This window comes from Cricetulus griseus, chromosome 2 (genome assembly GCF_003668045.3).
Source record: "Cricetulus griseus strain 17A/GY chromosome 2, alternate assembly CriGri-PICRH-1.0, whole genome shotgun sequence".
In the NCBI taxonomy this organism is placed as follows: domain Eukaryota; kingdom Metazoa; phylum Chordata; class Mammalia; order Rodentia; family Cricetidae; genus Cricetulus; species Cricetulus griseus.
Window position 1 is genome coordinate 373,278,927 of NC_048595.1, and position 138,071 is coordinate 373,416,997.

Below are 138,071 nucleotides of genomic sequence, written 5' to 3' on the forward strand. Positions count from 1 at the left end.
CAATGTTTGACCAGTCACAGATGGAGGAGGCATAAGAAACCTTTAACATGATCGACTAGAACCAGACTGGCTTCTTGGACAAGGAGGATTTGTCCTTGCCTCACTGGGGAAAGATCTAGCTGATGGGTATCTGGACACCATGATGAATGAGGCACCAGACGCCATCACTTTCACCATGTTCCTCACGATGTTTTGTGAGAGCTGATGGACACAATCCTGACGGTGTCATTGGGATGGTTGTTTTGATGAAGCAACTAGCCCAGAAAGACCACCTTAGGTTGGTGCTGACATCCTTGGGCGATCGTGTATAGTGGAGGAAGTGGTTGTACTGTACAGAGAAGCCCCTGTTGGGAAAAGGGGATTCTAGATTCACACACATTATTCAAGAGGGAGCAAAATATAAAGATGACTGGATTCCAGTTAGACAAACAGACCAACATTCTTTCCGTCACTTGGGGTATTTCTGAGATTTTTGTCCTTAGCACTACATCTTTTTTACTTTCCTTGTTTTTTTTTTTATTTATTCTTAGCCATTTGGGGGTACATGTAGCTTTATAATCAGACCAGAAACAGGACTTTCTGTCATTTTCAACAGTTTAGCTTACAGGCACTCTTGTCTCTCTCAGATAACAGCAGCCACACAGAGCCATTTTTTCCCTAGAAGAAGTTCTTCACTCAACTTATCCCCCTGAATGATAAATTTTTTTAAAACATGAGTGTGCCTTTAGAACCTGGCAAAGCACCACTTGAGGCAGTGTACCTGTTTCTCCTCCTGTAAGAAACCTCAGCCTGTGGGACTGCTCTGATAGACAGCTTGTATCTGTACTGGTTGTGTGCAGTCCAAGTACCAACTTCTGTCTTCGTTAGAGTTTCTGTTGCTGTGAAGAGACACCATGACCACAGCAACTCTTTTTTTTTTTTAATTGTTGGAAATTCTGTCCTATTCCCAAGTCAAAATTTATCTAATGATTTTTTTAAGATTTTATTTATTTATTATGTATACAACATTCTGCTTCCATGTATATCTGCACACCAGATCTCATAACAGATGGTTGTGAGCCACCATGTGGTTGCCGGGAGCCACATGGTGGCTCATAACCATCTGTTATGAGATGGTTGTGCTCACAACCATCTGTTATCCTTTGGAATAGGGCCTAGGCCCACCCCCTGTGTGTTTTGGCTCAGGGAGTATTCCTCTATATGGAATGGGTTCCCAAAGTCCACACCTATGCTAGGGATAAGTACTGGGCTTCTACAGGAGGTCCCATAGATTTCTGAGGTTTCCTCACAGAAACCCATGTTCCTGGGGTCTGGATCAGTCCCATGCTGGTATTCCAGCTATCAGACTGGGGAACAAGAGTTCCCGGATGTTCAGGTCAGCTGTTTCTGTGGGTTTCACCATCCTGGTCTGGACCTCTGTGCTCTTCACTGGTCCTTCTCTGCATCTGGGTTCCAGTTCAGATTGGTGATTAGTTATGGGTGTCTGCTTCTACTTCCACCAGCAGCTGGATGAAGGCATATAAGTCAGACATCAATCTCATAATCAGGGGAGGGCATTTAAGGTAGCCTCTCCTCCGTTGCTGAGATAGTTAGCTGGTTTCATCTTTGTAGATCTCCAGACATTTCCCTAGTGCCTGATTTCTCTGTAAACCAAAAATGTCTCCCTCTATTATGATATCTCCATTCTTGTTACTGTGTATTCTTCCCCTGACTCAAACTTTCTGCTCCCTCATGTCCTCCTCACCCCTCCTCTTCTCCCCTTCTCATTCTCCTAGCTCCCTCCCCCAAAATACTATCTTTTAATATGAAAGCAGAACCTAATCTGTCACACAATACTGGTCTCTTATACATGACTCCAGCTCAAACAGCTGCCATCTTCAGGAGTTCAGTCACACCCACTTGCAAAAGAACACTCTAGCAGCAGGGCTTCTTGACTGTCTACATCCCTTCATAGAGGCCCAAAGTTAGTCATGGGATCCTTACCTGAGTCAGCAGCCACCCCTTACCACCTGTTGTCTGCATCTCTGCCTTAATCTGGCCTCAGGGAGGGGCTAGAGGCTATAGGGAGGGAAGGACTAGGGGAGAAGGCTCCAGCTAAGGGCTGTGGGAAAGCCACCATCCCTGTGGGGTAGGGCTTTCTAGTGCAGCCTTCTAGTGAGGGGAGCACCTACACTCCACTAAATCACCCCTCATCCATGCTCTGTCGGGAAGCCCAATAAATCTAGAGCTTCCCAGAGTGCACTTTGGTAGAATTGTGCTTTGGTTTGCTATTAAATCCTAGGAGGAGAGAGAAATATTGCTTATGTTCAGGAAAGAATTTTAGTGCACGGTGGGGGAGGGGAGGTGCTTACATTTTCCATTCTCATGCCCTGTTCCTATGCAGGTCAGAACAACTGATGTAAATTTAACTAACTTTTATGAACCTTTGGTACACAGCCTGATTAAGTTAGCTGCCAGGCCAGGAAAGATGGTGACAAGTATATAGTTAAGGGAGTTAAAGTATTTACTTTATGAAATGATATAAATGATATATTTATAATGATATAAAAATGATATATTTATAATGATATAAGAAATGACATAAAAAATAAGATTTATTGAAGAAAATGTGGAGTCGCAGAGATGATGGGTCAGTGGTTAGGGAATTGCTGGTCTTGAAGGGGACCTGTATTTGTTTCCTTAGGGAATCCAATGTTCTCTGGCCTCTTTGGGCACCTGCGTGCATACACACACACACACACACACACACACACACACACACACACACACACACACAAAAATCTAAAAGTATATAGAGGCTGGAGAGATTGCTCAGTGATTAAGAGTATTTGCTGGCCAGGTGTTGGTGGCTGACCTGTCCAGCAAGTCCAGTTATTCAGGGTCTGAAGAGGTACTGCCTGAAAAGAGTCATGAGCAGGAGAAAGAAAGGAGACCATGCAAGCATAACAAATTTTGTCACGGTCTCGCTTTATTGCGGGAACATTAAGACTTATATAGGAATGGGGAGGAACTGAGGAGGGAGTTAGTAAATCTGATGCAAGCGGCTATCTAAAGAATGTCTGTTGCCTGAAAGCCTCCTATGTTTCTTGTCCTCGGAGCTGCTTATCTCTTCCCGGGATAGAACAGCCAGTGGCAGCAGTTGCCAGGTGGCAAGTCCTTCAAGGACCTGTAATTTTCCACTGCTCTGGATGGCCCCTTAACTTATGGCTCCCAACATCTCCCCCTTTCCTTTATTATGACGAAGCATCATGTTATTGGGTCAGGACCCCTGTCTTAGGACAACTGAGGGGTTGCGTCCCTCTCTCTGGCGCCATGCCCATTGAGTTGGCCTCTACGGCCTCTGTATGGCATGCTATCCATCGGAGGGTCCCTCAGGCTCCCGTCTCTGAGTATCCTGCCCTGGACGTGGGGAGGAGGGATCAGGACCAGACCTATTAATTCCAGGCTGTCCGGGCAGGCAACGAACAGCAAACTTACTGATCTGGTGCGGCTAGCAGTTAGTGGGGTCAAAAAAGGAAAAGAAAGGGTTAATTTTGCAAAGGCCCAAGGGCCAAATGATATAAGGAGGAGGAATATACCCATAAGGGGTCCCAGGATACTTGGCAAAAGAGTTGATAGCCAGGGAGAAGTAGAGAACCAGTTCTCATTCCATGATTCTTGTTGTTCCCTCTGTTTTTTCCTAATTTCTAGGTTAGTTTTTACTTTCTCTATGTTGTCTTGTACCAGTCCAGTCTTATCCTTATAAAAACAGCATTCCTCTTTAAGAGCTGCACAGAGGCTGCCTTCTTTAAGAAAGACAAGGTCAAGACCTCTCCTATTTTGTAACACCACCTCAGATAGAGAGACCAATGAGTCTTTTAAGTTTTGTAATCCTGTTTGTAATTCCTTTATATCTTTGTCCACTGCCATAGACAGTTGTGCATATTGCTGTTTAGAGGTGACGAGGGAGGCTATCCCCGTCCCTGCCCCTGCAGCTCTTAGTCCTAAAATGACAGCCAGGGTAATGGCCGAATAAGGTTCTCTTTTCTGTCGAGACCTTTCATCACCCCTCTCCCAAATTGGGAGGAGGTCTTCAGGGTCATGTATGGATAAGCAAGGCATCAGTTGGACAAGTGCACAGTAATCATGTTCATGTAAAAACTGGGCAGTAATAATGTAGGTGGTGAGTCCCAGAGAACAAGCAAAATAAGTTCCATCAGGTGCAGCTACATATGTAGATGACTGGTCAGTGATGACAGTTTGGTTGCACATTGGCTGTTAGGGTTCTGGGAAACGGAGTTCCGGTCCTCTAATACAGAGGCCTTTGCCTGAGACCTGGCTTAAGGTCAAGCCCTCATGGTTCACGGAATGCCATCTTAGTGAGGAAGTCTCATTGGTGAAGGTAAGGTTTGCCCTCATAGAAGGGTGGCCAAGGGGAAAAGCAAATCCAGCATTCCTGATAGCGAGAATTATTAAGGGACTGTAAGGCTAAAGCAGAAGCATTTACCATGAATAGAATGAGTTCTGCTGAGGAGGCGGGTCCGTGGGGTAACATGGGCTGAAAAATCGTGGTGTAGATTGAGGGACTTACTGCAGCAGGGAGGCTCGAGGAGCGGGCAGTTTTAGGGAGTGAGTCACGTAAAACTGTGGCAGCTTTAGGGAGTGTGCCATGTAAAACTGTGTTGGGGTCCATCGCTATCGTCGGGACCCAGGGAACAGATTTTGTTAGTTTTATCTTAAAGGTTAAGCCAATGTCTCGACCTAGCCAGTATACACGAAGTCCCCATTCCAGCCCCCTAGAGTTGGCCCAATCATAACTCCTTCCTGGGTCTGTGAAAAATATATTCAGGGGGTTGCACCATCCCTTGGTAGGGGAATCAGTATAGCACAACCTGGTGCGGGCAGCCTCTTTTGAGCTGGGAATTTTTCTTTTAACTGTAATAAAATCGCAGCTGGAGGAAGGATTCCAATATGTGTCTCCAGTCGTCTCACAGCTCCAGGAGGCACAATAAAAATCAGTAGAGAGCCCGCACTTTGTTACTAGGGATCTATTTCTGTGGGAGATTCCAGGACAAACATATATGGGTACGTCATTTAAAAGCTGTCTTTGTCCTGGATCTAAACATCCTGCAGTACCAGCCTGGTGGTACCCCTGAGGGCCTATCTCCAATGGGAGGAACTTAATCCCCAGGAATCATGTGCTCCCATGGCCAATCTGCAGAGATCTATCTCCAGAGGATCGAATTTAGGGCTGGGACCCATGGATGATGAGGAGTTAGCAACATCTCCAGCCTCATTTATAATTTGCCAGGTGAAATTAAAGATCTGCTAAGGGGAAGCATTTGCCATTCTTATCACCTCAAATGTTATCCAGATCCAGAAGAGGAAGCATCGTCCTTTTTTCCTTTGGTCCTTGCGTGACATCTAGAAAAGGAGAATTTTTCCTCAGGTTGGTTTGCCCTGGGTGGGTTATGTAATTTCACCAGGCGCTCGGGGAGCCATCTGGCATTTTGTGCTCGAGTTTCATATATGCTGGCATGTCCTTTGCCCCATATGAGCACAGGGTCAGGCCCTTCCCAGGTCCCTGTTATGGGATCCTTCCAGAGTGCCTGGGCATAAGTGGTCTGAGTGGAGGGGTGCCATAGTCTATCAGCTGCTGAGCATCCTTGATCGTCCAAGGACAAGAAACTGGCATTTTCCTTGATTGAGTAGAGGGTCTCCTGACCCATCAGCTTGGCTATTGTGTGTTTAAGTGTCTGATTGGCACGCTCAACAATGCCTTGGCCTCCAAAGCCACAGAGAAACCCTGCCTCGAAACCCCCTCCCCCAAAAGGAAGATATTTCTATATATCGATTTTACCTTGAACATGGGTCCCTGAGAAGGTGCCACAATTGGTACATATGGTTAATATCCTGCATTTTATTAGCTTGAGTGTCTAAGTCAAGGCCATACTATTTTGTCTTTGGATCTGAAATCCTAGGGTCAGAGAAGCCTTTTGTGCCAGTGGCTTCATGTCTTGTAATAAAGCTACTGTTGTTTTTGTTTGGCTTTTGGTTTTTTGAGACAGGATTACTCCATGTAGCTTTGGCTGTCCTGGCACTCACTCTGTAGACCACGATGGTCTTGAACTCAGAGATCCACCTGCCTCTGCCTCCCGAGTACTGCGATTAAAACTGTGCTCGACCGTCACCTGGCCTAAGCTACAGTTTTTACACTTATTGGGTGTTTGACACAGCTATGGGCAGAGTAGCTGGTAGATTAGAACTGGATATTAGAACAAGTCACAAAACCCACCAGTAGCACAAAGGACAAAGATAAAATGGGTAAAGGTTTGAAAAGAATCTGCAAATGTGGACACAGGGATAGCCATGAAACACATGGAAATTTGTATATGAGGAAAGTGGCAAATTAAGATTAGATAAAATAAATACATGTTCACTACAAGACTGATCACACATACTCCTGGGTACATGAGGAAATTCAGACTTTCACACACAACATGTTGCTCAGATGTAAAATGACAAAATTACTTTAGAAATTGTTGTCTAAGCCAGCCGTTGAATGCCTTTAATCCCAGCGCTCAGGAGGCAGAGGCAGGTGGATCTCTGTGAGTTCAAGGCCAGCCTGGTCTACAGAGTGAGTTCCAGGATAGGCTCCAAAGCCACAGAGAAACCCTATCTCAAAAAAAACAACAAACAAACAAACAAACAAACAAACAAACGAACAAAACCAAATTGTTGCCTACTATTTTGCTATTGTTTAAATTTTATTTTTATGCGTATGGGTATTTTGGCTGCATATATGTCTATGCACCATGTTTATGAGGGGTGCCCAAGGAAGTCAGAAGAGAGTATCAAATCCCTTGGAACTGGAGTTGCAGATGGTGGTAAGTCACTATGTTGGTGCTGCAATTGAACCTGTGTCCTCTGGAAGAACAGTCAGTGCTTCTAAAACTGGTGAGTCATTTTTCAAGCCCTCCCATTATCTAGTTTTTGATGGAACTGAGCACTCACTTACTTTACTACATTTTATTTTAAGTCCTTATGTGAGAATAATGGAAATGTATTGTTTGTTAAAGAGGGAATATAGTATTAGCAGCATGTTCATTCATAGAAGACCCAAAGATAAAATAACTCCAACATCTCATACCATAGCCAACACTGAATAGGGCTAAATTACTGATGCATAACATGAATGAATCTGAGGAAAAAGGATGAATGAAATAGTTGTCACATAAAAGAACACTTTATGTGCATGTATGTCCATGTATGGGTGGGTACATATGCTTTAAGGTGTGCATGCATGTGGAGACCTGAGGACAACATCTGGTATTGTTTTTCAGACATTGTCTTTGTCATTTTCTTTTCTCACTAGTCTAGCATAAAGATTGCTACATAGGATAGGCTTGTGGCCAGAAAGTTCTAGGATCCACCTGTCTCCAGCTCCCCAGGGCTGGGATTGCATTCATCCACCATCACCTGGGGGTAGGGGGTAGGAGGATCATGTAGGTTCAGAGGATTGAACTCAGGTCCTCATGCTAGCAAGCAGCCCTGTACTGACTGAGCCATTTCCCAATCCCAAATAGAACTATTCCATCAAGATTAGAAAGTAGAGTATTCCACATGGAGCAATGTAGAAAATAATGTTTGCCTCTTGGGGAATGAAGGCACCAATTTAATAGGAAGAGCAGAAGCATACTTGCTGGAGGTGATGGCATTTGGTACTTTGAACGAGGTTTTCAGTGTGTGGATGTAGGTGTGTGCTAGAACTCAGTGAATGCACACATCCTTTATGTGCTGTTGGCTAATTTTGCCTCAAAGTAGCTCATAAACATTGAAATCTTGACATCCTCTGCACACACGACGAGTTCTGTAGATGCCTGCAGCATCACAATATAAACCAATAATAGTTGTTTATGGAAACAGACACATGAAAACACATGGAATGAACAGGCACGGCGCTAATGAGGGACAAGATGGCAGATTGTGTAATACTCCTTCACCTCAAAATTTGTTTAACTCTGAGATATGTTTGAATTTTAAAAAGTATTTAAATTTTATTTATGTGTCTGTGTGTGTATGTGCACATATATGTGTGAGTCCCATGGAATCCAGAAAAGTGTGTCAGACCCATGGAGCTAGACTAACCCATTCAGTTACAGGCAGTTGTGAGGTACCTAATGTGGGTGCTAAGAACCTAACTCAGGTTCTTTGGGAGAGCAATACATGTTCTTAATCACTGAGCTACCTCTCCAACCCCTTAATTTTTTTTTTAATTAGAAAACATCATGCTAAGATTGAAGAAGGAGACAAATCTACATTCAATTTTTTTGTTTGTTTGTTTCTCAAGACCAGAGAGATGAGTCAGTAGTTAAAGGCACTTGCTGCTCTTGTAGAAGATCTGAGTTCAGTTGCTAGAACCCAAGGGATGACTCACAATCATCTGTAGTTTTAGTTCCAATACCTCCAGTGCCCCATTCTGGCCTTCGCAGGTACCAGGAACACATGCAGTATACATACAAACATTCAGGCAAAACACTTTAAGCACTATGTATGTATGTATGTATGTATGTATGTATGTATGTATGTGTACATACATATATATTGCTTTTTTGATACAGGGTTTCCCTGTGTAGCTTTGGAGGCTGTCCTGGAACTTGCTCTTGTAGACTGGGCTGGCCTGGAACTCACAAAGATCCACCTGCCTCTGTCTCCCAAGTCCTGGGATCAAAGGTGTGCACCACCACCCACCACTGCCCAGCAAAAATAAATCTTAAAAAATGACAACAACAAACACACCAGTGTCTGTCTATTTAGTCCTGGCTGTCCTAGAACTCACTATGTAGATCAGGCTGAATTCAAACTTACAGAATCTCCTGCCTCTGCCTTACCAGTGCTAAGATTAAAGGCATGTACCACCATACCTAGAAAAAAAGTAAATCCTTTTTTAAAAGTTCCCATATTTTAAGTAAAGAAACTTGCACTGTTACTTTAGAAATATTTCCCCCAGCTGGACGTTGGTGGTGCATGCCTTTAACCCCAGCACTAGGGAGGCAGAGGCAGGCGGATCTCTGTGAGTTCAAGGCCAGCCTGGTCTCCAGAGTGAGTGCCAGGACAGGCCCCAAAGCCACAGAGAAACCCTGTCTCGAAAAAACAAAACAACAGCAACAACAAAAAAAAATAAGAAAGAAAGAAAGAAAAAAAGAAATATTTCCCCCAATTTTCTCTGAAAACACTGTTTCCTGTGTTCCACCTGACAAACTTGGAAATTCCAGTACAAGCATGCTCTCTCCCCTCCTCCCTACTCTGAGAGAATGTTTTGGCTGTATGTGTGTTCATATTTGTGTGTGTGTCTATGTGCCCACTGCCTATGCAGGCATGTCTGCGTGTATATAAAGACCAGACGTCAATACTGAATGTTGTTCCTCAAGAGACCTCCACTTTGTTTTTTCAGACAAGTCTCTCACTGGGAGCTGGAACGCAATTGGGCTAGGCAGGCTAGCCGGCATACTCCAGGGATCCACCTACCAGCAGTGGGATTGCAAACCCACACCACCATAGCCAGCTTTTTATGTGGTGCTGGGGATTAAACTCAGGTCCTTTGGTCCCCAGGCCTGCACAGTGGCTGAGGCAGACTGTGAGATTTTTCTCCAAACACTGAAGAATAATAATGAATAAAAACTCTTTCATAATTGTGTGTGTCCAGTTCTGAGTTAAGTCCAAAGATAAACGGGCTTGAACAGAAATTCTTTGCAGGTAACATAGATTTTAAGCGAGGATATCTTACACTTGAAGTGACCTGGAAGTCTGTTTGAGGTTCCAGATCCAAGTTACACTTTGTGCTATTAAACATGCTTTACAGAAACTGGAAGCTTGGCCATTTAGGACAAATGGGAGGTTGACATAGCAAAGATAGTTCCCAATTATTATGAAATAGGTCAGTGTTGTTTTTAGGTCATTTTTAACTAGAGTTTGCCTGACAGCCTGTTTGAATTACACTCTTTTTGGTGTGGGAATAGGTCCTAATGGGCAGTCTTGATGAACAAATATTAACAAAAATGTACCTTCAGCAATCCTATAGTCTACTAGAGTACAGATGTCTTTTAGACAGGGTTTCTCTGTGTTGCCCTAGCTGCTCTGGAATTCACTCTGTAGACCAGGATGGCCTTGAACTCAGATCCACTTGCTTCTGCCTCCCGAGTGCTGGGATTAAAGGTGTGTCATCACTGCTCATCCTAAACTCTATATTTCTTCTCTTTTTCTTTTTCTGGTTTTTCAAGGCAGGTTTTCTCTTTGCAGCTTTGTAGACCAGGCTGGCCTCGAACTCACAGAGATCCACCTGCCTCTGCCTCCTGGGTGCTGGGATTAAAAGTGTGCACCACCACTGCCCGGCCTGTGTTTCTTATCTTTCTGTAGTTCCTAATTAGTCTGGTTAGCATGATGCTTATCCTCCAGTCATATTGGAGGCAGTGCTCCCTAGCTAAATTCTACTTTTGTGTAATGATTTTTTCTAAGCACGTTTACTGAAAAATCCTTTATAATATCAGTTCATCACTTCCAGTTTTCCTTCATCTTAATCACTTTACCTACTGAGCTATCTATCTCTCTAACCCTGGTAGCAGCATTTTTTATTCCCCAGGATGCAAGAGGAGCACACTGTCCCTGCCTGGGGTCAGCGGTTATGGCAGACATCTCAGCAATTGTGTGGCCAGACCCCACAGTGCCACCTGATATTCCTTAGTACTTTGGCTACTCTGCCACAGGCCTGACTTGCCTGCCATCATTGATAACAGGTATTCAAAGAATCAAGGCAGAAGCAACAGGAAAATCTGAAAAACTTTTATTGTAATTTAAACTTTTTTTGTATGCTTTGCCTGCATGTATGTCTGTGTGAGTGTGCTAGAACTGGAGTTACAGGCAGTTGTGAGCCACCATGAGGGTGCTGGGAATTGAACCTAGATCCTGTGGAAGAGCAGTCAAATGTTCATAATGGCTGAGCCATCTCTTCATCCGAAAGATTCTCTCTAAAAAGGTGTAGCATAGGATAACTTAACTATCCAATCCAGTAAATAAATGTGGACGACGATGGTTTCTTTTGTGTGTTGGAGGTTTTAATTATTGATTTACATCAGATTTAAATTTCGCCCTTACTCTATGTACCACTCAGATCTGGATGGGCCCTACTTATGTGATACTGAACCATGCTGTAAACAGTCCTTCATTATAAGTGTCTGGAACGGGCCAGGCATCCCTCTCCAGTTTCTGTTGAAACAAGAGAAGCCTCCTGGAAGTAGGTGACGGTGGGTGAAGTACAGGAATCACTCTCCTTATGCCTTCGGGGATGAGGTTCCTAGACGTCACTCAATTTCCTTATGGAAACTGAGGCATACTTGGCCTCTTCCCGGTTTTTGTTTTGTTGGGGTATTGGGAATGGAGTGCTGGGCTTCATACAAGGTAGGTAAGCCTCTTGCCACTGAGCCATATAACCTGCATTCTGGGTCTCTCTGGTCAGCCTAAGCCTGCCACCCTTTCCACATCCGAACAAAGACTCCAGCAGCCTGGATCCACTTTCACGCAGTGTTCCCTGCTCTTGTGTGGAGTCCCCAGCTCAGCATGATCACAACCTCCTTGCCTCTTGCAACCTCCTCCTTCACATCAGTGGGCCCAGTGCTTTGATCCTCTGGGTGGTCCATAACTTTGATCTCCATTCAACTCCCCTGACAAGTAGGCCTGGAGCCTCAAACACGTCGGGTTCACTCCCACTTGGTGCTTTTCCCAGTCACCAGCTCTAGTGCTCTTCTACCAGGGTCCAGGGCACCCGCCATGCCCCGACCTTTTCACCCACTGTTGCATCCAACAGCTTCGCTCCTGAGAGAGCCCGGCTCTGAATCCCCGACGTTCAACTCCCTCTGCACCCTAAGATGTGCCCAACCCAGGGGTTGGCAGTGCTGCTTCGCCTCTGTGCCCAGCGCATTCGGGGATACCCTTCCCACTTCAACCCCCACCCCGCGAGCAGCATTGACCAGGAGACCCAAGCAGACAGGTGGGGCTGGCTGCGGACCCCGCCCATTGGCGCAGGCGCAAGGGTGGTGCACCGCGGCTACCGGTTCCCAAGCCAACGGATCAACAGGTCCAGCTCCGAGGAGTCGTCTGTGGATACCAAGAGCCTGCACCTGCCTCTCGTCATGTGTGCTGCCGAGTTGGACCGCCACATAACCCAGAGATACCTGATTAAGCGGAGGCTTGGGAAAGGGGTGAGCACAGGGACGCCCACCTATCCGAGGGGCACTGCAGTCACCTGGGGGCCTGGTTAGCCCCCTCAAGGTCTAGTTCTTCTGACACGGGATGCTGGCTTCTGGGCTCCCGTCCTGCCTCTTCCGAGGCTCCTGTACTCCTTCCTATTTCCATAAGGAAACTAGGTTACCCTCAGAGACCTCGCCCTGGAAGGCTGGTGACTACCAGGGCCTCCAGGTCGCAGGAGGAGAGGTTTTGGTGCTCCACCCACTTCCATTGCCTTTCTGGGTTCCCATAGGTTATTCTGGGGAAGCCTGGCCCATTCCAGTTTCTGAGGGTGAAGGGCTGCTCCCAGCATGGCTCAGGAGCTCATAGACCAGGCTCAGGAAGTCTGAGTCCGAATACACAAACTGAGAACAGGAACTAACAGTGTGTGAGTTCGGGTGTATTCGTGACTGTAATTGGGTCTGAGCATATGGGGCCGTATGTGTAAATGTGTGTGATTGTGTAGGTGTGTTCTGTGTATAGTGGGGGGGGGGCAGGGAGGACGGGACAAGCCAACAGCAATTGCAAAGGCCCCGAGGCAAAGACATTCTTGGCTGTTGGAGACACACTACATTTTAATGCATTGGACCAGGAAGAGATAGGATAGAGTATCAGTGATGGGTCCCATTATGTGGAAGGGATCTGGGACACCTTCAAGACTTTGGCTTTTATTTTAATTGACAGCTGTAGCCGCTGTTTGTAACATTCACTTTACAAAGCTCACCCCCTCTACTCTGGTGAGGCTTGGTGGAGATGGGTGGGAGTGGCAGAGAGAGTACATAGCCAACCCACAAGAGGTGCTGGAAGCATGGACCAGCGTACAGCAGAGCTGGAATGGTCAAAAGGCCCTGGATACATTCTGAAGGTCAAGTCAACAGAATTTACTAAGCAGATAGCATGGGGGTGTAGAGAAAGTCAGAATGCGTGGGGAGCTGGAGGGGTCCAAGGTCATTATAGAGACAGCAGGCTTCAGGTCCTGCCCAGTAAGTAGTACCCACTTGTGGACTCATATCCTGGTAGGGACCTCTCTTAGTTCTCACCCTTTCCCACCACTCCAGAAGATGCTGTGGGCTCGGCCACTCTAGGTCTTGCCACACTTCTGACCCCTCCCAGGATCGATCCAGAGCTGGATGGGACAGCCTGGCTGGATGGTGTGTGTGTGTGTGTGTGTGTGTGTGTGTGTGTGTGTGTGTGTGTGTGTGAGAATACCCCTGCATTCAGCAAGCTGACCATGTGTTTCCCAGGCTTATGGCATTGTGTGGAAGGCAGTGGATCGGAGGACTGGCGATGTAGTAGCTATCAAGAAAATCTTTGATGCCTTTAGGGACCAGACAGATGCTCAGGTAAATGAGCAGTGGGGAGTATGGGGAGGAGCAGTGAGCTGTGGGAGGACCTGACACAGCAGGTTTCCTGTCATTTCCGGGTCAGCCTGCTGGGTATTTCTGTTTCTTACAGAGAACTTTCAGGGAAGTCATGCTTCTCCAGGTAAGTGGCCCAGGCCATCCTGCCACATCCCTTCCCTGGGTGCAGGTCCTCACTGGCCCAGAGCACGGCCTTGGCTTTGCAGCAGCAGCAGTCTGTCTTCCCAGGAGTTTGGGGACCATCCCAACATCATCCGCCTGCTTGATGTGATCCCAGCAGAGAATGACAAGGATATTTACCTGGTGTTTGAGTCCATGGGTGAGTGAGGCCTTGGCCAGACCCCAGCCCTACTTAAGTGGCCTGGCTCCCTTCTTATGGCCCTCTGATGCCTAGCTCACATTGTCACTTTCATCTGTCTCCTGACCCTGAGCACAAAGCTGGTGAGGTCTGACCTTCAAGATTGGTAGTGACACCCTCCCCTTACCCTGCCTGCACTGGCCATTTTGTCCCTTTTGCACAGGGCTCTTGCTCTGCCCTCACTTGCTGTGTTCTCCCTCTTCCCACTCAGTTTGTTAAAAAAAAAAAAAAAAGAAGAAGAAGAAGAAGAACATGAAATAGGATGAAAATAATTCCATAGGGCATTCTGGCTGCATTGACAGTGAAGACAGATATGATGGCCGGGTAGCCAGGCAGAGAGCCCAGAATGGGCTGAGGGCTGGTGCAGGCTCAAAGTGGTTCAGACCTCACTCTTCACCCACCCTCCAGACTGACCTGCGTATCCTTCCCCGGCTCCTGCCCCTTCCCAGACACCGACCTGAATGCAGTCATCCAGAAGGGCAAACTACTGGAGGATATCCACAAGCGTTGCATCTTTTACCAGCTCTTGAGGGCCACCAAGTTTATCCACTCAGGGCGTGTCATCCACCGGGACCAGAAGGTTGGGTCCACACTGTGCCCACATGTCCCTGGCTCCACTGTGCACCCAGCCCATTGGGTCTCAAGTCCATTCCTCTCTCCAGCCAGCCAATGTTCTATTGGATGCTGCTTGTCGGGTGAAACTCTGTGACTTTGGCCTGGCACGCTCCCTGAGTGACCTCTCTGAAGGGCCCGAGGGCCAGGCCCTGACAGAGTATGTGGCCACACGCTGGTACCGAGCTCCAGAGGTTCTTCTCTCCTCCCGATGGTAACAGCTGAAGACCCAACCTACCTTCACCCTTCAGGTCCCTTAGGGTACCCTGTATCCCGGTCCTGCCTCGGCCCACCTGAGTACTCAATGCCCTGTCCTTACACTCCCATCCTGCCTCTGCCTCTGTGCTCCCTGCCCTTGCACATACCCCTTCCTGCCCCAGGTATACCCCTGGGGTGGACATGTGGAGCCTGGGCTGCATATTGGGAGAGATGCTTCGGGGACAGCCGCTGTTCCCTGGCACATCTACTTTCCACCAGCTGGAGCTGATCCTGGAGACCATTCCGTTGCCCTCCATGGAGGGTGAGCATGTACACTCAGGTCCCAACCTGGGTGGCCTGTCGCTAGGCATAGGATAATGAGAGTCAGAGGGCACAGCTGTGGAGAGTGTCCCCAGTACTATGCAGAGGAGAGAATCATTTGACCCAGGAAAACTGAAAAGGGCCTTGTGGAGGGAGGGTCCAGGAGTAGTTGCTGGGGACTGGTGCAGAGAGACAGAATTGGTCACAAGACAGTGCAAGCCAACTGATTGTGCAGAGGGCCAGGGGAACAAGAGTGAGGTGTCTGTGCTGGCTGCTGAGATCGTGGAGAGGGACATGGCAAGAGGGAGACACCTTTCAAGGCCCAGCAGGGTGCCATGTCCTCCCTTGCATAGCACCAAAGGGACATGTGACCCCAGTACCCTTTATGTGAGCATGTTGAGAGTGTGTGATTTCCAGGTAAGGCACAGCAATGGACCAAATAGCTGGTTTTTAGGTGTTTGAGCCCTTTTAAACACAGACTCTGTAAGAGGCTATTGATTGTCTATGTGGCCAGGGAAAGGGATGGCTGCTCCTTTCCCTAGCCTGCCTGCTCATACCTCTGTTTTCCACCCACCCACAGAGCTCCAGGGCCTTGGCTCAGACTACAGTACTTTGATTCTGCAGAACCTTGGGTCCAAGTGAGTGGAACCCTTAGGTGTGGGGAAGGGGTGTCAGGTCGCAGGAGGGGGATGCCATCTTGCAGCTGGCCCGAGAACCCATTTGTACCAATGCAGAGCTGTGCACTCAGCCCCAGCCTCTTAAAACTTAGTTACTGGGGATGGGAGGGAGACCTGGGGGAACAAAATCCTGGCAAGAAAAAGAGAAAAGAAAAACAAGAAAACAAGACCCATCCCCCAGAAATTAGAACATCCAGCCTTAGAAAAGGGGAGGGGGCTGGAGAGATGGCTCGGAGGTTAAGAGCACTGCTTGCTCTTCCAGAGGTCCTGAGTTCAATTCCCAGCAACCACATGGTGGCTCACAACCATCTACAATGAGATCTGGTGTCCTCTTCTGGCCTATAAGCAGACATGCAGGCAGAACACTGTACACATAATAAATAAATGAGAGAGAGAGAAAGAGAGAGAGAGAGGGTCGCACTGAGCGGGGAAGAGGGTGTGGAGAGGTGACGACCTCGGGAGGGGAACTCGAGGAGTGGGATTTACACAAGCAGACAGAAGGTGCCGCGGGTGGGGCCCTAGAGAGGAGACGACAGGCAGCTGCCCGCAGGCCACGGCAGACGCTGGACGCCCTCCTGCCGCCAGACACCCCGCCAGAAGCCCTGGACCTCCTCAAGCGACTCTTGGCGTTTGCTCCGGACAAGCGGCTTAGCGCTGAGCAGGCGCTGCAACACCCCTACGTTCAGAGGTGAGACTCGAAGAGAGCTGACATCGGAGTGGAGCCTGAGTGACTTGTGTCCTGCCACGTCTGCATCCATCTTTCTGGCTCCACAGATTCCATTGCCCCGACCGCGAGTGGACGCGGGGATCCGATGTGCGGCTCCCGGTGTACGAAGGAGACGAGCTCACTGCACTAGAGTATCGCAACCGCCTGTACCAGGTGCTGGGACTGCGGACTCCCATCGCCCGCTTTCCACGGGCACCCGCAGCGACCCCAGTGCGGTCCGCCACCCCCCCACTCTGAGCGCCCCTCCCATCCCGCAGATGATCCTGCAGCGGAGGGGGAACAACCGCAGCCCTCGAGAGGAATGCCTGGGGGGAGCGGCCTCTTGGGCAGAGCTCAGGGCTTCCCAGGCCCGAGCTCAATCGCTCAAGCCCAGAGTCCTCTCCCAGGTCCCCACGGAGACTCCTGCGCGGAAACGCGGACCCAAACCTCAGAGTAGCCCAGGTCATAACCCCGAGCCCGTGGGTGAGCTTTGCCTGCCTCCCACGCACCCCTGCCCCCATCTCCGTAGGGCCACCAACGTGCACAACCGGAACCTAACTCAGGGGGTTGCTCTTATGACCCCACAGAAGTTCCCAGGCAGAACTCAGACCCCCTGTTCCAACTTCCGCCACCAAGCAGGGGGGAAAGGCCCCCAGGGGCCACAGCGGAGCCACCCTCGGTACCCTCAGGGGTAAGTCGAGGTTGGGTGGGCACGGAAGAGCCTCTTACAGTAGCTTTCCGTGACCCTGTGGCGCACCCCTTCCAGGTGAAGACAAATGTTAGGGTGGTGGCGCCCTCCCTGACTTCACAGGCAGCGGCTCAGGCGGCCAATCTGGCCCTGATCCGCAGTGAACCGGTCCGGGGCGGTGGGCCGAGGGCAGCCGGCGCGCGACGGGTGAGCCCGGCCCTTCCCAGCTCCCTCCAGTGGGGTACGTATCCCCCAGAGCCCTGCTCCACTCCTCTCCCTCCTGAACAAGACCCTCGCCTGCGTGCAGGTCCCTTCTCGCCTGCCCCGGGACGCCCCGGAACCCCGGCCCGGCCGAAGGATGTTTGGCACCTCGGCCTCTCAGGGGGCCCAGGGCGCAGCCAGAGCTGCACTTGGCGGCTACTCCCAGGCCTACGGGACCGTGTGCCACTCGGCGCTGTGCCGCCTTCCCCTACTCCCCGGACCGCGTGTGTGAGCCGCCCACCGGCCTCCTCGCGGCAACCTGGCGCCGTTCCCCAACCCCCAGCGCATCTCCCTCCTTTGACCCTCTGCATTCGAGTTCCCGGAGGGTTCTCTGAGCCTCTCTCTCCTAATGGGGAGTAGACGGCGGTTTCCACTACACCACCACCACCTTCTTCCAATAAAGCCATATTTTACCCAGTCCAGCTAAGCCATCTTTCATCTACTTCCATCCGAGGCCTCCCTTCTAGGTCTCAAACCTTTCCCGAAGCCCATTCCCCTGAGTGCTCCACTCCTGAATCCTGTGCTCAGCACAAAGTTGAGAGCCGTGTCTGCCCCCTGAGGCTTCTGCCCACTCAGCCTAGTCCTCTGGCGTGCGGATCCACTCCCCACCCAGGTGCAGGTTACCAATCCACTCCCCACCCAGGTGCAAGTTACCAAAGAAAAGGGGAGGGGGGGTGCAGCACCTCTCTTGGCCTGAGGCTCTTGCTATCTTTTGTTGGTGACTGCAGACTGTGGTCTAGCCACACAGTGACTGACTCCTGGTTTGTCTCCAGGTCTTGATTTAAAAAGAGGACAGGAAGACACCCAGAAGATCACGTGGTGGCACTACTGTGCAAAGGGTTTGGTGTGAGTTCAGACCAGACTTGTGTAGGCACTCAAGTATTCCACACACTCTCTGAAACTGGGCCGGAGTAGAACACAGGAAAGCCATTTTCTCCACTACCTGGCTAGGGAAGCTAACTCAATCTGCTGCCTGCGGCAGGGCAAATGACAAAAGGGACAAGGCACGTGTAGGAGAAGCTGGGCAGAGTTGGAGCCTGCACAGCAGTGATAATGGGTGAAACGAAACAGGGTCAGAAAAGCAAGTAACTGGGTATAGGAGAGGCAGGTATGATTCCAACATGGCGGAGAGCCAGTCGGAACTGGAGCCAAAAGCCTGAGGTGGCTGACTGCCAAAGTGGTCAGTGCGTGGTTTCAAGAGTCTGAGGCATAGCTCCAAGTTACTGACAAACAGAACAAAGGAGTCTGTGAGGGTGAACACCAGAAACCAGTGTGCCTGCAAGGCCAAGAACTATCAGAGCAGAAGGGTTCAGGCTGGACAAGAGCTGCAAGATAAAGGTTGAGAAGTGTCTTGCTGGGCTTGAAGACTGCAAACTCAGATGAGTGACTACATGGATGGCCCAGAGCCAGGGGCTTGTATGGGGTTTGCTGGGATGGGAGAGGTGTTTATACAGGCATGGAGGATTAAGAGTTCCCCACAGGGACTCATGGTTTTCCAAAAAGAAAACTAGGAAGGCCATAGGGTTAAAGGCAACCTATAAATTCAACAGTTAACCATTTGGGGACATGCTGGCTTTTTTTCTTTTTACTTAGGATCTCACTGCGTAGCCCAGGCTGCCCCAGCTTACCACTGCCTTCCCAGCACTGGGCTATGATGGAGTTTATACATTGTGTTTATAGTTAACATGAGAACACAAGACACTGTTTCAAAAATGCCCTTCTCAAAAAGGTGTGAAAGGTGCAGCCAGAGGTCAGAGGGCCCCAGAAAGGACTACCAGCCTCCACTTTTCCATTGCAGAGCTCAACAGGTCTGAGCTTGAGCAGTGACGCACAGGACACCAGACCATGGGCCCTAGGACAAGCTAAGCAGTGAGCATGTCAAGACTAGGAAAGACTCGAGTTCATCCAGTTCCCAGGGGGCCATGTGCTTCTGGCCAGGAACTTGGGGTTTTTGACAGTGGGAATCCAGTCACTGTCCAAGTTCCAGTGTCCTCCCTTCTCCAGCAGCTGGAGTCAGAAGGAACTACTTAGTGGCTTCGTTTCATGTCTTTGCCCTCTTGGGATTTCATATCATGAATGCGCACACTCACAAACACACACTCTTACACAAGGTATAAACTATTTGGAAAGAAACTTATTTCTCAATGTTTAACAGCATGTGGGGGCTCTCTATGCATTTGGTATCTTTCCAAATCAAAGCTCTTGGGAGTAAGAAAAGATAAAAGTAATCAGGGACCTTGGACAGATAGGAAAGTACCAAGACTAGGGTGGACTTTGGGGGGAGGTGTCTGCTGTCCCTTAGTGGCGGTTGGGGTTTAGGTTGTACTGTACCCCATCTTCTGGCTTTTGCTGAGGTCCAAACACTACATTCAACTTCTTTCCAGACTTGGCTTAGGAACTTTCTGAAGCCAGGGTCACAGAAAGTCTGTCCAGACTGCTTTATTATAATGCAAAGTCCAGTGCTCCCCACTTCTGGCTCCTCTTCAAGTGCTATCCAGAGACTTGCTGGAGAAGGCAGAAGTGACTTAAGGCAGCCCCAGCAGGTGCTTGGCAACTACTTCCCAGTGGCCTGCCCTGTCTAGCATCCCTGCCTTCCCAACAGCAAGAGGACAGATGCCAAGAAAGTGGCAGGAAGCAATGAGGAGACAGAGTGCAAGCAGGGAAGGAGAGTTCCAGAGAGAGAGATGGAGGTGAGGGGATGGGAAGAGGCTGTCTCCAGAGGGAGGCAGTGGATCCAGGAGGCTGTGAGTGAGATGCACACCCTGAGAAAAAGCCCTGAGATAAAAGGCCCTAAGAGGCATCTGAGGCATAGTGATGAGTCCTTGAGAAATTGTCAAATAAGGCAGAGATATGGATCCCTGAGGTGAATTAAGCCCCAAAGTGGCCCTGAGCCCAGGAGGTGGTGGAGGCAGGTGAAGGAGGTGATGAAGAGGGTGCACTGAGTGGAGGGGTGAGCTCCTAGCAAGGCAAAGCCAAGAGTAAGAAGCAGTGGGACTGTCAGGTGAATTCAAGAGGAGCTCAGTACAGGTGGTTGTCAGCCAGGTCCCAAATTGCTTTGACACCAGTCTGGTAGCCACCACGCCATCGCCATCGGTACCAGATGGGTACTGTAAGTGCTAAGTGGCAGTGATACAGAGTCCTGATCTCCAAGACAGGAGACTCATTTTTTGCTTTTGAATGTACCCAGAATCTTGGGTACAAATTTGCCCATTTTACTGTCCCTGGTGTCCTCATCTGCCAGGTTGTCTCCTGCCCCAGTACTGCCGGCTTCCTCCTTTTTGCAGAAGACCTCGAAGCGACTGTAGACACGCTTCTCTTTGCGCATGCTCTCCATGCGGCGCAGGAGCCGGTCACGCTCCTCTGCGCTGGCCGGCAGTGTGCGGCTGAGCCGGCCTTGTGTCCCTAGACTGTCGGAGCGGAAGATGGCTGAACACTTGTCCTTGTCGGACATGTCTGGAGACAAGTCTCCTGCAGTTGTTGGGCGACCTAGCTCAGGACTGCTGTGAGAAGGGCCTGGAGCAGGGACTCCGCGGTGCTTCTGGCCATGGGCACTGATTTGCTCCAGAATAGCCTTAGTGTCATCTCGTAGGTTGCTGCTGTATAAGGCATTGGCAGTAGCTGAAGCCAGGCGTACCTTTGGGCTTCTCTCATCTGCAGCAGCCTCTGTGCTGTCACCCCGACCCAGCGAGGGCCGCCGGGGGCTCTCAGGCTGCCCATTTTCCTGTGGAGCAGGGAAGCTGCCCTCATCCTCCCCACGCCGCTCACTCTTGGGGCTCAGAAACTGCCTGAGGCGGAGAGAGCCCTTTCGCAGGGCTTCCATGGGGCCACTAGTCACCTCTTCTGTAGGCCCAGTCTTCGAAGGCTCCCCAGCAAAGGTGAGACTGCCTCTACGCTCAGGGACAGGGGGCACTGGACTGCCCCTGCGCTCAGGCACTGGGGGAACCGGGCTGCCCCTGCGGTCTGGGTAGGCCGAAGTGGGGCTCCCCTTCTGCTCAGTCAATCCTGTGGTTGGGCTGCCCCTCCGACTGGGAAATCCGGATGTGGGGCTCCCCTTGTGCTCAGGGTAATTTGGGGTGGGGCTCCCTTTTGGCTCAGAATAAGGCAACTGGTGCGTTCCAGGACCTTCTAGTGGAGGGCTATCTCGCCCTTGTGGAGACAAGGAGCGACCCTGGGTGGAGAGGAGGCGTGAAGGCAGGCGGTCTGTGCTACCCAGTGTGTCGAGCAGCTGTGCAGCGGTCAGTGAAGCTGCCCCTGGGTGTCGCTCTGCCTCCTGATGTAACTGCTGTGCGAAGGAGTCACGCAGGTCAAGCAAGCAACTCTCGAGGCTGCGGCGCTCAGTTCCCGCTCCTCCTGGTGCTACCACCTCCTCCCGCCAGGACTGGGCCACTACCGCCTTGCTGTGGTGGGACGCAGTGATGGGACCCCCTGCACCACCAGGGTCCCGGGCAGGGCCCTTGTATTTTTCCAGTAGCTCTGCCACTTTTGCCGAGGCGCTGGAACGAACAGCCTCTCCACTGGGACCCAGAGTTTCACTGACTGTCTGTTCTTTGTGTAGCAGCTGTACTTTTTCTGTGGTGGTTGCTGTGGTGCCACTAGCACCCTCGGCCTGTGAGGCGAAGATGAGTGAAGAGCGCAACCTGGAGCTGCGCTGAATAAGCGGGTTCAAGCGTGAGCGGAAAGAGTCCTGCTTAGTCAGGTTTGTCTCCTCCGTGCCCTCGCGCTCTGAGCTGTCGCCACCACCGCTTCCTGAGCCTGGCTTTGGCCCCTTGGCTGGGAAGGGTACAGGATTTCGGAAGGCAGAGGGGAGCAGGTCCCGGCCTCCAGGAGTCAGCACTTCATCGTCATAGGCCTCAGTCTCCATCGGCAGACCCTCTTCCCCACCATCACCATGGCAGCCGCTCAGGTAGGAGGCAAGGCGCCAGTGACGTAGTCCGGCCCGTCCCTCGGGTCCACCCCTACGTTCAGGCTCCACCTCTGTAGTCGTGTCCAGGCCTTGCCTCAGAGATGCTTGGCATGGAAAACGCTGGCCCAGGTTGGGACGCAAGGCCCCATTAGGCTCCACACCACGAGGGCCGGTTCCAAAGGCAGGATCCGAGCCATGACGTACCTCTCGAGATGCGCTGGATGGCACATATTCCAGCCGCTGGTGCACGTCTCCACCAAGTTCTGGGAAACGGGACCCAGCACCTAGTGCTAAGTCATCTGGGTCCGCAAAGCCAGGGCGGCCTGCACGAAGCTTCTCGAAGAGGCCCTGTGGGCGTGTGGGTGCAAACTGTGGATCCCACTGGTAATGCTGCTGGTAGAGCTGGTCACGTTGGAAGTGGCTGGTCTGGAAACGGAAGTCATCACCATGGCTGAGGAATGTTTGTCGAGACACCTGGCGTGCAGCTGCAAAGTTTTCCACTGCTCCTGCTCCATCGGCTGCTGTGTAACTGTGCCGCTTGAAGGCATCCATCTCCAGGTGCCGTGCTTGGAAGAAGCCTCGGGGGCCTGCGAGTTCTCCCATGGGCCCAGCCTCAGCTGGACGCGCCAGTGGCCGGAGGCCTGCATGGGGCTCCAATGCACCCCCAGGCATACGCTGCAGCTCCTCACGGCGGAAGGCAGATAGGAAGTGGCGGTCAGGGTCTAGAAAAGAGGGGAAGCCCAGGCCTTCTTCCCGGGGCGGTGGGAATAGGAGGTGTGCTCGTTTAGGGAAAGAAAAGGGTGTTGGTGCTCCAACCCCGGGAACGCCCACCAGGGGCCCAGCCCCAGAGTATGGAGCAAGTGCATAGGCATCCATGCGGGCTAGCATCCCAGCTGAAGGCACCAGTGGCTCTGACTGTGCGAACAGGATGCGGAACTCCTCATCGAAGCTGGAGACTAGCTCTCCCTGGAACACATGAGCTAGACTGCGGTGGATTTTCTCGAAGGACCACATGAAGCTGTGGGCAGAATGGTGGAAATCAGGGAGAGGAAATAAGGCCACAAAGGCCAAAGGCATCAGCTGAATGATCAGGGAATTGGGGTCTATAGGGAGTTGGGCTGTGGCAAGGAGGGCCAAAGGACGACTTTGTGGGGCAGAGCCAGGGCTGAGGGAAATCCACTGGACATACCTATAACTCCCGCTCATCACTACTGCACAGTCCACCAGCAAAAACTTCTCCTTCAGATGGCCCTTGAAAGACTTCCCAGTGCGGCAGTAATAGGTAGGCCCTGCCACTGTGCGCACACGCAGGAACTGGAAGAGAGGGGAGTCAAGTCTTTACCAAAGGTATTCCCCCCACCCTCGCCCCGGCTTGGTCACTCACATCCACATGGTGCAGATTGACACGACACTTGTCGGCCATGTCTAGGAAGTGCTGAGCATTCATTTCATCCAGCAGAATGTAGACTGGGACTCGCCTGGCAGCAGCCTCCAGCACTTCACTGAGCAGATCCACATCAGTGAACATGTCCATCACCACAGCTACCACCTGGGAGGTAGGCGGGTATCAGGTCAGCAGGCAGGTAGGGTCCAGCCATTCTGTCTCTGGCCACACTTTCACCCACAAGCACTGTAAAATGACCATTAGCCTACCATTGGCCATAAACGGGAGGGCAGTAAAAGGGACCCAGCCAAGGGACACAAATCAGTTGACACCTGGCAGTTCATAAAGGGACGCTTCATTTGAGGGGCGGGGAGTAGCTGCAACCCTGGCTCTGTGTGTTCACATCCCAGATTGTTGGGGCAGGCATCAGAACCTCAGGCTTGATAAGGAATTGGGGGGTGGGGGGAGCAGGGACAGAAGCTAGGTCCTGCTACCTTACCTGATCTTCCCAGGTTTTGTGGGAGTAGGTTTTTTTTTGTTTTTAATACAGGCTGGATTGTTACTTTGTAGTCCAGGCTGGCCTCAGCCTCCCTGAATGCCAGGATTACATGCATGAGCCAGTTCCTGGTTTAACAGCTTCTTTTTTTTTTTTTTTTTGGTGCTGTTTGCCAACTGCTTTGAGAGTTGGTTGCTCTCAGCTGGGCAAGGTCTGGAGAGATCAATACGCCAATTGCCCCCAAGTTTCTGGGTACTGGCCATGATCCTAGGCAAGCAAATGTATAGAGGCTACCAACCAAGTCCCAGGTGATAATGGACAAACTCTACAAGGTGACCTTCCTGCTGAGGTCTGGATGACCAGGCCTGGCATCCCTAGCACCAAATGCTTTTATTCTTCCCACACCCTCCTATTCACGCTTCAAGGCCCAGCCCAGGCTGTCCTTCACCACCCGCACCTGCTGGGCAGAACGGATCATCCTCCGAGCTTCATCTTTGATGCTGGGGCTGTCAGGTGGTGGTGGTTGTACCAGTGTGGTGACCTCTGTGCCTTGGAAGCCAAAGGTCAGGGGCCAGCCCAGATCCAGCTCAGGCACAGCCTGGTCTGAGTTCACTGGCCAGTAGGTGCCTGAGGAACCATCCATGTCCACATCAGGAGGACTGCCTTCAGGGGGCTCCCGGGCCACATATTGTGGGGGCTGCAGGTGGCGGCTCACATGTTCCAGCTCCTCAGGGCACAGGAAATCAGGGGCCCCCTCAGATGCCAAGAAGCGGCTGTAGGCTTCTGGCCCACCCTCAGTCAGTGCATCCACTGCCAGGCGGTAGTACTCTTTGTAGTGAGGTGGCAGGTACCCAGGTGCCAATGGGTTGTCCCCCTGCGAGCTGCTCTGGGAGCGTCGGGCCATGTTGGGGCCAGGGGCCTGGAGGGGTAGGAAGATGCATTAACTAGGGGCAGTAGGACCCATTTACCTTAACCTCACAAGTAGATGCACATTGTCGATGGAGCTGCTAAATCTTAGGCTTTGCTTATGCCTGGGAGGTCTTCCAGGACCCAACGAAGAGAGGCTCAGAAACAGCACTAGAGGCCATAGCATGTCCCTGGGGGCAGACATGGGCCACTGGTACTCAGGGACTGCCAGTGTTTGCCCCATTCCAGACAAGTGAGAGATTCACATACCATTTACTTTGTGGATCTCTTTTCCTATAATAAACGGCTGATTAAGACACAAATGCAGTCCAGTAACGAGATTATTACTGCCCCCTCCTCCAAGAGATTAGTCTTGTTGGCCCCTTGGCTCCGTTGCTACTGCTTGAAGACCCTGGGCAGTGCTCTGGCCTGTTACCTTCATTGTACACATCTAGGAGGGTGGCGAGACACTGTGCCTGGCCCAAGGTGAGCACAGTAGAGTGGAGACTGACTCATCCACGGCTGATGGCCTTCAGCCCCACCCACACCTTTTCCCTGGGTCCACACCTGTGTCTTCCCACAGCCCCTTTACTGATCTCTCTGACCCAACTCCTGAATGTTCACCCTTTCTAAAAACTTCACCCTCTGCTACTGTCCCACCTCAGCTAAAACCTCTCTGGGCCTCAGTTCCTTGGGGTCAGCCAGTCCTTGTAGGGTCTCTATACCCTCTCAGACCCACCCATCCTAATGGCAATACACATTCCCAAGACCAAGACCCCGGGTCACCACCCTCTCCCCAATACGTCGAGAATAAAGGCAAAGCCCTTGAGCACCTATGACTATGGGTGTCCCAGTTCTTGTTTTTCAGTGGCTGGGGAGTGCGGGGTGGGTAGCAGAGGCTTGTGCTTGAGAAAGCATTAGAAATAGCAACCAAACACCTAGAAACCTGCACCTCTGGCCCTGGAAGTTGCCTTAGGGCAGCCTTGCTCCATTCCCCACTGCTCCTTAGGTTTGGAATGGCTTAGGACTCTTGCCCTGCCTAGCACACAGGTTCCTGGATGTTAGTCTGGACTAGGAAAAGTAATTCTGCCCAGAAAGTGGAGTGTCAGGCCTCTGCTGTGTGTGACCCAGGGAGCTATAGTGTCTGCCATCCCTAGGGGCATGGTGCAACACATTAACAAGTCCAAATGTGACAGAGCTTGGAGGTAGGGACACTCCTATGTCTACCTGCCCTAAGAAGAGTGCTCTAAATTCCCTTTGGGGCACTGCCCTTACTGTAGGCTGTTGGTTTTCCTTCCTGTCTGCAGAGTGAAGTGTGACACACTGTTCTGGGGCAGTCAAGGCAGACCACCTGTGGTAAGAATGCTGGCATGTCTGCTTGGACAGGGCCCACAAAGTACCCAGCCATCGTAGACAGCGTTCTCACAATACACTGAGGGGGGAATTCCTGATATAAGGAAGACTGAGAATTGAAAGTGTCCAGTCTGTGGACTTCTAGTGAGGAACCATCAAAGATACTATTGTTTGGGAAGGGGCCATAGTCCCGAATGCCCACTGTGGGACCTGGACTCACAAAGCAGTCACCTCAAATGCCCTTATACTCTTTCACTGACACACATCCCTCTTGACTATGTACTCGTAAGTGACCACTCTTATCAGCAATGAACCCCAAGAGCTTGCCTGAGGACATCTGCGTATTCAAGTGGGGCCCTGCTGAAGGAAGGCTATCCCACCCAAACCAATGACTCAGCATGAATCATCTGTTGACCTCTGACCTAAAGCCACTCTCCAGGCCCTTCACCACTGACAGCACTAGGAAATGACCCCTCCCCTCCTACCTGACAGGAGGTAGTGTTCCCACATCTGGAAGGGGATCCCACGGGGAGCACCTTGGACTACTACACAAAGACAGTGACAGTGGCCAAGTAGGGGTGGGGTGGTAAGGGACGTGAAACTGAAAGATGGGAATCCGTGGGATGGGGCTCAAAGACCGGAAGTCGATGAGTTACAGATTGCAGGTTAGGCACTGCAAGGCCCAAGGGTGTTACTGTACCCCAGGAAGTTAGCCCGCTACCCAGCCAGGTGTCTTTGTCTGCCCAACCAGTCCAGGGATGAGGGATCAGGAGTTAGGAGATCCCAGTTTTCCCTGCCCTCCACACAGGGATCCAGCCCTGGACACCCCGGTTCATGGCGGCTTGGGGAGAGGCTCTGGGAAAGGTACAGGTCATGCCCGGCCAACATGTAGGCCGCGAGGATGAGAGTGTGTCACACCGTTTCTTCTGCCTCCTCCTTGCCAGCAGGCCCTACCTTGGAAACCCCTTACCCAGTACTCCTGAGAGCAGTCACCCTGTCCCCGACCCAGCCCCACGCACGCGCTCACTGCACCGCCCGGCCCAGGTCCCGAGACCAGACCCAGGTACCGTCGCACGGAGGCTCCGGCCTCCCGTACTGCGCGCTGCGCGGTGCCCAGCCCGCGCCGGGGAAGGGACCCTACCTGGCCAGGTGAGCGGGTTCTCGACACGGGGGCAGCAGGAGCCCACTGCCGCCCAGCGGCCTCGCGGTCTGGTCCGTCCTGCAGCCACTCCCCGCCGCGGCCCGCCCGCCCGTTCGGCCTGATTCACGCGCCCGCCCCCGCCCCGCCCGCCCGCGCTCTGCCTCCTGCCTGCCCGGGCAGCACCTGGGCGGGGCGGCCCCACCCCGACGCGCCCGCATTCCTGCGCTCTCCGCAGCCCCGACCCCGGCCGCGACCCCCGGGTACCCATCCTGGCCTCGCTGGCGCCCCCAACCCACATCCCCATCCCCGACCACCGAGCGCTCCGGTGGCGCCCCAGAACTGCGCCCCGGATTCTGGCCAGCGCCACTCCGGAGTGCCAGAGCCTCTTCTTTTCAGGACCCCGAAGCCCCTAGAACTCATTTGCGAACCGATAGCTCGAAGCCCCTACTGCCGACCCCTGACCCTCGCCCCGGAAGTTGGGGTGACTCGGAAGTTCCGGCTTAGTCGCTAGGAAACTGGCCAGCCCGACGTGAGGGGCGGAGCTTCTGGCCTCTGCGTTGCAAGTGGCAGGTGAGGCAGGTGAGGCCGCAGACGCGGGACCTCGCACCCCGTTCATTCAGGTGACCGCTTTACAGCACAGCACGCAGACTCTGGCTTCCTACTACACTCCCTGCAGGCCCATCCTCTCACATGAAACCGACGGCATAGGAACTCCACGGGCTTTCCCACCCATACGCCGACCACATAAAGGATCCTGCGCACACAACCCTGTACCCACGGGACTCCTCAGGCACAAGGAGACCTCGGGTAACCCATAAGCAGAACTCCCTCCGCCACACAGAATCCGCACACCAAGCTCATCTCATATAGAGGATCACGGCTTAACGTCCCAACAGTGGTACTGGCACCCACTGATCGTGCCTTCACGCACACCGGCTGAAGGCACAGGGGTTCCGTCTTCACGCATGTACATTAAAGAGTCTGCATCTCAGGATGCTGCAAGTACTAGACCCTCTGTAGACAGGGACCCTCATGCACGTATCAAGCCCCAGACATTATCCATACACCTAAACACATAGTTCCTCCTGGGTCCCTAGTCTGCCCAGTTTTCCCTCTAACCTACTTCCCTACTTAGGCTCTGTTCTGAACTCAGTCCTATGTCCAAGCCAACTCCCCACCTACCAGTTCTCCTGCCTCAGGTTCTCAATGTCTGCCACCTGCCTAAATACTTTCTGTAAGACAGCCTTCAGTCATTTTCTGGTCCTATTTTCAGGATAACATTTCATTAACTCCATTCCCAAATGTTCCTGTGGCACCAGCAGTGCAGGATCATAGGTGTATGAAGTCAGTGATTGCACTACCTGGGTTTCCTATTCATTGTGCCGTGTGAGGGGTACTAAGGCACTGGAAGACCCTAACACAGGCTGAAGTGGAAAGAAGACTCTTCCTAAGGGAATGAATTGTATACTAGGGGGAAGGGGCATTGCTCCCAGAACCAGACAGCAGAGTTTTCCAAGGCCAGGAGGAGAGGGGGTTTGAGGGTAGGGAAGGGTTGGGCTCAGCAGACCAGAGTTGACAGCAGTTGAAGGCATTTGTACATAGCCCAGCTGTTCAGCTGGTAGCCCAGTGATTTTGGTGACAGAATACAGATCTGTGGATTCCAGCAGAGTGGGCTGAGCCACGATGGTAGAGGACAGGCACACAAGCATTAAAGGAGAGAGACATCTTTTTACCAGGCATCCTTGCTCACGCTACTGGGCACATAGTCAGATAACCAGGGGCAGGCACTGGCTGGGAGTGTACTGGAGGTCCAGGGCCTGGACAGTATGTCCACTGCCTTGTCCTCTGCCCTCCTGAACATACCCTCCCTGGACTTTTCCTTCCCGCCCCCAGGAGAATGAGCAGTAAGAAGGGGGGGCCCAAAGCTGCACCAGGGAAGAGGCAGGCACCCCTCCCTGGGTCCAAGCTTCGAGCTGCTGCTGGTGAGTGCATCCTCTGACCTCCAGGGCACTGCCCCAACATTGACCTTGAGACCACTAAGAACATAGGGGTCCTCTGAGAAACCCTTCTCTCCCAAGTAGTCTTCAAGGGCTCTTCATTTGTACTTGGGCATGGTAGATTTGATGGTTTAAAGCTCAGACATCTTCTGTAGCCTGGACCTCTAGAGCTGGGGTGGGGAGTGGGCACAGGACTCAGAAAGGCACAGTGTTAGAGCCCCTGGAGGTAAGAAAGGGGCCAGGAGGAGATCGGAGGGGCAGATGACTAAAAACAATATTGAAGCTGGCCAGTGGTGGCACACGCCTTTAATCCCAGCACATGGAAAGCAGAGGCAGGGGGATCTCTGAGTTTGAGGCCAGCCTGGTTTGTAGAGTGAGTTCCAGGGCAGCCAAGGTAACACAGAGGAACTCTGTCTCTTGAAAACAGCAACAATATTGAAAAAGAGAAGGGCTTGAATCCAAGTTGGGAATCTTCGTAAGTGGTTGTCCACTCACTGTTCATCAAACCCGCCTCACACTTTCCCCTTCAGATCACCTCTCCGTAGCACTTCCCGGCTGAAAGGTTACAACTAGATTGGGCTAGCTTCTGTAGATCATGAGAAAGTGGACTCTCCTGTTCCCTGTGCCTGCCCCCCCCACCCCCGTAGCCTTTATCACCCCTTCACTCAACTTACAATTCATTGTGCTACAGATGTGAACATCTTCCAGGCTATCTCTTGGGCTCTGCACCCAAACCTGCCTGTAGTTTGTGCCTGCTGCGAGGGTACCCACCCAGACCTAGATGCAGCCCTGCATCTGAGCCCAGGCAGTGCCAGATTCCCTGGAGCTGGCAGCCGATGGTGACTCCACACCACGCTGGGGTGAAGTCCTAGTTGCCCAAATTAGCCCCAGCTGCGTCTGAGGCCAGTCTTCCTCCTGGAATGAGGATAATGGGTACCAGCACTGCGTGCTGCCTCTGTGATCTCAAGCCCCGAGCACCAAGCTGCAGTAAATAGTGGGCAGGGCAGGTGGACTGGACAAGAAGCTGTCCAGGATACTTGGAGAGGGGACTGTTCCTCAGTTTTGTTGTCTGTCAACTGTGCACTCAGCTCTCACCCCACACCTTACTATGCATGCTTTCCTGGACAGCTCCTGTAGCTACTCGTCCTGGTCCCCTGACACCACCATCCCCAAACAAGCTCCCTCCCCCCACCTCCCTCAATGGCCTCTGCCTGCCAAGCACTGTGTGGTCTGGGCAGAATTGCTGTCCTTCATCCGGGCAACATTCTGTGTAGTGGGCACAAGCCCCTCCAGGCATACAGGCCCACAGAGGTTCTGTAGCCAACTTGGCCTCCCAGCCCTCACGCATCTATAAGATACTTGAGTGTCTGTTGTACCATCAGACTGCCCAAGCCCCTACCCATAGCCCTCTAGGCCTTACCTGGCCTTGGGTTTGCAGTGCCTCGAGGCCCTCACTCCGGAGCTGCTCCAGGGCCACAGCCAGCTGCAGCCCCTCCATGTGCACCCAGGCCTGCTCCTCCTGCAGCTGCTGCAGCCACAGCTGCTCCTCCTGCAGCTGCTGCAGCCACAGCTGCTCCTCCTGCCAGAGCTGCATCTGCAGCTGGACCTGCCGCCTCCGATCCTCAAGCAGCAGTTGCTCCTGGGCTAGGCACAGCTGGACTTCGTGGAGTCTCAGCAGTTCAGGGCCCAGGGCTGGCATGGGGGCCCTGGCTCCACAGCCCTCCATGTGCTCAGGAGCCAGCACTAGCTCGGATTCCACAGTGGTGGCCTGAACTGGCCTCCAGGATGCTTGTAGCTGCTCTGGCCTGGTGGCCCTAGAGTGTCCCTGAGGAGCCGGCTGAGTGCTGGTCACGTGGCCCGTGAGGGCCACCCCCAACTGATCCTGAGGGCCCCCTGTATTGGGGGGCGGAGGCTCAGCCTCAGGGCACTTCTGCCCAGCTGCCCGCTGGGCCCTGCCCACCCTCTTGCCTCGGGGCTTCCGAGCTCGACCTCGTTTCCCAGACATGGCCCAGGATCCAGTGGTCTTTCACCAGATGTCTGCTCCCCAGGGAACCGTCTCATCCACTGGCCTTGCTGGGGAGCTCAGAGGGCATCCCAGAGGCTGCAGTAGGCTGCTTGCTCTCAGCCAGGCTCAGCCCTCTGTTCCTCTGTCCCAAGTGGCTGCTCTACCCCTTGCCCTGTTGCCCACAGCACAGCACAGGACCCTGGCTCTGTCTATAGGTCCCACAGGCCGCACTCTGTGGCGCTGGGCCACACCAGGGAGTTTATAGGGACTTTGGCGGCACAGTGGCTCACCCTAACCGAGGAGGCTGACTAACGTGCTGACACAGGGTGCGGGACTTCACAGACCACAGACTTCACTGGCCAGACTGGGAGGGAGGCTAAGAAACTGGGGGCGGCTCTCTGTAGCTAGGCAGTTGCTTGAGGACGTGCCTGGTCCTGCCTGGACTCACCAAGGCCCCCCACCCTTCACCCCACCCTCGGTCGCGGGAAACTCAAACTGTCCGCAGAGCTAAGAGCTACATCTCAAATGCACCAGCCCTGAATGCTCAGACCCTCACTGACCATAGACCATCCCAAACCAACTGACCACTGGAACTCGAAGCCTATGCAGATGCGCCCTGCTGGGCTTGAGCTTGCCTGGGGAGCTTGCTAGAGATAATGGCTACCTTAGCCCCAGTGGGAAGCACTTGGGCCACACTGTGGCCTGGTAAAGACATTGAGCCTTCAAAAGCCTAGAAAGAAAAGTCTAGCTTGTCTCCTAGTATGGGTGTGGGGCCTGCCTACTGCCATGATTGGGAATCCAGCTCCCCCTTTGAATTAAAACAAGGCCCAAGGGACCCTTCCAAGGCCCACCTGTTAGTCCCAGGGGTGCAGCTGGGGGTCCAGGACCAACTCTCATCTGAGCCTTCCTTCCCAGGCCTCCTGTTTCGAGGCGTCGCTCCAGGTGACATCCTCCCCAGTGGTTCCCCAGCCCCAGCCCGCTGACTCACACCCACGCCCAGGGCCTCATCCCTGCCAGCTCTGCTTCACTGGTCAGACTGGTTTGCCTGGCCCAGCCCTGCCCAGCACACACCCCTATCCATCCTGCCCTTGCCCAGGAACCTCAAGAGCAGACAGAGAGCACCAGTCTGGAGCAGAGCTGGGCAGAGCAGAGCTTTGCTGAAGGGCGTGGAGAATGGCAGAAGCATTGTTTGGGTGGGAGACAGCAGTCGGGACAATGAGGGGCACACTTTTTAGGGACTTCCATATGCCCAGACCTGGAGTTTCATTTCCAGGTATAGGGGTAGGTGTGTCTGTTGGTTCTTAGTATTACTAGGCTAAGATGTATTTGCTCTTGGAAGACGCTGCTCATTAAAGTTGTGGCATGTGCTGGCCTCATGAGGCCTTCCCTAAGAGCCTAGGAATAAGCCTAGCTGGTGTCCCATAAATGCCACCTGAAGTTGATGGGGCGAGGGCCAACTCACATCCCAACACTTCTGCTACCTTCCTTCAGGGAAGCCGAAAGATCACCAGCTGCAGACGAAGACAGGCCAGCCGGCCAAAGAGTCCTACTCTGAGAACCCCGAGGTTCCTGCAGGTGAGATCCTGGGTGTTCTACCTCTGCTAAGGGGTGGGCTGGCAGTAAGGGACTTCCCTGGGCCCAGACAAGCATAGCATGCACAAGTGTTTGTCTATATATGCACACGTGTATGCATGAATGTGCAGGGGAATGTATGCATTCATGGATGCATGTGTGTACACATATAGTCTATGAAGTAGGCCAGAAGCACACAGAAGCCCCCTTTCTATACTGTGCTAGCCCATGGCTCAGGGCTGCCTCCCAAAGGAGCATGAGTCTCCTGTGATGAGCTGGTCGCCCTCTGGCGGCAGTAAAATGAAAAATGATCCAGCCATGGGCAGCACTTGGGGAGTCCCACCACGAGTCTGGAGTCCTGTGCCTGCTTCCTGGGCTCCAGTGCCTATGGACAGGACCAGATCTGTCCAGCCTGCTTGCCTCCTGGCTCTGGCCTCAGCTCTAAACGGTATTCCCAAAGTTCCCAACCTAACAATTAGGTTAAGAGTTCACTGCCAGCGCCTCAGCCCCACTTCAGGTATCCTCCAACTTCCCCTTTGGGTGTCTTGAAGCCAGCACATCTAGCCTAAGTTTCTCTAAGCTCACTCCAGTGTCCCTACATACACAATGCTCCCCAGTGGCTGATGTCTGAACCCCTCGCAGCCAACCCCATTGTTCAATACTTTCCCTGACCAGTTTCTAGGTCTCACAGAGCCTCAGATGCTTGCTCTCTTCTGGCCACTGCCTTGCCTTGCCCTTTGCCTCTACCTCCCAAAGTTCTCAGAGCAGCCATAAGGTGTGCAATACTGGGAGATGCAGCATCTGTGTTGCTTGTGAACAGCCCTGTCACTCCTGTCAACCTTTTCCATTCCCATTCTTGGGTCCTGGGATAAGGACGAGCCTTGTCCTGAGGACAGGATGCACATGAGGTCTGTGGGTTGTTGTAGCATAGTTTCATATGCCTGACACATTGGCATGGGTTCTGTATAGCTCAAACAGTTCTGAGACTCGAGCAGAGACAGATGTGTAGGGACACAGTCCCCGGAAGACACTCAGACCATACAGGAAGCCACACAGGAGGAATCGGCATCCTCCAGAGGGACCAGTGCCGTTTCTCATACTGCAGCACCACTCCTGTTGCCTCTCGCTGTCGCATGTCGTGGGAAGATCTTCAGGGATTGGGCAGAGCAGTCGCAGGAGCATTGCTGCTGGGTGCCAGATGCAGGAGGCAGGAGCATTACTTCTGGGTGCCAGACACAGGAGCATTACTGCTGGGTGCTAGCAGTACACATGCAGCTTTCTAGAAAGACCTTTCAGTTTGGCCAGGGATTCTGTATCCATGTTCAAAAGAGGTGCTGATCTGGCAATTCTTATGGTATCTTCCTGCTTTAGTATTAGGGAACTCTGGCCTCATAATTTCTTCTTCAGATCTACTTAATTTGCATATTTTATGTGCACCATGTGCATGCAGGTGGCTGCTGAGGCCAGAAGGCATTGGGTCCCCTGGAGCTGAAACTACAATATTTTAAGGCACCTGATGTGGGTGCTAAGGCCACAGCTCTGGGTCCTCTGGAAGAGCAGTAATAGCTCTTAACTGTGGCCCCTTATCTTTTAAGAATTTATCTTTGTTATTTAGAATTATATGCATGTGGGGGTGGCGTGTGCATGTAAAAGTGTGGTGCCCAACAGAGGCTGGAGGTCGCAATGAACTCCTCCAAACCCAAGTCCTCTGGAAGACCAGCAGGTGCTTTTAACTACTGAACTACCTCTCCAGACCCTGCTGGGAGAGAGAATTATCCTGACTTACACCCACTCCCTTATAGTAATTTTTATTTTTGTAGAATCAGGAGTATGATCCCCTTTCATTGTTCCTATTAAAAAGGTTTGTTTTTATTTTTAGTTATGGGAATGAACCTCCTTGTTTATGTGTATGCATTACATTGCACATGAAGGTCCCTCAGAGGCCAGGAGAGAGTGATGGGCCCCCTGGAGCTGAAATTATAGGCAGTTGTGAGAGGCCTGATGTGGGTTCTGGGAACCGAATCCAGGTCTCTGGCAAGCAGCAAGTGCTCTCTCCAGCCACACCCCACTTTCATTTCTTATCTTACTATTTGCATCTTTTCTTTTTCTTTGTGTATATAGTTAAAGGTTTATTAATTTTGTTGATTTTTTTTTTGAGACAGGATCTCACTACGTAGCACTGGCTGACTTGGAACTCAGGCTGGTCTTGAACTCTGTCATCTGCTTGTCTGCTTCCTAAGTACTAAGGTTAAAAGCATGCACTGCCACACACAGCTTGCTGATATTTTCAAAATACCAACTTTGGCCTCACTGGTTTTTATTTTTTCCATTTTGCTTCTATCTAATCTTGATTTTCCTCCCTTCTGCTGTCTTTGAGTTTAGTTTAGTTTTCCTTTTCTTGTTCTCTAAGTGGTGGGCTGCTGGTTTGAGACCTATCTTATTTAATAATGTAATATTAAATGGCTAATTCCCTTTGGCACTGCTTTTGCTGCACCTGGTAGATTTTGGCGTGCTGTGTTTTCACCTATTGCTAAACATTTTCTAATATCCGATGTGGTCTTGTCTCTGATACCTTGTTTAAGAAGGCATAGCTTGCTGGGCAGTGGTGGTGTGGTGCACACCTTTAATCCCAGCACTCAGCTTTGAGTTTGAGGCCAGCCAGATCTACAGAGTGAGTTCCAGGAAAGCCAGGGCTTCACAGAGAAACCCTATATTGAAAAACCAAAACCAAAACCAAGAAAAGGAAAAAACAAAAAGGCACTGCTACTGTCACATCCTGCTCATTTTTCATTTTTATTCTACTCTGTCATTGGCCTCTACTTCATGGCACTGCCGTCAGGGCAGATACTTTGCATCATGTCTGCCTCTGAGAACAAGCGGTGCTCAGTGGCAGAGCACATGTTCTTCTAGGAGTCACTAAGATCCCTTCTGTGGCCTGCCCCATGTTCCAAGGTAATGCCCCCATGCACTTGGGCATCCTGTGTATGTGGGTGGTGCGTAGCACTGCATTGGGACCCCTGCTTTCTTATGTTAGGAACTCCATTTCTCTTCTTACTTCCAGTTACTGTTGCCAAGTTTCTTCCTTGACTCTGATATTTTTCTCTGAACATTAATGGTTCATCATTGCATGCATGCATACTTAGAACTGGCATGTATTAAATCTTTTGATTATATAGTGTTCTATTTTTCCTCTTTCAATCCTTTTTATATTTTTATTAGCATATATTATCTGTAGATGGTTATATAGTGATTGGACATTTTGGCATTTTCCTATAGATATATAATGTATTTTGATCATATCCACCCTTATTACTCTCTCTTGTCCCCCTCTCGCCTCCACTAACCCCCATCTTCTTCCCAATCAGCCCCCCTTCTACTTTCATATTGTGTGTGTGCATGTGTATGTCTGCATGTGTGTGTGCACGAGTATGAGTGTGTGTGTGTGTGTGTGTGTGTGTGTGTGTTAGAGAGAGGGAGAAAGATAAAGAGGCCATTTCACTAGGGCTGCTTATAGGAATGCGAGTGAGGGACTATATACAGGCGCACAGGCACCTTACCAGGGCTGCACCAGTAAATAAAATGTCTCTCCTTCCCCCAGCAAGCATGAACTGACCATAGGTCTCAGAGTGAGGCACCGTATGTCCCCTCCCTACACCGAAGGATGTTGATGGGCCCGATCTTGAGCAGGTCTTGTGTAGGCAATCACTGCTTTCAGTTAAGATTATAATATCCTAGCCTGACATTGGTGGTGTACAGCTTTCATTCCAGCACTCAGGAGGCAGAGGCTGGTAGATCTCTGATTTGAAGGCCAGCCTGGTCTACAGGGTGAGTGCCAGGACAGCCAAGGCTACACAGAGAAACCCTGTCTTAAGAAACAAACAAACAAACAAGATTATAATATGGATGTCCTGCCTGGAAGACATTGTCATACAACATTCTACAGTCTCCCCCTTTCACTGATGACGCTGTTTCTTCCATCTCTTCTGCAGTGTCCCCCAAGCCTTGCAGAGGATAAGATAGATGTCCTGTTTATGACTGAGCATTCACTCAGCACTTTGACCAATTATGAGTCTCTGATTACTGCTGCCCACTACAAAACAACAACAAAAACCTTTCTAACTGAAGCTGACAGCAGCACTCACCTATGCGTAAACACAATTAGTCACATCACACCCATTTACCAAAACAACAGCAGTAGCTTCCCTGCTAGGGTCCATGACCTCACCAGCCATGGCTTTTGGCCAGGTTTACAATACCAGATGTGAGCTCCTTCCTGTGGAGCAGGCCTCAAATCCAACCAGAAAGCAGTTGGTTACTCCACAACAGACTTGCCGCTATTGCACCAGTGAACACATCTTTCCTGGACAGTCAGCCATGTCACAGTTAGTGTCCACAGCCGTGTGAGACTATTGGTGACAATCCTCCTCAGCAGCCTGCACAGCACCTTCCAGCACTAAGAAGGCAAGCCAGCGGGGAGGGAGCTTCCAGTCCAGCTCCAGCTTGATTTATCTGTGTCCTGTGACCACAATATATGGTATCTTCAGCAACAGGTTTTTAATTTTCTCTTACTTTATTAACCTGTTTGTATGTGGGTGTATGCATGCCACAGCCCACATATGGAAGTTAGAGGACAACTTGTAGAAGTTAATTCTCTCCTGCTATTTGGGTTCTCAGGATCGAAATCAGATTGTCAGTCAAGCCCCGCTATCACTGGCCACATAAGAGTTTTTTTTGATTGTTTGTTTTGTTTTTTTTTTTTGGCGGGGAGGAGGCATGGTTTCTCAGTGTAGTCCTGACTGTTCTGGAGCTCACTCTGTAGACCAGGCTGGCCTTGAACTCACAGAGATGCACCTGCCTCTTGAGTGCTGGGATTAAAGGTGTGTACCACCACTACCTGGTGGCTATATTTTTTTAAATTTAAAGTTTGTTTCATCTGCTAATAACATAGGCCATTATGATTTCTGTTTAGTGTGTGTGTGCATGTAGGTAAGCTCATTTTCCACAGTGCGTGTGTGGAGGTCAGAGAACAACTTAAGGGAGTTGGTTTTCTCATTACACTGTTTGAGTACTTTTGGATGCTGGGAATTGAACTCAGGTCCTCATACTTGGTGGCAAGCTTGTGCCCTTACCCACGGAGCCACCTCACTGTCAGCCCCACCACCACTTTCTTTTGGTGACTGTTGTTGAAATACTTTTTTTGTAGGGAATGGAGGAAGCTCTAAACAAGTGGAGTTCTGAATGGATGTGTGTTGTTGGCATGAGCACAGCCATGACAAGAACCAAGGAAGACCCATGGGAAATTGACAAAGCCTAGCCCCATGTCCATCAGACTAGGGGATGGCAAAGCTTCTTCCTGTGTTCTATGTATGAGTGTGTGTGCAAAGGCACATTGGTCAGTGTGTGTAAAACTATCGTCCACAGGGCTGCAGAGATAGCTCAGCGGTTAGGAGCACAGGCTGCTCTTCCAGAGGTCCTGAGTTCAATCCCCAGCAAACACATGGTGGCTCACAACCATCTAAAGTGACATCTGGTGCCCTCTTCTGGCCTGCAAGCATACGTGCAGACAGAATACTGTATACATAATAAATAAACCTTAAAGAAACAAACAAACAAGCTAAAACTAGAGTCCACAGCGTCGGCCTCCTGGTCTTTACGGTCTGAGACTAGCTAACCCCTCCTCCCAGTGCTATACATAATGAGCACAATAAACACACCAAGGTCCAGGTTGCAGCACTAGTAGGTGGAGCTCCATCAAAGCGCAACTACTCATCTGTGTGTGAAGCTGCACAGGGCATGGCACCTTTTTCTACAAGTTTATTTTCATCTACCTGTGTATTTGGATCTAAAGTAAGACTTGGTGACATATATTTAGATCATGTGATTTTATCTATTCTTATAATTGCTCTTTTTAAAATTGTACTATTGTAGCTCATATTAGCCTCAAACTCATGACCTTCCTGCCTTTGTCACCTGAGTTTGGGAGATACAGGCATATGCCATCATGCTTAGCTCAAACTCTTATGTGTTTGAGTGTTTTGCCAACATGTATAACTATGCACCAGGTGTTCGGTGCCCATGGAGTCCAGAAAGGGTGTCAAATCCCTTGGAAGTAGATTTTCCAGTGGTTGGGAGCTGCCGTTGTTGTCTGGGCGCTCGGGATTGAACCTGAGTTCTCTGGAAGAACAGCTAGTGCTGCTCCTGAGTTCTAGCTTTTGCTTGGAGAATTTAGAGAGCCCCACACAGTGGCTACATATTCCTGTTGCGATAAATCTTTCCACCAAAAGCCGAGGAGCCCCACCGCCACATGTACGCTTTATGCCAGCTGCCCGCTGGGGTAAAGTTTTGGATACTTTACACTGTTAAGTCTTAATCCTCTTTTAGACTAAAAGGGGAATTGTAGGGGAAGCTGTAGCCACCCCTACCTAGGGGCTGACTACAGGTGTGTCTGACCCCGCCTGTGAGGGTGTGGTCAGGGTGATGTAGCGTGAGACCTGACCTGGTCACGTTCGGTTTCATTTTCGGCTTTCTGTACAGACTGCTGCTGCGCCGGCTGGCTAGGTCGCTCTGTAAGTAAGCCTTTTCCCTATTAAATACCCTTGTATTTCTACCTGGCTCCGTATTGGTAATTTCCCGCTTTATATTCCCTCCCACTGAACTCTACCCCAACCCTCAATTTACATTTGTACATGTGACCCTTTAACAACATGAGTTGAAATGATATGAGTCCACTTACACACACATTTTCCAAGATTTTCTGCCATTTGCTGGATGGGGCGGCACATGCCTGCAATACCAGTACTCAGAAGGCCAGGCAGGAGGATCAAGAGTTTAAGGGGCTAGGCTATAAAATGAGACACTGTCACAAACAAACAAACAGAATAAATAAATAGGAGCAATTTGAAAAAAAAAAACCAGAAAAGCTGATAAACAACTTTTAAAAGGTGTTTTCCTTTTCTGTTACTATGATAAAGTACAACACAACCAAGGGAACTTATAGAAGGAAGAGTTTCTTTTGGCTTCCATTGCAGAGCTAATGGTCTACATAGTGAGCTCCAGAACAGCCAGGAGTACACAGAGAGATAATAACACATTATCACAAAAAGTCCAACGTCTCTTTTGAGACTCAAGGCAATCTCCTAATTATAACCCTTGTAAATTCAAAAGGCAAATCACATATTTCCAACACGCAAAGGCATGGAATATACATTACCATTCCAAAAGGGATGAAAGTGTGTAAAGTGATGACATGACTTCTCCAAGGTATGGTTGAGGGGAAGGTTTTGATTGTAGCTGTGAGGGAAGACAACAGCCGGAGGCGGCGTCTGGAAGAGTGCAGAGCAGGGCGAGAAAGTGATACACTAAACATGGCCAGCAGGGTGAACAGGGCCGTGAGAGGACAGAGAGACAGGGAGATCGAGAGACGAAGAGAGGGGGGCCCACGAGAGCCGAAATGGCAGAGTTATGTAGGAATGAGAAGCTCGGGGAAGGCAAGGGTGAGCTGGTGAAGCCTCGGGTGGGGAGTGAAGGGAGGGGATGCCGGCGTGGACTGTTAGGTGCTGGGGCCCGTGGGCCAGCACCTGCTTTGGTATGCCAGTAGACACTGCAGCTAGCCTGTTTTGGACTTGACATTGCAGCCTCTTGGTTGATGATAAAGGATGAAGTAATCTCTTCTTTACCTGTTTCTTAGCTGAAATTAGGGTATCGTGGAGGTGGGGGGGGGGCAGGAAGACTGGAAAGCCGGTCAAAGGCTTGGAGTGAGAAGATGACCTGGAGCTGGCTGGCTGCAGACAGTTTCAGAGCAGTTTGCAGGCTGCAACTATTGGAAATCGGCTGTGACAGACATAGACCAGGAACAGAAAGTGAAGTTAAGGAGTTTAAGGGGAAAATCTTTACCCTGAGTATACACTTGAAACTTCCAGGCCTGTGGTCTTGATTGTTGGGAGTGTGGAAGCAGAGGAAGAAACCCCATCCTCGGGGTTAGGCAGTAGGTGGCAAAGCTTAGTCTGTTGACTGACAGGAGTCAGCTTGACCTGTGACACTCTTTCCTACATCAAGCGGGCTGGGTATATAAATCAGACAGATATGTTTTCAGTATGATGAGAAGCATGTTTTGTTTATCAAAACGGTTTCTCTGTGTAGCCTGGCTGTCCTGGAACTCACTTTGTAGTGAATTCCAGGACAGCCAGGCTGACCTCGAATTCAGAGGTCCACTTACCTTCACCTCCACTATATCTAGCTCTTAGTTTTTTCTTTTAATGTGCATTGGTGATTTGCCTGTGTGAGGGTTCTGGATCCCCTGGACCTATAGTTACAGAAAGTTGTGTGCTATCATGTGGATGCTGAGAACTGAACCTAGATCCCGTGGAAGAGCAGCCAGTGCTCTTAACTGCTGAGCCCCCCAGAGAAGCACTTTTAAGGCTATACTTGGAAAACAACCAAAGAGAATTTAAAATTTTGAGCTTGTGACTATGATAATCACAGTCAGTGTTTACCAGAGCTAGGTTAATAGCTTATCAGACTCCTTTGATTAATATTATAATGCTGGACTTCTGAAGTCTTAATATAACCATAGCATAGAGAGGGAAAGAAATCTGAAACATTTCTCATTTTTCAAATACTTAAATCACTTCCTCAGACCTTCATAACTATGCATTTACACATCTTGAGTCACTCTTAGACCCTTGCAACCTACTTAAGCTTTCTCATCCTCAGACCTTTCAACTTTCATTTACATCCCTTAAATCGCTTTCTTAGACCATCACACAAAGCTCAACCCTTTTCTTTTTCCATTCAGTCATTTACAGGAGACAAAAGTGGTTGGTTACTGAGAGCAGTCATTGCAAAGCAATATCCTTTACACAAAGGAATGGTAAAAACCTGTTTGTGAATTTATCCCTTTTCCTGTGAGGTCTGCCAGCAGGGTGGACTATCTGTGAGTCCTATTTTTACATATGAAATGGACTGATCAGGCAGCTGCACCCTTGGGTAGCAGAGAGCTGGGTGCTTGTTGATATTAAACTGATAAAGCTTCAGTTATTCATCAATATCATCAGAGACCTGAGAAGGATAAATTAAAGCAAGAATTATAATCCAAATTGTCTCTGTATCAGTTAAAATGAGACTTAGCTGCTACCCAGGCAATTACCCTAGGTTGCCTCATGGTAGTAATCTTAGTGGTTTCAGTGGGGACAGTTTGTCAGTTTGACTGTCACACAGGAGAGCATTAGCCATTAGCTGCCAGACTCAGAAAGTCTGAGAGATTTTCCTGTGGAGAAGGAACTCAGGAAAACTAACCTACCTGGACGAAGCCTATAGTCAACCCAACAGTGACTACAGTGTGTGCAGGGCCTTGGCAATAGGCAAGGCACAGGGCAGTTCTTTTCACACAAGTTAGTATTAACACAACACAGGTGAAGTAATCCATGCCCCTACTCTTCTTTGGAGACCTAAGGGTAGCCACTAGGTGCTGGCATTTCTCTTTATCATGGGAAGCTTTTTGTTGCGGTTGCTGCTGTTTTTGAGACGGGGTTTCTCTGTGTAGCCCTGACTGTCCTGGAACTCACCCTGTAGACCAGGCTGGCCTCACAGAGATCTGCCTGTCTCTGCCTCCCCAGTGCTGGGATTAAAGCTGTGTGCCACCACTGCTTTTTTTTATTAAACACTTTAAATACCACATTTGGCAAACCTCTGGGGTGTTTTAAGGACCATCTGTTAAGGATACCTCATTTTAAACAAACTTTACTCATTTTTAAGTTACTTGTTTTAGGCTTTACCTTGAAAAGATATACAGGAGGCTAAATAATGCTTGTCCCTATTATGCTTAGCATGACTATGAGCATATTCTGAGCACATTAAAGAGTCTGATCATTTATAAAGTACACATCTGCCTGCCCAGCTAGATTTTTTTTAAGTTTTAAACTATACCTGATGAAATTACAAACCTGAGATAAAAGCCAGGCAGCATTGGAGCATACCTTTAATCCTAGCACTTGGGAGGCAGAGGCAGGCAGATCTCTGTGAGTTTGAGGCCAGCCTGATCTACACAGAGCGAGTTCCAGGACAGCCAGGGCTGTTACACCAAGAAACCCTGTCTGGAAAAAACAAACAAACAAACAAACAAACAAGAAAACAAATGATAAATGCTAGGGAAGAAGTTGAACAAAATGGAACCCTTATTCATTGATGGCAAGAGTCCTAACTAGTACAGCCACTAAACTGAAACTAAAAATAGAACTACCCTCTGTCCAGCCATACCACTCCAGGCCACAGACCTGCGTCTTACCACAGGGACACTTGCCCAGCCATGCTCACTGAGGCTCTATTATCCCCGGCAGCTAGGAAATAGAATCTGCCTAGATGACCATTAGATGATGAACAGGCAATGAAAATGTGGTGCATATACTCAATAGAATCTTATTCAGCTGTACGGAAAGATGGAATCTGTAAGAAAGTGAGCTAACCCAGGTTCAGAAACAGGTCTATTCTCTTCCACCTTCTAATTAAAAAGAATTTAGATTATTTTTGTGTTCATATGCGTTTCCCCTGTATATACGTTTGTGTACCACATGGTGCCTGTGGAGGTCAAAAGAGGACATCAGAACCGCTAGAACTGTGGGCCACCATGTGTCCAAATCTGTGTCGTCTGTAAAGGCAGCCAATGCTCTTAACTGCTGAGCTACCTCCATAGTCCCTACCTTCTCATTTATGTGGAAGTGGCTATTTAAAGCCAAAAAACTTGAAAGAGGGGGAAAAGACACTTCAGGTTGTGGGGAGAGGAGGAATGAAGCACAGGTGATATGAAAATGAAAGGGGAATACTGGGGGGTGTGTAAAAAACTTAAATGTGGAGAGGACAGGAAGGGAGTGGGGAGAGGAAAAACCAAAACTGAGGTTGTATGAAAAAGCCACAAGGCCTTCTCTATCCCTCATGTTCCCACCCCCTTCCCCTTCCTGCTGCCCCCTCTCCAGTTTACCCAGGAGATCTTAACTATCTTCCCTTCCCGGGGCCCTCCATGTGTCCCTCTTTTAGGGTCCCCCTTTTAGATATCTTGATAGAGGGAGCCATTATGGGGTTAGGGAGAAACCTGGTGCTAGAGAAATTCCCAGGAATCGGAAAGGATGACCCCAGCTAAGACTCCTAGCAATAGCGTAGAGGGTACCTGAACTGGCCTTCCCCTTTAATCAGATTAGTGACAGCCCTAATTGTCATCATAGAACCTTCATCCAGTAGCTGATGGAAGCAGATGCAGTGACCCACATCCAAGCACTGGGCTGAGCTCCTGGAGTTCAGTTGAAGAGAAGGAGGAGGGATCATATGAACTAGGGGGGGTCAAGAGCATGATGGGAAAAACCACAGAGACAGCTGACCCAAGTTGGTGGGAGTTCACAGACTATGGACCATAGCTGAGGAACCTGCATGGGACTGAACTAGATAGATACTCTGAATATGGGTGACAGTTATGTGGCTTGATCTGTTGGGGCCCTGGCGGTGGGACCAGGACCTATCCCGGGTGCATGAACTGGCTTTTTGGAGCCCATTTTCTATGGTGCGATACCTTGCTCAGCCTTGATGGTGGGGGGGGGGTAGGGGAGTGGCTTGATACTGCCTCAACTTGGTATTCCAGATTTTGTTGACTCCCCAAGGAAGGCCTTAGAGGGAAGAAGGGTGGGGAAGGTGGAGAAAGGGGAGGGAGGGGGAACTGGTTGTAAAATGAAAAAACAAATTTAAATAAAAAAGAACAGGGTAACCTACTCTTTAAAAAAGGAAGGAAGGAAGGAAGGAGAGAGAGAGAGAGAGAGCCAACAAGGAAACTGATACTTGGTAATGTAGTTTAAAACCATCATTTCCTTTTTTTAAGAGTTTGAATAGAGACCCCCAAGTGGTTGAAGGTGCTTCCAAGAGCTATAGATTGTTAAATGAAAATTCCAGTGCCAGGAGTGGGCTACCACCCAAGGACTTGTAGGTTAGGGAGACCCCTGAGGCTCCCACAACAATATATGCAAATGCCACACAGATGACTGTCCACCGGAAAAAGATGGTAAGAACCGATTGCCAAAAACACCATATTCTCTCTAAGGACACAGATAAATCAGGCTGGAACTGGACTGGAAGCTCCCTCCCTGCTGGCTTGCCCTCTTAGTGCTGGAAGGTACTGTGCAGGCTGCTGAGGAGGATTGTCACCAATAGTCTCACACGGCTGTGGACACTAACTGTGACATGGCTGACTGTCCAGGAAAGATGTGTTCACTGGTGCAATAGCGGCAAGTCTGTTGTGGAGTAACCAGCTGTTTTCTGGTTGGATTTGAGGCCTGCTCCACAGGAAGGAGCTCACATCTGGTATTGTAAACCTGGCCAAAAGCCATGGCTGGTGAGGTCATGGACCCTAGCAGGGAAGCTACTGCTGTTGTTTTGGTAAATGGGTGTGATGTGACTAATTGTGTTTACGCATAGGTGAGTGCTGCTGTCAGCTTCAGTTAGTATTTTAGTCACAGTTGTGCTGCTGGAAGGAGATACCATGACCAAGGCTATATATATATTGAGGGCTGGCTTACAGTTTCAGAGGGTTCCTTCATTATCATCATGGTGGGAATCATAGCAACATCATCATAGCAGACAGACCTGGTCCTGGAAACATAGTACATCCTGACCTGCAGGCTGAGAGAGACACAGGGCCTGGCCTGAGCTTTTAAAACCTCAAAGCTCACCCCCCAGCCACACTCTTCCTCCAACAGGGCCACACCTGCTCAAAAAGGCCACACCTCTTAATCCTTCTAATCCTTTCTAAAAGGTCCACTTTCTGGTGACTGAGTATCCAAATATAGGAGCCTATGGGGCCCATTCTTTTTTTTTTTTTTTTTTTTTTTTTTTGGTTTTTCGAGACAGGGTTTCTCTGTGTAGCTTTGGAGCCTGTCCTGGCACTCGCTCTGGAGACCAGGCTGGCCTCAAACTCACAGAGATCCACCTGCCTCTGCCTCCCGAGTGCTGGGATTAAAAGCGTGCACCACTAACGCCCGGCCATATTGGGCCCATTCTTATTTAAACTACTACAGTTAGAAAAGTTTTGTTAAAAAAATGAAAAGAAAAGAAAAGAAAAGAAAAGAAAGAAAAGAAAAGAAAGGGTTTTTTTGTTTGTTTGTTTTGGGGATTTTTTGAGATAGGGTTTCCCTGTGTAGCTTTGGAGCCTGTTGTGGAACTTGCTTTGTAGACCAGACTGGCCTCAGACTCACACACATATGCCTCTGCCTCCCGAGTGCTTGGATCAAAGGCGTGCACCACGACCGCCCAGCTGAAAGAAAAGTTTTTGTCGTTGTTTTGTAGTGGGCAGCAGTAACTGTAGAGACTTCTAACTGGTCAAAATGCTGAGAAAGTGTTCACCCAATGCCCAAGCCATAAATGCCTGTGTTAGCCCCTTCAAGGCTCAGGGCACGTCATAAAAGAGAGGGCAGAAAGAACATAAGAGCCATGAGATGAGTGAGATGCTGTGTTGTTCTCATATGCTATTTGTGTGTGTGTGTGTGTGTGTGTGTGTGTGTGTGTGTGTGTGTGTGTGTGTGTGCGCGTTTGTGTGTGAATTTTAATTTTAGTTCTCATATAATCTGATAGCTGCATAACAGCCTTATACACACATTCGTCTTTGTATTTATATTTCATTCTTTCATGACGCTATGAGTCTAATCTGTTATAGCTTCCTTCTGTCTGAAGCCTGTCTTTTGTATACAGTATATGTAGTATATGTACTACTGCTATTTGTTTTGCTTTTTAAATACATTTATTGATTTTTTGACTATAGCCTTGGCACCCCACCACCCACCCACCACCGCCCAGTTTTGGCACTTTTCTCTAGCTCTCTGGTTTTGGGTGCTTGCTTTTTTTTTTTTTTTTTTTTTTTTGGTTTTTCGAGACAGGGTTTCTCTGTGTAGCTTTGGAGCCTATCCTGGCACTCTCTCTGGAGACCAGGCTGGCCTCAAACTCACAGAGATCCACCTGCCTCTGCCTCCCGAGTGCTGGGATTAAAGGCATGGGCCACCAACGCCTGGCTGCTTGCTTACTTTTGTATTTACCATTATTGAAATTCAAAATGCATTTCAGAGCTGTGACTTGATGTCTTTTGTTAGCTTTCAAAACTCTTCCAACCAAACAAAATGCCTTCAATCCCAGCACTCAAGAGACAGAGACTGGTGGATCTCTGTGAGTTCAAGGTCCACCTGGTCTACAAATTGAGTTCCCAGGATAGCCAGAGATGTTGCACAGAGAAACTCTGTCTCAAAAAACTGTCTTCCAAAGCTGATGATCTATTATTCCAGTTGTATCCATATTAGCCATTTTCTTTTGTCTCTTTTTCCAAATATTTTACTTATATTCTATTGTAGGTTACCAATTCTACCTTTGGCTCTTTCTATTACACTGTTACACTTAAGCACAGTCTCTTCCTTCCACTGTCTGCCTCTGTTATGGACTTTGTTGTCGGTGCTGTGCTGTTTTATCTTCTGCCTGGTTTCTGCTCTATGCTGTCCCTCGACTGGGTCACCTGGAACCTCCCCTCTGCAGAGCCACACCATACTGCACACTCTTCTTGCTCCTGAATCTTGTCTTCTGTTTCTTTCTTTCCACGAACTGACTTATCTTTCACTTATCCTGGTGGTCTACTCAGCCTGTCTTGGAGTCCCTGCTAGATAAGATTTTCATCTATGTTTTGTGCAATAGGCATTATCTGGATACCTTGCTTTTGTTTGTATCTTCTAGCACTTGAGCTGCTGATCTCACTGTGTGCCCCCATCCCCCCCACACATACACACGGGAAGAGACAAAGAGACCTAGTGGAGTGTAGTAGTGCCCCTGAGTTTACTCACCAGTGATGGTGCCAGGCCAGCATGGAGACTCCTGCAACATGGCCTGAATATGTGTGTGGCTGTGGCACGTTCTAGACTCATACCCTCTTCTGGGCTGTGGGCTGAGACCATTTGAGCCCTCTCCCCTTTCCAGGCAGTTTATGGCTTAGCTGCAACTGCCACGCTTTGAGGATGTGTTGGGCCTCTGGCTCTGGTGTGTGAGCCCTGAGGACCAGTGGCAGTTTACTGTCCTTTTCTCAGATGGCATCTTAGAAGCTGCAGATTTCTAGTGATTTTCAGATCCTGGAGATGTGGACTTCCTGCTTCAGCCTGGACACACTCCTTCCCTGGTTCTACTGAGGGAGCATTATTCTGACTCAGCCGTTTAGGACTTTTTATCACTGTTGACAGACACACTGTCTACCACAGAGCCCTGGCTGGTTTCAAACTACTGAACTCAGTGGCTGCTCCTGAGTCTCGGGAGACAAGCATGGTCACTGCATCGGGCTTTGTGCCTTCTGAGAGGCATTCAGGTCCTCTGTATGGCTAACAAGGAGGACTGGGGTCCAAATCTCTCTACTCTCCTCACTCCAGCCCCAACCGCCCAGGACAAAGCCGCCACGATCATCCAGTGTGCCTTCCGGCAACACCTGGCACGAAAGGAGCTGGCGCGCCGTGGGCAGGAGCGCCAGAAGTACCTGGATGAAATGGAGAAGCTGCAGAGAGAGGTGAGCAGGGTCTAGCCACAAGACCCTGGGTGCCAGCACCCGAGGAAGAGGGAAGGTCTGGACAGAGTGTGAAGGGGAGCAGTGGCCTTGGGTTTTAGAGGGGACCTCAAGGTTGTGGACATGATGTCTGGACTGCACAGTGACCGTGAGCTGCGGATACTGAGGCAGTGTTCTGGCCTGCTGGGGCCGGTGACCACGGACCATGTCTTGCAGGCCTACCTGGCCTTGGTGCGCCGGGAGCAGGAGGCGGCGAGGCGGCAGCGCGAGCAGGAGGAGGCAGCAGAGCGAGCGCGGCGGGAGGAGCTGCAGCGCCGCCACCGCCTGCTGGAGGCCGCCTTCGATGGGGACCTGGGCGAGATCCGCGCGGTGCTTAAGGAGGTCCGTGCGGCCGCAGCGGGTGGGCGGGAACGGGCGGGCGCCAGGGTGACACTGCCCTGCGTCCAGGTGGATCAGCTGCTGACGCGCGAAGGCGTGGGCCAGGACGAGGCGGGCAAGGCTCGGCGGCTGCAGAGGCGCGTGGCCATGGTGGAGTGCGAGGACAGCCACGGGAACACGCCTCTATCGGAGGCGGCGGCGGGCGGGCAGCCCTTGGCCATCCAACTGCTGGCGGAGCTGGGTGCCAGCCCCAACAGCAAGGTGGGCGCGGTGCGAGCGGCGGCGGCGTGGCCTGGTCCCCACACGTGCTCAGGGAGCCCCTTCCGCAGGGCGCCTTCGGCCGCACACCGCTCTACCGGGCAGCCTTTGGGGGTCACCTGGAAGCCGTGGAGGTGCTTCTGAAGCTCGGAGCAGACCCCAGGGTGTACGCGGATGACGGGAGCACTCCGGAACAGGTGTGGCCCTGGCATGCACATCCCTACTCCAAAGGTTTCCCGTGTGATGGTGCGCATCTGTAACCCCAGGCAGGACTGGGCAAGTGGATTGACAGGAGTTCCAGGCCAGAAGCCTGCCAGAGAGACACTGTCTCCTAAGGAAAACAAATAAATGTCGACAGGATTCAGGGATCCCTAGGTTCTGCATCTGGTTCCATCTCACCAACCATTTCTGAACAATGGTTGTTGTCTGCCAGGGGCTACCTTTTGTCCTTTGGCTCCTTCTAGCTCCTCCAGTGCTCTGGCTATCCCAGGATGCAGCTGCTGTGATAGACTAGCAAACAGTCCTGTGGCCTCACAGGTTGGCCAGGTATCACAGGTGCTAGGCAACTTGAGATACACTGACTGGTTTGCTCTCAGTCTGTTCCTGTTTCTTTCTGCTCAGTCAGTGGAACAGTGCTGTGGTCCCCATGCTGACCGCTGGGAACATGGGGGTCCAGGAAGTCACTGGTGAGGCTCCCTCAATGTGGGGGCAGCTCTGAGAAATTAGGCCAGGAAGTGCCTCTACCTTCTATTTGTTTACACACCACACACACACACACACACACACACACACACACACATACACACACACACACGTGTGGACAGAGAACACACACACACACACACACACACACACACACACACACACACACACACACACACCCCTACTTCATAGCCCATGTTGGCCAGGAACAATCCTGATCCTTCTGCCTCAGTTCTTTGGTCACAGGTGTTGGGTACCACACCAGATCTTACCTTTATTTCCTTTACGTCACCTGAATTTAAGCTAGTTACCCCATATCTCATACCTAAAATTGAAAGTGCTGCCAAAATGGTGGGATGGGCATCAGGCCTTTTGGCAAACATTTGCTTCTGCACCCCTTAAAGGGATACCAGCCTCAGGCCCACTCCCAGCTTGGCTTCCTCCGGACACTTCTCAGAGCTTAACCTAACCTCCTGGGATAACAGGTAAAGTTACAGTACAGCAGGATCCTGGGAGAGTGCCCAAGAGTCAGTGCCTGGGGGGCATAGAGGGACAGAGGACTGTTGGGCAGCCACAGGGCTGGCAACTAGGGAGCTGTGATGACAGGGAGGTGTCCTAAATCTTAGCTGTTAGAAGGACACTCATCTCAACCCAAGGTACCAGAGCCGCTGGCACCCACAGGCCAAAAGATGAGTTCTGACCTGAGTCTCATCCTGACACAAAGTCAACTCAACGGATATAAGATTTCAGCATGAACAATGAACCACTAAACCTTTCAGCATAGGGAAAGATCTTTGGGCCTTAGGGCACGTTGGAGCATTCTTAGATACCACACCAAGAAGACAAAAGAAAGAAATGCTGGTCTTCATCAAGATGAAAAGCATACTAACCTGTCAGGGGAGACATGGTGATCACAAAGGTGTTTTTCAAGAGTGAAGTTTATCCACGGCGCTTCGGATGTGCTGACCCCTGCGATTTCCCCAAATTCGGAAAATGAGCTGCATTCATATTCCCCCCCCCCAAGAAAAAAGGAGGAAAGAAGGAAAGGAAAGTGTCCCTTCACAGGACCCTGACAAGAAGCTATGGAGAGAGACTGGTCACAGATTCTACACCTGACCAAGGACGATGCCCTGGGGCATATAAGCAAATTCTATCCCAACAGCAAATGAATGTGTTGTCCCTGAAGAGGACATGATGACTGCAGAGCAACACAGAACAAGGGTGTCCTGTGTCAGCACACACTGTGACAGCTGAAGTGACCAGAGGGGTAACCCAGTGCCAGAAGGCTGTAGACAAACCGGAGTCTTTACAAACATAGACACGGGCTCCTCCCTCTGCAGACTTTGAAGACATAAACGCACTATGTACCTCAGCAGTTATGTTCTTGGGTTCTTAGCTCAGTGAAGTGAAGCTGTGTTCACATAGTAATGTCCATGGAAGCTTGCATGGTAACAGCCCCAGACTGGACACACTCCAGATACAGATACCCTTTCATGGTGAAAGTTGGCACACCCATAGCTTGGACCACCTTTCAGCCACAGAGGATGGCAAAATGACAAAGACAGAAGACAGATTGATGATTTTTACAGGTGAGGAGGGGAGGACAGTGGCCCGCTGAGGTGGTGAGTACAGAAGCTTGCACTGACTGAATTAACCAACTCGTTCTTATGCTTGCTGCAGGCATCAGTTAGCTGCAGTAACTTGCCACATGCCGTGTTCTGTGTCTTCCTTTCGATTAGCTCAGTCTGTGTCCTGCCACTTCATTAACTTATTAAACCACTGATCTGCTCATGTGACAGCCGTCAACTCGCCACATCACCCTCTTGTGCTCTTTTGGTTTCCGGTGATTACAGCTCTTCCGCCCACAGGCCAACCCTCACAAGTTTGTGAGCTGTTTCCACATGCCAGAAGGTAGCAGCCCAGCTCTGCAGGGCTAGAGATAGCTGTCAAGTTCCTTGACAAAATCTTGACACATAGTTCTCAACAAATATTCTTTCAATAAATACCCATGATTTATTTAAGATCTGAACTTTCTGGCTCACCCAGATGACTGTCCACATGTACAAACATTTACCTGATCATTCATCGCTCTGATTACCATGCATCCACTCGTCTACCAACTCTTTGAATTTATATACATCTTGGACCTTATTTTATAAGATATGTAGCATAAACTGGGCATTGAATGAATCAAACTTGTGTGTGTGGCTCTGTGGTTCACCACAAGAAATGCCCAGCAGAAGCAATATAAGGGAATGCCATTTTGCCAGAGCACTACCCTCTCTGCCCAGGGAACTACATGGTGGGTTTTACAGGGATACTTTTCTTACTTCTCCTGTCCAGCCATTTACTTCATATTTAAATCACCATTCATTCATTCATTCATCCATTCATTCACTCATCCATTCAGTTGCCCGCTATCCATTTTTTAGACCCAAATGTCTAGACACTGTAGCTTAGTCCTACTGTTTAGTGTCATCTGCACATGAGTTTATGTGGCATTGTTCTTCTGGCAGCTCTTGTCATAAACTGTCTGTGAGATCCAGTCTTTTGTACAGAGCTGTAGTTTATCTCCTTTCACTGGTGTAGAGAACTTCAGTACATGAATTTTCAGTTATTTGATGCAGATATGGCTGCAGTGTGCTCTGAGCATCCTAGCCATGTTTCCTGTGCATACCCACACCTTTTCATGGCTGCAGCAGCCCATTCACTCCTCCAGCAGTGCCCTGCAGTCCCACAGCTCAATATTCATTCCCATGCTGTGATCACTGTAAAATTTTGAAGACTTGTGGTAGATATCATTGTTGTATTAGTTGCTTTTCTGTTGCTGTGATAAAATACCATGATCAGAAGCAACTTAGAGAAGAAAGAATTCATTTAGCTTATGGTTCTAGGGGGGTAGAGTCCACCATGGGGAAGACAGGTCATGGCAGGAGGTGCAGGAAGCTGGCTGATCACATTTTCATGCACATACATAGGAAGGAGAAAGAATAGGAAGTGGGAAGAGATTATAAACCCTCAAAGCCCACCCCCAGTGATGTACTTCTTCTAGCAAGGCTCAGCTTCCTTGGAGGTACGATAACCTCCCCACACAGTGCCACCAACTAAGGAGCAAGTGTTCAAATGCATGAACCTATAGAGGACAGCTCTCCTGCAAGCACTACATTTTGTCCCTGGCCCCAGAGGCTCATGGACATCTCACGATGCAAAATACATTTATTCCAACATCGAAAGTCCCCGTAGTCTTTCACAATCCCAACATCATCCAAAGTCTCCGGCAGTGAGGGCACGGTGCATGTTTTGTGAAGGGGCGTCTTGGGAGACTCCCACGCTCAGGAAGGAGTCAAGACTGAGAACTACAAGTATGTTAACTTGAAGGTGGTGGGCAGGATGGTTGTATGGTGAGGTTTTAGATGAAGAGGCAGATACCGCTCTCTGAACTATTGAAAGCCCACTGTGAACTAGTTCACCAATAAGGCAGATCAGATTCCAGTTGGATGGGCAAACAATCAGCAAAATGTAGGATGAAGGTCCAATGGACGTGCTCCAGCCACTGCTACTTTATTCCACACTGTTGTTATAAACCAAAAAGCATTCTTAGTTAGAAAGCTGCAATTTGGTTCCCGCACACCCTGACAACTACACTGTAGTTTTCTCTACTTTTCATTTCCCTGTCCCTATTCCTTTCTTGAACATAAAGTACTTGGTGTATATGCACAAACACACTGCACCTTTTTTCTTAAACTAAACAGCCAGTGTTTTGTTTTGGTTGACCTCAGATGGAGATGGGCTGGAAGATAGTGGTTCTGTGAAAATATCCCCTTCTCCGTTAGTGGAGTGCTCATTCAGCTCTTATCTTTACAGTCCAGTAAGTTATTTTGCTCTAATTGTTTTAACAAAATAACAACAACATAAAACTTACATACCTTCTTCAGTTGGAGAATTTTAATGTTCTTCATTTATCATCATAAAACCAAGGACAATTTTGTAACCTTTCCGTATGTAGCTGTTACATGTAGGGTAGATCTTTGAGTAGGTGTAAATTATTCTTGAACAACATGTTCCTAGATAGTTTTCACTTCAACCCAAGCATCTTGTTGTTTAAATAAGCCTCTTGCTTAAAGACAAAAATGGTTCAAAATCTCTTGTGAGACTCAAGGCAAATTCCTAACATGACCCACTGTAAAAATAAAAAAAAAAATGACATGCTTCCATTATACAATGGCAAGGACTATGCATTGCCATCCCACAATGGAGGAAAGAGAGCACAGTGAGGAGATGCTGGAGTAAAGCAAAACTGAAAGCCAGCAGGGCAAACACAAATCCTGCAGTTCCGTGTCTTCTTTCTGGAACTTTAATGTCAGAGGCTTGGATGACTCCACCACCTTTGCCGACTGCAACATACATCTCTCTCTGTCTCTCTGTCTCTCTGCCTCTCTCTGTGTGTCTCTGTCCCTCCTTCCCTCCTTCCCTCCCTCCCTCCCTCCCTCCCTCCCTCCTTTCCCCTTTCTCTCTCTCACTGGTTCCACTCCGTATATGCAGTTCTTGGCAGATGTCTCATGGCTTTGGCATCTCCTCCATCTTCAGGTCTCCACTGCAACCCAGGCCTCACCATCACGGCTTCATTCATTGACCTCTCAAAGCTCCCTTGCAGGGACTTCGACCCTGGCATACATTGCCTGGCCTCAGAAGCTCTCAAATCATGGAAGAAAAAAATGCTTAACAATAGTTATACAACTTGATGAATGACTGTCACAGAAATGACACATAAAACCAAATTCAGTGGACTGTGAATCTAAGGGGAAATTCTAGGGCTTGCCATGGTAGCGCACACCTTTGATCCCAGAACTCAAGAGGCAGAGGCAGAGGGATCTCTGTGAGTGTGAGACAAGCCTGATCTATATGGTGAGCTCCGGGACAGCCAGGGCTACCCAGAGAAACCTTGTCTCAAAATAAAACCAATAAATAAACAAACAATGTGAGGGAAAGGTCTTTGAGTCTGGCTGTGAAAAGGTTTAAAGAGATCCCTGGAGCACTATCTAAAAGGGGAAAAAAGCTTGCAGACATCCCATGAGGAAGTCCAACTTCAGCTACTGGTAACATCGAGAGTTAAAGGCAAGAGTTATATGTATATAACTCTTACATGAGAGATAGCTACAAATATCTACACCTCCAGGAGGGAAATAAATCAAACAACCCCAGAGAGAAGTAGAAACTCACTTGAAAAGATTTCTTTAAAAAGATGTCTTCTGGGCTGATGAGTTGGCTGCGTGCTGACCATCACCAAGCCTGACACTGTGAGTTCGATCCCTGACATTCACATGGTGGAAGGAGAGAACGAACTCTCACAAGTTGTCCTCTGGCCACACACACACACACACACACACACACACACACACACACACACACACACTAAAATAAACAAATGCAATGCAAATATACTTAAAAAATATCTAGATCAGGCATAGTGGCACATGCCTGTAATCCCAGCACTCAGGAGGCTGAGGCAGGAGAATTGCCATGAATTTGAGATCAGCCTGGGGTACATAGCAAGTATCAAGCCAGCCAGAGTTTCAGAGCAAGGCCCTAGATAAAAAACAAAAAGAGCCAAAATGGCCAATAAGCATAAGACAGTTTTCTCACCAATATTAACAACGAAATACAAGTTAAAGTCATAACTATTACAACTGGTGTGGTTAGAATGAGAATTGATTGTCCCCATAGGTTCATGAATTTAATACTTGGTCCACAGTTGGTGTTGCTCAATAGCTTGAAGCAGAATGAGTTTGTGTTCAGGGTCCACTGCAGGGGTCACAGGAGCTTCTGTTTATTGTCATCTTTTGGGGCACCTGATGGACAGAGTAGCCACCATCTTGAATATCACCTTTCTTTGTCCCAGAGGAGAGACATCCAAAACATTTAGTTCACACCACCTGCTGCTCGTTGAACAGATCTGGCCATTTGGCCCCTGCTGACCTTGAGTTGTCAGAAGGAGTATCCTCTGACCTGTCTAGAAAGTAGAAGGAACATGTGCAGTGGCTAGCACTAATAACTACCAGTTTCGCCCTCTTCTCTTTGAACTTTTTTTGGTTTGTCACGGATATATTCTCCTGACATGCCTTCTATTTTACTAGTTTTTTCTTCAGCTGTATGCCCCAGTAGTTAAGTATTTAAACTTTGTTGTTAATTTTGATTATTTTAACTTCTAGAAACTTCAATTTTTTTGTGAATATCACCACAATTTATTTATTTACTTACTATGTATACAGTGTTCTGTCTGCACACCAGGAGAGGATATCAGATCTCACTATAGATGGTTGTGAGCCACCATGTGGTTGCTAGGAATTGAACTCAGGACCTCTGGAAGAGCAGCCAGTGCTCTTAACCTCTGAGCCATCTCTCCAGCCCATATTTTGTTTGTTTTTAAATCATATCATATTTAGCCGGGTGTTGGTGGCCCACGCCTTTGATCCCAGCACTTGGGAAGCAGAGGCAGGCAAATCTCTGTGAGTTCAAGACCAGCCTGATCTACAAGAGCTATTTCCTGGACAGGCTCCAAAGCTACACAGGGAAACCGTGTCTTGAAAAACCAAATATATATAAACAAAGTGTACCATATTTCACTGAGGGTTCAGCACTGCTTTGCCATATGCCAGGATCCCAGCAGCCTGAGGCCACCCTGTCAGCTTCAGGGCTTTGAAATTCAGCTGAAGTCCCCATGACAACCCAATTCTGGGTCCTTAGAACTTCCATCCAAAGCAAGCATTTAAGCTGGGTGTGGTGGCACATGCCTTTAATCCCAGCACTGGGAGGTAGAAGCAGGTGGATCTCTGTGGGTTCAAGGCCAACCTGGTCTATACACAATACAGCCAGGGCTGCATGGCAAGATCTTGTCCCAAAGCAAAACAAAACAAAAGCAAGCATTTAAAATTACATATTTCAGGGTTGGATGATGGACCTTAGTTGACAAAGTTCTTGCCTAGCGTGCATGATGCCCTGGGTTTCATCCCCAGTACCAGATATACCAAGCATCGCACATGCCTGTAATCCTAGCACTCAGGAGATGGAGGCAGGAGATGAGAAATTCATGATTATCCATGGCTATATAAGACTCTATCTCAAAAGAGGTCATATATTGAGGCTGGAGAGATGGCCCAGAAGTGAAGATCACTGGCTGCTCTTCTAGAAGACTCAGGTTCAATTCTCTGCAACCATCAGTTGTTAGTCTTCAGTTCCAGGAAATTTGAATCCCTCTGCGCATACTAGGCACACAAATGATGCCCAGATATGCATGTAGGCAAAACACCCATACACATAAAATTAAATTAAATTACAAAGCCACCTAAGGAACAGGGAACAGCATTTTAGGATAGGGGACAGAAAGATTGTGAAAGTCACAGGATCAGGGAGTTTGCTCTGAGATTGTGTCTCCTAGGAATATCAGAAGATACACCCACACAACACCACGACTACCCAAACATGAGCGGATCAAGGACAACAATAGACATGCCAGTGGGGACAAGGAAAAGCCCAGGAGGCCTCAGTCCTACACAGAGAGCTACAGGCAGCTAAGGAAGGCTGAGAATGGGAGAAATAGTCTTCCCCAGGGAAGAGTAAACCAACTGGCTATCCAACACCAAATGGTCAGCCCTGGAACATACTTATGAGTGACACACAGACTGAGCGGATTGGACTTAGGAATATGTGTACATGCATGTAACAACAGCCAGTGTAAAAAAGAGGTCATGAAGAAAGTAAGGAGGGGCAAATGGGAGGGCTTGGAGGAAAGAAAGGGAAGGGATAAATGACACGATCTCAAGAAGTCATATATTCATCCATAAATTCCTTCAGTTAGCCACTCAGCTGTCTGTCCATCTATGCACTTCTCTATACATTAATTTATCTCTCCACATGGCCACCTTTCCTATCTCCTGTCCATCCATTTACGTCAGTGCATTCAGAAGCACATCAACAGAGCATTCATTGCTTCACCCAGCCACTGGACTGACAAAATGTGTGTGCTAGACAACATTCTAGGATAGGTGCCCAATGGATAGTCACTCTATATGGTATAGATACTGTGAGGAAATGTGGGAAGTGGAGCAAGGTAAGGGGCTGTGTCACCAGGGTGGACAGGCGGGAAGTGGTGGTTTTCAGAGAGGTGCCCAGGGTGGATCCCTCCAAGGAAGTGTCATGGAGGAGGATTTTAGAGGTGAAGGCCTGGATGCTATGATGTCCAAGGATGGAACTGATCAAGGAGGATACTGGACAAAAAGTGTCAGTGTCCAGTGGACCAGTGTCATCTGATGTCACTCAGCACCAAGGGAGCTCAGAGCTGTGGAGGGCAGTGATGGCAGCGAAAGGCCCAGGCAGCCACTGGTGCTGTCTTAGCTGAGGCTTGTAGCAATTGGGTGTTGGTTAGTAGGATATGAAAAGCAGGCAGTCTCTGAATTTCTAAAACTAAATCTGGCCTGCATGTAAAGCAGCTGAATCTGAAAGATTATGTGGTTGTCTCTGTTGGGCAATGAGCTAATATGAAGCAAATGAGATGGGGCCAACAGACAGGGGTTGACCATCAAATGGGTGTCCTTCAAATGGGTCAGCCATGTCCCCACTCTTACAGTGTCTCCCAGTCCTCCATCTCTCTTCACCTTGACTTTGCACAGCCAGGCGAGGAGAGTGTTAGGGTTACAGGTGTACACCATCATACCCAGGTCTTTGTGGCTCTTAGGGGCAGGTAGACAGCAGATGAGAACAGCTCCAGACAGCTGTGTCTGTGCCTGTCGTGTGGGGAGCAGAGAGGCCATGGTGGCTTTGCATGAGTGGGCAGATGGAGAGGAGCAAAAGTGACCCTGGAGGCTCTGCCACTGGAGCTGGGTCTGCTTGGATCTGGATAGGGAGCCCATGGGACCAGTGGCTTGTGATCTATCAGTCCCCAGCCATGGCCCCCTAGCCTTTCTCAATTGTCTGAAGTGGAAGCCTCCTTCCTAGGTTGGCAGAACACATGGCTCTAAACACCAAATTCCCTGTCATTAGGTGGCCTCACTGGCTGCAGTGGCCAGTGTGCTCCAGTCATGGGACCTGAGCCTCACAGAGGCTATGCTCCAGAACATGGAGGCTGAGCAGCAGCGCAGGGCCCAGGAGGCCCAGAAGCACAAGGAGATAGAGGCTAAGCGGTGTGCCAAGGGGGCTGGGAGGGCTGGGGGCGGGGGATGGAAATGACATGGATGACTTTGAGCAGCAGGCTTCTTCCCACTGCAGCATCAACCTCAAGGTGGAGCAGCTGGCTAAGGAACAACAGAGGTGTCACAAGGAGGTGAGCTGTGACCTAGGCCTCCCTCTAGGAAGGAGACCTGCAGGAGGGTTGGGTAGGGGTAAGTTGCTGGGGTCTGCAAACCTCGTCTGCCCGCAGCTACAACAGGCCTATTGCGAGCTCAATCGGAGGATCACAGAGCATGATAAGTGTGAGAGGAAGCGCATGGGCAAGACTGAGCTCACACTGCAGGTGGCTCCCCAGGCCCCACACCAGTCTGGGGGTTCTCCTTCCAAGGGAAGGGATTTCAGGCATCTTTGCCTTTTAAACCTAAGGTGTCACTTAGTAACAGTGGCCTTGGGGGCATGGGTGGAGCCAGGAGGTCCTGGCAGGCACTGACCTCTTGTGTCTGGGCAGCCAATCCTACCCCCACCCTCCCACAAAGTAGGTGGTAACTCTGAGGGGATGGGGAGATCAATGGTCACCATGGCCCCTTCTTTAGGCCATCAAGGACGCAGAAGCCCAAGTGGAACTATTGCGGCTGGAGGCACAAAAGGCTGAAGAGACACTGGCCATGGCCAGGCTGGAGCTGCGGGAGCAGACCCAGGAGGGTGGGCAGGGTTGTGGTGGGGCAGCTGGGGACCTGGAGAGGTGATGCCAGGGAGGGGATTTGCAGTGGGACTTAGCATTTCCCACGCTCGGCAAACTAACACCTCCACAGAGGAAGAGCTGGCAGCACCTGGGCTGAGGTGCAGGGTCACAGAGCTTCACGATGTTCTGATGAAGGATGTGGGTGACCGGATCCGAGCTGATGGACGGTCAGTATCAGGCTGGGTGTGGGTGGCCAGAGGCGCCCACAGACTAGTGACCAGGTGGCTGCTTCAGGTGGCCTCTTGTCATCGACCCTTCTGGCCAGGCAGCCACTTTCCTGAGATACCAGGACACCAACTATGTGGACACCGTAAACCCGGAGCACTTGAGACCGGAGACAATTCGGCAGGCTCTGATAGGGGCACTCAGGTATGGCAGGCAGGGGCCAGGACAGCCCTATCCTGGGCCTTACCTGCCTCTTCACCAGACGCCCCTACAGGTACGGGAAGCCACTGGTGTTCGACCTGCGTGAAGTGAACCTGTTCCCAACCGTGCAGCAGCAGCTGGAGGCGGTACAGCCTGGCCTGGCACAGGCGCTGTTGAGTCGTGGGCTGCTGGCACAGGAAGGTTATTTGTCACTGCTTCGGCCCACTGACGGACCTGAGTATGACCCCTCCCAGTTCCAAGAGGCACGCTTAGAGCACTTCCGCCTCTTCTTTGTCACCCGAGTTCAGTGGCCACCAGATGACCAGCTGCAGATCCTGCTCCCAGTACGTGTGCAGCTGTCTGGTGGAGGATTCTAGACATACCCCAATAAAGCATGTGCCCCAGGCATTCATATGAGCAAGTCCACATCCCCAGCCAGTCTGGACCCAAGCAGGAGAACAGTGGCTTTCAAACCCCAAAGGGAGGAAGGCAGACTTGACTGAACACTGGCATCTTACAGAGTAGGAAGAGTCAGTACAAGCAGGTGGGAGGATAAATGGACAACAGAAGGTAAAATGTAGTTAACTTTATTCTCCTTAAACCACAAAATAGAGTCTTTGGTTGTACAAACATCACTAGTTACAGTCTCGCCACGAGATCCCGGCTACGGGGGCAGTTAGTCAGAAGCCATAACTCCTGAGGGGTCTCTTAAAATGCTAACACCAAGGCTAAAAGACTTGGGGTAAGGGAGGTGACGAAGCCAGCAGGCTCCCCACCCTAAGTCTGGGGAGGAACCTGGCCCTAGGAGGGCACAGGGCCCAGACCCCGGCGTCCTGGCCGCATGGCCCGACGGCTACTGCACAGCGTCATGTCTTCAGGGCCCACAGTGCCAGGTGAGGGCCTGCCAAGAAGCACCAGAGCCACTTCACCATCTTCCTCCTGTGGGCCTGGTATAGAGAGGGATAGAAAAGCCATGAGCCAAGGGTCGCCAGAACTCTGGGTGTCTGGGCCCTCACCCCAGACAGGTGTCAACTCACCAGGACTGGGAGATGGTTCCAAACTCCTAAGCTCTTCCACAAAATCTGGTGACTGTGGGGGAGACAGGCTGGTCAGGCAGGCCACACCTGCCTGAACTTACACTTGCAAGCTGGGCTGTCAGGGGCTAGGCCCACAGAGCCTGGGGCAGGGTCAGAGCAGACTGGGCCGAGAGGCCCCACAGGAAACAGCAGGAAACACAGAAAGGAATGGAGGCAGGCAGGTGACAGGCAGAGGAGGGGTAGTAGGAGCATGCAGATGGGCCAGATGGCCTCCAGTACCTGGATGTCATAGACAGGTCTGGAAGAAGGCAGGGCTGCGAAGGCCCTGTAGTCAAACTTCTTCCCAGACAGGGACTTGAAAGGACAGCATGAGGGGAAAGGCAGAGAGCACAGGGAGGTGAGGGGCTGGTGGGGAGGCTAGAGCCCTGCAGCTTCAGACAACGGGATGTGTGGGAGGAAAGGCCCCAGATGTAGGATCCTTACCAAGCGTCCAGGGGAGGGACTGCTCTGGAGGCTCAAGTCTGGGAACAAAAAGAAAGTGTTGGGAGAAGTGCTCACAAGCAGACAGAGCCCTTTGCTGGCCCATGGAAACACATACCTTCTAATGGTGTGGGTGATGGAGTGGGTGCAGGTGAAGGGGCCTCAGTCAGCCGCTCCAGGGGTCCTCGCTTGCCACGGCCGTCCTGGGACTTGCTGAGGACCATCTGTGCACGGAGGGCATCCTGCTCTAAAGACTTCATTCTGAGGAGGCAGAGAGTGAATGCTGCTGAGTGGACCTGATGTGCAGTGGACAGGGTCTAGTGGGGGTAGGGAGGTGATTACCTGGCTGCCCGCCACAGTGCCCGCTTCTCTGCCTCTAGAGCCCGCCGTTCTGCAGGAGACAGGGCTCGCTCTGGGGCAGGAAGCTCAGGGCTCTGCATGCGCAACCGCTCCTGATGGCGTCGCTCAGCTTTAGCTGTCCTCACAGGGGCACTGCCTCCCAGGGGTGGGGGTGAAGATGGGCTGGAACTGGAGAAATGGACAGGATACGCTGTGAGAGAGGGCATGCAGCAGACAAGCCAGGTAGTGGGGCTCAGCCTCCTGCACTCACCCTCCTGCATGGCCTGGCACAGCCCAGGGCTGCTCAGCCTCCTGTTGATCATCTGGGGACTCCCTGTCTGAGGTGAGCCCCGTGTCAGGCCCTGAGGTTACTGCCTCTTCTCGAAGCATCTGTGCCCTCTTCTGCTGCAGCTTGCGGGCTATGGGCAGGCAGACATATCAGACAAGGCCAGGTCATCATCCCACCCAGGCCTCTCAAGTCTCGGCTCCTCACCTTCCTCCTCCTGCATCTTCCGTAAGTCATCAGCACCTACCAGGGACACACGCTTGGGGGGACCCTCTGCCTGAGGCACCCGGACCTCCAGCTCAAAGTACTTTTGCCGTTCCCGGAAGGACAGTTGCTCTGGGGAGGCTGCGGGACCAGGTGTTGTAGGCTAGAGAGGGAGCAGGCCCTCAGACTTGGCTGGTGCTTCTCTGGGGCACTCACATGGGCACCCACCCTACAAAGCATGCAGTAGCAGCAGCAGGCACCACCGCACATACCTGAGCAGCACTGTCCTCAGGGGGATGCACAGTGGGCACCGCTGCAAAGGCCCTATAGGCCTGCTTCACATTGGCTGGCAGTTCATCAGGGGAGGGCGGCTGGGGAAACACCCGGACGTGAGGCTGGGGCAGCTGTCCGAGGGCAGTCACTTCCCACACAGCCATCCGCAGTGTCCTCCAACTGCCTCTGACCCACACCCACCATCCGGCTCATCACCCTCACCCACTGTGGAACACGACACTCACAGAACAGGGACCATCTCTGCCCCTGGGGGTCGGGGAGCCCCTTGGCCAGGCCTGAGCCAATGGCTGGATCACCCCCGGTTTTGTCTGCAAAGGGGAAGGGGGTGGTGGCAGAGGAAAGTGGGATCAGAGGTCCAGAGTGGGAGTAGGGAGGGATAGGAGAGAGAGAGAGAGAAAGATGGAGACAAGGTAGGCTACAAGGGGATACTAATCCAAACACCAGTCTTGGAAGAGTTGAGGCTAGGAGCCAGGCTGGGAATGACCCTGTGCCCACCCCCACCCTGCAATGCATTGTCAGGAATGCTGGAGACCTGGCCCTCTCCATGCAGGAGGGAAGGTGGGGACGAGGAGGGACCCACAGACAAGGACAACTGTCCAGAAAAGATCTTATGCTTGGTGTTTGGAAGGCTTGGACTCCTCCAGCAAGGTCCCTGCCTTTATCAAGGTCAGCTTTAATCAGGAAGGTGTCCCTGGACAAAAACACACGCGGGGACCCTGCATACCAGTACCCATCTGCACAGGTGCCCGCAGGGGGTTACCCGTGACTGGGATGCTTACTTGCGGGCTGCCAGGGGAACAGGGGGTCTCAGTCATCTTCCCTCCAGTGGTCACAGATGGTCCCTTGAGGAAGAGGGTGGTGGTTGGGAAGGAAGGTCAGCTGGCCTAGCAGTATCCCAGCCAGGAATTGGTCTGTGCATTTATCCTGGCATCATAGGGACAGCCCTGTGCCCTAATCTGACCACAACCCAGGGATGTTATCAGACAGGCTTGGATGACGGTGAGACCTCCACAAAAGGCTCTCCTTCCCCAAGGCTGGACACACACAGGTGGTCCTGGCCCTCAGCCTCTGCTCTCCCCAGGGCCCAAGTTGGAGAGGCAGTCAGGTGCTTACTCACAGCACTACATTACTGCCAAGGGTGCAGCCCTAAGATCTACAAAGAAGGTTGGGAATAGATGAACAGACTGAAGCCAGACAGTTGGGACACAAAAGCCTACCCACCACCGGTCTCTGACCCAGGCTTCTTTCCCGGTTGCTCATGAGTCAGAGAAGCATCCCAGCCTATAGCTGTCCCTTTCTCAGATGATGCTGGCTTCTCTGTTAGGGCTGTTTGGAGTTGGCAGAGATAGTACCCAAAAACCCAAATGCCCTTCCTGACCCCCTCCTGTCTCCCCACTGCTCAACAACACCTTGGCCAAGCCCACCCCTTAGGTTAGGCACTCACATTCAGGTAATGGTCTCCCATTATCTTCTGGGAGTGATGGTTTTAAATACCTCTTGAAGACCAACGAGGACAGAATGTCCTTTCTGCCTGCCCCCAGGCCCACAACTGTCTCAAAGGCCACACCCCTAGCTTAGGCCCCCGAGTGGCCACTCCCAGACCAGCTGTTAGTGCTACAGCTTCCACACCCACAAGGGCTGCAGCTGCTTCAGCCTGCCTCCTCCATGAAACCCCACCAAGATGGTTGAGAGGAATGACAGCTGCCTCTTCCCAGCAGCCTGCCTGCCACAGCAGGGCTCTGCCCTATGCGCCTATCTGGGGGTAGACAATGGGGAAAGAAGAGTTCAGGGACTTCAAAGGCATCCCTGGGAACCTAGGAGAGGGGATCATGGCAACAGCCACAAATACGATCAAAGCTTTGTAGAAGGGCTGGGCATGCAGGTCAGTGGTAGGATGTTTGGTTATAGCATTCATGAGGCTCCGTCCTGTATCCCAGCACTGTCAGACAAGAACAACAAAATCCCAAATGTCGCCTAGCTAGAGGCAGAGCTCCAGCTCAGACATCTACAAGCCCTGCCTGATGGAAGACAAAAGTTCTCTGCAAGGTGACCTTGGCACTCAAGCTGGCAGCAGTGGCTGCCATAAGGAAGAAGTTAAGACAAGGGAGACTGACAGGCAGATAGATAGGTAGGATAGACAGGCCAGATGGAGTCAGCATGTAGCCGGGCGTTGGTGGTGCACACCTTTAATCCCAGCACTTGGGAGGCAGAGGCAGGCGGATGTCTGTAAGTTCGAAGCCAGCCTGGTCTACAGAGCGAGTTCTAGGACAGGCTCCAAAGGAATACAGAGACACCTTGTCTCGGGGAAAAAAAAAAAAAAAAAAAAAAAAAATCCAGCCATGCACCACTCACTCTTTGCAAACTTCCAGCACTGGGCACAGCAGCCAGGACTCGGTAGTCCAGCTTCAGGGGCTCCAGACTCCGACCCTGGAGAACAGAGTGGATCAGTGCTAAGAGGGAATCTATGTTCCAGGAATGTGACTGCCCCACCACTCCTGGGCTGTGTTCAATGTTCTGACAGGGGAGGCTACGAAGGCTCAGAGCTGGGCCTGTGTGGAACTTACCAGAGTCTCTGTAGACTCAGGCTCCCAGGGTAGAGTTTGACTGGTCAACTCTCTCTCCTGTAAGCAGAGCAGACATGGTCAAGAACTAGCAGCTCAGAGCCAGTCCCATGCTGCCAGCCACTTTGATCCTGACCTTGCCTGGGCCTTCGGGACTCAGTTCCCGATCAATGGATGAAATGCTTTCCAGGCTGTTCCGGTGGCCAAGGCCTGCTGCAAATGGGTTGGCAATGACACCTGGAGACACCTGAAAGGAAAGGAGTGGGCTGAGAGAAGAGACTTCCTGGCAAGGCCCCACTTCTGGGGCAGGCTGAGGTCTGGACCCAGGACCCCATATCCTGACAAGCTGGCCACTTGAGGCTTTGTGGACAACCTGCTGGTCCACCTATGACTTATGTACCTGTCCCCAGTCTTTCAGGGACAAAGAGTAGTTGTGGTTCTAGGTTCATGGTGTCACTGTGGGTGTAGGTCATGTCTACACACGACAGAAATGCGAAGCAGCCATGCTCAGTCATAATGCTTGGCATGGGGATAAAACAAGCTGACTGTGGCCTCTCTAGGAAGAAAGGAGGAATGGCTAATAAGATGGGATTGGGAAGGGAATAGTTGAAGGCAATGAGCCTGGTAGCAGAGTAACACTCCCAGACGGATAGGCTGCATTTAAAATGTTTATTCTGAAAGGGGAAATTCAACTAGCTGGGGTGGAAGTGTATGTGAATGTACATGAGTGTGTGTGTGTGTGTGTGTGTGTGTGTGTGTACAGGTGTGTGTGTGTGTGTACAGGTGTATGTGTACAGGTGTGTGGTGTGTGTGTGCAGGTGTTTGTGTACAGGTGTGTGGTGTGTGTGTGTACAGGTGTGTGTGTGTGTGTGTACAGGTGTGTGTGTACAGGTGTGTGGGTGTACAGGTGTGCGTGTACAGGTACATGTATGTGTGTGTACACAGGTGTGTGTGTATAGGTGTGTGTGTGTACAGGTGTGAGGTGTGTGTGTGTGCAGGTATGTGTGTACAGGTGTATGTGTACAGGTATGTGTGTGTACAAGTGTGTGTGTACAGGTGTGTGTGTGTACAGGTGTGTGTGTGTACAGGTGTGTGTGTGTACAGGTGTGCGTGTGTGTGGGGAGATGCCAGGCAGGGAGTGGGCACCTGAAAGCACATGGCCTAAAATTGAAGGGTAAAAACAGGTGATGGAAAGGCAGCATCAGCTGTCTTCTACCCCACAAAGCACAAAGGACCAGCTCAGGCCGCTACCGCCAGAGGAACACAGGAGAAGGAGGTGACAGCAGATGGAAGGCAAGATAACTGCCACATGGTTGCCATCAGTAGGGTTCCTACTATATGCACAGATGTGGCCTCTGACACAAACCCAGCTATGTAATGCTGATCCAGAGAGCAGTGAAATGATGAGACCAAGAAAACAGACAGGGAGCTGCTGCTCACACCTGGGAAGATGAACTTGAGGTCAAGAGTGTCAAGCAGGAGCAGGGAACAATGAACAACAGAAAGTGAATTTACAATGATCACAAACTAGAAACACTAAACAAATGCATAGCTAAACACACAAAGCAAAGATCACTAGAAATAAGAAAGCTGGATAAAAACAATCACAATGGTAGACAAATTTGTCTCTTTCAGACGCTGACATTACTAGATCAAACAATAAACAAGGTGCCTACCTTCTTCACTTCTGGAATAACTTAGTCAAAAAGGCAGTGGGGAGGCCCAAGAGAGGCAGGCTCAGCAGGGTGGGAAGGACTGTCATACAGAGGGACTGAGCAGAAAGCAAAAACAGCAAGGATGAGGAAGCCTGGTTTCCCACGTCAGAAAAGGTCACTCGAGTAAGAAGGGCTGACCTGTGGTGCTGGTTGGAAAGATGGATAATGCCATGAAGTGACCCGAGGCTTCCTATGGCTCCAGAAATAAGCAGACAACGATTCACACACTGCCCTTACCTCTGGCCACGACACCCAAGAGTAGTACACTAGACCTTGGCTTCTAATAAACATCACTGTTTACCAAAAGACATCAGTATTCCTGGGGAAAATGACCAACCCCACAGCTGGGCAGGAAAAGTGTGAGATGAGTCCATTAGAAGACGGTGGTATCAAAATGACTCAGGCCCAGCCTGAAGCCCCTTCCATGAGACAATACTGCAACAATTTGATCACTACAGTAACTGTAACCAGGGCTGAAGAGATGGCTCAGCAGTACAAGCAACAGCAGAGGACATGGGTTCAGTTCCCACCATCCACATGGCAGCTCACACCTGTACAAAACTCTAGTTCTATGAGAATCCTATGCCCTCTTCTGATTTCCATGGGCTCCAGCATGCATACAGTAAATATATTCATGCAAGCAAAACATTCATACCATAAAATAATAAATCTTAAAACCATGACTAATATGTGGAAAGAGTCTGTGCTGGTGGTGGGTAAGGAAATGGAACAAGAAGCCACCAGGAGAGCCGGTCCTTATAGCAAATGCTCAGGGACAAGCCCAAGAGCAAGGTGTGAGGACTCACTGAGGTACCAACACAGGCGCTCAGGCTGACTGCAGCAAGGAAGATAGGAGAGTCAGGTATTCTTCGCAGTAGTTCTAAGCTGGGTGGGGCAGTGCTGAAGCAGTTTCTACTGTGTGGGCATCACTGCCGCACCACTGAAGTCAAAAAGCCCTAAGTCCAACAAATGCAAGTCAAGCACCATGTGGATCAGACAGATGGGCCACTGTGATAAAGAAGATGGACCCGTGACCTGCAGGGGTGAACTAGAGAAGCAACAGAATATATTCTCTTTAAACCAAACACATGGGGAAGCAAAACTAAAATTTGTCTTTGAGAGATCACAATGACTCAGGCCACTCGGGTAGTAGTGAGGTGGGGTGTGCTGACCTGTGGCACCCCTTTTCAGGACCCATTGGCTGCTGTAGGGAGAGACTGAGAAGTCCAGCAGCTGCAGGTTTGACAACAATAAAGAGCCTACATCTATGGAAACCCTGCAGGAACCCTGAAAACCAGTCCTTAGCACAGGGCAGGCAGGATTATAGCCAGCACCCCCCCCCCCCCGAAAAGCCTGAGGGAGGTAGAAAGATGCAGGTCAAAGCCACTAAATAGCTGGCAAACTGATCCCACAGGTCAAACAAGCCCAGATGACTCAAGTGGGTAGTTTGAGAAAAGTGAGGTGCTGGGCCAGCAAGATGGCTTGTGGGGAGAAAGGCAAATGCTGCCAAGACTGACATGGTGGAGAGAACCAACTCCCACAAGTTGTCTTCTGACCTCCATACATGTACCATAGCACACACAACCCCTTCCTCACATAAATAAGTGTAATCTTTTCTTTTTAAAGTGCAGTGTAAGTAAGGATACATGTATGGTCTCCCATGCCAAGAGGGTTCAGAATGGGCAATCCTGTGGGGACAAAAGCCACCAGTGTCAGGTCCTCAGCTTTTCTATGAGAAGTCAAGAATCATACATTGCAGTAAAGAGTCCTGATAAGTAAAGGTTGGTTCTTTTCTCCCAAGCATGCTGCTAGCTAGAGCCTCCAGGACCAGGCCAGTCTCACTGAGCATATATGTAAGGCCCCTTCAAGGAAACCCTATGTCTACCTGAGATGGCTGTTTCTACAATTACAAGCAGAGATAGCTCCCTCATTTTGAAAAAGTTCTTAAAGAAACAACAGTTTCTAGAGTTTGGCACAAGGCAAGGTCACTGGCCACCACCATTGGTGGCTGAAAGCTCCAGGATGAAAACAGACAAAGGGAAGCTCTAGGAAGAGGCCCTGCCATCACTGTGTGATGGCTGTGAGCCATAGTGCTTCTGCCAGGAGATAAAGCAAAGCCAGACAACAAGGAGTCCCTGGCACTAACAGGAAATGACAGCAGCCTGGAAGAGGCTCAAGAAAAACTCACAAAGTGATCCCAGAGTCATAACCAGTTTTGTGATGGAACTTGGCATAGCTGTTCAGAAGAGAACACACAGCAGACAAAACTTCAAAAGAACAAAAAAGAGTAGATGATGTAACTGATCAGTAGCAGAACACTCTATAAAGTGACTGCCTCTGTACAGTGTGGCACTGTCCTGGCAGGCTTCACAGTTCACTGTAGCCAAGTCCAGAACAAGTCCTAGAGTGCATGGGACCTACCACACAGCCAAATCATGCGCCTGCCCCTTAGCAGTGGGGAAGTAAAGGCTTTTCACTAATCACTGTGGGGGCAACTGACAAGTATTTTAAAAATCAAAATATGTTGGGCCCTGGTAGCATATGTCTCCTGTCTTTAATCCCAGCATTTTCTTGAAGGCAGAGGTAGGCGGATTTCTAAATTCAAGGCCTGGTCTACAGAGCAAATTCCAGGATGGGTAGAGGGGGGTATGGATATCAAAGTACTGGAAAAAACAGCTGGGTGTGGTGGCACACACTTGTAATCCCAGCACTTTGGAGGCAGAGGCAGGTTGACCTTGGTGAGTTCAAGGTCAGTCTGGTCTATATAAATGAGTTTCAGAACAGCCGGAGCTACTTGTGAGATCCTGTCTTAAAACAAAACAAGGAGCTCATCCAGGTGGCGCACACCTTTAATCCCAAAATCTTTAATTCCAACACTCGGGAGGCAGAGGGAGGCAGATCTCTGTGAGTTCTAGAGCACCCTGGTCTACAAAGCAAGTTCCAGGACAGCCAGGGTTGATACACAGAGAAAACCTATCTTGAAACAAAATAACCAAACCCCACACACAGCTGTAAAGAAGAAGCCCTGATTCATAAAATATATAAAATTTTGCAATCAAAGGATCCCATCCTAAAAGGAAAACAAACACAAGACGGATGCCGTGGCACACAGATGTAATTCTAACTTCAGAGGGCAGGGGGATTGCCAACCTCGGCTATGTAGTGAGACTTGTTTCTAACAAACAAACTTTGGAGCCAGAAACATCAAGAAAGAAAAAGAGCTCAGTGGAACAAGGGAAACAGCTTCGTGCTGGGAAGCACAAAATGGGGTCCCAGGGCTGGGGTAGAGTACAGTGGAGCCCTTCCTAGTATGTGCAAGGCCCAGGATGCTATCCCCCTCCTAGGGTGGGGGAGCAGACAGTAAACACTATGTGAAGGTGGTGTGCACTTGCAACTAAGAGCAGCTAGGGCATCTTGACACACAGGCTAGAGGGGGCAGACAGGTCAACGCAGACAGCTGCTGTGGGCAGAAAAGGGCTCCTCCAAGGCTCTTAGTGAGCTGCCTACTGCCCAGAGCTTCTCACTAGCTAGGCTAACAGAAACCTGTCTTGTTCCCCAGACAAGGTACAGAGGAACATCCAGCCAAGACAGGCTGTGGCAGGACCACACATGTGCAGATAGATCACAGCCACTTCCCTCCATTCATGAGCCACCCAGGTACTGCAAGAACAGCCTGGGTTACAACAGCAGGGAGCAGATGCACAGCCAAGGGGACCCAGGACCTGCAGACTTAAGCTCATCATCTTTCCAGAGGGCTTCATTCTGAACTAAAAGGTTAAAGTGTGTGCACAAAGCAACACTTTTAAACATGGGCTAATAGGAATAAACAAAAGGCAGGGCTTCTTCAGGATCCAGATCACCCAGAGATAAGTCACACAAAAAACTCCACCAGGACACAAGACTCCTTGGGGAGAAGCTGGACAAGGGCCAACCTTAAGCCATGGAGTAGCACCTCACACAGGCTGCAGCCCAATACCCATCTATATGCTAAAACAAAGACTAACTTGTTTCCCATCCAGTGGCCCTCACCAGCTGGTCTGGGAAGGGTGCAGGGTCTGTGGCCAGAGGGTATCTTTCCACCAGCATCTGACAGGAAGTCACTAAACCAAAGATCCACTGTCAAAGGAGACCAGCCTAGGATGGCTGCCTATCCCTAGGCTTGAAGGAATAAAAGCCATAGAAGTGGGGACAAAGCCACTAGCACACTGGAGGCCAGCATGGCTAGAGAGGATGTCCAGAACAGCAGACAGCCAGTGCACAGAAAGGTTCCTTGAAGGCTCACTTGGACTATAGGTGAAGATATTGAGGGTCCCAAGGACAGCAGGTAGAAGATAGGACAATGAGGAAGCATAAGCCCCAAGAGGAGCAATGAGGCTAGAGGGAGACTTGCCCAGGGTGCTTGCCTCTTGGGCCTAGGCCTAGTTCTGATAGCTGAGTATTCTTGTCCTACTCCAGGGAGCAAGAGAGTAGGAGGGGCTCTGGCTCTGCCCTGTGGCATACTGAAAGAAGCCAGTAGCCAGAAGAAGGGAATAAGCTCTACCAAGAGACTGTCAGAGGGCCAGCAGGGCCAGGAATCTGACTTCCTGCTTTGGGGGATAGAGTATAGGGGGACTATGAGCAGGGCTCCTTGTCCTCCCTATCCTGCTAGCTGCCACATGCCCTTAAGTACTGCCTTCCCAGAGCCCTATTACAGCTCCTCTCTGAGGACCTGATCATAAAGGCTCAAGACCACCTCTACACTGCCTGCCCATCTGGACCATAGCCTCCAGACAGTACTGTGACGAGGGCTCAGAAAAGGGCCTGCAGAACACACTACCCATCACTCCCATGCACGGTTGGTTCATAACTGCAAGTACTTTCCAGACTAAGCAGAGAGGCTCTGCCAGACTTTATTATAAAGGTCAGTGCTAAGACAGCACCCAATCCCCAGGGTAGGCCACTAACCTCCAGGGCTGTGGTGGTGCTGGTATCGAAGCCATCACAGACAAGCACAGTGAGGGTGTCACCCACACTGCGCAGTAGCTGAACTGCCTCAGCATGTGTGAGGCCCAGCAGGCTCTGCTGGTTCACTTCCAGCAGTCGTAGCCCCACACGCAGCCGTCCATCTCGTCCGGCAGCCCCTGTAGGGCTCACCTGTAGGGAGAACAGTGTGAGATTGCCACCAGGCAACTATCCGTGGTCCCAGGAAGGAAGAGCCCTCACCTTGGAGATGAAAATGCCCTCATCTGTGGGGTCACAGGGGTTTCCCGCGTGGCCCTTGGCGCCTCCTCGGATGCTGATGCCCAGCTTCTCCCCAGGAGCCTTCTGAATGCAGAGTTCCCGCATGCCTGGGGGTGGTGGGTCCCTCCGCACAAGCAGACACAGCTCCAGGCAGGGCCTGAGAAGGGCACTGACTGCCTCTTGATGTGTGGCCTCCCGAACATCCTGCCCATTCACTGCTAGGATGCGGTCCCCAACCCGAAGGCCACAGCGAGCAGCCAGGCCCCGAGGAAGCACCTATAGGGAAGGACATCAGCAGAACGACTGCGTTGACGGCTGCCCAGAGTGGCTGCTTCTTGCACACGTTGCCTTCCAGGCTCACTCACCTTGGAGATGAATACACCAGGATCCTGGATACCAAATGGGTGGCTGGAGTGATCAGAACCTCCCACAATGCTGAGCCCCAGTGGACCACCAGCCCTGGGCAGGCAGATTTCCTGAGGACATAGGGTGGGCCTCAGTCAGAACAGGGGAAGGAGTGCAGGTAGGATGGATGGGCCTGTGATACCCCACCTGCCTTTAGGGCAGTCTGCTACCCCATTATGTACACAGCCTGACATCTATACATCCTCACTGACTACGGGCATATAGCAAAGCAGGTTACTGGCAGATTATGCTAGGGTAGATTAGAATACCATGGAGGCTGACTGGAGAACCTTAGCTTCTTGGACACATATAGAAAAGCTGTGTACTACTTTTTGTCTAGTGTTGCTAGAAGTTATGACAACTGGATCCTGGGTGGCTTTTTACTCTATCTACACCTGGATCTGAGTGGATGTTGAGCAGGACATGGGCAGGTATCTCACCTCCACAGGGTATGGTCCTTCCAAGGCAGTGGCCAACAGGCTAGGGGACAGCCTAGGTAGCATAGGCTCCCCGGGGATGGCAGTGGTCATGGTAGCAGCAACAGTAGCAGTAGGGGTTGGGGAGGAATGTGGTGGGCTAGGTGGATAAGACCCTCCAGTCTCCCTCTCCAGAAGCAGGGAGATGGTAGGGGAAGTAGCAGTCAATAGGGAGACAGCATGGTCGTGCCTTGCCTCAGTCATGTCCACTCCATTGATCTACAGGGATACACTCAGGTCAGAGAGGGTCAGCAGGACAAACAAAAGACACTAGTCAGGACACATCTGGCCCCACTCACCGAAAGGACACGGTCGCCAACCTGTAGAGTGCCTGCCCGGTGGGCAGCCCCTCCCTCTGCAATGCGGGATATGAAGATGCCCTTTAGAGACAAAGAAACCACACTGAAGCCATTATATCAGAGACCGAACATGACTCTTCTCACCAGGAACAGTTCCTGCCTCCACCCTAGGCCACTGTCTCACCCCATCACCAGCCCGGTAGGGCGTGGAGCCTTTTCCACCAGCAATGCTGAAACCCAGCCCCTTTTCGCTGCGCACAAGACAGGCAGCATGGCGCTGGCGGAGGGGCACAGGAGTCTCAGGCTGAAGCAGAGGCAGGCGCAGGCCACCTCCCCGCCGCTCCCGGGGACTATAGTCATCCTCGGGGCGCAGGGGGGTGATGGTGACTGCATTTTCAGGTTCCACCATTCTTTCCCTCCACACGCGCATTTGCACAGCAGCACCTGCCCCCCGAAGGGCTTCCACAGCCTCATGATGCTCCGCATCCTGTAAGGTCACACCATTCACCTGTGGGCAACAGAAGACAAAAGCTGTACCACAGATCAGCATCCATGGACATATGGACACCCTGACGTTCGGAAAGTATGCTTATGATTTTTTTTTTAAAGATTTTTATTTATTTGTTATGTATACAACATTCTGCTTCCATGTATATCTGCACACTAGAAGAGGGCACCAGATCTCATAACGGATGGTTGGGAGCCACCATGTGATGCTGGGAATTGAACTCAGGACTTCTGGAAGAGCAGTCAGTGCTCTTAACCTCTAAGCCATCTCTCCAGCCCAGCTTAGGCTCTTTTTATGTTTGTCTCCATGCCAGGATCCAGGCAAGCCACAAGTCACAGGCAGATGCCGTGGCCATTCTACACTGGTGCCCTCACTCAGAAACTCATCTGCATAGCAGAGAACATGCAAGGCTATTACTAGGCTGCCAACTCCACATGCTTCTAGGTAGAGCTGGGGCAGGAAAGCATGAGGGACACCAGCATCCCCTCTCCCCAAGCCCACCTGGTCTAGAACCCCAGAGCCTTCTACCCTCACTCATCCTTGTTCCTACAGGAAAGTCAAAGCTTTCCTGCCAGTTCTCCGATGGCCAAGAACCCAGGCAGAAACCTCCAGGGCTTCCACAGAGGGACCAAGTTCCCACTGTGGAACTTGCTGAGGTTTGACCCTACCAGGCTACTTCTGATCTGCCTGATGCCTCTTCTTAAGGCTGAGTGAGGGCTCCTTTTTTGTTTTTACAGCCAATCCTCTTGTAGTACTGGGGACTAATTAAACTAATATGTCTTATATGGCAGGCTAGTGATTTATCACCAAGCTATATCCTAGATCCAGACAGAAAGGAAGCCTGGCATGGAGGGCTTCTAAGCCTACTGTTTAAGGTCTCAATAGCTTTACCTAGTTGTCCCCACTTCCTGATAGGAACAGTCAAGTAGCCCGATAATCAGGACAATGTGGACCTTGAAGGGCACAGCTGTCCCTTGCTGCAAGGTGGGGGTCACTACTTACCTCAAGGAGTTTGTCACCAACTCGGACTCCAGCACGGGCTGCAGGGCCCTCCTCAGACACTCGAGAGATGAAAATGCCCTAGAGGACAAGTGGGGACTAGTCCACAAGAGCACAAGCAGAGGTAAACACCTTCTCCTCATGGCTGTGAAAGGTGCAAAGACCCCTATGCATGAAGGAGAACAGCAGTTCTCGAGGTCAGGGAGGCTGTACTCAGCTTCTGGGAGGGCTCTAGCACAAGAAGCTAGACTATACAAGTCAACCTTGGAAGACACTTTGACGCCAGAGCTGGCATGAGAAAATGGGGAAGGAAAACTTGTCTAACAACTCAGTTGTCCTGTAAGCTGTTCTCAGACTTTTAACACCCTGCCTGACCCCCAGCCTGGATCTGTTTAGTGCCCTGGGGTGACCCATGCAGCACACATTCTAAAGGGTGGTAAGGAGGACATCTGGAGTGACCAGTGACACCCCTGAAAGAAAGAGGAAGTCTCTTGAGACAAGAGTGGCGGGTGTGGGCGAGAGAGAGCTCATGAAGACAAGGCAGCTGCTCACCTCATCATCTCCTTTGTAGGGGGTGGAGCCTTTGCCCCCTGCGATACTGATGCCCAGGCCCCCTGTCTGTCGCACGATGGTGAGTGTCAACTGAAAACAGAGTGGACATGGATATCTGAAAAGACCTGGGATACCCAGGTGCTTGCAGCAGCAGGAAGGTCTGGCTGGCTGCAGACAACCCCAGCCAGCTCATCCCTGGATATCTGTGCCCACTTGGGTAACAGAAGTAGGGAGGCTCCTGTGATCTCAGGGTAGGCACAACTTTTGTGAGCTAGCCCATGCTGTCCTCCAGAAAGTAAAGCTTGCCCTTGCTTCTGTACCTAAGGATACCTTAAGGCTCACAGCAGGATATGAGAAATAGCCCAGCACTTCCACGTATCCCCTAGAAGGCAGGCTGCCCCAGTATGGAGACATGCTTGCCCCGCCAGGGGATCAGGAGGCCCTGGGGAAGTGGAACCAGAACCCCAGCTCTGTGGCAGCTATCAGGAGCTCTTCTGGGACAGGGTCTGAGTTTGAGCCATGGAGGTGGGGAGAAGTAAGAGCCCGCAGCCCAGGAAGCAAAAGTCAGCAGGAGTCCTGGGCCCAGAGCAAAGAGCAGCGAGCAGTACAGACCTCTTCCTCCTCAATGCGAGCAGGCTCTATCAGCAGGTTATTGGCCTGGTCAAACGACACCCCCTGTTAGGACAGGAGCAGCGAGGCATGCAGGTTAGCCACCGCTGGGAACTGCCACCACCTCACCCAGCCCTCACCATGAGTAGGCAGAACAGAAGGAAGATCCCATCAAGCTTCTGTGAACTGAGTCAGCCCCTTCCCACCTGGATCTCCCCAGTCTCTAAGATCATGACAAACTCTGCAGACCACTTACATGGGATGGCTTGGCTGCCTAGGATGAAGGTTCCAGAGGGGCAAGTCTATTCCTGGCTGTCTCTGACTGGCCCCCAAACTGCCCCAGATATCATATATCATCAACCTCTCAGGGTAGGGTCATTGTAGGGGCAAAAAGGATAGGACTTTTGGTAGCTAGCATTTTCTCTGGGCCTTGAGGAGTCTCCAATAAGTGGGTAGGTCCTTTTTGAGCCATCAAAATCAAACATGAGGATAAAGAAGAGATGCCACTGCTCTATAGATCTGCCTAGATCCCACAAGGACCTGACAAGGCATAAGAGCGTCCACCAGATCCACAGGATGGGCCACAGGCCAGCAGCAAAGCCTCAAGGCTAGTCACTTCCTGAGGCAGGAAGGATCCTAGGAGAGCCAGCAGCTCCTGAGGAGGACCTTGTCCAAGATTCCTGAACACACAGGACGCAGAGGGGCCCTCAGCTTCCAAGTGCCCTTAGCCTCCCACCCACCCCACCAGGCAGGCCCAAGGAGCTGCCAAGAACTTTAAATAAGATCAACAGCAGGGAATCTTGGGACTAAGTAATGAGTACATGGTGACAACAATCCCAATTATAGCACATTCATTACTCTTCTCCTGACAACCAAGGTGCCAGTGGCCAAGGCCTGACCTGTGTGCCTGTCAGATTAGGGGTGGATGTCTTCCATGCTGTCATCTGCCAGGGTTCAAAGCAGCCTACTAAGTCAGTGGAGCCTGGGACAGACAGGGGTTTGAGTGAAACACACCTTGACAGAGGGGGCAGAAGCCACAGCTTCTTCTGTGTCTTCTTCCATGGTGGCTTCACCTTCTTCTTCAACTCTCTCTTCCTCCTCTTCCTCCTCTCCCTCTTCCTGGGCTCGAGGAGCCCAAGGTGTGTGTGGGCCATTGTGCCAACCTCCTGTGGGGCTCTCCCTGTCTGTCTGCACCCCCTGCAGCAGGGCCACAACAGCTTCAGGTTGTGGGAGCTTGGAGATCTTGAAGTGCTTCTTGTAGTGGGGTGTGTCTTTGCGGATGAGCCTCTGCCGGCCACTTGGCAGAGGCCAGGGAGCCTCAGGCTGCCCCTCTTCACTTTCACCATCTTCTCTGGGTATCAGTGTGTCCTCTGCGAAGTGCACTGTGGGCTAAGTGGTAAAAAGATAGGGTGGCATCCCAGCCCAGCTCACTCCTCTCAGGGCCCAGCTATAGGGCTGACTGGGTGGGCCCTGCAGGTAACAGCCTGAGGTTTGTGCATGTAGAGGTACACAGAAAATTCAGCTGCTAAGACAAGAGGACACTGCTCTTTCCAGATACACATGGTAATGCAGGTGGCTACTTAAGAACATGTAAAGATCTAGCAGGCAGAAGCATATACTGAGGCCAGGAAAGTGGGAACACCATCTAGGGAAAGCATATAGGTGCTAAATCTGACAGTACTGAGCTTGGCTGAGAAATGAACTTTACCCTACCCTGGAGCCCTCAGGACCACCATCCTGTACCACATTTTGCACAAACCCTGCCAGATAAAGCCCTTCGACATCCCACTGTTGCCAGGCAACATCTGGCACGGCCCCTGTCATATCTGGTTCAGGAAGACATATAGGATGATGGCAATCGACCCTTTCTAGAAAGCCCTTCTTCTGGCCTAAAGGCTTCCTTCATGTCTGCCCTTACCTCCTCATAGTCCTCCTCTGTTTCGTCCTCCTGTCCAGGTATGGCCTCCTGCTGGCTTAGCCCTTGTTCCTCAGCCAGCAGGATCTCAGGCTCACCTTCGGAGGCTGTGCTTGCTGAAGGGGCAGAGCCTCCACTCAAGCCAGACTCTGCACTCAGCCTCTTCTCCTGCAGAGGAGTGGGGTCAGGCTGCATGGAAGTTTGTTACCCAAGGGTATACCTGTGTGGCAAACCTATGCTAGGCTTCTTTCTGCCCTGGTCATAATATGCCCAGCAGGCTCACTTCTTGCAATCACTCCCTGTTTGTTTTCAGAGTCATGCAAGGTCATGATTCTATGGCCCAGACTTTAAGAATGCCTCCTTCCAAGGTTCAGGAGAACAAACACAAAAGATCCCAGGAGGACATCAGCCGGAAGTGAGCCCTAATGCTACCCAAGTCGGAAGTAGCCATGCATGGCCAGTATATTCCCTGTCTGCTTAGCCACTGTACCCAGGTACCCAGAATCATCCTACAGCCCTGACAACAGAAGCTTCTTAATAAGCAAGTGCCTTGCCCTACTCTAGCACCAAACTCCTTCCCAGGTACAGAGAGGAGAATGAAGACAACAGAGCTCTCAACCCGGACCCCTGGCCAGCCTCATCCTGTGTCACCATGGCATGTCTAGCACTTGGTCCTGGAAAAACCCAACCCTGGTTATGCCTTATTCTGACTGCACAGGTAGGCACTATGTGAGCCCCAGCCACCTGCACCCTTTGCCCAGCCCAAACCCCAGCTGCTACCTGCCTGTGCGGTCCCAGTCCTATTTACCAGCTCATTTCCAGCCCCCTCCTCCATGGAGCCTCTGCTCTCACAGCTCCACTGCCAGGACATCCAGGGCTCCCAACCCCTTCATGCCTACCTCCTCTGAAGGTGAGGGTGGGCCGGAATCAGGCTTGCAGATGAAGGCCTCGTTCCGGCGCTCTTCAATGCCCCTCTTCATCACCTTGAGCTCACTAGGGTGAGGTGTGGCCCTACGCTGTAGGCCCTGCCATGGGGACAGGGATAAGGAACAGAGGCCAGGAAGGGGTCAGGCCGGGGTAGGATAGAAGGGTACCACCCAGAGTCCCCACCCCTCCATACCCGCTTCTCAGCTGCAGCTTCCTCAGCATCCTCGTCACCTTCAAGCGTCTCCACGAACTGGATGACACTGACACGGCTCAGAGGGGCATCACTACAGCTCTCTGAGGGACTGCTCTGCTGTCCAGCGTCTTCTGTGGAAGGCAAGAGTCAGGGACCCATGCTAGTCTCTCTACCTCAACCACCCATCATTCAACACCCAGCCATCAGCAACCTACCGAGGCTTGGCAAGGGCTGCTGGGGCAGCAAGTAGCACGTAAGCACCTTTTCACCAGTCTGGGCATCATCCTCAGTCTGGAAGCGGAGCATGGGTTGTGCCTGGTTCTCAGCCAGCCACAATGCCTTGAGGTTGAGGTGAGTGAGCGCAAATGGCAGACTCCGCAGCCTAGAGGCCAGGCAGGCATGGTCAGCACACATAGGGGATGCAGCCTGGTCCCCAGGGGCCACACAGACACTCACCGATTCCCAGCTACATCAAGCACATGCAGCTCAGCTGTATGGGCAAGCTCAGGGGGAAGGACAGCCAGGCGATTGTCTCTCAAGGAGAGGACACTGAGGGCTACACAGCCTCCAATTTCAGGTGGCAGCACCTCAAGATGATTCCGGTCCACATTAAGGTTAGTCAGTTTGGTCAGCTTGCCCAGAGAGCGAGGTAAGGCCTGGCCAGGAAAAGGAAGGATCTGAGGCTAACAGAAACCCCCTGGGTTAGGAGGAAAGAGAGAGGCCTTGGGGTAGTAAAGGTCTCCCTTGAGGTAAACTAGCTAGTTCACCAGGGTTCCTACAGCCCTCAGGAACTATAGCTGGATATGGAACCAGTTTGCACACCCGTTTTTGCTCTGTTTTGTTTCCCCTCAAGGACACCAAACATCTTGCCAGGCCACTTAAGATGCGAAACTGTCTTCCGTAGCCCTCTCCTACAACTACCTAGCTAGCTCTGTTTACCGAGGCCACGTATCTGTGACCCTCACCATCCCAGGTGCCTACTACTCACACCTGCTATTTCGTTTCCAGGGCACTCTCTTCTCTCACTACTGTGATTCTGGATACACCACATACAGGAACATTCCACACTACCCACACGCTTGTCTGTCTCTCAGCCTGAGGTTAACATTACTGCAGACACCTCTAGCTTGGGTGCTGTTCTCCTTGGTTACAGTGGGGCACACATACTGACGGGCAGTCTTCTTCCTGTACAATCCACCCTTGCACTGCACCACATGTCTAAAAAAGCACAGCCTGAATGCTTTAACTGGCGGAGTCCTGTAGGGTCCCTAGGACCTGGGCCATCTTGTATGCCAGTGAGCTCTTTCTCCTGACGCCAAGGGTGCCCTAGCAAGCACTTCCCAGAGAGCAGGGTAAGGCCTTGGGATAAGCCACCGTCAGCACATGCCACCGCCATGAGGTGCTTGTGCTCCTGCTACATATTAGCACTGACTGTACTCAGCACATCCTAGAGGACTTGGTGCCTCAGGGCTGCCCTACCGTTAATAGGTTCTCTGTGAGGATCAGCTCAGAGAGGTTCTCACAGTCCCCAATGGCCTCCGTCACCTCGCACAGCCGGTTCTGGTCCACCTTCAGGATAGACAGCTGCTTCAGCTGACCTGGCATCAAGGAGACATGGTGACTAGATTGAGTCAGGTCAAGGGCACTTGAGTATGTGGGTCCTCAGACTGGCCACAGGCTGGTCCCAAGGTCCAGTGGTAGCTCATTTCTTTGAGAACTCCAAGATTTCCTATGCTTACCCCCCCCCCAAAGCTCTTGCCCAACCAATGACCCTTGTAAGCCCATATTCTCAACTCTTGTGACCACAAGTGACCCTGACCCTTGGGGGTATTAATCAGATAGTGGGTTATCCAACTCAGCCTTATTTTAACCTTCCCTCTCCAGACACCTCTAGCCTGGGTAAAGTCAGGTCCTAACCCAAGACCCTGTTTGGCACCTCATAAGGCCATTAGTGAGAGTATACAGTCCCCAGGGCCCTCTGGGCACACTGACCGATGCCTTCTGGCAGGCGCTGAAGCAAGTTTTGGGAAAGCAGCAGATCTGTGAGCAGTGCCAGCCCACCCAGCTCCACAGGTAGCTCCTCTAGCCGGTTCTCTGACACATCCAGGCATACCAGTCGCCGAAGATTGCCTAGCTCCTGAGGACAGACAGGAGGTCAAAGGGCAGTAGGTAGGGGGATAAAGCCAGTCCCACCCCACTTACCGGGGGCAGTGCTGACAATTGGTTTCGATCTAGCCACAACTCCCGCAGGTTAGGTAGAGCCCCCAGAGTGTCAGGCTGCAAGAAGGGACAAAGATGGGGTAAGCCAGTGTGACATCCTCCAGTAGCAGCTGCCCCATACCCCACCTGTTCTTCCCCAGGTAGCCCTCCCTGTACCAGCACTTCCAGATCATTGCCTCCTAGATCCAGCTGTTCTAGCTTGACCAGGAAAGACAGGGACCTGAGAAAGAAAAAGTCTTGATGTCCAAGCCCCAACATAGCTTTACCACAGTCTACATAGAGGCCCCAAACTTACGCAGGGAGAGATTTAAGCAGGTTCTCCCGGAGTTCCAGGGTTATCAAGTTGGCCAGGCTGAAAGAGATCAAGGACCAAGGCTGAGGAAGGCAGGGCCAAGACAAGTACTCCTTATACTCAGATCCACTCACCAAGGAGATACTCACTTGCCCACATCTCCAGGCAGTGCCTGCAGGGAAACATCGTTCAGGGCCAGGTGAGCCAGGCTTCGCAGCTGTGTGAAGCCATCCGGAAGCCTAGGGATAGAAGCAGCAGACCTTAGACACCCACGGAAGGGTTACAGAACCCACGGCCCAAAGCCAGCCCCAACTTACCTGGACAGGGGGTTCCCACTGAAGTCTGCAATCTCCAGAGCCTTACAGAACTTTATGCTCTCGGGTATCTCAGGAATGTCTGTGTGTGGAGAGGGGTTTGCCAGGTTACAGCCTCAGAAGATCCCAGGAGCCCCCCTGCTCCATCCACTCTCCTTCCACCCCGCCTGCCTGCCCACCATTTCGGGACACATCCAGCTCCACCAGCTGCATGAAGTTAGCTACTTCAGGAGGCAACCTCTGGATCTCGTTGTCACTGAGGCCCAGCTTTCGCAAGTTCAATAGCCGGAAGAAGGGCTGTGGGTAGCAAAAGACATGAGCAGGTGAACAAGCTCTGCAGTCAAAGCCTTAAGGGTAGAAAGGAGCTTCTACACCAGGAGGATCATGGCCACAGGTCCCTGAACCCCTATGTGTCCCATGACACGCAAGGTTCTGGCAATTCTGCTAGGGTACCTAGTGTGCTAGAAACCAGGCAAAGAAGCATACACAACACACCCCTGCCCACTTAATGCCTGGTCTGCCTTGCGTCATTTGTCATATTCACCACTACTGTTCTGCTTCCCAGATAACATGCCCCGAGTGGAAGCATCATCAGCTCCTATCTGGATAGTCTCTACCCTCGACCCTATGGGTCATTCTTACGATTCTACCCACTACCCAAACTGCTTCTTCCATCACAGATAAACTCTTCAGGGACCCCAGCAATGAACAGCAAGAGCTCAACAAAGACTATCAAGAGAACTGTAGTAAAAACACCATCAAAATACACAGGGACAAGAATTTCAGGGTTCACACATAGGGTTCACACATAGATACTATGAAAATTAATGAAGAACAGAGCTAGACTGGGGCCACACCCCATGCCACCAGCCCTCAAGAATGTCAGACCACTCGGCCACCCATCTCAGAAAAGTAAATCTTTCATAACCTGCTCCCTCTGGTCCTTTTTCTGGAGTGCCTTCAGAACAACAAAACCAACAACAAACCGACAGGAAGGAACACAGGCGGTGAGAGGTGGGCCCTCCTCTGAGAGATGACAGAATAGATCTGACGCTGCAAGTGTCTTAGGAGGGTCCCACTCAGTTCTGAACCCAAGGGGGAAAAATGGGAGGAGCAGAACACGGTGCAAAATAACCCAGGCCCCTACCTTTAAAGCAGCCCCCAGCAAGCTGTTCCTAGCCCAGGTTGACCTCGCACCCTGGTCCCACCCACCTCCTGTGCTCTCACAGGTTTCCCTGTTGGCCCCCCTAAATAGGCTCACTATCCACCCGGTCCCCAGACAGGTTGCCACTAGGTGCCAACACAGGCTACTGGGGGAGGGTGGGGCTGGCTGGGGCGGGGCTCTGGCCAGCAGGAACCAGCAGGGCCGGCTGGAGGTTGCGGGGCCGACCAAGCCTGGGCAGCGCCTGCTGAGGTCTCGCTCCAGCCGGCTGCCCCAGAAGTCACACACTGTACAGAAAACTGAGCGCGGGAGCGCGGACGGGGCAGCAGGTGCTGCGGCGGCCGCTCACCTTAGGTAGCTCGCGCAGCTGGTTGGCGTCGAGCAAGAGCTCCTCGAGGCTGCGACTGTAGCGGTAGATCTCCTCCGGCACAGCCTGCAGCGAGCAGTGCCTCTTATCCACCGACTCCACGTGCCGGTTGCAACGCCAGAGCGGGATGCACTTGAGCATGATGCGGGCGGGCAGTGAGCGCGGGCTCGGGCCGGGGGGCGGGGCTGGACCCGCATGAGCGCCGGGTGCGGGCGGAGCGGCACGGCCCGCGCGGGGGTGGGGCGGGCCGCCGGGACCCGGACTGCGGCCGGGGTCCGCACTAGGTTCGGCCCACGTTCAGTACGAGATGTAGTCTCGGACGGCGGCGCCCAGTTGGCGGCCCAGCCTGACCGGGCAGCGCTTCCTCAGGTGCTGGGGGCGCGGCGGCGGCTCCTCATCCCGCCCGGCCTGCTCACCTAAGCAGCTCGTCCGCCCGCAGCACCGCAGCCGGAACCGCCGCCGCTGCCCGCGACAACCGCCCAGCCGCGTAGCCCGCCGGGAAGCCTAGGCCCGCCCTCACGGCTCAAAACTCCATTTCCCAATAGGCCCCGCGCCGTGGCGCCTCCGACGACCCGTAGCGGTCTCGCGCAGGGCATGCCGGGACTTCCGCCCCGCTCCGGCGTGACCCATTATAGCAGCTGTAATAACTTAAGCTCCAGGTCGACAGTGTGTAAGGTGCTGTCTTGGTCCTAGACGCAATGACTCTCCGGTTCAAACCTCTCTCGGCACTATTCATGTGAGCGAGTGCTGCAAGCCAGCACGGTCCACAACAGTAGATAAAGCAACGCCTGCCCCCATACCCCATCCCTTCTGTTCACGCCTGCGCAGTATGCCCAACACCCTCTGGGTCACTGGTGCCTTGTCAACACTGATAAGAGGCATTCAAGACATCCCACACACAGCCGTCCTGGGTCAAGGGACCAACTTCAGACAGGGATTTTAGGGCCAGCAGTATCTGCACCTTTATGTACACTACAGTGTGGGTTGGGCAGAGTGCCTGGTCCCAGGGACACCACTGTTAACACTCTACAAAACCCAGAGGAAATAAGGGGCAAGTGCAAGTCCAGGAAATGAGGCCAAAGTCACGCAGAGAGATCACTGTTATCAAAACGCTCCTGGTCATACACTTCAGCCACCACTTTACGGCCAGCAAACCAGCGCCCATTGAGGGCCTGGATGGCCTTGTGAGTCTCTGAGGCCATTGAAAATTCCACAAAAATCTTGACGATGATCTCTGCATCCTCCTCCTCGCCCTGCTTTTCTTGGTAGATAATGACCCGGTTCACAGCACCAAATTTGCCACACTCTTCTGTCACCTCTCCCTCCAAGTCATCGTCGATGTCCTTGGGGTCCACCATGTTTCGTAGAACCATCACTGTGGACTATAAGAAAGGAAACTGAATGCTGTGGCCTATCAACCACACTATACCCTCTTTACCCTAGAGAGGCACTGGCACTGGCCCACCTACCTCCTGTTTTCTGAGTAGCTTCTGCATGACCATGTGGCGAGCACTGCTGCCAGAGATGCTCATGTGCTCCTGTTCACTTAACATCTCTGGTCGCTCTGACTCAGTAAACAGCTCCTCCTCTTCCTTCTCTTTCTTGGGCTCTAACAGACCCAGCGTTGGCGGGCTGGCTAGGATGGGATTCACCACTCCCACAGAGGGAATGGTGACTGGAATGGGAGGGCGGGCTGGGGTCACACCTGCAGCAAAACCAACCAAGTTCAACAGTCACACAAGCACTCTACTTGAGGAGTAGAGAGCTGGTTGGCTGTAGCCAGCCTGCCCTGGGTTCAAAGGATTATACTAAAGTTAAGAATGGGTTGGAAAGCTGAAGACGGCCTCAAGGTAAGGAGTGGTGGAGAACCTAACCTACTCACACTCACCTGTGATGACTCCAGGGGCCTGGGCAGCCATGACAGCCTGGGGTAGAGCCCCTAAGGGCTGGGCCAGTGTCAGAGCTGGGGACACTAGTCCTGGTGTAGCTAAAGTACCCAGCACTGCTGCTCCAGCCACTGCTTCCTGCAACCAAAAGACAACCACAGTCAGTTTCTAGTCTGGCTACCTCCACCCAAAACCACCTGAAGAGCCAGTTCCCAAAGGATCAGTGGGCCTGCCACCCACTGTCAAACCCACACCACTGTACCAGCTCTCACCTGAGCTGTAATCTTGGCTGTGGCTGCAGCTGCGGCCACAGCAGCAGCAGGCGGGAGACCTCCAGGCGTGGCAGGTGTTAGCAGGGGCATGGGGGGTGTGACGGCCTTGCCCACCCTCAAGTACTGGCCACCCAGATCAAAGAGGTTCATGGAAGACACAGCATCCTGGGACGACTGGGCCTTTTCATATTCTGCAGGGCAGGATGAGCAGTGAGGAAGGCCAGCCCCAATACCAGGTGGGTTCCCTCTTCTCCTTGACTCTCCCCAAACTCACCAATAAAACCATAGCCCTTGTGCTTGCCAGTTGTGGGGTCCCGGGCCAGTGTACAAGACTTGATCTTGCCAAAGGCTTCAAACACACTCTTGATGTCATCATCAGAGAGGTCCTGATGTACAGAGGCCACGTAGATGCGGTTGAAAGCCCTAGCCTCCTCAGCCAGCTGGTCTATAATGGGTTGGGCCTGTCCTATGTTGCTGGGTCTGCCCACCTAAAAGAGGTCAAGAACAGTTTCCCATCAGCCTAGGCCTGTGGTGCCTGTTTGTATGTGAGTACACAAAGCACTCCAGCATTCTCAGCTCTAGGTCCAAGATCAAGACTCTTCTGTCCTTACCTTGATGTTCCTGCCCCCAAGCATCACTGAGTTCATCTGCTCCAAAGCCAGCTGTGCAGCTTCTGGGACCTCATACTCCACGAAGGCAAAGCCCTAAACACAGGGAGTTGCCATCAGGCCAGGAAAGCAGATAGGAGGGCAAGCTAGGATACCGGAGTAGCTACAATCTGCTTACCTTGTGCTTCATGGTAACAGAATCCCAGGACATATCAATGCTCTTGATGGGGCCAAAGGGAGCAAAGGCCTGGCGAATGGTGTCTTCCCCCAGCTCGTAGTAGATGGAACCCACATAGACCCGGCACATGATAGCCAGTGCCCGCTGCCGCTGAGCTGCCATCTGCAGCAGGACAGAAGGAGAGAGCCACTGGCTTGTCAGGAAGGCAGGAGATTAAGCAGCCCTCTCCCATCCTGGCCCACCCGCCCAGCTCTGCAGTGGGAAGGGCTCCCCACACAGCAGTGAAGTGCAGGCTGGGCTCTTGCAGTCAGGGCTTAGGGGTCAGCAGGACCCCACCCCAAGGAAGGCCAGGCTCAACAGCAGGACAAAGTACCCAGCCCACCCAGGTCCCAGACAGACTGTGCCAGCAAAGCTGACAGGTGGTCAGAAGCCAAGGCTGAATGCCTTGTAATTCAGCCCACTTCTTCAGTCTGGGGCCGGGTACCTGGGCTAGGTTGGGAGATCCTCCCACTAGTCCAGCCAAGTATTGGGACAGAAGAGGGAAGGAGGAGCTGTCCAAGCCAGAGACACCTACTGGCATGGAGGCCAGAAGAGAGGGTGGCAGAAGACAGGGCAGCCATTGCCCAGAAGAGATCCCAGGGAAGGAATTTGGGAGCCCAGACAGGGGCTCTCTGGAGAGAACAAGGAGCAAGCTGCTCATGCAGGGAAACATAGGTGAGGACTCAGTGTGCTCTACATCTTCTATACCAACACCTCCCACAAAAAAGAGCTGCTTGGAGCACATGACTGTAGCCACAAGAGATGGCCCAGGTAAGAGCATCACAAGGCAGCAGAGAACCCAATGAAGAAGCCTCAGGGATTCTTGGGGCTGGGAAGCTGGCAGGACTAGCAGTGAACTGGGCCATTGTAATGAGGGACCTCCCTATGCCCTGGGAAAGGCTCCTTCCAACACTTTATAGATGTACCAGGCAGGGGGCTCTAAAGTCACAGGTAGGGCCCCATGGGCCAGGCAGGGTCTTACTCCTTAACACAAACAAGGGCTTCTCTCACCCTAACAAAGGTCCCAAGGGCAAGAGACCAGTTTATTTTTTCAGACATTAGCAGGCCAAGGATTGCCCAGTCTCCCTAAGAGAGAGGACTAAAAAGTCCACCAACACAGGACTCACCCAGGTAGGGCCTATCTTTCCTCACATAAGGGGCACCCTAAACTTGGGGCCATTCCCTCAGACTGGCTCCTGACAAGCCTCAGGCTCTTGCCCAGATGAAGGGCCCCAAGGGTAGAGCCACCCTTTCTCTAAGCCCCACAGACATGAAGTCACATCTGTCCTTCAGGTCATACTTGATAAGAGAATACTAAGTCTCCCCTTCAAGGTGAGACTGCCAAATTAACAGGTCTCTGACCACATCTCCCAGGGCTCCTCTGAGGGTCAACAGCTCCCTTTCAGACACACATTCCCAGAGTAGATAGAGTATGTCTCAAATGTGAGGGCAACTCATCCAGGGATGGCCCTCCAAGTGGATACCCTAGAGAAAGGGCATGTCTTTCCCACAGGATCTCCCCAGGATAGGGCCTGACCACTTCAACTTGCCTCTGGGCAAGGAAGAGCCATCTCCTTCCCAAACTCTCTGCTTACTGTAGCCATGGCCACATGACCTCTACCCCTTGCTGAGAGCTAGGTCTGTGACCCAAGTTATTTGCCCTTCCCTTTCTTGCTCACTCAGGCCCCCAGCCCCCACCCCATCCATCCATCCTCCCTCCAGAGTGTGATGGGGCCACAGTTAGGACCCCTCTCTTATCAGGGGCCTGACCCCAACCCAAGAGCCCAGGCAGCCTGGAGACTGTCGGAACTGGAGGCCCACAGGTACATCCCCCACATGGGGTGGCAAGGCACAGATGAGCCTGGCATTGGCAGCTACCCTCCCTGGCTGGCTGCCGCGGCTGCCCTCCGCAGTTACCTGGCCGGTTAGTTTTAAGGTGGGCCCTCAGAGCAGATGGAGGCCTCCCCAGGGGCGGTCCCGGGGTGAGTGCCCACACCACTGGCCCCACCATGCCTGGCGCTCTGCTGTGCTCGTCCAGAGCTGGCGGGCAGGGCCGGCCAGGGGAGCAAGGTCCCCAGCAGTGGGCTGCACTGCCCCCCTCTAGCCCTGACTAAGGACATGAGCCCCAGAAGAAGTGAGCATTTCTATTGACCGATTGCAAAGGTGAGAGAGGATCTCCAAAGCCCATTGTCACTGCTGCCATCTGAAAGACAGTAAAGACAGAGTTCAGTCTGTTGGAGCCGAGCAGTCTCCCGCTCTCGTCAACACCTCACGCAGACAGCAGCAAGGCGCGGAGTCCCCGCCCTGCCAGGGAGGCCCGCCTGCCTTCCCACACTGCTGGCCACTCTGGCTGGTCACTGGCACCTGCCCAGGGGGGCTTCAGAGCCCCAGGTGCCCCGCCCCACAGCCTTTGCAGCAAGACCGGCGAGGGCAGAAGGAAGGGAGGAGAGGGATGGACAGCACAGTGAACAGCCAGTATGAATGTCTGAGGGCTGGACCTGGGGGTGGGGAAGGCTCAAGGCCCAGGAACCTGTCAGCTTCACATAGGCTTCTTCCCACAGATATCACAGCCTCCAGCCTAGAGTAGGGCCCAGTGGAGCATACCCCTAGACTGCCCCTTTAGTCGAAGGCCCCAGGAATAAAGGCCTGACCATAGGGGTAGGGAGGATCACAACCTACATACATGCTGCCACCATGGCTGTGCACAGCCTGGGTGACAGGGTGTGGTGGAGACCCAGAGGCACCAGTGGGAAGACCAAGAAGGAGAACTGGGCAGAGCTACAGAGAGGAGTGGGGAGGGGATGGAGAAGGGGCATTATCAAGCAACAGGAGGAAAGGCCAGGCCACTCATGCCTCAGAGAGGACCCTGGTGGTCCAGAGAATGAATCTTGAGAGTCTGAGAGTGATAACACCTTCTGGGGGGCAGTCGGCCACAGGCACAGGAGGAGGCAGAGAAGAGGAGGAAATGGTGGAGGTAATGGGGAGGGGCAGTGAAGGCTTCCTGGCCCAGGCTGGGCAGGAGGGCCTCCAGCAGAGCCAGCCCCAAGATAGTAGCAGTGGTGTGCAGGAGGGTGGCGGGGCTCACCTGCAGGTTGGTGAGCTGCTGCTGCTGGTGCGCGATGGTCTGTTTCACCAGCACACTCTTGATGCTCTGCTCCATTGCATATTTCTTGGCCTGCAAGAGATGGCAGTGAGGTGCACTGGGGAGCCCAGCCTACAGGGGGATGACCTGCCTCACCAACCTTGGCTGAGCAGTTGTGCCCAGGAGGTGTACTCTCACCTTCTGGAGGGCCTCCTGCTGCTCAGGCGTCAGGGGAGGCAGCCCCAGCTTGGTGCCTGTGCTTTGCCCATTTTCCATCTTGATAGAATCTGCACCCTGGAGTAGGAAACAAGGGAGTTATTCAGCAGCAAATCCAAAATTTCTCATGTCCCAGAAACCCCACAGGCCCTCTATCCCTAGACTCTTAAATCAAAGTAAAAAAGCAAGCCCCAGTACAAGCTACTTCTTGCTTGGTTAGGATACAGGTCTTCCTTTTAGACATTGCTATCCCTATTTAGGCTTCTGTCAGTCATGACTCATGGGTGGGACATATTAAACCAGGCAGGTATCCTGTAGGGCCAGCAGCATAATGGCCTCCTCATGCAACTAACATAGGAGAGCAGTGTGCCTATCCCCTTGTTGACAATTTGACCCAGAGTCTCTGTCCCAAGTCCTGTAGAACAGCCACCTCTGTTGTCCTCCAGAGCCCAGGCAGCAGAACCAGGATCAAAGATTCATTACTTACAGGCTACCTTGCACTCTTGGTTTCCTCAATAGCCCTTGCCAGGGCCTCAGGCCACCCTAGAACAAGGTAAGGGGCTTCCTTCCAATAATGCCCATTTTGGGCCCTGAAGACATTCTTTCTATATGCCTCCCAGAGACGGTGAGTGTTACTCTTCAGTTCATGAGCTCTACAAGGGGTACAGCCCACTTCCATTAACACTCCTGTATGGCATGTGTTCAGAACACCAGAAGCCAGGTACAGAGCAGCACCCTAGCCAAATGAATGTAGAATACATGGTACTGGCCAGGGGAGGGCTCGACACTTGCCACAGACATAACTGAATGCTACCAGAATTGTGTTCACATTACTCCTATCAAAGCCATTTCCAAGTTGTTTGCAGGAGAGAAACAGCCATGTAAACAGGGAAAGCCCAATGTCAGAGCCAGCAGATGCTGGAAGCAATGGATAGAGCCAGTCTATGTATCTAACCAGTTCAAAATACCTCTGGTGACTCTTCTAGGCTTTCAGACACAACCTTTGAGAGCAACAGCAGAGAGAAGGCCCTCAGCATAGGAGTAATAGGCAAGGACTGAAGTACAAAGAAGGCAGGCAGGGTTTGGCTGGACTCAAACCCCATGAACCCCATCATGGATGCCAGAGTGCTGAGTTTCTGGTCAAAGGTCAAAAGGCAGGAAGCTTATAAGGCCCCCGGGGCAGAGTCCCAAGAAGACCCCAAAGTCTCTCAAGAGCTGGCAATGGATGGAACCAAGGGCTGTAGTGTGGCTCACACTAGATCTGTCCTCTGCCCTCTCAGCTGGCCCCAGGCCTATGAGGCTGTGACACTAGAGTAGGCTATCACCATGGAAATAAATACCAGTTCTTCTCAGCCCCCTAGAAACTTTTCAATCTCTTCTTTGTCTTGGTGAACAAAAGGCCCTTCTCCCACCAACCAATGGCATACTGGCCAGCCAGTCAGGACAGAGAGCTTCAGCCCCCACAACTTCCCAAGATGCAGGCTGCATACCAACATCTCTGTCTGCACCCCCTGCCACACACACACACACCATTAAGGCCTAATCAGAGGCCACCACATTATCTTGTTGAAACCTTGTTGAGACTCTGTGGAGGCGGGAATAAAAAACCTATCACTTAGCAACAACATCCAGTTTCACATCCCAGAAGACTTACTCCCATAGGTTAGTGACTAGAGAACAAAACCTATCCACAGCCACCCATAAGCCCAGAGAAGCAATTGGGGGTGGGTGTCCCCAAGACACGTGTGCTTTGACATACATGTTATTTTGTTGTTTTACTTACATGAAAACAAAGAGCTAAAATGGAAATCCCTATTTCTGGCTCTAGACACAACATTGCCATTCTGAAACAGAGGGCCTATCCTTCTGCACAATGCTAATGGCTCCAAGCCAGCACCACTGAGGGCTAGGCTGTAGTTATTCCCATCATCTCCATCTCCTCCCCCTGCTGCCTGCCTAGCCAACTGCCAGGCCCTGCCAGGCTTAGGCTAGATGGACTCCCATAGACAAGATGCAAAACAGAAGCAGGCTGAGGAGGGGGGCAGGACTAGGCCCCAGTCCTGTAGGCACTAGCTGCCCAGAAAGCAGAGGCTGGCCACTGGCTCCCCCCCCAACCACATGTCCAACTTGCCCAGTAAGGTCTCTCTAAGCCCAAGGATGCATGGGCAGGCAGGCAGGCAGACGGGCAGGCCCGAAGGAAAAGATGTGTAAGGTTAGTACCTGTGGAGGTTTCCATTTGTCTCCTGCTGCCACCACTGCCGCCGCAGCTGCTGCGGCCGCTGCCGCTGGCTCGGACCCCCCTCCTTGTTGGCCATTGACCTGCTGTAGGCAGGAAGGAAACATAACCAATAGTCACACAAACCAATCACCCAGACCCTCCTCTTACAAAGCTGAAGGCTGCCTTCCCCATCCAGAACAAGGGAGGCTAAAGAAGGTCAGCTGAGTGTTCACTCCCAGCATCACTCCCACCTGCACTGCCCATACACCCTCTGCCCTGCCAGCACACATGCAGCCACCCAGGGCACTGACAGAAACCAGAGCAGCAGCTCAGAGAGGCCCAAGCTGACAGTCTCCCAGGAAGGGACAAAAAGAGAGCAAGCAGTGTTCCAGCCCAAGGCCAAGGCAAGCCACCCTTTCCTGCTGACAGACTGAACCAGATTAGATGACAGGGTGACCAGCTGGATGTATTCTCCCATCAGGAACACTCTTTCCATCAAACGCTATACACACTTGGGCTAGGCCTCTAAGCTCAACCTTTATATTCCCGTAATTCCACAAGTTCTGGTCCTATCTAGGCTTCCCTCACCCAGCAGCCAAAGTGCAAAGCTGTCCTAGGAAGACAGCTGAGAACTTAGCTCTCTACTCTAGGCAAGACCCACCCCAGAGGAAACACAGAGAACACTGTTATCCAAAGGCAGCCATCAGGAGATAGAGCTCTTAACATGGTCTAGCAGAGTGGCCCCTGCCACCTGACAGACCTTGGTAGAGGCAGGCAATGTGGTAAGAGTAGGATGACATAATGGAAGGGCCCTAAAACCCACCCTGACTTTTCTGAGATTGCAGCGTGAACAGAAGTCAGAATGTGCTTACCCTACCATCAGCTCAAGAACATGCTCCACAAATATCAAAGACAGTGAGATGGTTGTGCCATTCTTAGAGATAAAGCCAGAGGCTGGCCAACTTGGACAAAGTGGGTCTCTCAGGTCAGCAGACTACTGTAGGAGAGACAGCAGTACAACCTAGTATACTGCAGACTATGGCCAGCCCAGCCTGAACCTGGAGCTGCTCCTGGTGCTACCAACATAAATGCGCACTCCTGCCTAGCTCTGCTCCACTGTGACTTAGAAATGATGCCCCAGAGACTACTAAAGGAATGGCGGCGACTCCTGTGGCACAGGCATCCACATAACAGAAGCTGCTTCTCAACGCCCACAGTGAAAGCATGCTTCAGGCATTAGCCAGACACCAGTGAGAGGGTGAACCTGGGGCACGAGGATAACTTACTAGCCACCCAGGGACAGGGATAGTGCTAAGAGCAGCAGACAATGGGTATAAGCATTCCAGGGAAAGCTCACCTATGGAAGCTACAAAGGAAAATGAAAAACACCCAATTTAGCCCATTTACCATAGGACAGAGTTCTCTAGAATTCTGTTCCAATTAGTCTCTGGGAGAGCCCAGAGAAAACTATCATTTGTTATAACAGCTAGTCACTAATATGCATCTCAGCCATCTTTATCCCTGTTTAAGACCTAACAAGTCACACGCTGTCACCTTGGGCAATGGAAACAGCAGGCTTTGCAGTCACAATGCTCCCCAACACCAGGCAGCAGTGAATCAAGAAAGGGGAAGCCAGCCCCCTTGAGGAACAGTGTTGCTGAGCCAAGCTCTACCCTTCACCATCTCAGAACAAAGAGTTACTTCCATTACAATACATTTTAAATAACCTGAGGCAAATCACCTAAAAATCTAGGCCTTAAGCTCCTCTTGTGCAGGGGCATGGCCTATCTCTCAGGCAGCACTGAAGATGTTACGGAATCATCTTCCATGAAGTCCCTTAGTCTCTGGGAAGTAAGCCACAGGTTCTAGCAGTTATTAGTACCATCGACAGGAGTGACAGGCCCCTAGAATAGGACTGGCTGCAGAACGCTGTCTTCCATCTGTTCAGGTCCCTTCACAGGGTGCAGTGCTGTTTCCTGGGTAGCCAGGCTTGTACTGAGCACTGTGGATGCAGCAAAACAAGAAAGAGAAAGACAACTCTAGGGTCCTAATAGTCAACTGACAGCAAAGACTATTCCAACTGCTTTAATGGTGAGAGACTTACTGCCCACGCCCATCTTAACAATGGCAATACCTGTCTGGCACCAAGCTATGGTAGAGCTGACCCCCAGGTAACCTTTCAGTCTGCTGGAACACCGGAGGTTACTCAGAAACGAGGCATCCACTCTCCTCCAGTGCTGGCCAAAGTATTCCATACTTTGTCCCTCTGTCTTCTATCATCTCACAGCCACCTAAGGACAGTCACCAAGGACTCAACAACCTGTCTCTATACAAAGACCATTTGCTCCTGTAGCTTCAAGCAGCAAAGCATGATTTAAAAAAAAAAAAAAAAAAGAAGATGTGAGTGGCACACACTAGCTTGTGATCTATCCCACACAAGCTGGGGCACGGGGGCCCCTTTCCAAGTAGGAGGGTGCAGCTCCCAGCTAGGGCCGAGCAAGGGCAGCCTGTGTATACTACTTGGTTCTACCAGCCCTGCCTCCAGCCACCTTCGTGTAAGTCTTCTCAGAGCTTGCTCCATCCCTCTGGGTGAGGGTCGCGGTTAATAAAAGGCTGGGTTGCAGTGGGGTTAGATCCAAGAGATAAGTGGTCCCTAGGGTAAGTGCGGAGGAAGACCTGGGGCAGACACTCTAGGAATATTCCTGACTGAACAGGGAAAACGCTGAGCAGAGCAGGCCAGAGCTCGCCCGCACAAGACATGGGGTTAGCAAAGTCTTATGATGCCCACAAGATCTGCGACCAAGGCAGGCACTAGCTGTCGGCTTTTCTCCAACAGAGAGAGGGGAAGAGTGACTGCTCGAAAGACATGGGAGGATGTCCTTCCCCTCCTTCGTGGGGGTAACAGAATGGGAAACCCTCTTCTCTGTGCACCACCGCGCAGAGCAAATGCCACGGGTCTGCCCCTTCCGCGTCCCCTACACGGGCGCAGTCGCGGAAGCCCGGAGTAGGCGTCACGGCTCCCTGAGGCCGCCGGCCACCTAGACAGCTATCGCCCATCCTCAGCAGGGCGAGGACCGCCCCGCGGGGATCCAGCGGGGCCGCCTGCGGCCGGCCCACCCCGCCCAGCGGCCGGAAACTGGAGTCCTGGAGCCGGAAGCTACAGCCATAGTCGCGGCAGCAGCCGCGCGCGCCCGTTCCGCCCCCGCCCCGCGTGCCGGGGCCACAAGAGGGCCCGTGTGAGGCCGGGTCACGCCGCTGCGCACCCAGGGGCCCTCCGCGCCCTGGCCCGGCCCCCGACTCACTCCCACCAGCTGACGGCCGCTCCCGGCCGCGAGGGACTCACTTACGAGAGCTATAGTAGCCGTCGCCATCTTGCGTCCGTCGCGGCCGCTGCGCGCGCCACAAGCCCCAGCTCCTTCCGCAGTCTCGCGCAATCTGGGCGCCGGACGCGGAACTCTCGCGATAGACTTTTCCCTAGCTACGTGGACGGAGACGGGGACGTATTTCCGGGGCGGAGCAGGCGGTTAACGCCCCCGTCTAGAACTGAGCGGGGCGGGCAGGGGCGGGCCGGGGCGGGCCGGGGGCGGGTGTGGAGGCCCGGAGAGGCCTGCGGTGCTCGCCCGGTAGCGGTCTTCAATCAGTTCCGTCAGCCTATTTTACCAGCACCCTTATTTCAGTTGAGTCCACTTGCAGAAAGCAGCGGGAAAGAGCGGCCGATCCCTTCTCGGGTCCGTGCGTTGACAGCTGAGACAAGAGACAAAAGGACTGCTGCGTCGTCTTTGCGTTGCCCATCTCTAAAGTCAGGAGTCCGCATTTGTTTGGAAACACAATCTCTTTCCTAGTGAGACAGTAGCCTCTTAAAACGGTGGGCAGGGACGGCTCCCCAGCTACTCCTGTGGTTACAGGACTGTGGGCATAACGTGCACGCTGGACCCCCAAGTCCTGAGCTATGTTTAAATCTGTGTGTTCATCTGTGCTGTGTGAGGAGGAGCTGCCCTGACATGTCTCGAGTTACACGCAACCCCGAAACGCAGTCCCTAAGGCTGCCTGCAAGACAGCACATCTGTAACCTCAGGCACCTTCAACTGCCTCTGGTAGCCATTCTGTTTTCCACCCCTGAAATTTTTAGAATCTAATATAGAGATCTCTAGCAAAATAAGGCAGAATATTTTCCTCCCCGTCTGAAGCCCCTTTAATACTACAGGAGCTATATTGAAAACAAAGCCTAAGAGGGCAGAGAAGTGAACTGCTGGGGAGGGTGGGTGCTGCCTTAGCAGACAGGGGACTTAGGGGAGGGTGGGCGCTGCCTTAGAAGACAGGGGAGTTAAGGGAGGGAGGGCGCTGCCTTAGCAGACTGGTTTGTGACGGTAGTCTGGAATTTTCTGGAAAAGCGCAGATACGGAAAACAAAACAACATAGTTGCCTCAAGACTTCTTGTGTCCCCACTACATGGTGCTAGAAGCCAACATTGGCTGCACTCTCTGCTCTACTCTGGAAAAGGAGCAGAGACCCAGCTTAGCATCTCATTCTTTTTTTTTTTTTGAGACAGGGTTTCAGGCCTCAAACTCACAGAGATCCTCCTGACTCTGCCTCCCAAGTGCTGGGATTAAAGGCGTGTGCCACCCCCAGTTTAGCATCTCATTCTTAAGCACCATCAGCCAGCTGTAATCACCGAGCACAAGAGGATAAGGAAATAAAACACAGAAGGAACCAAGGCAACAAAGGAAACAGAAGAATAAAGAAACCGAGAAAGCAGTATCATCAAAGATACCCAGAAGTTGTTGCATCACAAAAAACAACACAAAGGCTACCAAATGAGATTTCTTCCAAATATGAAAACTGAAAGAGGTCTGATGGTGGTGATGGCACACACTTTAATCCCAGTACTCAGGAGGCAGAGGTAGCTGGATCTCTGAGTTTGAGGCCAGCCTGGTCTACAGAGAGGGTTCCAGGACAGCCAGGACTACACAGAGAAACCCTGTCTCAAAAACATTTTTTTGAAAGGTCCCAGAAAACAGAAACTGTAATAATAGTCTCCAAGATTTAGAACAAGATGGGCCTACCAGAGCCTCTGAAAATAGAGCCCACCCCCACTCCTGCATCCCTCAGGGTAAGTGGCCTGGGTCTTACCAACCCACCACCAGGGGGAACCCCAAGCACCACGTTCTGGTGGCAGCTTTCCATTTAGAAAGATCTTTGGCAAACTGCTAAAAACTTAAAACTTAGTGAGATGTTGAATCTGTCTTCTTTAGAACTAACCAGAGGCTAGACTGCATAGTGACAGCATTTGGCTGCTTTAGATATCTTGTGAGTCAATGTAGAGTCAATGATTTTTAGCAAAAACAGCTTCTGAATGCGGGTTACAAGCATGGCCCAAAACATAGTTGCCCCATCCTGATTTTCCTGTCCTTGCTTTATTGTCGCTCCGAAGAACCGGTACTCACTCCTACTGGAGTGATCCAGCCTGTAAACACCATTGTTTTAGGGTTAGCTGGACCAAGTTTTTTTTTTGGTTTTTCGAGACAGGGTTTCTCTGTGGTTTTGGAGGCTGTTCTGGAACTAGCTCTTGTAGACCAGGCTGGTCTCAGGACTCACAGAGATCCGCCTGCCTCTGCCTCCCAAGTGCTGGGATTAAAGGCGTGTGCCACCACCGCCCTGCTTGGACCAAGTTTTTTGTTTTTCCCAGACACTGTGTCCCTGGCTGTCCTGGAACTTGATTTCCAGGCTAGCCTCCAACCAGGCTAGCCTCCAACCCAGAGATCATCCACCTGTCTCTGCCTCCTGAGTGATGGAATTAAAGGTGTGTGCCACCACTCCCCGGATGCACCATGTTCTTAAGATTTACCAATGGGCAATGTCCCTTTCCTGAGTTCTGCTCATGTAAAATACCTGAGCCTGCTGGGCGTTGGTGGCGCACGCCTTTAATCCCAGCACTCGGGAGGCAGAGGCAGGCGGATCTCTGTGAGTCCTGAGACCAGCCTGGTCTACAAGAGCTAGTTCCAAGACAGCCTCCAAAGCCACAGAGAAACCCTGTCTTGAAAAACAAAAAAACACCTGAGTCCCAGAATTTCACAGAGTTGCTTTTTTTTTTTTTTTTTTTGTCTCCCTGCTCTACCAGAGGTCACCCTGGCAGCCAGAAGTCCAAATCAGTGCCTATTCCACTTGTCATCAGAGAAGTCTCCCTGAGCATCTGATGGGAGCAGATGCAGAGACAAACATTAGGCAAAAAAGAGCCCAAATTGGAGATCTCCATCCAGTCCCTCCCCTTGGAACTTGGAAAACCCCCAAGGAAGAATTGTAGGAGCCAGAGGAGGTGGAGAACACGGACCATAGACTCAGTTAAGCAGGCTTCTAAGGGCTCACAGAGACTGAAGTAGCCATCACAGAACCTGCATGGGTCTTCGCTAGGTCCTTTGCATATATGTTATGGTTGTTAGCTTGGTGTTTTTGTGATACTAACAGTGGGAATGGGGGTGTCTCTGACTCTTTGCCTGCTCTTGGGACCTTTTTTTTCTCTTATTGGGTTGCCTCTCCTAGCCCTGATACGAGGGTTTATGCCTAGTCTTATTGTATCTTGTTATGCAGTGTTCCTCAGATATCCCCAAGAGGCCCACTCTTTTCTGAAGGGAAATGGAGGAGCAGTGGATCTGGGGGGTTGGGGAGGCTAAAAGGAGGGGAGGGGGAGGAAACTGCGGTTGGGACGTATCGAAAATAAAATAAGAGGGAAAAAGTATTTCTGCCCTTGAGCCCTCTCATGATCAGCTCATGCATGCATGTGCATATACATAAACACATGACAAATGTAAAATAGAAAATACAAATATTCATTTCAATAATTTATCCAGGAAATAGAGAAAAATTCACTAAAATGCCACCACCCCCCCCCCAGTGGTGAATTTCTGGTAATTTCCAAAACACTAGGCAAAAAAAGACAGGAGAGACAGAAGAGCTCTTACACAAAAGGTCAGAATTGAGAAGCATGGCAATTCCTGGAACTAGAAGAATGTAACATGACACCCTTGAGTCCTGAGGAGAGAGGGTTTTCAGCTAAGCAAACTTATTGTACCTCAGTACATTTTCAGGCATGTATAAGATTAGAATAGATGTGCACCTTTAATCCCAGCACTAGGGAGGTGGAGGGCAGAGGCAGGTGGATCTCTGAGTTCGAGGCCAGCCCACTCTACAGAGTGAGTTCCAGGACAGCTAAGGCTACACAGAGAAACCTTGTCTTTAAAAACAAACAAAAACCAAGCCAAACAAAAGAATGACAAACAGGTGAAGATTCCATATTTTTCCAGATACTTTTCTCGGGTGATTTGAAGGATGTTCCTTTTCAAGTCGGGTAAAGGGAGAAGCATGCAGTAGAGCCTGGCACAAGGCAGCACGTGCAACTGAACCCCAATACAGAACAAGCAGCCTGAGGCATCAGGCTCTCACCATGGAGACTGAGGAAGAGGAGAGATAGTGGTCAGTTGTACTAAATATTGAGAGGACTATAATAAATTAATGGCAAGCACATACAGAAAACTGAGAAGACCTGGTGGGAGGCTCGGCACCAAGCTGGACAATCTGGGTTCAATCCCTTGAGCCCAGATGCTAGCAAAAAAACTCCCACAGACTTCCCTCTGACCTTCTGTGCTATGACACACACACACACACACACACACACACACACACACACACACACACGAATGTTTTTTAGAAAACTAAGCAAAAAGGAAAATTATTAACTTCAGAGAAAACAAAAAATTGTGCAAGAAAGAAAACATATCCTAGGACACCTTGTTCCTTGCTAAGACCTACACATAGATACTCACACAGCCGTGATGCCCATCAAATTCGAATGATGCTGGATCAGAGGGTGGGAAAGTGACTAGCCTTACAAGCTGCCATGTGGGCAGCTTAATATATAATATATATATTAGGTGTAACACCTAATATATAAAAATCAATAAACAGGACCAAAAGCATGCTTGTGGCCTGGCATGGTGGCATACACCTTTACTCAGCATTGGGGAGTCTGAGACAGGCAGATCTCTGTGAGTTTGAGGCAGGCCTGGTCTATGGGATGAGTTCCAGGCTGAGGCTAAAAGACTGGAATTTGTGGAAAATCAGGGTAGAAGACTATTTGTTATTTACTATTGACCCTGCCAACTCCCAACAATTCTACTTCTAAAAGAATATGCAGTAAGGCATGATAGTTCACACCTATGATGGCTCACAGCACTGGCCTGCCTGGTCTAAATTCTGAGTTCCAGCCAAGTGGGGCTATATAGCAAGACTGTATCTTATCTCAAAAGATAAGCTGAACAGAGACAATATAAAGTACAGCACTGATGCTCTCAGATCAGTTTAATCATTCGAACAATCTCTTATGGATTTTCCAGATAAACTAAGTCAGACCATGCATAATCAGTGTTCATTCAATTTATTAGATGTCCCACGACAAATATGCTTTATTTTAGGTTTTGGTTAAGATGGTATGGTAGGCAACACAAGAAGACCCCCACCCCTGCGTGTGCCCAGGTCTCTCCTCCAGCACCGAAACCCGGGATAATTAGTCTCCATAGCAAAAGGTACTCTGCAGATGTGGCTCCTCTAAAGACCCTGAGAGGGATGTCATCTCTGTTATGTAGGTGGGTCCAACCTACTCACAATGGCCCCAACCTTCCAGGCAGTGGAAAACCAGACAGCTAGTGCATGACAGAGATTCAACCTGATGCTGCTGGTCTTGAAGGTGGAAGGAGAGTTAAGAAAAGTTCGTGGCTTCTAGAAGCTGAGAAGGGCTCTTAGTTGACAGCTGTAAGAAAGTAGGAATTTCCGCCTTACCATGGCAGGGAATTCTGCCAATAGATTGAAGGAACAGGAGGTGAGCCCCACCCCCAACTCACCCCCACTTTCCAGAAAGGAACACAGCCACTGATGCCTGGGTTTTAGTCTAGTGAGGGCCTGAATCAAACCAGATGTACAGAGCAGTATTTGTGTTGTCTCAAGCCACTAGGTTTGTGGTAAGTGTGACAGCAGCAATATGGAACTATAATAATACAGTAGTGACCTTTCTGGTTTCACAGATGAAGTGTTTTAAAAGGAACTTGAATGCATTAAATTTATACATTTAAAACATTTAAGACCTTTAAATTTGAAGTTGGAAGACAGGCAGTTCAAGAACCAAGAAATCGGGATGGTTGTGCCGGGAAGACTCTGTCAGGACTTTGCAATGAGTAAGATTGAGACAAGTTGGGTTGGGGAGGAAGAGGGAGCCTGGAGCCCTCAGCCTCAGAGTTCCAACACAACTTCCCCAGGAAGGAGGGGTAGAGGATGTCAGACCTCTGAGTCCTCAGACCAGGGATGCAGAACAGAGAGATCCTGCTGGAGGACATTGGGGAGGACACAGGTTCTGGTCTCAAGTGTGTGGAAGATCAGAGGAAGGGCTCAGGGAAGGTCTGCATGGGATCGGGACTGGTCTGGGGGGACCAGGAGTTTGCTGGCCATGGATCCAACCCCAAGCTCTCTAAACTCTCTCTGATTCTCCAACCAGGCCTGATCTGCCTGATGCCCAGGATTGTGGCTCTATTACTTTTGAGTTCAGGGTCCTTCCCTAGGTGTCTATGTCATCTGAAGGTATGGCTGTTGTCCAATACCAGATGGAGTAGTTCTCCTAAATGACCTGTATCCTCTACTCCCATGTAGGCTTGGGGCTCCATCACCACCCCAGGCACCCACATTGCTGCAGAAAGCTGGGGGTGGGGCAGGGTCTTCACTAGCAGGGCCTGTGTTCATTGGCTCCACAGAACACAGAAGGCAGCTGTGAGCAGTGTGGCTCTTTGCCAAGTGGACAACCCCAAGCCCTGGTGTCCCTGCTGGGCTGCCAGGACTGGGAAGGTCAAGCCTGTGTCCCACGGTACTTGAGAAAGGTGGTCTCCAGGAAAGCTGCTAGCTTTGTCCGGTCATCCTGCAGTGGATGGATAGGGAGGCATGGAGTACTGGGCAGCTCGGCCCACCCTGTACCTTTCTAAACCTGCAGTGCACTCCACCTACCTCATGCAGGAAACCATAGTGCACAAGTTCAGTGGCGAGGTCCTGGGCACTGTCAGCTGAAGAGAAGACATAGAACAAGTGAGTTGTGGCACCAGCCAGCACCCAAGCCTCAGCCCAATACCTGGTCCCCTATCAGCCTACTTGGGAGCAGGTCATAGGTCAGCTGTCGATGTAGACGATCCTCCAGCACCAAAAGCAGAGTGAGCTGTGGGTGAGATGGCAAGGTCAGGGCAGCACCAGCGTTGATTCCTTCCCATCTCCCCGAGCCCCGCCCAAGGCCCTCACTCACATGCCACCGAACCTTGTCCTCACTTCTCTCCAGGTTGCACTGCATCTGGACCACCTGAGGGTAGGGAAGCTGTATTAGCCACAGAGAACTACTTAGCAAAGGTTTCCAGAAGGATCAGCAGAGACTGAAACAAGGTAAACCTCTCCAAGGGAAGTCCAGAAAGCTCATGACACAGAACCAGCATTGAAGATGAGTGAAGGCTCACAGGCCTTCAGTTTGCATACTGAGTGATGAATAGAATGCCTTGAAAAGGAGAGAGAGAGAGAGAGAGAGAGAGAGAGGAGAGAGAGAGACACAGACACAGACACAGACAGAGAGAGGAATGTTGTGTCCCAGGATGTGACTGTACAGAAAAGTAAGGTGCCAGTAGGAGCAGGCCAGGAGGCTGGGGTTCACACTGCCTTCCACTAGCTCTCTGGGCAGCCAGGATCCAGAGACAGGACATTTGGACTCCCAGCATTTGAACTTAGGGTGCACTGTGGAAGGACGGAAGCTAGGAGGAGGGAGACCCTGGTAATGGTTCTGGATCCAGATGAGGAATGGAGGTGGCCAAAACCTCTGGAATGGGGTGTGCAACAGGATGGAGAAAGAGCTGCAAAAGCAAGAAGCCTCTGGAGAAAACAGGTGTCTCCGTTTGGTTACAGTTTCCACAAAGGGGTCAACTTGGGTTTGGTCTCTGGCGGCCTGGAGGAGAACTGGGATGTGAGAGACACAGGTCTCCAGAGAAAGGCACCCATTATAGAGTTGTGGGCAATTCTGAGAGACAGCACAATGCAGCAGGAGTTGGGACTCACCTTCCTGGTCTCTGAGTCAAAGGGTTCTGGTGTTGGGGTTTTGGCCTTCTGGGCCTCCTCCGGGGGTGGGGCTAACACACGGGGAAGTCCCAGGGGCCGGGCAGCCGCAAAATTCATCAGTGGATAGATCCCATTCCTGGAGATATACCAGGGGGTAGCTGGGGGCTCAGGCCTGACAGTGCTTTTCCTCAGTCTCATGCCAGCTCTCACCTGACATCCTCTAGGAATTTGTCCAGCTCCAAGAAGGAGACCTCTGAGTACCTAGAATGGGGTGGAAGGTACATGAGGAGAGGTCAGACCAAAGGCTAGCCAGGCAGCTAGCAGGGGAGGCCTTAAGTAGCCACCGCTCACCGCCACTGCATTGGGGGTCCCTGGGGCTGGGGCATCTCAGCCAAGACTGCATGTAGATCCATTGCCTTGGTCTTTTCTTCTACCACATTTTCTGGCATGAGGTCTGTGAACCACAAACATGCTCAGGGAGATGGGCGCAAGCCAAGGGTCCTGCAAAGACCCTTCCATGTTCTGACCCCAGGGTCCTGGGCCACCCCAGCTCGTCGGCCCCTCACACTGGTGCTGGATGAAGCAGTGGGCTGCCAGCAGCTTCAACGAATGCACCTCGAAGAGCACTCGGTGGAAGAGAAGGTTGTGGGCAGAGGGCCTGCAGGCGGGGTCCCGGGCCAGGCAGGAGAGGATGAATTCCTAGGTTGTAGAGGGAAAAGGCAGGTGGTGGGTGGAACATCCTTGCTCTAAAGGAGGTCCCTGAGACCCTAGACCCCACAAGATCACCACATCCTTCCTCCTCAGTGATGCTGCAGGAGCCTTCCTGTATGAATGCATGGAAGAGAAAGGCATCCAATCAGCAGCTTAGGATCTGATGTAAACTTGAGAACAGGCAAGCCTCGAGCCCCAAACATCCATGCTCTACTTCCATTCGTCCTTGTGAAATCTGTCAGCTCCCAGAAGTCTTTTCTTCCAGGTAGGCCTTAGTGCACAGCAGCTGGTACACTTTCAGATGCACTGACCAGGCTACACCTCTAGCCTGCCCCAGACTTGCAGCCAGCCCCAGAGGGGCAAAGTAAGTTGCTTACCCGCATGTTGGGGTCACTCAGTGAGTGCCTGGCTCGAGCAATAGCCTCTTCTGTGACCCGGGTATCCCCATTGGCTTGGATCTCCAGTACAGCCATCTGGGTACAGGGGCACATTGGACATGGTGAGACGGGGTGGAGCCCAGAGGAGGAGCGGCTATGCAGAGAGTGGACAGTACCTCCAATGCACACATCCCAAAGGAGAAGATGTCCACTGCAGTCCCATCATTGACTTCTGAAATGGGAAAAAACAGGTAGGGTTGGTCAATCTGATGTGCCAACAGGTCAGGTACCCTAGAGCTCCTTAAGGACTCACCGCCATACTCTGGTGGGAAAAAGTGCAGGTTTCGAAGTTCCTCCCGCTCAGCGCGGATGGGGCTCCGGAGATCATCAGGAAGTGCTAAGGAAGAGCACGAAGGCTGAGCAGACCAGTTTCTCCACGGTCCCCACACCCCCAGAGGCCCCACGCACCATTGGAGAAGATGCGGTACCACACTGCAATGGCCAACGCGGAGAGAAAGAGCAGGCGTCAGCAGGCTGGCACACTGGGCAGTCTCTGGGCTCCCGCAGGTTCCCCAACCCTGCCCCCTGTCCCGCCCCGCCTCGCCAGCACCAGAGCCGATCTTGATGAGGCCATTGTGCTGAATGAAGATGGTGTCGCTGGTCAGATTCCCGTGGATGATGGGGGGACTGCAGGCGTGCAAAAAGCTACAAGCATAGAGGAAGGCAGGCAGGAAGAACCGGGTCAGAGGGCACCGGAAAGGTGCAAAGCAGGGGGCAAGCGCGTGGGCAAGCCCAGGTCCTCACCTGAGTGCCGACAGGATCTGCGTACACCAGCGCTTCCAGGCCTGGCAGCGGACGCACGACTCCGTCGGGTGGGCACCAAAAGGCTGCTGAGCCTGCGGAGCCCACCCGCTACCCCGCTCCTGTCCCGAGGCCACTCTGAGTCCCCCGCCCCACTACTGTCCTAAGTTCTTTTGGACTCCCTTCAGTCCCCAGCCCACTCCCCATACCCGGGCGTTCATGGCCTTGTGGTTCTTCTTGGTCTTTTTGAGGAACTGCTTGAGGCTGCCAGACGACACGTATTCTGTGATGAAGATGACCTGCGGGCAGGCGGGCTCCGCCGTTGCGGGTGGGTCCCCATGCTGCCCCACCCAGCCTGTGGCTTCTCTCCGCCCCACACCCGCCCCTAGCTCACCCTTGCTCGGGCCTCAGAGGCGTCCAGCCAATACTTGTGCAGCTTGACGATGTTGGGGTGGTCTACCAGCGCCAGCTGCTCAAACATGGTCTGGATCTTCTCCTAGGGAAGGAGGATGGATAGTCATGGGGGCAATCACGACATGGAGCAAAGGAAGGATGGACAGGGCTCACCTCATGGGCCGAAAAGGCTTTCCTATCACCGAAGTGGAGTTCGTTCCACACCACTTCTACCCCCTCCTCCGTGTCCATGGCCAGAAAGGTGCTCTGGATCCCCGGCATGTTTCCTTGGTTCACCTAGGTGGGAAGGATGTGTGTCCTGATACGAATAGAGTCAGGGTGTGGACGTGGTCCCTGCCACAACCTTCCCCCAACCATGAATGTGCTGCCAGCCCTGCCAAGCTCAGTGGGAGAGCTGGGGGTGGTGAAGCTGGGGACCTACCCCCCTAGGAGGATAGGAGTGGTGTTCAGGGGTGGACCAGTATGTGAAGTAGGTTTTAGAGGTTGGGGACAATTCCCAGAGGGGTAACGGGGGATTCAAGAGGCACGTGGAGGTGGTCCCTGGATGCCACTGGTGTTCAAGGAATGCGCGGCGGGGGGTGGGGGTGGTTTCTCACCAGGGTGTGGGGCCAAAGGAGTCGAGGGCCTCCAGAGGCCAGGGCGTCAGGGGAGACCGTCAGGCTGCCCCGGCCCCACGGGCCCCGTGGCCTCCAGCCTTAGGCTACGGGACGGCGGCGACACCCGCACCCGTGCCCACCTGCTCCCGCCGCTTCTGCCAGCGGCCACACGGGCTCTCCTCCAGGATATCGCTCTCGTCCTCGCTCTCGTCCTCCCGCTCCCGTTCGCGCTCCCGGCCTCGCCTCGGCGCGGGCTCCGGGGCCGCCATGGCTCGGCGGGCCCAGGCCGCCGCCCTCCGCGCAAGCCGTCGCCCCGCTCCCGCTCGCCCTGGCCCAGCGCCCGGCAGCCCAACCTTGGAGCCCAGCAGAGCAGCCGCTGCGAGCCCTCCTCGGCTCCGGGAATTGGAAGGTACGGGCTCGCAGCGGACCCGAGGGAGGAGCTGCCCCGCCCCTCCGGAGCCGCCTCTGCGGGCCGGTGCTGGAGTGTAGCTCGACCAAGGGCAGCAGAGCCCCGCCCCGGACACGCCCCGTCGCCCAGACCACTCCTGCTCCCCCCAAAAGCTCCGCCCCGAAGAGACGCGCCCCTCAAAGGCACCGCCCATTCCTGAGGAGGCCTCTCCTAGGCTTGCCCTGGCAGCTGTACGCGCCATGGCCGGCCTCCTCGGGACCACTCTGGCCAACTCTTGGAGCCAGTTCTTCTTGCATTGCATCCCGATCCTGCTCTTATCACGTATGTCCTGAACTCGGCCCGACGTTGCTCCTTTCACATACATCCTGAATTCGGTAGATGTAGAGGGTCCGATAGTCTGGATAGGGCAGCCAGGGTCAAGGGCATCTGGGGGCAAGCACTTAAGTGGCAGGAGGCGATATGGTTTCAGAAATGGGGCCAGCTCTCCCTTCCCTTCAGCCAAGAGAACCCCAGGAGAGCACCAACAAAGGTGGCAGATGAACACACCAACACATCAGCAAACTGACAGGATGCACTTTAAATCCTGACCGTCTGTCTCTCCCTAGCCCAGAATTCCGCGCTTCTCTTTCAGTGAATAAGAACCACTTTGCATGATGGCAAGTTTCTCTTCTCTCCCCAAATGTGACCCTCTCCTTTCCACCTATGGGCTCCATGAACAGGGAGCATTTCTCTCTTGCCACATCCAGCAGAATGCCTAAAAACCTTTAGCTTGCCCTCCTATCCACATTCACACACACACACACACCCAATACAGAGACCATAGTCTGCCTGCCCTCCGATTTAAACACCAGCTGGGCCCTGACCAGCTCTGTTCCCTCTGCCCCTGACTTCTGCCATAGCCTGCTCAGAATGCTGCGGCTTGCCCTGGTGGTCTACCCATCCTAATCTGAAAAGGGCTGGCCACAGAAACCAGAATAGGGCCAATGATTGGAAGACAATTCCCAAGTCTGGATCCACCTATTTGTGTCTTTTTTTAACTGGGGCCCTAGCCACACTGGAGATCTGTACTAAGAATGTAAAAGATGAGGAGCCCTGTACCACAGTGTTAGCAGAGCCTCTTGAGGGTTCATATACTACAGATGGACCACAATTAAAAGCCCACAACACAGAGGGCTCATCGGTTAAGAGTACTTCTGCAGGTTCTGTAAAACAAAGGACCCGGTCAACAAGACAAAATGGCTCCCTACAGAATGGAAAAAGATCTTCACCAACCCCACATCTGACAGAGGGTTGATCTCCAAAATATACAAAGAATTCAAGAAACTTTCAAATAATCCAGTTAAAAATGGGGGTACAGGGCTGGAGAGATGGCTCAGCTGTTAAAGGCGAGGCTCACAACCAAAAATGGGGGTATAGATCTAAACAGAGAATTCTCAACAGACCAGTCTCAAATGGAGGAAAGACACTTAAGGAAATGCTCAGCATCCTGAGTCATCAGGGAAATGCAAATCAAAACAACTCTGAGATATCATCTTACACCAATCAAAATAGCTAAGATCAAAAACACCAATGGGGCTGGAGAGATGGCTCAGAGGTTAAGAGTACTGACTGTTCTTCCAGAGGTCCTGAGTTCAATTCCCAGCAACCACATGGTGGCTCACAACCATCTATAATGAGATCTGGAGCCCTCTTCTGTCGTGCATGCATACATGGAGACAGAATGTTGTATACATAATAGATAAATCTTTAAAAAAAAACCACCAATGACAGCTTATGATGGAGAGGATGTGGAGTAAGGGGAACACTGCTCCATTGCTGGTGGGAGTGCAAATTTGTACAGCCACTGTGGAAATCAGTATGGCGATTTCTCAGAAAATTAGGAATCAACCTGCCTCAAGACCCTGCAATATCACTTTTGGGCATATACCCAAAGGAGGCACACTCACACCACAAGGACATTTGCTCAATTATGTTCACAGAAACATTATTCATAATAGCCAGAACTTGGAAACAGCCTAGACATCCCTCAACAGAAGAATGGGTAAATAAAATATGGTATATTTACACAATGGAGTACTACTCAGAAGTAAGAAACAATGACATCCTAAAATTCACAGTCAAATGGACAGAACTAGAAAAAACCATACTGAATGAGGTAACCCAGACCCAGAAAGACAAATATAGTAGTACTCACTCATAAACAGATACCATACATAAAGCAAAAGATATTCAGCCTGCAATTCACAGCCCCAGAGAAGCTAGAACCCTCTTCCAGAAACAGATGGAAGAAGATGCAGAAATCCACAACTAACCATTGGGCCAAGCTCTTAGAGTACAATCAAAGTGAGGGAGGAGTGATAATCTGAACAAAGGAGTCAAGACCATGATGGAGAAACCCACAGAATCAGCTGACCCAAGCTAGTGAGAGATCACTGACTCATGGGGAACCTGCATAAAACTGAACTGGACTCCCTTAATAGAGGTGACAATAGTGCTGCTGGGGCAATATATGAGGCCACCGGCAGTGGGTCCAGGATCTAACGCTAATGTACAAACTGACTGAGTGGAGCCCATTCTGTATGGAGAGATACCTTGCTTAGTCTAGACACAGGGCTGTGGGGATGGAGAGGTGCCTTGGCCCTGCTTCAAAGAGATGATGGGACAGACTTAGTAGACTTCCTAGGGGAGGCCTTACCCTCTCTGAGGAGCAGATGGGGGGAGTAAGTGAGGGGAGCTGGAGGAGCGGAGGGAGGGGGAACTGGAATTGAAATGTAAAAAATAAACTAATAAATAAAAAAATCTAGCCGGGCGTTGGTGGTGCACACCTTTAATCCCAGCACTCGGGAGGCAGAGGCAGGCGGATCTTTGTGAGTTCGAGGCCAGCCTGGTCTCCAGAGCGAGTGCCAGGATAGGCTACAAAGCTACAAAGAGAAACCCTGTCTCAAAAAAACAAAATAAATAAATAAATAAATAAATAAATAAAGCAATCTAAAAAAGAAAAAGAGTGCTTCTGCTCTTGAAGAGGACCCAAGCTCAGTTCCCAGCACCAACAAGACTGTTCAAACTACCTGTTACTCCAGTTCCAGGGGATCTGATGTCCTCTTCTGGATTCCATGGCTACCAAGCACACACAGTGGCACATGTACATATATACAGTCTCTGGATATTACACATATGTAAAATAGATCTTAAAAACAACCCACAACACCAAGGGTAGTGGCATTTACGCACCGCTGCTTGCAGAAACCCATGTCCCATCAGGGACAGGACGTCCAAATGCCCACACAGGCTTCGCCTAGGTCCATCCCACATGACCTCTGCCACCAATGTTGTTTGTTCATTCATTTGTTTGTCTTTTTGAGGCCCTGGCTATTGTGGAACTCACTTTATAGACCAAGCTGGCCTTGAACTCACAAAGATCTGCTTACCTCCACCTCCTGAGTGCTGGGATCAAAGGCGTGCGCCACCACATCTGGTCTCCTCACTGGTTTCCATAACCTGCCCTGGACTCTGCTGCACTTGACAGGCCCATCCCACAGGCTCTTTGCTCCAACTGTGTCTTATGCATAGAAGACACTTTTTATCACTCTTCAGGTGTTGACTCAGGTGTTATCTCTCAGACAAGACTTTCCTGGGCTCCATCTTTGCACACCTCCTTTCCTCCCTAGCCTCAGGACCTTCTCCATGACATTTGGCACTTGACCTGCATGCGTTGGTCTGCTTCATCTGTCCATCCTGGAATGTGGTTAGGGTAGAGTGCCTGTTCTTGGTACCAAGGACAGAGTTCAGCACACACCTCACCAATGGTGTGATGGCTGTGCCGGGAGGGGATGTTTGAAGGCTTAGGTGGGTGGTTCAAATAGAGTTTTGAAGTGTCAACATTTGAGCTGAACCTCAGTGTATTTTCTTTCCCTTTTCTGCCCTACAACAAGTCACAGGTCAAACAGATGTGTGCATTCTAACCTAGTGTCTGGGAAATGGCCTTATTTGAGACAACTCTTACTAGATTTAGGGAGGGCTCTGGAATCCAATATTTGGCATGGGGCCAAAGCCTGAGGTATGTTCTTGGTCACCTTCTTCAGCCACTGCTCCAGATCCAGCTGCCCTCCAGTCCCCTGCCTCCACTCCTATCCATCTTCACATTCTGCAATTTATCCATTGTCCTTGGGGCTTACTCCTTCTCAGAAATCACCTACCTCCTCTGCATCTTGCCCTGTGCTTTAACACCAAGTGCTTTTCTTCTGCCTCTCATGGATCTACCATGACTCTTTGGGTGTACCTTCAAGGTCTCTCTGAGCCTCTTCCTTCTTGCTGTAGGGGAGGCAGTTGATCTAATTTCTGAATTCCTGACTGTCCCCCCACCCTGTCAGGTGTCTCTTAGAGCTTAAGCAAGTATCCCCAGAGGCCAAACACTCCAGATAGACAGAGAGGAGGCCAGGAGGCCCCTTGCCTTGCACTGCCACCCGGCTTTTGGAAACTTGCCTGTAAGACCAGGGCAAATCAGTGTGGCAAGAGGTTGGCCCCTTTGGGATGAGTGGCTAGTCTGTGGCTTCCGTTCTTACTCCAAAGAAACCGACATTGATCTTCTGAGCTCCTCTGGGAGCCCCATGTGACAGGAAACTTGCTGATACCAGTCGGTGAGGACAAACCACCCTCCCTCAATTTCTCAAGTTTGGAAGTGGTTCCTAGTGATTGTGTATGTTTGAAAGTGACCAGTTAAGAAAAAAAATGATCAGCTGTTTCAAGAGATTTCAGAAGATAGACATCTGTTGAATCATTAATTACTACTAAGAAATAGAGCCAGCAGTGCCAAATGGAAGCAAAGGGTCCTACAGCCAAATGCTTCCTGGGTACAAGGCCCTCAGTGATGAAACCCCACCACCATACCCATCAAATTGCCTTCAAGGACACCTTGGATGTTTACAATTTTATTCAACACAATGTGCCAAAAAGATCAAATTGCACTTGATCAATGGAACAGTAGAAGCCAAGCAAATATGAAGCCGTGTAGTGGACACATGTCTCAGTGGATAAGCTTTGAGTTTTCATAGACTTGTCAGTAGTCACAGCATTCAGAGTGGGAAACACTCTCCACCATTCAGCAGCATTTAGAGGAGGAGGAGGCGAGACTGATGCAAAGATACAAGTTATTTCTCTTCTTGAGATGACTTACTAGATACCATGGGAAGTTTTATTTATTTTTCATTATTGACTAAAAATGTAACTTGTATAATAAGGGGCACAATGTAACATTTTCCTTCTCATTAAGAGAGTCCTTAAAGTCCAGCAGTGGTGGCACACACCTAGAGGCAAAGGCAGGCAAATATCTGTGAGTTCGAGGTCAGTCTAGTCTACAAGAGCTAGTTCCAGGACAGCTAGGGCTACACAGAGAAACCCTGTCTCAAAAGCAAAACAAAACAAAACAAAAACAAAAAAAGAAAGAGAGAGTCATTATTATATTGTCTATTTGAGCTGTCATAACAGATACCACAGATATGGTGACTTGAACAGCAGAAATTAATTCTCTCATAGCCCAAGGCTAGAAATCTAAGATCATAGTGGGACAGGGCTTGTCCCTCCTAGTCGCCCCTTTGATATGTGAACAGCATCTCCTCCCCATGTTCTTGAACAGTTACCTTATTGTATGTGACTACGTCTTAACTTTTTCTTTAAAAAATGATTATTTATTTTATCATATATGTAAGAATGCTTTGACTGCATGTGTTTACATGTGCTACGTGCATGGAGTGCTCAAGGAGGTCAGAAGAGGGTTTGGAGTTAGAGAGTTGTGAGCCTCCACACGGGTGCCAGGAATGGAACGGAGTCCTCTGGAAGAGCAGAAGTGCTTTTAGCTGTTAAGCTATCTCTCCAGGCCCTGACCTCCTCTTCCTTAAATTTACCAGTCGCACTGGGTATGATACTGCATTCTGTCATCTCTACACTGAGGAAGCTGAAGTAGGTTTGGGAACGTGAGTCTATCCTAAGCCACATAGCAAGTTCTTGTGACAAACACCTTAATTTCCACTTAATGATCCTGTCTCCAAATAGTCACCTTTCTTTCTTTCTTTCTTTCTTTCTTTCTTTCTTTCTTTCTTTCTTTTCTTTCTTTCTTTTTTTTGAGACTGGGTTTTCTGTATTCCCTTAGCTGTGCTGGAACTCACTCTGTAAACCAGGTTAGTCTCAAACTCATAGAGATCCGCCTGCCTCTGCCTCCCGAGTGCTGGGATTAAAGGCGTGCGCCACCACCATCCATTTAAATAGTCACATTTTAAAACACATTTAACGTAACAGTTAGAATGTCTATATTTGAACTTTTTAGAGTAATTTTCATAGCTAGTTCTTTTAAATCAGTATGGTTTGTTATGGATTATTATCAGACAGATTTTTGTTGTTGTTGTTTCAAGCCTAGCCTTTAACTGCTAAGCCATCTCTTCAGCCCCAGAAAGACACTTTTAAAGATTTATTTTTATTTTTATTTGTATGTGTGTGTGAATGAATGTCATCTGTGTGCCAGGTACCTGAAGAAACCAGAAGAGAGCACCAGATCCGCTGAAGCTGGAGTTGAACGTGGCTGTGGGCTGCCTGATCCGTGTTCGTCCCAGGAACTGAACTCGATCCTCTGGAACAGTAGTAAGCACCCTAAACTGCTAAGCCATCTCCCAAGCCTTAAAAGGATCTTTAAATTTTGGACATAGAAAGATGACATGTTGGCACATGCCTGCAATCTCAGCACTTGAAATGTGGAGGCAGGAGAACCAGAAGTTCAAGGTCATAAACAAGTACACCAGGAGTTCCAGACCAGCCTGAACTACATGAGGCTGGGGCTCAAAGGCAAACAAAACAATTAAATACAGAGGGCTGGAGAGTTGGCTCAGAAGTTAAGAGCACTGGCTGTTCTTCCAGGCAAACACGTTTGGATTCCCAGCGCCACATGGGGGCTCACGACCATCTGTAACTCCAGTCCCACCCAGGGCATCCATGCCCTCTTTTGACCTCTGTGAGTACCAGGTATGCATGTGGCACACAGGCATACATGCAGGCCGGGTACTAATATATATTAAACACAATGAAAACAATTGAAAATTGAACAGAGTTGTTTCTTCTCATTATAACAAGAAATCAGAACAGCACTAAATTCCTAAGTTCTTGAAAGAAATAAAAGGAAAATGCTCCTGGGAATGCAGTAAGAACCCGTGGCCAGGTATGGGCTGGGTGTAAAGAGCACCTTGCCCACGTCAGGGATTGCAGTGTAGCTAAGGGTATCACTCCAGCCAGCATCTCAGCAGCAAGAGCCTCATTGTTTATAAGAAAAGACTGCCACACAACATGCAAATATCCCAGAAGGCCTAGAGGAACATGTGGAATGTTTTCAGACTGCACAGAATAGGAGCAAACCCTGAAGAATTGAGAAGCAGGGTCCTAGGCAAGGACATCATGTGAGCTGAAGAGAGGTTGCCGTTCTGGACCCTGTGTGTAGGGCTTCCTTCTGCCAGCCCCCACAGTAAAGCAGATTTTGCTAATCAACTTGACCATCAAGGCAGAGGCCATACCTGGTAATAATCCTCCAAATCATTCAAACAGACCCTGGTAGGCAATCTTCAGAGTCACTACACTGAAGATGGCACTGCATACACAATCCCTTATTAAAGTTCTGTATCTATGTGTGGGTCCTTGGCTCTCTCTGGGACCTACTTTTCCTGACTCCTTGCAGCTTTGGAGAGCTCAATTCTCTTCCCAACCACTTTTTGCTTCTCAGAGGCTCTTGGGTATCTGTAGTGAAAGGGGTAAACTAAACTAAAAGACTTTACTTCTAGGAATGAAGGGACCAGACTTTCACTCAGCCCCTGCTTTAGCAGCCATGACAGGCTACAGAAAAGATACGTAGGCCTCTGACACAAGGGAACTCCAGATCCTCTGGCCTCCCAGAGCTTAGGGCCAAAACTGAACACAAAGAAACTCCAGACTCCTTCCCACTAGCCTCCTAGGTACTTGGTTCTTGGGAACTGTTTGGCCATAAAAGAAACTTCAAGGGAGACTAAAACCTCCCCTATAGTCTCCAGGATACAGTTCTAAAAACTATTAGTATCTATGAACAACAGGCCACCTGCAAGTAACAAGACAAAGGCATAGAGACCATAGAATGTTCCCTCTCAGCACTGGCCAATGAGAATAATTGGTACACAGGTATCATGCCAAACTATGACTTTGAGAAACTCTCCTGATTGTTCCCAAATGTCAACTAATCAGAAACCAACCAATACCTACTGATGTAATCCTGTAACTTTTGTCTTTAAAACCTAGCAGTAGACAGGGAATTTAACCCCTCTGGAGGCTGCTTCGTCAGCTTGCTAGACGGGGTCCCTCCCGCGGTAGGATAGACAATTTAATAAACCTCATGCATTTGCATCGGTGGTCTGTCTCCCTGGTCTCTTTGGGGATCCTTATGACTCGGGCACAACATGTAGGGTCATTGTGTCTTGGCTGGGGCTTTGGAGAGCAAGACTAGCATCTTGCATACACTAAGCAGGTACTCTGCCAGTGAACTACATTCCCAGCCCTGAGAACTACTTTTTGTTCTCTGTCTGTCTCTATCTCTGTCTTTCTCTCTCTCCTTCTCAGTCCTGGCTGTCCTGAAACTCATGATGTAGATCAGGCTGGCCTTCAACTAACGGAGATCTGCCTGTCTGCGCCTCCCAAGTGCTGGAGACACTTAAAGGTGTGTGCCCCCACACCCAGCTTCCTTGAAACTTCTTAAAACTAGACATTAGTGTCTGATCACATCTGGCAAATTCATCACCTTTTCCAATACTTCCTCTGCCAGTTCCCAGCCCTCTCTCTTTAGGAATTGGTTGGTGGATAACAGAAGATCTTACTGTTTGCCTTGCTTCCCATCTGCTCTCTGCTCCATGACTCCCTCACCATGTACCCTGCTTTCCACAAGGCTTGCTGTACCATCTTGAAATTCACCCGCATCTACCTGCAAATTTTGTGACATGCTGCTTAAATCTGCCTGTTGTTAAATCTGTTTAATTCTACTTACTGTGGTTTCTTTGTTTTTCGAGATAGGGTTTCTCTGTGTAATAGCCCTAGTTATCCTGAAACTCACTTTGTAGACCAGGCTGGCCTCTGCCTTCCAAGTGCTGGGATTAAAGGTGTGTGCTACCACTGCCCAGCTCCTTACTGTAGTTTTCAGGGTGAGAGTTTCTCTTAGTAAAACACCCAGCTTCCTGGTGGTATTTTCAGGTTCACCTCACGAGCATGGTGGCCGGGGCTCATGCCTGTTGCCTACTCCATTGCTTTTGAACACTCTCAGTCCTATGGCCATCATTCTTGGTCTCGGATTATGTGGTGGGCACTACTTAATTTCATTTGTTTTGAGATGAGAATCTCATCTCAATGTTGTCCAGGATGCTTGTGAAAGGCTCACAAGTGAGTCTCTCATTTTAGACTCCCTAGGGAAGACAAGAAAAATAAAACAAAACTGTGCCATTGTGCCCTGCTGACACTGCTTTGAAAGTTACTTACAGGAGTAAACTGAAGGTGTCACGTGACACCTCTTCTTCCAGAGAAATTTGTTTAACTTTGAATGTTAATCATCTGGAGCCACGTCAGCTGAACTCTAAACCTGATTTCCTGAAGACCACCGGTGGGTGGATGTCCAAGTGGGGAGTTGGTTTACCTATTTCTACTTCCTGGGTCCTGAGCCTATTAGTGTAAGCCACCACGTACAACCCTTGGGAGTCTTTTTAAAAGATGTTTGGGGTCTTTTGGTGTCCCACCTCTGCTGATTCCAAAGTAATTGGATACCTAAGGAGTCTCAGCTTTTTCTGTGCCTAACACAGTTAAAATGGCTGCAAATGTGACTTGTGGCAGGTCCTTGGGACACACAGGAATTAGGTGTCTCCTGACCCCAGTGTGGGAGGGAGGTCATCTGTATGTTTTGTTATGAAGCCATCTGTCCCCATCTGGACCCTGCATCAAATGAGTGAGCTCCCACACCAGCCTCCACCACACAAGGGAACCTGGAGGGGTTGACACAACTAGATAGCATACTCTTCCTCTCCCACCATTGTCGCCACAGGTATGCTCTGCTCTGGGTAGTTCCCCTCCCTGCTGGGTTTGTCAAACAACTCTTCTTGGGCCTGGAGTGGTCAGGAAACACTAGGCAAAGTGAGTGAGGAAAAGAGGCCAGGCATTGGACTGCCCCAATCTGTCCATGTCACCAGGAAAAGGAATAAATAGCATGATGGTATGTTGGCAGCTAAACAAGAAGTCATGTCTGACCTATAGGAAATAAAGCAGCCAGAACACCCTTCCCCACCTCTGTGTGTGTGTGTGTGTGTGTGTGGTGTTTTGCTGTTGATTTGAGGCTTGTTCAAGGCCAAGTTGTGCTCAAACTCATAATCTCCCTGGCTCAACCTCCAGGTGCTGAGATTACAGGTACAGGTCTCCTTGCCTAGTTTAAAGTCAGTTTTGAACACAAGCTATTAACTAATTTGTGCCTTTGAATATTTTCTATAGCAACTCTAATATCCTTTTAACTAGAAGAATTCCCTGGCCTGACTTTTTGTGGCGGGGCTCTTCTATTAAAAAAAGAAGAGAAAAACTACGAGCATGTTTGAAAGGTTCAGGCATTATGCTGACCTGCCCTTGTTACCTGGCAGAATCCACTCAGGCAGTACCCTGGTCAGCCCAGGGTTCCTTGGGAACTGAGTCTGTACGCAGATGTAAAGGACCCCTTTAAAAGACAGACCTCTGCCACTTACGCTGTCTTCTCTTATGCTTCTCTCTCTTTCCAGCAGTCGACCTCTCTCTCCTCTTTCTTACTCTCTGCCTTGCTCTGTTCTTCCATTTCTCTCCCTCTCACTTTCCCGCCCTATAACAAACTATGACTAATGTATCTCTTGTTCTCAGTCATATTGCACCTTTTTTTTTCTAATTTAAGCAAAAGAATAACAATGTTAAAAATCTGTTCCATGGAACCATTATTGCAGACATTTTAGGATCATTTCCAGGATACATTTGACTTGTACACAGGACCACTTCTGATTCAAGTGCTATTATTATGCCCCTTTGACAACAACAACAACAAAAGGAAACTGGGATGTCAAGAAATCAAAGGTGGTACTGGAAGTTGAAAGCAGCAGCTGAAGCCTGGAGCCTGGATTCACTCTTTTTGGAAGCCATAGTCAGTTTGTGAATGCAGATGTCCAAGGCTGGGAGATGTCTTGTTAAGGGCTATCAGAATTATAAGATTTGCTTTGATGAGTGGTAAGTGTAGAGACTAACAGATGCACAGGTGGGTGGCTGTGCCTCTTGAATTCTGACCCCACTCAGCCCCCTCCTTTTCAGACACAGCATGCTCACCGATGACTATTGCAGAACACCTCATGCCTATTTGTCAGAACATTCGGAAGCTACTGGGCACTGACAGCAGAGGTGGGCTCCCAGCAGACATTTTCCAAACCTAGATTTCGTCATAGGATCCTGAACTTCCTAGACCAGGATATAGCACCAGTGACATCCTCTCAGTGGCAGACAAGAGCTTTCTGGGTGAGGATGCAGCTTGTAGTTAGTGCTTGCAAGTTTCCAGCCAGGCACACGCCTGGCCAAGGAGAAGGAATGTACCTCAGCCCAGATCTCCCACAGCTAGTGTCTCCAGATAGAACATGAATAGTTAATTCTTTTTGGGGACTGGAATGCTCACAGTGGTGGATGGAAGGGAACAATTGGTAGGGTGGCAAGTCTGCTCTGATACTCTTCTGTTGTGTCTATTACCTTGATCAGAGGACGGTGGGTATGGTAAGTTAAAGTCCCGAGAGAAACTTACTTCTCTACAAGTTCTAACCCAGTGATTCTCAAGCTGTGGGGCACCACCCCTTTGTGTGTGAGGGGGTAGTCACAGGAGGCCTTAACAGGACACAGTAGGTCATGAGAATACACAAGATAAACAACAACAACAACAAATAGCTGTACATTCTAAGTGCTAGAATGAGTGGGTAGTCTGGTGAGAGAAGACAATTAGCAAATGGCAGTAATGATAGCCCAAGTATTAGAATTAGCAGGACAGCCAGGTGGTGGTGGCCCATGCCTTTGATCCCAGCACTTGGGAGGCAGAGGCAGGTGGATCTCTGTGAGTTCGAGACGAGCCTAATCTACAAGAGCGAGTTCCAGGACAACCTCCAAAGCCACAGAGAAACCCTGTCTTGGAAAAAACAAAAAACAAAACAAAAAAAAAACCCACAAAACAAAAAATTAGCAGGACAAAGTCCAAAATAGCAGATTATGTTTACTGCTCAGTGCCACGAGAAAAAAAAAAAAAAAAAAAAAAAAAAAAAAAAAAAAAACAGCCCATCACCAGACAAGCTATTATATTTATAGGACTATATAAATTTATATTACTTATAAAACACACACAAACACATCCCTCCAATCTGAGATGTGGAAAAGAGCTTCAGAGAGACAAACAAAGCTTCAAAAGCTGGTGAGACAGCATCAGGAAAGCTAAGATTACTGCATTAAGTTCTGAAAGGAGGAAAGAAAGATAGGTCCACAGAAAACAGTTTGAAACAGTAATGCTGAAAATGTCCTTTATTTGATGAAATCTACAAACTCCTGGTACGAGGGAGTTCAGCACTCCAAACAGGATCACCTCAGAGGAAACCATTGCATGTAACCTGTGGATGTTTTTGCAGAAATGGAGGCAGCCAAGGTCACTGCAGACACCCAAGCTACTAAATGAGTGAAGGGACTAGAGCCTCTGCCTTACCACCTGACCTGCTCTATATAGCTCAAACTTCAGGTTCTTTGATTCTCTTGCTTAATCTCTGTATTAGAGGGTTAAAATTTGGTGAATGAAACTTCAAACACCTCAGATAAAAATAAGAGCTCTCTCTCTCTCCTCTCTCTCTCTCTTTCTCTCTCTCTCTCTCTCTCTCTCTCTCTCTCTCTCTCTCTCTGTGTGTGTGTGTGTGTGTGTAGAGATGGCTCCTGTTCCAGGTGATCTGATATCCTCTTCTAATCTCCACAGGGACCAGACACACATGTGGCAAGTAGACATACACGCAAGGCAAAACATTTATACAATAAAAGCAAATAAAGATTTAACAATTTAAAAATGATAATATGTAAAATACAAACAAAAGCTTTGATTTTTTTTGGTCAAATTTATTTCACTTTCTGTCTATGAGTGTTCTGCCTACATGCATATTTGTGTGCTACTTGTGAGCCTGGTGCCCTTAGAAGTCAGAAGAGGGTTTGAACCCATTTGAACTGGAGCTATGGATGCTTATGAGTCACCATGTGCTGACGTAAATCCAGGTCTTCTGAAAGAACAACCAAGTGTTCTCAACCTCTGAATCACCTCTCCAGCCCCTGCTGTTTTGTCCTTGTAGTTTTCTTGGGCTGCCCCTGCACCTCTTTGGGACTCTGACAGCAGGAAAGCCATGACCAGAGGAAGAACTTTGTAACATGATTAATAAAGGACCCAGAAACAGATATTGGGTTCAAGCTTTAAGCTGAAGATCAGAGAAGCAAAGCAGCCAAGCCAGTAGATCTCACCTCTACCCAGCTGAAATAGCAAACCTGTCTCCACAAATCCTCAGAGGCTTTTAAGCTCTCAGTACCTGTCTCCTCCTCCTTTTATTCATTTCTCTGCCCAACCATATCACTCCTGCCTGCACCTCCCTAGTGCTGTGATTAAAGGCATGTGATCCCAGTTGCTGAGATCACCTTTGTGTGAGCTGTTTCTTTTAGGACTGGATCTATTTCACATGGTCAGAGTGGCCTAGAACTAACAGAGATCCATCTATGACTTAATCCAGAGTCCTAGTTGCCAGAGCTAATTACTGTGGCTGTCTTTGCATCCTGAACCCTCAGGCAAGCTTTATTAAATCATAAATAATATTATCACCACAGACCTTGTCATTTTTCTTCCAAATTTGGACTCAAAATAAACAATGATCTCCATAAAACAAAAGCAAAGCCTAAAATCATTCCAGATAATGGGAACTCAGGTCATGTATAAACATATCCTGGCAAATTATCTGCCAGAGCAGTTGTTTAGCTAGTCCCTACTGGGGTGGGGAAGTGACCCAAAAGACTGAGCTACACACAGGGGATCACAGCAAGCTATTGGTTGCTGCCTAGCATATGATGGACAGAGTATTATAGGTGACAGTAGTACGGCCACTACCAAAAAAACAGAGACTTTAGCTGAGAGAAAAATGAGTGCCTAAAAAAATTCATTTTCCTGTCAGAAATTCATTGATTATCAAAAGACATGAAAGCACGGAAAGCTGCAATGCAATAAAATGCTGAGGCTTTCAGTGATCCATGGAGAGGGTATAAGAAACATTCAGCTAAATACAGAAGCAAATCAGTACACATCATGAGCAAAGGGCCCGTAATTCAAATAATGAAGAACTTTGCCAGCCGGGCGTTGGTGGAGCATGCCTTTAATCCCAGCACTCAGGAAGTAGAGGCAGGCGAATCTCTGTGATTAGAGATCAGCCTGGTCTACAAGAGCTAGTTCAAGGACAGTCTCCAAAGCCACAGAGAAACCCTGGCTCCAAAAACAAAAACAAAAAAAATAAACAAACAAACAAAAAAGAACTTTGCCAAGCATGGTGGCTTAGAACTACAATCTAGTACTTAGGAGACCAAAAACACCAGAGGCTTTAGGAGCAGTGTGGACACCAGAGTGAGTAATCATGGTACTGTCTAAAATAAACTGAAAGCCGACATAAAAAGACAACTCCTTCCAAGTCCAAAACAAAAACAAAAATAGTATAAGAAGCAACATGAGGAATTTCAAGAGAGAGAGAGAAAAAAAGAAAGAAAAAGGGAGGACATCATGGTAAAACTCTGCCCAAAAAGAGCAGGCAAGATAGAAAAAAATAGCCATACACAAATATTGAACCCTGATAAAGACAAGTTCACAGTAAACAAAGACAATGAATATCAAAACAAAGACACTGGAAGCCCTGTAGAAACTTTCACAGCATAACATGAAAAAAATCAGCGTTTAGACAGAGAGAGAAACAACAATCCAGTCTCAGGATCACGAGTGGCTCTCTGCAAAAGCTGGAGGTAGGTGAGGTTCTCGTGCGTGTTGGGGTCGAAGAAGCCCTTGGTGTCGTCACCGGGATCGGCCAAGATGCCGTTCATCTCCTCGTCAAAGTAGCCACGTTGGTAGGCCACGTCCACGGGCACACGGTGGCTGTGCGCGGGGTCGATGACCCCGCCCGTGGCAATCTGGGCCTCCAGCAGCCGGATGCCGTGGTCCTTGACGATGAGGTCCCTCTGCATGGCCTGGAAGAGGGAGATCTGCTCCCCGGTGTAGGGGTCCGTGTAGCCGGTGACTGCCCGCTCAGCAGACAGCAGCTTCTCTTGGACCTCGCCACCCACCACGCCCGCCGCCACGGCCTCCTCCACGGACAGCCTGCGGTTGTGCACCGGGTCGATGATGAAGCCCGTGGCCGCCTGCGCCTCCAGCAGCACCAGGGCTGTGCCGGGCCTCAGCACGCCCTTCCACATGGCCTGGTAGATGCTCATCTTCTCCTGCCGGCCAGGCTCTCCCTGCACGGGCACCAGGACACCCGCAATGCAGCTGGTGCCCTCCAGGTAGCGCTTCACCGAGTCCATCTCCGTCACCTCCTGCGGGGTCTTGGTCCCCTGTGCCAGTCCACGCAGGGTCTCGGGGTCTATGATGCCGGATGTGTGCAGCTCAGACGCAGTTACCTGGCGCCTCAGCCCAGGGAAAGACACCTTGCTGAGCCTCTCCTCTGTCTCCTCCACGACCTGGGTGAGGATGGTGATGAGCTCGTGCAGAGCCAGGGTGCCGGCCAGGTGCTGGGCAAGGAGCTCCTCTCGGCGGGTCTCGCTGAGGTAGGAGGAGAACAGGACCTGCCACACCGACACTGGCTGGCCCCCGAACTGCCCACGGCGCAGCCGCATGGAGGCGGCACGCAGAGCCTGCTCCTGATTCTGCCTGGCAGTTGCGGCGGCGGCGGCGTCCTCCTCGACCCTGTCCTTGTCCTCCATGGTCCCCGAGCTCCTGCCCCCAGTCTCCTGCTGGCCAACCAGCGAGGCAACCGTCTGCTGCTGCTTCGGCCCCCCGGACTCCCGAGTCTCCTCGGCTTCCTCGATGATGGTGGCCAGCCTTCGGGTCAGCATGGGCAGAGTCAGCGTCCCGGAGCTGAACTGGGCCAGCAGCTCCTTCCTCGTGTCCCTGCACACATAGCTGGACGTCAGAATGTCCCAAACCGGCACCTCTTGGCCCCGGAGACGGCCCACTTTCACTTCCATGGTGGCCTTGCCCAGGGCTCCCTGGGGATCTCCACGCGGGCTCCCATCCCTGGTTCGGGCCAGCAGTGAGGTGAGGGTGGCGCTCAGGTCCTGAACGGTCAGCCCGCCTGCCTGGAACCGACGCAGCAGATCCTGGCGCAGGCTCTCGGGCACCTCACGGTAGAAGAGGAGCTCCCAGACAGAGACGCTCTGGCCCTGGAAGTCGCCGGTGCCAGGCGTCACTCGGGCCTCCCGGAGGGCCCGTCTCAGTTCCTCGCTCAGGCGGTGCACAGTGGAGCCCTGTGCCGCCAGCTGCAGCATGTAGAAGCCAGTCTCTGGGTCCCGCACACAGCGACGGAGCAGCTGGAGGTAGGTGAGGTTCTCGTGCGTGTTGGGGTCGAAGAAGCCCTTGGTGTCGTCACCGGGATCGGCCAAGATGCCGTTCATCTCCTCGTCAAAGTAGCCACGTTGGTAGGCCACGTCCACGGGCACACGGTGGCTGTGCGCGGGGTCGATGACCCCGCCCGTGGCAATCTGGGCCTCCAGCAGCCGGATGCCGTGGTCCTTGACGATGAGGTCCCTCTGCATGGCCTGGAAGAGGGAGATCTGCTCCCCGGTGTAGGGGTCCGTGTAGCCGGTGACTGCCCGCTCAGCAGACAGCAGCTTCTCTTGGACCTCGCCACCCACCACGCCCGCCGCCACGGCCTCCTCCACAGACAGCCTGCGGTTGTGCACCGGGTCGATGATGAAGCCCGTGGCCGCCTGCGCCTCCAGCAGCACCAGGGCTGTGCCGGGCCTCAGCACGCCCTTCCACATGGCCTGGTAGATGCTCATCTTCTCCTGCCGGCCAGGCTCTCCCTGCACGGGCACCAGGACACCCGCAATGCAGCTGGTGCCCTCCAGGTAGCGCTTCACCGAGTCCATCTCCGTCACCTCCTGCGGGGTCTTGGTCCCCTGTGCCAGTCCACGCAGGGTCTCGGGGTCTATGATGCCGGATGTGTGCAGCTCAGACGCAGTTACCTGGCGCCTCAGCCCAGGGAAAGACACCTTGCTGAGCCTCTCCTCTGTCTCCTCCACGACCTGGGTGAGGATGGTGATGAGCTCGTGCAGAGCCAGGGTGCCGGCCAGGTGCTGGCCAAGGAGCTCCTCTCGGCGGGTCTCGCTGAGGTAGGAGGAGAACAGGACCTGCCACACCGACACTGGCTGGCCCCCGAACTGCCCACGGCGCAGCCGCATGGAGGCGGCACGCAGAGCCTGCTCCTGATTCTGCCTGGCAGTTGCGGCGGCGGCGTCCTCCTCGACCCTGTCCTTGTCCTCCAAGGTCCCCGAGCTCCTGCCCCCAGTCTCCTGCTGGCCAACCAGCGAGGCAACCGTCTGCTGCTGCTTCGGCCCCCTGGACTCCCGAGTCTCCTCGGCTTCTTCGATGATGGTGGCCAGCCTTCGGGTCAGCATGGGCAGAGTCAGCGTCCCGGAGCTGAACTGGGCCAGCAGCTCCTTCCTCGTGTCCCTGCACACATAGCTGGACGTCAGAATGTCCCAAACCGGCACCTCTTGGCCCCGGAGACGGCCCACTTTCACTTCCATGGTGGCCTTGCCCAGGGCTCCCTGGGGATCTCCACGCGGGCTCCCATCCCTGGTTCGGGCCAGCAGTGAGGTGAGGGTGGCGCTCAGGTCCTGAACGGTCAGCCCGCCTGCCTGGAACCGACGCAGCAGATCCTGGCGCAGGCTCTCGGGCACCTCACGGTAGAAGAGGAGCTCCCAGACAGAGACGCTCTGGCCCTGGAAGTCGCCGGTGCCAGGCGTCACTCGGGCCTCCCGGAGGGCCCGTCTCAGTTCCTCGCTCAGGCGGTGCACAGTGGAGCCCTGTGCCGCCAGCTGCAGCATGTAGAAGCCAGTCTCTGGGTCCTGCACACAGCGACGGAGCAGCTGGAGGTAGGTGAGGTTCTCGTGCGTGTTGGGGTCGAAGAAGCCCTTGGTGTCGTCACCGGGATCGGCCAAGATGCCGTTCATCTCCTCGTCAAAGTAGCCACGTTGGTAGGCCACGTCCACGGGCACACGGTGGCTGTGCGCGGGGTCGATGACCCCGCCCGTGGCAATCTGGGCCTCCAGCAGCCGGATGCCGTGGTCCTTGACGATGAGGTCCCTCTGCATGGCCTGGAAGAGGGAGATCTGCTCCCCGGTGTAGGGGTCCGTGTAGCCGGTGACTGCCCGCTCAGCAGACAGCAGCTTCTCTTGGACCTCGCCACCCACCACGCCCGCCGCCACGGCCTCCTCCACAGACAGCCTGCGGTTGTGCACCGGGTCGATGATGAAGCCCGTGGCCGCCTGCGCCTCCAGCAGCACCAGGGCTGTGCCGGGCCTCAGCACGCCCTTCCACATGGCCTGGTAGATGCTCATCTTCTCCTGCCGGCCAGGCTCTCCCTGAACCGGCACCAGGACACCCGCAATGCATCCTGTGCCCTTGAGATATCTTTTTACATCTTCGTATCTTTCAATCTCCTCTACTGTGGTTCTCCCTTCTTCCAGTTCCTTCAGTGTCTGTCTTGTGATGATGGCTGAGCTGACTAATTCCTCAGCTGTGACCTGTGTTCTTAGTCCTCGGAACCATAGTTGTCTGCTTTTTCGCTCCTCATCTTCAATCATTTCTTGAATAACTTTGACCACTCTTTGCAGAGCCCTCGCTGTGTCAGCCTTGTATATCCTAACCAATTCAATCTTTTTCTCCTCTGAGACATACTCTGAGTTCAGCAGCTCCCACACGGATCTCCTCTGGCCTCGGTACCTCCCCACTGTCACTTCTACCTGCTCTGCCTCCAGAGCCCTCTTGGTGGCCTCATCAACATACTCCATGTCCTTTTTGTCCTTGACCACTGGGAACAGAGCCCAGCCTGACTTCTCCCTCTGGCACCTGTCCTGCAGCTCCTGGTATGTGACCTTCTCTTGTGTGTTGGGATCCACAAACCTTTTCCTCATGTGCTTCTGATCAGCAATGAGTACAACGGTGTCATCATTAAGACAGCCACGCCTGCAGGCCGTTTCTATGGGAACTCGGTGGTGGTGTAGTGGGTCAATGACTCCACCTGTGGCCACCTGTACCTCCAGCAACCTCAGTGCCTCCTCTTTCCTAACTAACTTCTTCTCCATGGCCTGGAACAATGGGATGGTCTCCCCTGTGGCTGGGTCTTTGTACCCCTTCGCTGCCTTCTCTGCATTCCTAAGCCTTTCTCCCAGGTCTTCACCAACCAGGCCAGCTGCTATGGCCTCATCCACACACAGTCTCCGGTGGGTATGGGGGTCCATTAGGTACCCAGTAGCAGCCTGTGCCTCCAGCAACTGAGCTGCAAACCCTGCTGGGATGAGTTCTTCCTTGCTGGCCTCATAGAAGCTCATTACCTCCTGGGTGAGTGGTGCAGTCACCCCAGCAATGCAACTGCTGCCTTCCAGGTAGATGTTTACATCTCCCAACTGGCGGAGATCCTGGCACCCTCTCTCCCCGCTGTGAAGCATATCCAGGGTCTTCTTATCAAGGACCCCAGAGTTGAACAGTTCTGCAGCAGTCACATCACCATGGATTCCTGCCACCTTGAATATTTGGTTTTGCTTCTCTGTTTCTTCCACGGTGGAGGTGATAACCTCCAGCAGTTTCTCTAGGCTTATGTTCTGGGCTCTGTACTCCTGCAAAAGCTTTCTTTTCCTTCCTTCTGTAAAGTACTGAGAAGACAGCAGGTCCCACACAGACACTGTCTGACCTGCAAACTTCCCTATGTACATTTTCATAGTTCTGGATCTCAGAGCTTGCCTTGTGGTCTCATCAATATGCGTGTAGGTCTCTCCCTTCTTTACAATTTCCAACATGTACAGGCCAGTCTCAGGGTCTTCCACACAGCGCTCCAGCAGCTGAAGGTAGGTGAGGTTCTCGTGCGTATTGGGGTCAAAAAAGCCCTTGGTGTCATCACTTGGGTCAGCCAAGATGCGGTTCATCTCCTCATTGAAGTAGCCACGTTGGTAAGCCACGTCCACAGGCACACGGTGGCTGTGAACAGGGTCGATGATACCACCCGTGGCAATCTGGGCCTCCAGAAGGCGGATGCCATGGTCCCTGACGATGAGGTCCCTCTGCATGGCCTGGAAGAGGGAGATCTGCTCCCCGGTGTAGGGGTCCGTGTAGCCGGTAACAGCACGCTCGGCTGATAACAGCTTCATATAGGTTTCCTTGCCAAACATCCCTGCTTGGAAGGCTTGCTCTACTGTTAGCTTCCGGTTCTCCACAGGGTCAATGATGAAACCGGTGGCTGCCTGTGCCTCCAGCAGCACCAGGGCTGTGCCTGGCCTCAGAATGTGCCTTCTTAAGGCCTCTGGGACACTCATCTTCTCTCTTGTACCCCGAATAAAGACCCCTGCGATGAAGTTGCCTCCTTCCAGGGACCTCCTCACACTGTCCATCTCTGTCACTTCCTGGACCGTCCTCTTCCCCTGATTGAGTTCATCCAGTGTCTGCTTGTTGATCAGCTGGGACCTAAACAAGTCCCCAGCTGAAACCTGCTTCCGGAGCCCTTTGAAGGTGGCCTGTGGGGGCTCCTTCTCTGCAGCCTCCACCAGGGTGGTGACCATACTGATGACCTGCCGCAGGGCAGCAGCCCGCCCAGAACAACAAAGTGCCACCAGCTCTCGCCGCTTCTCAGCTCCAACATACTCAGAGTGTAGCAGGTCCCAGAGTGACACGCTGTGTCCCTGGTACCTCCCCATGCTGATGGGCACCTTCATAGCCCTCAGTGCCACTGCGGTGTGGTCATCCACCTCAAGCACAGTGTTCTGGGGCAGTGGCAGCAGCCACAGGCCAGTGGCAGCATCCAGCACACAGAGTTCCTTGAGCTGCTGGTATGTCATCTTTTCACGGGAGTTTGGGTCAAAGAAGAGCTTGCTTTCCTTCTCAGTGGCAGTCAGCACCTGGCTTGTCTGCTCGTCCAGGAGGCCAAGCCTGCAGGCCACTGCCTGGGGGAGGTGCACTCCATGGACAGGGTCCACAACACCACCCGTGGCCAGCTGGACCTGGAGGAGAGGAAAGGCCTCACTCTTGGGTACAAGCCCTTTCTCCATGGCCTGCCATAGAGAAAGGGAGCCTCCTGAATACGGGTCTGAGTATCCTGTGACCGCCTTCTCTGCCTGCCGAAGCTGTTCACTTAGCTCCCTGCCCACCAGGCCGGCCTTCACTGCACCCTCCACTGACAATCTCTGGTTGGTTAGCGGGTTGACAAGGAAGCCAGATGCCACCTGGGCTTCTAGCAGCTGCTGGCCCAGGCCTGTGGGTAGGAGGCCATCCCTTATAGCCTGGGCAATGCTCAGCTTGGTCCCTGAGGGCTGCAGAAGCACACCAGCCACACAGCCTGTGCCCCAGAGGCAGGCCTTCACAGCAGGCTGTTTAGCTACCTCAGCAGGTGACTGTATGCCCTGTGCCAGTGCTTCCAGTGTTTCTTGGGTGATAATACCAGCATCTTGTAGCCAAACAGCAGGGACCTCACCCCGTGGGCCTGGCACAGTGATGTGTGCCCTGGCCAGGAGCTTAGCTGCATGTACCCAGCTACACACAGTGTCCTGGAGCTGTGGCACAGAAATCTTCCCAACTCTCACATCCTCAAGGAAGCCCCTGCGCTGCTCCTCAGTAAAGTGGCAAGAGGTGAGCAAATCCCAGAGGGACAAACCATCCTCAGTGCCTGCTGATGCTTGCAGGGTTTCCCGGACCTGGCTATCAGTGAGGATAGCAGGAGCATCTTCTGTCAGGGGCAGGAGGTGAAGCCCAGAAGCTTTGTCCTGGAGACATTGCTCCAGAAGCTGGACATAGCTGGTGTGTCCCCGGCCATCAGGTGTGGGAAAGGTCTTAGGAGAGCTGGACAGGGCCACCTCCATCTCATGATCAATGCAGCCATGCTGGACTGCCACAGGCATGGGGAGGTGGAGGTGGGTTGTGGGATCAATGACCCCTCCTGTGGACACCTGGGCTTCCAACAGGCGGGTTCCCTGCTCCATAGGGACAAGGCCCTTCTTCATGGCCCTGAACAGGGACACCTTTTTTCCAGAAAAGGGGTCTCTGTAGCCAGTGATAGAATGCTCTGCTCGTTTTAGCTTGCCATATACTTCTGCTCCCACTACTCCCCTGCACACAGCCTCATCTACTGACAGGGTCTCCATACTGCAGGGGTCTGTGATGGCTCCAGTGGCTGCCTGGGCCTCCAGCAAGGCCAGGGCTACACCTGGGGGCAGTAGCTTCTGCTTCATGGCCTGGTAGAGACTGATTCGCTGATTGGAGGGCTGTAACATCACACCACCCACAGTGCCGGAGCCCTGAAGGTACCTGTGAATATCATCCATGTGAAGGAGGGAATCCGGGCTGACCACCCCTGTCAGCACCTGGTCCAGGAGCTCCTGGTTGATGATGCGTGCCTCTAAGAGCTGGTAGACAGTGACCTGGCCCTGTAGTGCAGGCAGTGTGACGTCTGCCCACTTCTTCATCTCTTCCTCCAGCAGCTGAGTGACCTGCTCCAGTGTGACCTTGCGCTGCCGATAACGCTGCAGTAGCTGCTTCCTCCAGTCCTCTCTGAAGTATTCTGAGTTAATCAGCTCCCATGCAGAAACTCTCTGCCCCTGGAACCGTCCATACCTTACGGATAGCAGTAGATTCTGAAAGGCCTGCCTAGTGGAGCAATCTACCAGCTGGGGTCGTGTACCACTAAGTGGCAGGAGGTGCAGGCCTGTCTCAGAGTCATGTATACAGCGCTCCAGAAGCTGCAGGTAGGTGAGATTTTCATGTGTGTTGGGGTCAAAGAAGCCCTTGGTGTCATCAGATGGGTCCAACAGGATAGAGTTCAACATCTGGTCAAAGTAGCCTCGCTGGTAGGCCACGTCCACTGGCACACGGTGGCTGTGCACAGGGTCAATGACACCACCTGTGGCAATCTGAGCCTCCAACAGGCGGATGCCATGGTCTCTGACAATAAGGTCCCTCTGCATGGCTTGGAAGAGTGAGATCTGCTCCCCAGAGTAGGGGTCTGTGTAGCCTGTGACTGCGCGTTCTGCAGACAGCAGCTTTGAATAGACATCAGGCCCAATGACACCGGCCCTCAGTGCCTCCTCCACAGAGTATCTCTTATTCTCTTTTGGGTCAATGATAAAGCCTGTGGCAGCCTGGGCCTCGAGCAAGATCAGGGCAGTACCAGGCCTGAGGAGCCCCTTGGTACGGGCCTCATAGATACTGAGGCGTTCCTGGGAGTCAGGCAGCAGCAGACCCGCAATGCAACCTGTACCCTGTAGGTACCTCTGCACTGAATCCAGGCTGCCCACATCCTGGGCTGAGGTCTGTCCACGTTCCAGCTGCTCAAACAGGTCCTGGTTGATTATCTCAGCCTTCAGCAGTTCTCCTGGTGTCACAGTGTCCCTCAACCCAGCAAAGGTGACTTTGGCAGCGGCTGCAGCCTGCTCAACAATGGCCTTCAACTCAGCTGCCAGCTCCTCCACTGACAGGGCCCCTTTCTGATGCTGCTGGGTAAGGATTACCCTCTGTTTAACAGGTACTGCCTCAGAAAAGAGCAGTTCCCAGAGGGATACAGGCCGGCCCCGGAACCTCCCTACAGAGATGGAGGTTGTGGCCTTGCTCAAGGCCTGCCGAGTACAATGGTCAATAAATGTAGATCCCTGGGACTCGTTTGCATGGGGTCCTCCAGGGAGAGGCAGGAAAGCAAGCCCTGTCTCGGGGTCAGTGACAGAGTGGGCCAGCAGCTGTTCATAGTGAAGGCTATTGTGTGTGGTAGGATCTGAAAAGCTCATTGCCTGAGAGAGATGTTGTTGTGTCTCTTCATCCAGGCAGCCAAAGCGCAGAGCAGCCTCCAGGGGCAGCCGGAATCTGCGGGCTGGGCATATAAGCCCACCTGTGGCCAGCTGAGCATCTAGGAGGCGCAGAGCCAGTGGCTGGTCCACAAGCTCCTTCTTCATTGCCTGGAAAAGGGGGATGCGGGAGCTGCTGAAGGGGTCATAATACCCAGTCACTGCCTGCTCTGCAACCAGGAGCTGCTCATAGAGTTCTGGGCCAACCAGACCTTCCCTGACTGCCTCCTCCACCCACAGTCGCTGGCCTGTGGCTGGCTGCACAAGGGTGCGGGTGGCAGCTTGAGCCTCTAAGAGTTGTAGTGCAATGCCCTTGGAGAGCAAGTGTTCAACTGAAGCCTGGAAAAAGCTCTTCTTGTGGCCTCCAGGCAACAGGACAACCCCTGCTAACCCTCCAGTGCCCTCCAAATAGCGTTGCACCTCGGGGCGCGTGGCCACATCTGACACCACCAGTGTGCCCTCCTGCAGGCCTCTAACTGTCTCCTCATCCAGTACTCCTGCCTCCAGCAGCATTGATGCACTGGCTGCTCCACCCAGGGTATGGAACGTGGTCTGCAAGGGCAATAGAGGCAGGCCTGAGCTGGGGTCTTGCACACACCTAGCCAACAGCATGCAGTATGACAGCTGTTCCAGTGTGTTGGGGTCAAAAAAGCCTGGGGCACCCATGCCGGGCTCTGACTCCACCAGGCTGAGCCATGTCTCCTTGTCTAAAAGGCCCTGCTGACAAGCTACCTCTGGGGCCACTCGCACACCTTGGGTTGGGTCCACCAGGCCTCCAGTAGCTAATTGGGCCTCCAGCCATCTCATCCCCAGGGTGCTATCCACAACTTCCTTCCTGATGGCCTGGAAGAGGGCCAGCTTTCCATCCCCATAGGGGTCAGGATAGCCAGTGACTGCACGCTCAGCAGCCAACAATTTCTCCTTTAGTTCCAGTCCCACCAGACCCCGCCTCAGGGCTTCAGACACAGGAAGCACCTGGCCTTGGGCAAGGTCGACAAGGCCCCCAGTGGCTGCCTGGGACTCAAGCAAAGCCAGCCCGAGTCCAGTAGGCAGGAGACCCTGCTTCATGGCAGCATAGAAGCTCTGGGTCTGCCCTGAGGCCTCCACATACACCCCAGCAATACTTCTGGCTGTGGTAGGTGGGGCAGCCTCTGCATGGGGCCTGGAACAGGTGCTGGCTCCCAACTGGTGCTTCATGATTTTAGGGACAATGGACTGCGCAGTGCCATTGGCAACCACAACATCACCAGGAGGGGGTTGGCCGTTCATCACAGACAACAGGTATCACAGAATTTGCTCAAGATTCACGTGTGACCTGTAGGGGACAGAAAGACTCAGTTAGGGACCCTGAGTGGCTGGGCAGGGGGAAAGATATGATCATGGGGGTCAGACACAGGCCCATCTAAGCTGAGAGTCCTGAATCCACATCCATAGGAGGACCACTGAGTAGCCACAGAGGTTCGTGGTAGGCAAGGGCCCTCTAAGGGCTTGAACAAATCTTATTGTTAGGGGAGAATGCTCCGACCTGCAAGTCCCTTCAAAAGGGATTAAGACAGGCTGCCCAAAGAACTCAGACAGTGCAAGTGACAGTACAGTCACCGTCTTGAGATCAGACTATGCCCTACTTTAAGTTACACCATATTGTATAAAACAGTGTTTTATTGGGCCATGCCTTGCCCTAGGAGACTCCATTTTACAATGTGGCTTTTGCCATTTTGAGGGAAGCAGATTGCAGGCCCCAGGCAGATCCACAAACAGCACCATCTGTCAGGTACCAGCTTCTGCACAGATGGAGAGGACTTATTCCTGAGATTAGAAAGGATGGCACCTTTAAAGTCACCTTTAAACCTGCAGGTACACACGGGTGTATTAAAACCATACCAGGGAAACCAGGCCCAAGAATGTATCAGACACACCAGTCTGAGAAAAGGGTACAATTCCCTCATGTGGGTCCTGTAAATCATGGACACTTAACACTGTGTGATGGCATGGCCTTTCATCAACCAATCACCTGATTCCCGGTGCGTGCATCAAGGACTGCCAAGCAGTGGGTCCCCGACTGTTGTTGCAGCTTTAGCTTGACTCTGTCCTCTGCTGTTGACACACTCTACTTGACTCCATGCCCAACCATCTGTCTGTCCCTCTGGACCTTGGACCTGAACCCACCATTTCCTGATTTTGGAGCCTGCTTTGGCTGCTCCCCTTGCAGACTCTACTGCTCTGTTCTCAAGCCCTGACTGCCACTGTCCCTCCTGGTTGCATCTGGCATCTTATCAATAGGACTCTCAGAACTCTGAGGACTCTCTCTGGATCCAGCTGCAGCCTCTTTAATTTGTATTCATTCTCTACATGAATGAATAAATAACACATATAAATAAAATATATAAGAGGATTGACTGTGTGCTGTGAGATAGGTGATAAAAGTTGCTTTAGTAATTAAGATTGGAATATCTTGATTGCCTCTACCTTGGCCAGATTGCTGGAGTCAGTGGGATTATATGGCAAATTCTTAGCATTTTTAAACTGCTGGACCTTGAGAATTTGTTGTCATTTAATAAATTCTGACATTGTAGAAAGACACAAACATGTTTGTCCACATTTACGGCATAGCATACTTACAACATACAGGGACCTGAGGCCAGCAAGAAGCTACTATTCTCAGGACTCCCTATGGGTCATCTGGCCTCTACTCTAAGCCTCCAGGGTTCTAGTTAGTGGAGCTTGGGGCTTTCCTGGGCACTCCTTTCCCCCAGCCCTGCCTTAGACTCAGAGATGGGGGTGAGGGTTCTTCATGCCTGCATGGGTCCTGGGTCACTTGGTTTCAGGCCTCTAAGCTTCTGCCAAGGCTTGGGGCTTTTGAGCTGGGCTGAATTGATTGCCCAGAAAGGCAACTCAAAGTCCTAACCTGCAGGACATGACTGTAACCTTATTTGGAAGCAGGATCTCTGTGAATATAACTAAGATGAGATCATCCTGGAGCCTGCTGGCTCCAATCCAGTGCACCTGGCATCTCTAGAAGATGGCAGACTTCCTCAGGGAGAAGACAACCACCCTGTAAACTGGGCCTGCATATTGTGTCTCTCTTAGTTCACAGCCTCAGCATTGCCAGAACATTCTCTCTGCTCGGAAGTTCATCCAGGCTGGGAGGGGCCTGCCTACCCCTCCCCAACATACATTTGTATTGTGAAACTTAACAGACAGATTTTGAATCTGGTCCCCGAGGACCGGTTCCTTCTGTAACAGGATTTTTCTCTGTCTTCATGTGTCCAATGAATCAAGAGATCCTTGGCCTGTCCTCAGATCTCTACACCTGCGGCTTGAGCCAGCCAGTCCTGAAGTCATAGCCTGTTCTGTGTCTTTCTTGACACAGATCATCTGGTGCCCTTACTCATAACACCCCTTTACACTCTGTTCTTTTTCTTTTCTTTAGTTTTGCCAGACAGGGTTTCTCTGTGTAGCAGCTCTAGCTGTCCTGGAACTCACTTTGTAGGCCAGGCTGGCCTTAAACTCACAGAGATCCACCTGCCTCTGCCTCTCGAGTGCTGGGATTAAGGGCGTGCACCACCGACACCTGGTTTACACTCTGTTCTTAAAGCAGCTTCAATGGCTACAGCTGCATGCTGGCTCTCCACTGCTTCACCTCACACCCATCTAAGTCCTCATGGCTTTGCCATGGCACCTCAAAGCTCATCCTGTCACTTCTCAGCCAGATTTCCTGATCCTGTGGCCTAAGCTTCTGCACAATGTATACAGAAGTTCTCCATGCTACCATCAGCTACCTTCAAGGGTCCTCAACAATGCCTACACCACATGTGGAATGTGAAGGCAGAGAAATGAGAGTGAGGTTGACTGGTTGGGCAGCATGGTCAAGGCAGGTGCATAGCCTGACCTGTGGATGATAATTCAGGCTTTGATGTCACACGATTTATTAGAATAGACACTATCCAACTTAGGGAGGGTTATGGGCAGAAGGTCCCACTAACACCTTCGAGAATTGTCCCACTTGAGGGCTTGTGACAGGTTCACCCCCTTGACATGATTTGAGGAAGACTCTGCAGGCTATCAAGTCATGGTCCTTAGGGATATTACTAAGATGGCATTACAGCCATAGCTTTGGTAAAATGTCATTCTTTATCCCCTCCCGAAGGCTGGTCCTAAGCCTTCTGCAGTATCCTACTGCCAATCTGCTGCTCAGAGTCTCAGGCCTCAGGCCTACAACCAGTCAGGCACCTGGACATGGTCAGCAGTCCACCATCAACCTGCAGCAAAGCAGCCAGAGCCCAGGCTTCCAGCATCAGGACCACCATTCAGCTCTTCAGGAGTGGGAGGTGCTTCTAGGGGGCAGTGTGGAGCATGGGCAAAGAGTATGTGGGACACAGATGGTGGGGGTAAGATCACAAAAGACAGGGGTGCCCAGCTGGACAGCTGTGGTGGAGGCCCAGGCAGCTACATCACTAGGTGCCCCAAAACTGAATAGACCTCAATATGGAGCAGAAAGAACCCTTTGCCAGGTCTGAGTCCTAAGTCAGGGTAGTCAGGGCTCTAACTTGGGATGAATGTCTTGATTAACACACCCCAAACTCTCAAATCCATAGATCCCCTTGATGCCCTTGTACCCGTGAAAGGGTTCTTCCTCACAGTCAACCTAGATGTTGCAGGGACCAATGCCTCTTGTCCCCCACAATTTAGACTAGAGGCCAGGAAGGAGATCTGAAACCAACCCAAGAAGGTGGCAGGGGATGAGCCAAGAATCAAGTTGGCTAGGGAAGAGCTTCTCAGAACAGGGGACAGACAGAACACAGCAGTAAGGACCCTTGGGCACATAACCCTTTACCAGGCTGATGCTGAGGCTGTGGAAGGCTGTGTCTCTCCAAAGAAAGCAGCCCAGGCATTGGCAGTTTGCTTGTGGCATAAACTATTTCAGGGATCCCAGGCTAGTTGTGACTTATGCATTAAGAAGGAAGTGGTGAGCTGGGCGTTGGTGGCGCATACCTTTAATCCCAGCACTCAGGAGGCAGAGGCAGGTAGATCTCTGTGAGTTCCAGGCCAGCCTTATCTCCAGAGCAAGTGCCAGGATTGGCTCCAAAGCTACACAGAGAAACCCTATCTCGAAAAAAACAAAAAAGAAGAAGGAGGAGGAGGAGGAGGAGGAGGAGGAGGAGGAGGAGGAGGAGGAGGAAAGTGGTGATGCCCCCACAAACAACAGCAGAGTCCAGGTGCTGATGATGACCTGAGGAGCCTGAGGAGGGGCAGTTAGATGGGTCTAGCCACATAGAGTCCCAGAAAGAGTTAGAAGATCAGGTATTCCTAAAACAGGTGCAGGGCAATTGATAGGCCCTTGAGTGAATAAGAGCCCAAAACCAGTGCCTGGGGTACAGATACAGCTTCTAACGTCTGAGCAAGAATGGATGTCACGTGAAACAGGTCCAAGGAAGGAAGCAAGGGCAGCCCAACTCTAGTGGAGGAGAGCTCTGCTCAGCTCACTGACCATGCTTTGACAATGACATAGACCCTAGGAACATCCACCAGCTCCTAGAGCCTGAGAGTTACTGGGCTTCCGTATCAGCTTGGTGTGACTACAGGGCTACTTTATGTTTGTCTTGTGTCTTTAGGAAGAGCAAATTAAGGAGTTCCTTGGTCATGGAGGATGAGGTATGCACTGGGGGAAGGCCAAGAAGGTCAGTGAAACTGGCCATGGCCCTTTTCACTGTCCAACAAAAGCTGGGGTAGCTAGGATGTAGGGTAACTGCTAAAGGCACAGCCTAGACTTCCGCTCCCAGGTTACACCCTGCAGTCTAGGCTCCATCCCTAGAACATAGTATTTCTATTCTGAAACATAGATTTCTGGGTCCCAGAAGAGCTTCTCAGGTCCAGGAACCAAAGCCTAGGAGCAGTGGCCTACACACTGGGAAAGTGAGTTCTAGGATCCATAGAGAAAGAAACACTTGTGAAGGCAGACCTGACTGGCAAGGGGAGAGGAACCAGTACACCACGGATGTAGCGGTTCTCATACCAATGTGGCAGCTGACAGTAAGTGAGTGTATACAGCTACTCTGGCTAAAGAGAAGACCCCCAGGGATGAGGATCTGGTCGCACCCCAATGACCCCAGACAACAGTTGTAGTGAGTCAACGGTATGTTTTTCTAGATAACTGGAAGAGGTAACAAATAACCAGCATGACCTGAAAGCCACAACAGGACCAAGTCCACCCCATAGACTTTCTCCTATACTTCCTTAAGAAGGTACCCACTGGCATCCAAGAGACTGGTTCTGAGGCACAGTGTGACTGTGGTAGACACAAGGCTGCCTGGACTTGTCTATTTTCAGGTACAAGTTAGACAGCATGGCTGACCAGGCTCTCCCACCAACCTGCCTCCTGTCCTCTCCATGTTCAAAGAACACCATTAATGACTCATACCAGACTCTGCTTCCCAACATTGCTTGCCCACCTACAAAGCACTGAATTGGAGGAAATCATGCATGGTGTTGCCCAGGACAGGGCAGAGCACAGGAGAGGCCCTAGGGTGGAGGCTCGGTAGCTGTCCCTTGACATATGGCTGGATGAGGGTGGGGATCCAGGACAAGCAGTTCACTGCCCAGCAAATGTGGGACACAGAGACTTGGGACTACAGTATGGACAGAGACTGCCAGAAGGGCATGGTCTTGAGTGGCTCCTGACCTAGTCATGAACAGCTAGCCCTAACAGGCATGCTTTGTACAGAAGGGCAAGGCCCGAATCAGAAGCCAACACAAGCTTAAGCAAGCTGCTCAGGTTCCCCGAACAAAGAAGAGATTCAGGGTGGGAAGCCCCTGACGAAGATCCAGGGAGCAGGGCTCTGGGGAAGGGGTGGGGCTGAGAGAGCTGAGTTCTGTGAGGTGCAGCCTGTGGTTGGCAGCCACTCCCTGTTGGCTTGTGGGTGACCTTGGACCTGGTATGACTCTCCTGGGCTCTGCCCCTTTCCAGGAGGGGGGAGGAGTAGACACTTGGTGACTGTAGTAGTTGCCTGGGAAGACAACCATACATACGGGTCAAAAATTTGAGGGGTGAGGCTGGAGAAATGACTCAGTGGTTAAGAGCACTGACTGCTCTTCCAAAGGACCTGGGTTCAATTCCCAGCACCCACATGGTGGCTCACAATTGTCTGTAACTCCAGGTTCAGGGGACCTGACACCATGGCAAAACACCAATGTACATAAAATAGAAATAAAGAAATAAAGAAGTAAATTTGAGGGATATACAGAGCTCGAT

General features: G+C 51.3%; 7 protein-coding genes and 1 pseudogene across 21 annotated transcripts; 3 read left to right on the top strand and 5 right to left on the bottom strand.

The window, feature by feature from the left end:
- Positions 1-12,164: 12,164 nt before the first annotated feature.
- On the top strand, positions 12,165-17,672 carry Mapk15 (mitogen-activated protein kinase 15). Its single transcript, XM_027404226.2, has 14 exons — positions 12,165-12,233; positions 13,503-13,601; positions 13,714-13,743; positions 13,848-13,938; positions 14,427-14,557; positions 14,640-14,803; positions 14,970-15,109; positions 15,689-15,746; positions 16,336-16,473; positions 16,560-16,665; positions 16,770-16,974; positions 17,079-17,182; positions 17,258-17,386; positions 17,487-17,672. The coding sequence occupies exons 1-14, from the start codon at positions 12,165-12,167 to the stop codon at positions 17,670-17,672; spliced, it is 1,650 nt and encodes a 549-aa protein (XP_027260027.1).
- A 1,884-nt stretch (positions 17,673-19,556) lies between these two features.
- On the bottom strand, positions 19,557-32,573 carry Fam83h (family with sequence similarity 83 member H). 2 transcript variants are annotated; one of them, XM_027404188.2, is made up of 5 exons: positions 32,477-32,573; positions 24,681-25,142; positions 23,728-23,892; positions 23,533-23,657; positions 19,557-23,361 (listed from the first exon to the last, which is right to left on the bottom strand). In XM_027404188.2, exons 2-5 carry the CDS (start codon positions 25,125-25,127, stop codon positions 20,601-20,603), a joined length of 3,498 nt encoding a protein of 1,165 aa, XP_027259989.1. In that variant the 5' UTR covers positions 25,128-25,142; positions 32,477-32,573; the 3' UTR covers positions 19,557-20,600. The 2 variants fall into 2 exon arrangements, with proteins under 2 accessions (XP_027259989.1, XP_027259988.1); XM_027404187.2 differs by lacking the exon at positions 32,477-32,573 and adding an exon at positions 27,624-28,095.
- Positions 29,521-60,735, top strand: Iqank1 (IQ motif and ankyrin repeat containing 1). The gene is made up of 13 exons (XM_035440685.1): positions 29,521-29,605; positions 33,117-33,200; positions 48,620-48,753; positions 48,967-49,131; positions 49,198-49,389; positions 49,458-49,583; positions 59,125-59,264; positions 59,350-59,404; positions 59,501-59,593; positions 59,844-59,952; positions 60,063-60,159; positions 60,227-60,361; positions 60,432-60,735. The coding sequence occupies exons 1-13, from the start codon at positions 29,521-29,523 to the stop codon at positions 60,733-60,735; spliced, it is 1,719 nt and encodes a 572-aa protein (XP_035296576.1).
- LOC113834532 lies at positions 50,971-51,094 on the top strand (annotated as a pseudogene).
- A 194-nt stretch (positions 60,736-60,929) lies between the features above and the next one.
- On the bottom strand, positions 60,930-84,226 carry Scrib (scribble planar cell polarity protein). 7 transcript variants are annotated; one of them, XM_027404158.2, is made up of 38 exons: positions 83,715-84,226; positions 82,383-82,500; positions 82,207-82,285; positions 82,039-82,128; positions 81,893-81,949; positions 81,754-81,817; positions 81,580-81,654; positions 81,370-81,514; positions 80,857-80,975; positions 79,834-80,033; positions 79,593-79,759; positions 79,378-79,508; positions 79,157-79,282; positions 78,261-78,425; positions 77,357-77,731; positions 76,346-76,408; positions 75,734-75,823; positions 75,185-75,262; positions 73,859-74,182; positions 73,675-73,755; positions 73,340-73,594; positions 72,860-72,970; positions 72,477-72,770; positions 72,219-72,407; positions 65,696-65,806; positions 65,563-65,619; positions 65,351-65,425; positions 63,778-63,840; positions 63,223-63,306; positions 62,977-63,075; positions 62,708-62,867; positions 62,486-62,633; positions 62,218-62,403; positions 61,994-62,136; positions 61,879-61,916; positions 61,675-61,749; positions 61,396-61,447; positions 60,930-61,305 (listed from the first exon to the last, which is right to left on the bottom strand). In XM_027404158.2, the coding sequence occupies exons 1-38, from the start codon at positions 83,871-83,873 to the stop codon at positions 61,160-61,162; spliced, it is 4,992 nt and encodes a 1,663-aa protein (XP_027259959.1). In that variant the 5' UTR covers positions 83,874-84,226; the 3' UTR covers positions 60,930-61,159. The 7 variants fall into 7 exon arrangements, with proteins under 7 accessions (XP_027259959.1, XP_035296573.1, XP_027259963.1 ...); XM_035440682.1 differs by lacking the exon at positions 61,675-61,749 and having other exon boundaries at positions 79,378-79,505; positions 83,715-84,225; XM_027404162.2 differs by lacking the exon at positions 63,223-63,306 and having other exon boundaries at positions 83,715-84,225.
- A 443-nt stretch (positions 84,227-84,669) lies between these two features.
- Puf60 (poly(U) binding splicing factor 60) lies at positions 84,670-95,732 on the bottom strand. Of its 7 annotated transcripts, none has more exons than XM_027404229.2 (12): positions 95,579-95,732; positions 92,234-92,335; positions 89,996-90,091; positions 89,801-89,890; positions 88,868-88,918; positions 86,677-86,838; positions 86,502-86,594; positions 86,165-86,378; positions 85,891-86,081; positions 85,621-85,756; positions 85,202-85,437; positions 84,670-85,114 (listed from the first exon to the last, which is right to left on the bottom strand). In XM_027404229.2, exons 1-12 carry the CDS (start codon positions 95,600-95,602, stop codon positions 84,815-84,817), a joined length of 1,695 nt encoding a protein of 564 aa, XP_027260030.1. In that variant the 5' UTR covers positions 95,603-95,732; the 3' UTR covers positions 84,670-84,814. The 7 variants fall into 7 exon arrangements, with proteins under 7 accessions (XP_027260030.1, XP_027260031.1, XP_027260035.1 ...); XM_027404230.2 differs by having other exon boundaries at positions 84,815-85,114; positions 92,234-92,332; positions 95,579-95,651; XM_027404234.2 differs by lacking the exon at positions 95,579-95,732 and adding an exon at positions 93,973-94,202 and having other exon boundaries at positions 84,815-85,114.
- Positions 95,733-102,114: 6,382 nt separating this feature from the next.
- On the bottom strand, positions 102,115-106,520 carry Nrbp2 (nuclear receptor binding protein 2). 2 transcript variants are annotated; one of them, XM_027404253.2, is made up of 18 exons: positions 106,392-106,520; positions 105,809-105,931; positions 105,636-105,737; positions 105,451-105,540; positions 105,245-105,285; positions 105,051-105,145; positions 104,909-104,932; positions 104,754-104,837; positions 104,617-104,672; positions 104,441-104,536; positions 103,919-104,051; positions 103,704-103,806; positions 103,563-103,613; positions 103,353-103,488; positions 102,559-102,612; positions 102,411-102,474; positions 102,270-102,325; positions 102,115-102,183 (listed from the first exon to the last, which is right to left on the bottom strand). In XM_027404253.2, the coding sequence occupies exons 1-18, from the start codon at positions 106,518-106,520 to the stop codon at positions 102,115-102,117; spliced, it is 1,506 nt and encodes a 501-aa protein (XP_027260054.1). The 2 variants fall into 2 exon arrangements, with proteins under 2 accessions (XP_027260054.1, XP_035295064.1); XM_035439173.1 differs by lacking the exon at positions 104,909-104,932.
- A 13,793-nt stretch (positions 106,521-120,313) lies between these two features.
- Positions 120,314-132,104, bottom strand: Eppk1 (epiplakin 1). Its single transcript, XM_035440686.1, has one exon. It carries the CDS (start codon positions 132,089-132,091, stop codon positions 121,679-121,681), a length of 10,413 nt encoding a protein of 3,470 aa, XP_035296577.1. The 5' UTR covers positions 132,092-132,104; the 3' UTR covers positions 120,314-121,678.
- Positions 132,105-138,071: the final 5,967 nt, after the last annotated feature.

Coding starts and splice junctions, on each gene's coding strand:
- Eppk1 (XM_035440686.1), bottom strand. CDS start 132,091: ATGAACGGCCAACCCCCTCCTGGTGATGTTGTGGTTGCCAATGGCACT.
- Iqank1 (XM_035440685.1), top strand. CDS start 29,521: ATGAGCAGTAAGAAGGGGGGGCCCAAAGCTGCACCAGGGAAGAGGCAG. Junction 33,201..48,619: donor GAACCCCGAGGTTCCTGCAG/GTGAGATCCTGG, acceptor TCCTCACTCCAG/CCCCAACCGCCCAGGACAAA. Junction 59,594..59,843: donor AGACTGAGCTCACACTGCAG/GTGGCTCCCCAG, acceptor CCCCTTCTTTAG/GCCATCAAGGACGCAGAAGC.
- Scrib (XM_027404158.2), bottom strand. CDS start 83,873: ATGCTCAAGTGCATCCCGCTCTGGCGTTGCAACCGGCACGTGGAGTCG. Junction 82,501..83,714: donor AGCTGCGCGAGCTACCTAAG/GTGAGCGGCCGC, acceptor TGCTACCCACAG/CCCTTCTTCCGGCTATTGAA. Junction 81,818..81,892: donor CTGCTTAAATCTCTCCCTGC/GTAAGTTTGGGG, acceptor TTTCTTTCTCAG/GTCCCTGTCTTTCCTGGTCA.
- Mapk15 (XM_027404226.2), top strand. CDS start 12,165: ATGTGTGCTGCCGAGTTGGACCGCCACATAACCCAGAGATACCTGATT. Junction 15,110..15,688: donor TCCGTTGCCCTCCATGGAGG/GTGAGCATGTAC, acceptor ACCCACCCACAG/AGCTCCAGGGCCTTGGCTCA. Junction 17,387..17,486: donor GGGCAGCCGGCGCGCGACGG/GTGAGCCCGGCC, acceptor GCCTGCGTGCAG/GTCCCTTCTCGCCTGCCCCG.
- Puf60 (XM_027404229.2), bottom strand. CDS start 95,602: ATGGCGACGGCTACTATAGCTCTC. Junction 90,092..92,233: donor ACAAATGGAAACCTCCACAG/GTACTAACCTTA, acceptor TTCCTACTCCAG/GGTGCAGATTCTATCAAGAT. Junction 85,757..85,890: donor CAGCCAAGATTACAGCTCAG/GTGAGAGCTGGT, acceptor TTTTGGTTGCAG/GAAGCAGTGGCTGGAGCAGC.
- Fam83h (XM_027404188.2), bottom strand. CDS start 25,127: ATGGCCCGACGCTCCCAGAGCAGCTCGCAGGGGGACAACCCATTGGCA. Junction 23,893..24,680: donor TGATCCGTTCTGCCCAGCAG/GTGCGGGTGGTG, acceptor CCTACCTCCCAG/GTGGTAGCTGTGGTGATGGA. Junction 23,362..23,532: donor GTGATGAGCGGGAGTTATAG/GTATGTCCAGTG, acceptor TTCTGCCCACAG/CTTCATGTGGTCCTTCGAGA.
- Nrbp2 (XM_027404253.2), bottom strand. CDS start 106,520: ATGGCGGCCCCGGAGCCCGCGCCGAGGCGAGGCCGGGAGCGCGAACGG. Junction 105,146..105,244: donor CAGATCCTGTCGGCACTCAG/GTGAGGACCTGG, acceptor CTATGCTTGTAG/CTTTTTGCACGCCTGCAGTC. Junction 104,838..104,908: donor GTACCGCATCTTCTCCAATG/GTGCGTGGGGCC, acceptor GCTCTTCCTTAG/CACTTCCTGATGATCTCCGG.